The 128008-nt window shown below is 34.2% G+C and overlaps 4 protein-coding genes and 1 long non-coding RNA gene across 7 annotated transcripts; 3 read left to right on the top strand and 2 right to left on the bottom strand.

Moving 5' to 3' along the window:
- Positions 1 to 22733: 22733 nt before the first annotated feature.
- Positions 22734 to 42394, top strand: LOC129309462 (mediator of RNA polymerase II transcription subunit 13). Of its 3 annotated transcripts, none has more exons than XM_054951052.1 (22): positions 22734 to 23025; positions 24160 to 24233; positions 24332 to 24471; positions 24554 to 24640; positions 24841 to 24928; positions 25010 to 25090; positions 26411 to 26488; positions 26566 to 26642; positions 27884 to 27962; positions 28049 to 28378; positions 28808 to 28867; positions 29268 to 29514; positions 29693 to 29959; positions 30597 to 31979; positions 32708 to 32951; positions 33030 to 33177; positions 36634 to 36721; positions 37175 to 37253; positions 37565 to 37860; positions 38628 to 39705; positions 40333 to 40704; positions 41576 to 42394. In XM_054951052.1, the coding sequence occupies exons 3-22, from the start codon at positions 24360 to 24362 to the stop codon at positions 42178 to 42180; spliced, it is 5799 nt and encodes a 1932-aa protein (XP_054807027.1). In that variant the 5' UTR covers positions 22734 to 23025; positions 24160 to 24233; positions 24332 to 24359; the 3' UTR covers positions 42181 to 42394. The 3 variants fall into 3 exon arrangements, with proteins under 3 accessions (XP_054807027.1, XP_054807026.1, XP_054807024.1); XM_054951051.1 differs by having other exon boundaries at positions 22734 to 23129; XM_054951049.1 differs by lacking the exon at positions 22734 to 23025 and adding an exon at positions 23411 to 23452.
- Positions 42395 to 59315: 16921 nt separating this feature from the next.
- On the top strand, positions 59316 to 63784 carry LOC129308214 (uncharacterized). The gene is made up of 2 exons (XR_008592560.1): positions 59316 to 61898; positions 62273 to 63784. It is a non-coding gene; the product is annotated as an uncharacterized LOC129308214 (long non-coding RNA).
- Positions 63785 to 66320: 2536 nt separating this feature from the next.
- LOC129309328 (60S ribosomal protein L15-1) lies at positions 66321 to 67416 on the top strand. The gene is made up of 3 exons (XM_054950872.1): positions 66321 to 66451; positions 66533 to 66897; positions 66980 to 67416. Exons 1-3 carry the CDS (start codon positions 66448 to 66450, stop codon positions 67223 to 67225), a joined length of 615 nt encoding a protein of 204 aa, XP_054806847.1. The 5' UTR covers positions 66321 to 66447; the 3' UTR covers positions 67226 to 67416.
- A 1142-nt stretch (positions 67417 to 68558) lies between these two features.
- LOC129309327 (calpain-type cysteine protease DEK1) lies at positions 68559 to 94726 on the bottom strand. The gene is given in 33 exon segments (XM_054950871.1): positions 68559 to 68943; positions 69037 to 69483; positions 69567 to 69803; positions 69989 to 70126; positions 70202 to 70582; positions 72044 to 72172; positions 72325 to 72429; positions 72509 to 72829; positions 72981 to 73332; positions 73606 to 73925; positions 75508 to 75805; positions 75890 to 75962; positions 75965 to 76004; positions 76077 to 76454; positions 76813 to 76884; positions 77090 to 77252; positions 77386 to 77477; positions 77564 to 77634; positions 77735 to 77900; positions 78038 to 78149; positions 78254 to 78404; positions 78503 to 78776; positions 79468 to 79630; positions 87044 to 87102; positions 88649 to 88759; positions 88953 to 89970; positions 90061 to 90175; positions 90283 to 90413; positions 90504 to 90639; positions 90792 to 90974; positions 92667 to 92917; positions 94133 to 94288; positions 94383 to 94726. Coding segments are annotated over 31 exon segments (6471 nt in total). The 5' UTR covers positions 94258 to 94288; positions 94383 to 94726; the 3' UTR covers positions 68559 to 68943; positions 69037 to 69177.
- Positions 94727 to 122027: 27301 nt separating this feature from the next.
- Positions 122028 to 125192, bottom strand: LOC129310080 (uncharacterized). The gene is made up of 7 exons (XM_054951920.1): positions 124767 to 125192; positions 124127 to 124213; positions 123761 to 124015; positions 123487 to 123651; positions 123344 to 123397; positions 123078 to 123224; positions 122028 to 122985 (listed from the first exon to the last, which is right to left on the bottom strand). The coding sequence occupies exons 1-7, from the start codon at positions 124926 to 124928 to the stop codon at positions 122608 to 122610; spliced, it is 1248 nt and encodes a 415-aa protein (XP_054807895.1). The 5' UTR covers positions 124929 to 125192; the 3' UTR covers positions 122028 to 122607.
- Positions 125193 to 128008: the final 2816 nt, after the last annotated feature.

The following is a 128008-nucleotide window of genomic DNA, read 5'->3' as shown; positions in this document are numbered from 1 at the left end:
AAAATTTTTAACAAATAATATAGTTGAGTTTACTAATTATAATAGTAGCTTAACAAGTAATAGATTTAACTTATCACATTGACTTTGCTAGTAAAGTTATATAGTTAGCAAGTAATGTAAGAAAATGAACAAGTTAAGGAATTAATATATCTTTTTAAATATTAGTAATCATGTTTGTTACGACGTACAGAACATATAACATGAGAAATTAACAAGTAAAATAAAGTTTTTAACATATAAGACCTGTTTGGATTTTAATTGAAAAAAAATTGATTATCAAAATGTAATGGTGTTTGGATAAATTTTTAAAAATTAATTTTGTTAAAATTGGGGTTTAGATTTCTAAATGGAATGAAATTTAGCGTCTCCCAAATGGAGTTTGGGAGGCCAAATGGAGTTTTAAAAAATTGAGGTGTTTTGATTAAAGTTTTCAAAACCATTATGGAGCCAAATTGATTTTCAAAGTATCCAAATAAGCTCATAATATAGTTGATTTTACAATATATGATAATGGTTTAATAAATTACAATTTAAATTGCCACATAGACTTATATTGTTGGTAAACTATATTTCTTATTAAATGTTTTAATCCCTTGTGTTACTTGTTTCGTTGCAACATATTGCAAAAGAAAATTTTGGTCATTTTAATTAGGTTAAATATAACTTTTAGTCCCTATACTTTACTCATGTTTTATTTTTAATTCTTACTTTTTTTTCAGTGTTTTAAGTGCCTATACTTTTATTTTTCATTATTTTTAATCTCTCTATAAGCAAAGATCCTACCTTGGAAGGACCAAAAATATTGAAAAATAAAAGTGTAGGGACCTAAAACACCAAAAAAAAATTATAGGAATCAAAAGCAAAACGTGAATATTATACAGGAATCAAAAGTTATGTTTACCCTTTTATTTAATAATATTATTTCAATTTGAGCCTAACATCATACGATGAAATTTCCAAATGTTTTGGCCTTTGCTTAAAAATATGACGCATTCATGGTCCTTGAAATTCTCCCAAAAATATGACAATGATTAGTTGCCAACAAAGTTTGTTATAGGGAAATATGGCATTGATAGATCACTCTATATTCAAAATTGTTGTAGTAATTATGTGTGTGTCAAAAGAAGTCCCACATTGCTTAGATGAAGAGTGCTCCTAGTGTTAAATACTAAGAAATGAAATAGGCTAGTAAAATGGGCTTGGAGGATAAGTGGGTTCACGCACATGAAACAAGTCAACTCAGGGCAATCGCAACTGAAAATAGCCAATTTGCCCCCTGCACGAGAGTTCAAGAGGTGCTAAGTTCCTTTTACTGGATTTTTTTTTTGAAAAATAAATAATTATTTATTTACATGAGCTAACCAGAAAACCTTGATTCTTAGCTATTTGAAATTTGAATTCAAGCTTAAACATTTTTTGGCCTTTAAACAGATTCATAAATATATTTGTATTAATCAAATCCATGATGTGTTTGTCCCCAACGGCCCTAGGAGTAATGCGTACGTGCGTAACTAAGGATTTATGCTATTTTATGTTCATGTAATTAAGGCTTAATGGTGTTTAATTTGCTGATTATGAGCCTAAAGTTCATGTCTATGGTTTCTACCTACATATAGGCGAGGGTGCAGAGAGGATGAGGTGCCAGACTCTAGAGTTTTCAAGCCACTTCTTCCCTCCTCCTTTGTCTATGTGCTATGTTCATCTGAGTTGCTTTCTGGTCAGTGCTGTTATTCTGTTGCCTTTTTTTGTGCAAGACATGCTTGTTTAATCTTGAAAAGTTTGTCATCCAGGTGTGTCAAAATAGTTCTTAAGGACAGTGTCTTTCGACATGACTCAAGCAGCTCTCAGTTTACCTCCATACCGCCAACAAAAATGAGGCCGTAGAAAGGCATCATAATCGCTTAGGGATTAATTATTTGTCCACACCAAAATTCCTAGCGAGCAATGCTTTGAAATTTAGAGATTACAATTTGCATTTTAAATTGGATTCTTTTCCGGAAGCCTTACCAAACTTTTTGTGAAAAGAAGCTCGAAACATGGCAGTTATAAAAAGCTCTAATGGGCAAGCATAACTCCTGATTTTTGTGAACAATATCTATAGTCAACTAACAAACATAATGGGTAAAGGAATGAATTGGGAAGTCAATATGGGGTTAGAGATAATAAGCAAAATAAACCTTAAAATATTGTGCTAAAAATACCCTGGACTTTGAACTTCTAAAATATGCAATGGACCCTAAACTTTTAAATTCATAACAAATTATACCCCCCATTAACTGCTAATAAATGTTGTTACTATTCATTCAGTGGGGCCTAGTCAAAATGTTGATGTGGTAATCCCTTGCTAATGCATCATTTTTAATTAACACCATAGACCCTAAACTATTGTTCAAGTAATATCTTGGCCCCTAAATTTTGAAATTCCAAGCAAATTATAGTCACCGTTTATATGTAAAATGCTAACTATTATGTAGACCAAATTAACCTCAATATGGCCTACTGCGATAAATGCATCGTTGGCCACGACAAACGACCCATAATTTTATGAAATGACTTTTTTGCCCCCTTTTTTGTAATGTTTTTCAAACGATTTGTATCTCATACTTTCATATACTTTATAACCTTAATTTAGTATTGCTTTGAATAATGTTTATTTATTTAATAGTAAAAATATAGGATCTCATTTGAAAAGAAGTTTGAAATTTTAATTAATCGGTTAATTTGGGTTTGAAATCCATTGATAAATTATTGTCTTTCGCATCTATTGCTTGTAAAATTCTCTAATACTTAAACTTTTTTTTCAAATAAGATCTCAAGTTTTCATCATTAAATAAATAAACATTATTCAAAATAAGACGAAATTAAAGTTATAGAGTATATAGAAGCATGAGATATCAATCATTTGAAAAACATTGCAAAAAAGGGGGAAAATGTCATTTCACAAAATTATAGGTCATTTGCCACATCCAATAATGCATTTACTGCAGTAGACTATGTAAGGCTAATTTGACGTACATAATAGTCAATGTTCTATACATAGATGATGGGAGTAATTTTCTTTGAATTTTAAAGTTTAGGGTTAAGGATGCTACTCGTGCAATAGTTTAGGGTTTATGGTACTAATTAAAAATAACACATCAATAAGGGATTACCACATCAGCATTTTGACTGGGCCTTATTAAGTAACAATAATAGTATTAATTAGTAGTTAACAGTGGGGTTTAATTTGTTATGGATTTAAAAGTTTAGAGTCTATTTTGCACATTTTAAGAATTCAGGATCAAGAGTGCTTTTCGCGCAATACTTTAGTCTATTTTGCTCATTAACACTATAAGGTTATAGATATAAGAGAGATCAGGAATTATACACAAAGCCAATAATTTGGGAATATTAGATCAAATAATTTCAAAAAAATTTAGCATCGAATTTTAAAAATAGTAATTTTATATAATTTAGTCTTATTCGAGTTGGCCAAAAACTCTAGCTTACATAAGCAATGTCATGACAATTTTTATCGTTAACAAGTTATCTACCTTCAATGGTTTTTAGTGTTGTTTTACCTTTTTAATGCCCTTTTTCATGAAGGTGTGGTTATCTTAAATAAGCAAGTCACATGAGGATCCATGACCTTTTAGGTACTTCTCTTCGTGCTTTAATCTAATGTAGTCTTACACTTATACTTAGTGTAAGTTTGATGTCATCATGCATGCATTTTGGTTCTATCATGTGATTTGAACAAGCCTTTTGTTTTTCTAAATTTTCCAAGCAAGTTTTTGCTAGGTATGTCTATAGTCAAATTTCATGTAACATGTCGGACACACATATATTCATGATCAGTATCTCCTTATACCCTCCTTATTTCTTCCAACTGAAATCGTGGGCTATAATATCAATCAGGGCTCCATTCGTGTGAATAGATTGCTTAAGCTCTCTAATTGTGAGGCTCTCGGATCACAGCTTTCCCTATTCCTGAATCTTTAAGGTGTCGTATACCTTAGGCTAGTCTCCTTGACAAACAGGGAAGGATGGCTCGATTCTAGTCCCTTAACAAACTATAGGATAGTCCTTCGATAAATTGTAGGATAAAGCTAGTTTTCGTGCATCAAAAGATAGCCACAAATACCATATAGATTTTATCTACTCCTCTTTTTAGGTGAACTTCTGCTAAATGATCATGCAATGTAATATACTTACTTATTTCACAATTTAATTTACTCTACATCAACACATTAAGTTTGCACTATAATGCTACCCTAAGTGAACATCAATATTATTTTCTCAAACATTCTCTACTTCAATTCTCAATTTCATAACACGAGTTAAATTCTCATTTATCCACATATGGAATATTCACATGCTAATACAACAACACTATTATCACATCACATATCATACACTTCTCATTCCAATACATATTTATAATTTAAAAATTATTTTGAATTCAACTTCACATTTCAGGTAAAATTAAGGTTAATACACTATTATATAGTTTATGGCATGCTTTCACATTCATAAATAAATTCAATAATACATGCAAATAAACTGATTTTCACATTATATCTCAATTAACAAATAACTACCCAAAGTAAGTTTCCCTCGGTTACCTCAAAGTTTTGATAGGTTAAAGGTTTACTCCTCAATAACTTTTGCCCAAGCTTACTCTTCAAGCCCAATATGATGTGCAGAGTGATTAATTTACAATTAATCAAACCAACAATCATTGTAACATCCTTGAATTTAAACCAGATAAATTAACCCTAAATTACATAAATTGAGTTTATTAGAGAGGTGTGTGGCTAGAGAGGCTTAACGGGCATGTATGGTTGTAATTTCAGCCCTAAAAGTGAGTCTGAAAGAGAATTGAGTTACCCGAGAATGAAAAGAGGAGATAAATCTGAAGGGTAAGGTTTTGTGCCACGTGTCGTGACTTATGGATTAGGTTGTTGTGGTGCATGTATGCTTACACACTTGTGGGAGACGCTCTCTGTGACATTTTTTTCCAAATTCTTCCTTCAGCTTTATTTATAGACTTCAAGAACCGATTCTATTTTGACATTAAAACTGTTATGAAGGAGTATCCTGCCTTCATAATGGAGATACAAGAGTTTTTTTAATCTTAATCCACTCAAGTGCAACCACGGGTGCATATATGGTGGTCTTTCTTTGCCTTTCTTTTTGTTCCTTCTTGTCGTGCCTATGTCAGTTAGTAGTTTCTAAATTCATTAGATTGGTGCTTTTCAAGTCTTTAGTATTTTCTTATGTATCTCTTATGATATAAGTTTGGGTGATAATAAAGATGACCAGCACTATCTTCCAAGGAAAGTAAATGTTTATTTCAATATGGCAATTACTCTGAGGAAGCTGATGACCTATAAGCTGTTATGCAACACTTCAAGGAGGAGAAATACATGATCACTATAATTTTATGTAACATCCCAAAAATTATCCCTTTAATTAATTAAGCTACTGAAGGGTAAATTTGTAAATTTAAATATAAATGGATTTAAGACTAGTTAGAGATGGCTATTGAATTTAATTTTAGCTTTTGGATTGGGTTCAGAGGTGAATTAAGTCTCTTGAACTCAAATTGTGGAGAAAAATTGAATTTTTAGCCCATTGTACGTTACATTACAACATAAAAATTTACACTGTAGCATAATTTCCAGAATCAATTTTTTTAAAAAAAGCAAAAATGTTTGAAACAGAGAGAAATAAGCTAGAATCAAAGGAAGGGCAATGGAAAAAGTCTTTTCTCTGTTAGGGCATTAACTTTTAGGCATTTTAGAGGTGATTGGAGCTTGATTTCACCTAGATATGCTTTTCTTATCTCTTCTTCTTCTCTCTATACATTTTAAAAGCAATATTTGAAGTTAGGAGATGATGATTTTCAAACCTAGGGCTATAGATCTGAACCTATTAGTCTAAATGAGATTAATAGGAGTTGTTTAAGTTATCTAAGCCTAGATATAGTGGTTTTATACTTTCATGAGAGTTGGCTCTCAATTATGGAAAAATTTATGCATTTAAATGCCATTAGTGATGAAAGCTAAGATTGTTGAAAGCTACTATTACTGGTAAATAGGTTTAATGAAGTTAGTTAGAGTTAATAGGAGTTAATAAATCTAATGTGATGATTAAACTTGTAACATTCCAAGTTTTAATTCCCTGATTAATTAAACCTAATTAGGGTAATTAAGTAAGTTGAAGTGGTATGTGGCCAGAAAGATCTAACAATTATATTTGGTGGTATTTTAACCCTAGTTGTGGGTCTGATATCAAGGCAGGTCACCCGGGCATTAAAAGGAGAAGAAAATGAAGAGTTGAAATTGCTGTGCCATACCCCGTGACATGTAGATCGTCCGCTGTGGTACACAGCCATTTCTAAGCGAGGAAGGACCTTTCTATGCTATGCGCTACGATGCCTTGTGCATCCACCACGGTGTATTTGCAATTTATCAAACGCGAAATGAGATAAAAATAAAGAGAAGAGAAAAGAAAGAAAGAAAAGGCACGCCAAAGCTCTGCTAAGGTTTACATGGGGACGACTTTGAGAGTATTTTAAAGGTTATAAACACTCAAGGTAAGTATCACACTCATTAATCTCCCCATTTCTTCCACATTTGAGAATTTATGGTTAGGGTTTGAAGTGAAAGTGGGATTTCGGTCCATATAGGTTATAGGTCCGTATTTGTTGACTCAAATAGAGTTAATGGGGGTAGATTAGAGTATCTAAACCCAAGTATAATGAGTTTTTGTGTCTTGGATTGTTGGGCACCATTAATGTCTAAAAATTTCATTTATTATAGGTGGTTAGAAGTTTATGATGCCATTAATGGGGATTCAATGGCTCATTAATACTATTAAGGGCTAAAAGTAACTATTAAACTAAATGGTTAGGCTTCACCTCTTGTAAAGTTAAGGTTGGGCAATTTAGAAGTAGGATTGAAGGTTTAAATGTTTGAGTTTGTTATGTTAATAGAATTCAACTTGGTTGATTGTAGTTTTGGCTGTTGGTCACCTATTTGATTGGAATTTCAAGCTTGGTAGCTAGTTGATTGAGAGGTAAACCTTTGACCTCTTAAAGGTTTAAGGTAACCAGGGAAAAACTCTACTTTTGGTAGTTATATGTTAATTGATTGTTAATTGGTTATTGAATGTGAATTGTAAATGTTTACATGCATGGGATTGGTTGTTTAAGTAAAGACTATATATTAGTTTCCTTGAGTGCATGAAAAAGTTATTTCTAACTTGAAAATGCAATATGCAAGTTGAGAATTTTAACTATGAACATGCTTTTATTGTTGAAACATGAATGAGATGGTGTGTAGAGGTATTTGTTTACTAATGAGAAAAAGATGAGAATATACACTTGGGTAGTGTAAGGTCGTGAGCCCAACGTGGTTGTAGTAAAGGTAAGTATATAGAAGTGAAAAGTGAGAATAAATGAGTATTGTTTATGGCATGATTAGTGGTGGGAGTTTACCTAGGGATTGAGAGTAGAGAAAATTCATATGATATTTAGGCTGCCCTCCGGTGCACAGGGGCTATAGCCATGTCCTACTGTTTGTCGAGGGACTGTCCTATAATTTGTCGAGGAACTAAAACCTAGCTATCTCTATTAGTTCAATAAGGAGAATAGCCTAGGGTATGAGCCCCCTAGGGATTTGAGAATGGGGGAAGCTGTGTTCCGAGAGTGAGTTATGTGATCTTTGGTTGAGTCACGCCTTACGATTGGTGACTTGGGTAGTCCAGTCACACGGACGGAGCCCTAATCAATGTTTTAGCCCATGGTTTCGGTCTGAGGAAATAAGAAGGATATAAGGTTAATTAATCATTGCCTAAGTAAATATATGACGTGTCACATGTGCTAAGTGGTGGCAGGTCACAAGAGTATGAGTTATGTCACATATCTGAGAATATGATGACAATGCACCCAGTTATGTGAGTTAAAGAAGCTATATAGTAATAATTGATAAATTATGATACATGTGAGTTTGTGTTGCATATTTGATCTCCTTGTGCATGTATTTGTTTCATAATTGATATATAACTGCATAGGGTAGGTTTAACTTTGGTTACTGAGTGGCTAGACTCACCCCTCTTATTTTATACTTTTCAGGCTCTAACTCTGGTATTGAGAGGGAGAGGACTAAAGAGGTGGGGAATTAGCATATTTCTTCTGTATGTCTTTATTTTAGCTTTAATTATGTAATGGTATATGAATTATCAATTCTAAGGTGCATATTACCACACTTGCACTATTTTAGTTATTGGAAATATTAAATTATATTTTGGACCCTTAGCCTTTGTGTATGTTGATATATATATATATATACATATATGTTTATAGGGCCAAAATACTAGTGCAAGTGTACAAATAAAAATTTGAGCATATTTTGAATGATTTGAGTTAAATGCAATGGTAAATTACCTCCCCCTTTATTTTTGGTAAGTTGGGGTTGAGGAGTGACTTTTAGTTATAATGATGTGTCAATGCTTGTGACGTGTTGTACCAGTAGTCTTAGGTCTATTGGACATGGTCCAGGTGTTAGGAAAAGCCTTTGGCACTTATTGAGGGTTTTAGACACCTATTTTTGTATAAAAGTGTTGAAAAGTAGTTAATTTGGGTGTCCAACTTCCTAGTGTGACTTGTTTTGAAAGTGAAACCCGTGCTATTAGCTAGGTCATGTAAAAAGCTTTTTATAAACACCTAGATCATATCATTCAAATGTCGGACGAAGAATCGAGATAAGTTGAAAGTTTCCCCAATTCTATTGTCAAATGATAGCAAAACCAGTGAAAATTTTGTGCAATATGCCACGACGCATTGTACTTGAGCCGTGGCATGTGGCACAAAGAGCAACATGCCGCGACGTAGCATGCATGAGCCATAGTGTATGGCTTTGAATCATAGCACATGTTTTGTTTTTTTAACCGTTTTTGACTTCTTTCACTCCTCTGAGGTATCCCATGCTTTCGAAACTGATTTACTCTGATGTGAAAGATTTTGATCGATTTTAACATGTTTTTATTTAGAAAACTTGGGATCCCTTACTTTTGGATTAAACCTTGGTAATCACTTTTTGAGCTAATTCTCTAATTACCATGAGTTTCATTTATTGATGGTGTTTAGTGGAGTGAGAACATTTCAAAACTCATGAGTTGAGAGTTTTAGGTGATTAAAGTGTTGAAATTTGAAAGTTAGAAGTGAGTAAGTTGTGACATTGATGATGTTTTTGCATTGTTAGATGATATATTAATGATTATTTAAGTTGTTAATAGCGAAATAAAATTAATGTGAGTTGATGAACTCATTGGATGTGACGTTCATCTTGTAGTTGAAAAACTTAGTTATTAAAGTATGAAATTAGATGTTGGAAGTGGTGATTTTAATAAGTATTAGTGACGAATGTTAATGCAATTGTAGACTAACCTCACGAAAACTAGTGAGCTTAAATTTAGCTCAAAAAGCAAGTTGTGATTAAGGGATAACCTTTGACTTCTCAAATATTTGGGGTAACCACAGAAAAATTTTGTTGGTATAATTATATGTTAATTATTTATTAGTTGAACTAATTTATTTAAAAGTTTATTTAGGTGATCGAGAACCTATTGATGCAATATTAGCAATGTGATGAATTATGTGTGTGAGAATTGAGTTGAATTGTTGAGAATGTTACATATGTATGTGTATGTGATTATTGATGAATGAAAGCATGTAATTGTGAAACCGATGAACATGTGATATTTGGCATATGGAGTATGATGAATACGATTGTGGTATGTGGATTTTAGTGGAGAAAGAGAATTATGTGAGAATGATATGATATGATTACTATTGTTGGAATGGCATATATCTTGTTATTTGAGCATGGCATGATCATTATGGTGACAGTTCGCCTATAAGAAGGAGTAGATTAGTAAACCCATGTGGTAATTAATGGCTTACTGTTGGAATCGAAAGCTTATCTTGGCACCGACCATTAAAATCGAGAGGTAGCCATTGTCTCATGGTTAATTCAGGACTGTCCCACTTGTTCTTTGAGGGATTCAAACCTAACTAGTCTCCACCAATTCATAAGGAGGCTAGATTAGAATCACAACACCCCATGGTTGTTAATGTTGAGGGAAACCGTGTAACACAAATGAGTGAGTTAACCTTGGCTTAGTAGCTCCTCACTTGTGAAAGGCTTAGTTAGTCCGAGCTTTAAACATGGCCTTTGAATAGCCACCTATTTCATATCAGAGGTATTAAGGGGGTATAAGGTTGACATTTATCATGCACTCTACTTTTGGCCACATGGTTGTTATTATTATGGTTTGGCGTGTTTTCATTAGAGACGCATGGTTGTTATTATTGACCTTAAGATATGCATTTTTGAAATAAATGTGACAATATGCATTAGTACCCAGTCACATGATTGTTAGTTTTGTGGCTGATGCTATAATTGTAAAATATGTATGTGATGCTCGTGAAATTATTTAATTGCCATTTGCATCTATAATTAATTGATATACAACTATATAAGCTAGATTGGCCTTGGTTATTGAGTGGTTATACTTATCCCTCTATTTAACATTTTATTGGTGCTAGCTTTGGTCGGGACAAGGGAAAGGCATATGAGGTTTATGAATCAAATTTCCTACTGTAATGCCTCAATTACTTTTGATTAATGTGTAATTGTCATGATATTGCCAACTAAGATGTTCATATTTTGTTATACTTGCACCATTAAATATGAGTATTGAAATGCATATTTTGGACCTTAATGTGTATGGTATCTTTTTAGTTAAGATATTTGTGCAAGGCCAAAATACTTGTATAAGTAAGGAGTGAGTATATTTGTGAATGATAGTGATTTAGATGTGGAATTACATGTTTTGGCTCCCCTTCTTATTTTTATGATCAAGGGGTTAAGTGGTAAAAATGTAATAGAAGTGTTGTTTGAATGTTGTGGTATATTGCACGAGTTCGTTATAGTCTATTGAGTGTGGTTTAAAGGTTGGTATGGACCTTTGGCATTTGGATTGAGTTTTTGACACTTTGGTTATGTTCTGAAGGCATAAAAGAGTGAGTTTTCTTTTTGGTATCCAACTTTTAATTGTGAAATAATTTGAATGTAAAATCAGTGCCATTAGCTAGAGTTTAAAGAAAGCTCTCTATTGAAACCTAGATCACCTTAATTGAACGTTGGACAGAGATTTAGTAAGAGTTGAAATTTTAGCCAAGAAATCTGCCATACATGACAGCTTTTTTTTGCTATCAAGGGTTATGAAGTTTATGTTGTAATATAAATTTTTATACTGTAATGTATATTGCCTAAATTTTTATTTTTGCTCTTTTAACCCCAATTTAATGTTATCTTACTTTGTATGATGTTCATACTTTAATATACATGTTTTGCTTTGATTTCAATTTTTTTAAATGATTTTATATGATTTTATAGCATTATAAGTTTTGAAAACTTGAGATCCCATTTATAAAAATTTTACAAACTTGATAATTCATTTGGATTATTCCTGTGACTACCTTAATTTTAGGGGTTAATTGTAGATTAATAAGGGAGACCTTACATTTTAGGCAATGGTAAAGGTTAAATTACAAATATGCTCAATTTTTAAATTGGGTTCATACTCATGGAACATCAGTTAAAAACATAAGGAATATTCTAATAGAGGCTTGATATTCTGTTGTTTTCCCTCCTAGCTCTTGCCATATTAAACTTATTTGGCTACAATTATTCTACTTAATTTTAGTTATCAATAATGAAACTCCCATGAAAAAAGGATGTTTAAATATATTGGTCACCACCATAAAAGTAAAAATCCTCTGAAATTAATAAAATTAATTCTATTCCTAGACAATCTTTTATGAAAGACACATTCTTACTTAGATGACCTGTAAAATTGTGCAAAAAGAGAGAGAATTAGATTATTATACTTGTGCATGGTTTTAGAGAAAGCACATGATGTGGCTCTTAATAAGTTCAATGTGCAGGTAAAGATGAAAGAAAGTTGTCTGAGATGTTTTTTGCATGTAAATCTTAAAGATGCAGATATTTCATGGAAAAGAGTAGGATGATCGAAAAGCATAAAAGGCTAGGTTACATGTTACTTGTTTGAACTGATAAGGTATGTTTTTAAAATTTTTGCTAAGAATGAAATCTTGGATAAAGTAAAAATGGTAACAAAACCTTAAGATCTTCTTGAGAATGCCAAACAGCTTATCCTTTACTATTTGAATAATTAAAAGATGTAATATTTTTGTATATATTGCATTGAAATAAATTATATGAAAAAGGGCAAGAATTCTGTAAATAAGTTCATTTTGAAAGTTAGTAATTTTGTAATTGACCATTTACCTTTCACATCTTTTCAAATATGACACCTTCATCTTTTCAAATATATCTTGTATTGAAATAAATCTATGGTTTTTGGGGGAGGTGCATTATCTAAGGTAGATCAAGGGACATTTAATTATGCTTTCCTTCATTTTTACTTTTTACATAAGATTATATAAAGTATGGACCATTGTTTATCCTTAATCTTCCTCTCTTGTCAGCGATGAAATGTCACAACACAAGCATGGTTGATAAAGATAATATTCCTACAATTGTATTTTATTTTAAAACTAATTTATGAGCTCTAGATACAACTATGAATAATGTCATATGGGACATCATTTTATTGGTCAATAAATTCATCTTCTTTTACCTTTTGTTTGTTATGTTATAATTATCAATGGTAGTATCTTAAAAGGTACATTTCCATCAAATACAAATTTGCAATTTATTCTTGAATTGTTATCTTAAAAGACAATTTTACAAGTAACCATTGATAAGTAGAAAGATTATTGTGAAAGGGGAAGGGTATGAGCATCTAAGTGAGGGAGCTTGTTATTTTGGTTCTAGTATTTGATTAATTGAGCTATATTAAAATCTAAGAAGTATGCTAAATTTATAATCCATTTTATATTTGGGTCTGTTTATATGTTTACATAATGCCATTCTCTAAGGGCAGTTAGAGAAACAAATTATATGCATAACTACCTCTTTACTTTATTGCAATTTTACTTCAATTTAAGAGTAGCTACTGATGAGAAGTAGAAATATTATTTTTTAACCTTCTATGTACACATAGTTTACTCCCTTCATTTAAAGATATTTGTTCTCTAACGCCAATTAGATTAATTTATTATAGGTATACCTACCTCTTTGTTACAATTTTGCACCAATTTAAGAGTAACTACTAATAAAAAGTTGAAATATTAATATATTATCATGAAGGGGGAAGGATATTAACATCTAAACAAAGGTACACAAAAGGGAAATCTAAAAAAGGTTACAATATTTTATATACATTTCAATGTTTTGAAATTTATTTTTGTTATTTTTTGTTTTGTTTTCTATTATTATATTTAAACCAATCATATCTAGGCAATGTTGTATCTCTTAGCTAATGGTACAGGGCCACAAAACAACTGTTATATCGTAACTAAATGGTATAGGGATCAAGGTATACTTGCTGTTTAATGTGTCTAATTGGTAAAGCCTTGATTGTTAAAAAAAACACCAAGTCTAGAGTTGCTTATATGAGAATCCCTTTCTTAATGTTTTATAGGTGATCTCCTTCTTGAGTAATTGTCACTTTCAAATACTAATCTACTCATTTTGGAACAAGAGATAGAAAAATGGCCACATATCTTGACTTATTAGTGAATCCTTTAAACATGCCTTTATTCATTGCTCAAATTTTGGGAGTATTTTGATAATTACATTGTCAATTTTTAAAATAGTTCTAATTTGATATTTCCTTTTGTCTCAAATTATGTTATTATTGAAGCTATTGTGCCTCTTTCATTTCAAGGAATGGTTGTTTCTATAGGAAGGTTGTGAGTTAGCCATGTTGCTTTGATAACTTGCTAAAATCAAAACTAACCATGGTAACCTTAAGACAGTGCAAATTTTAGGGCAATGCTCAAGTAAATGTTGATATAAATATTTTATATCATGGACTTTTCATAAAAAAAAAGAGAGAAAAGCTATGCCTTTTGGTTGTTTTGAGTCTTTTTTAATGACTTGTGTCTCAAAATATAACACGTTTTCCTACATTTATTAGTCTATAAATAAGCTCATTTATATTACCTTATAACTTTAGTTTTTTAGATTTTATATACAACATGGGCTCGGCACTCTAATTCAGAGAAAGTTTTTTAGGGAATGATCTTGCTGTAATAAGTAGTCTAACTCATTATTAAATGCAAAAATAGTATATTAGTTTGTAAATTAGTGGTGGTATATTTATCTCATAGATTTCATGTGATATAAATCTTTAGGGAACAAGCATTATGTACATTGGAGGAAACAACTTGGCATGCCGATTTTATAGTTTTCTAGCTATAAAGAGTGGTTTAGGAAAATAAGAGCATTGATACCAAATTTCACGTAAAATTAATTAAGAAAAAATTATCATTCATTGAGTCTCTTAATTTTTTTTGGAGTTTCATTCATTTTTTTATTGTCATTGTTTTGTACATTTTAGGAGCACCATCAAGTATTGCAAGACCCAATTTTTTTTATTAATTATGTTCCTATTATTAGTTGCCAATCTATCCTTTGTGAGATAGGTAAAGGATAAGAAGATAGGAGGAGAGATTGGGAGAGAATAAGGGGCATCTAAGGTGATTTTCAATCATATAGATACTAAAGTTGGCTTAATGACATTTTGAATGTAAAGACTTACATGAACAATTCAAAAGGCCAAGTCATGTGGCACTGATCACTTTAATTGTTTTCCAATTTACTTTTATTAACCAAGATTCTCTTTGTATATCTATAAAGTGTGCAATAACATTGTTAAGTGTTGAAGATATGTTATCATATATTGTAAACTTAACAATCAAATTCATTGTTATTCATCAAAATGTGTCATGAACTTGTTCATTATATTTAATGTTAGGAGCTAGATCTTGGCATGGAGGAAGAGAATAGTTAATAGCAGACATCTATTGTGGAATTGGCATTGCAAATTGTGTCAGCAATTATGGAGGGTGTTGATACACACAACATGACCATTTGTTAGATATGCAAGACTTCCATTACTAAAGGCAAGATGAAAAAACCTATGACATAAGCATTTTGAGTTTCATCACCTCTAAAGTAGTCAAAATGATATTCTATTTAATTTCATATGGGTGTTTTAATTAACACTTATAGAAGTTATTACTTTTTATGATAGCTCTATATGTGTTTTCTGTATGATTGAAATTAAAAGTTTAATTTACTTTAAAAATCTCCCCTTAATTTAAGAGCTATTTCATGGATCTAAACCGTATTAATTTCTTATTGAACAAGGTCTAATTTTGAGTTATTAGGTGCATTGTAGTGCACACTCATTTGACAAGTGTCCTAATAAACATTTAATTGATTCGCTATATTATTAGTAATTAAAAAATTCAATACCTCATAAAATGATTAAGATTATTAGTTTAAATCATATTTTATTGACTTATTTAAATCATGTTTGTTAATTAACACTTAAGAAAATATAAACTTATAATATTATCAAGTTGTTCCACCTCTTATTTCTTCATGTCAATATTACTTTAAATTTATTTCATCATGTCATTAAAATCATATAAGTCAACTAACACTAACAAAATATAAACTTAAAATATTCACAATTTTTTTTGCCAATCATTTATCAACACAATATTCACAACTTTAAAACTTAAATAAAATAGATCATGTCATTTTTCACTTTCTTCACGAAAATGTTTATTGTCCATTAATAAATTATAAAAACTTATACAAAATATATATTGTTCAGTAAGGGAATTCTCACTATAGCTTACACACTCCGCTTTGGGTTGCAATTCTCCCATTCAATCTTAATCATACAGTTGTCCAACTACTCAAAAGGTCAATTCATCACCCAAAACCATTTGATCTTAATCATACAATTGTTTAACCATTCAAAACGTCAATTCATCACCCAAAATTATAATTGACTTAATTGATTTACTAATTTACCCTTAATTAATAATTAATTTCTAGATTAAGAATTCATGATATTACACCATTGATATTAAAACATGTATGGGGTGTATAAACATGCAATTCACAACTCAACCACATACAACTCGTGTCATAATATCACAGGAAATCATAATTCTCATAATCTTATTAACATACTTTTTATCACAATACTGTCAACCATGCAACAACAATAATATCAAATAAATAAAGCTTGTTACAAACTTAGCAACCATGTGACATTATAATGTTATACATGATCAACTCCAATCTTATATCCTCATGATATCTTCAATTGAAATTGTGGGCTATTTAATTAAACAAGACTTTGTTTGTGTGAAAAAACTACCTAAGCTCATCAACTGTGAGAAGTAACCTGGCCAAAGGTTACTACACTCACTCTCAAACTATGATCTCCCCCATTCTCAAATTTTTAGAGTGTCATGAACCTTAGGCTAGTCTCCTTAATGAATAGGTGGAGACAAGCTAAGTTTAAGTTCCTTGACAAACTATGAAACAGTCCCTCAACAAACTGTGGGACATGAGCTAGCTTTTAGTTATCAAAAGGCGGGCATATCATATGGATTTACCTACTTCTCTCCTTACGCAAACTCCTGCTAATATGATCATGCAATGAATTATGCTTATACATATAACATGTTACAAAACACCTTAATATACTCAATTGATAACTTGAATACAATAAGTTATAATCATGTGAGCATCCTATACCATCATCTTATGTTTATTTACAACCACATATATCTTAGTCATCTTATTTCTCATTTATCAATTGAACTCATATTAGCACATAAGCATGCACATAGCATTTTCCTTGCTAGCATATTGCATTTATGAATTTCACATTACTATGATAACACATAGGGTCGTATTCATTTTACCACTACTACTATAATTTTAAGCAACTATTACTATCTCATTTTGCCAAAAATTGTGTCATCACAACCCCGCACAATTTCACTTCACATGTTCAAGTTATACACATTTGAATCATAATCAATTAATGAATAAATGCATAAAATTAGATTTCTCTCAATTATCTCAAACTTTTGAGAGGTTAAAGATTTATCTCTTAATACCAAACACTTCTAAAGTTTTTATCAAGCTTGAATGGCACTAGCAATGATTAATCTATAATTTATGATCATCAACATCATCATTATCACAATCTAAATTCTCCATCTCAACACTTTGAACACCTAATATTCTCAACCTCTTGCATTCAATTATGCTTATTAAGTTCATTAACTTCTATTGATCTTAACTGACTTTATTAAACTCTTTATTCATCGTTAATGACATTAAACAACCTTCAGCCACCATAATAAATGTCATTCTATGACATTTATGAGAGCCAACCATCAAAGTTGTATGAAACCATAAATATTAGGTTTAAATAGCTTAGACAACTCTCATCAACTATATTTAAATCAATGAGTTTGGATCCATAGCCCTATAAGTAAGAAAATCAACTCCCCACTATAAACCTTAACTTAAAAACTCTCAAAAGAGAAGGAGGAAAGAAGAGAAGAGCTTAGGTAACTTACCTTCAGTGTTTACAAGCTCTAAAATAGTCTTAATGCCTTAAATCTCCAAACCTTAGTAGAGCAAATGACAAGCTCCTTCGCCTCTCTCACTTTTTCTTGCTATTTTTCAGCTATCACACGTTCTAATTTATTAGGATTTAAGCCATACGTTACAAAGCACCCTTCATGCTTGCTTGGTTTGTGTTATAGTTCGGGGGACGTATGATACAGAGAGCTCCCCCTATCATATTTGACATCTTGTGCTATAGTAGATGCTGCACATGTTATAGTTGTGGCACAGTCACTTATCCTTGACTTTTCTTTCTCTTTCAAGTTTAGAAAGCCCAAATTCGATCTAGACCTAATTCTAGGGTTGAAATCAAAGCCAATAGACCAATTAGCCCTCTTTAACTATTCTTTAACACAAATCCACATAGATTTCACCTAATTACCCCTTGATTAATTTAGTTAATTATGGAGCTAAAATTTGTGATGTTATACATCCACCGTGGCCAAGAGACCATTCACCACAACTTGTGGCATAGAGGCTACTTACTGTAGCTAATAGTCTAATATGTTGTAGCCAACTTCAAATGAAGCGCTCGTTGAGGCTAAGTGCTCATCTACTGGGGCATGCGATACAAAGAATACTCACTGTTACTAACAACTCTATTTATCGTGGTGCAAATCCACTAACAGCACAATAATATATATCAATAAATTCTAACTTTTAATATACCCAATCTTCAATCTAGACCTCTAATTAAGGTGATCCCAGTGTCCACATAAAGATAATTAAAAGATCCATCTAATGGCTCTGATTTTACCTTATTCTAATACTAAATAAAGATCTTGGAACACCAAGTACCAAAATAAGCATTTATGTTAAAAGCACAACAATTAAGAGTCTCCCCTCTCTTGAGCAATTATATTCACAACTTACAAACAATTACTCATTCATGCAAAGACATATCATATCATTGCATATATAATAGTAGTAAAACATCAGTGTTAAAACACATTTGCATTAGAGGCCTTCCTCCAAAATCACAAGGCTCAAACAAAATACAAATTAATAATTAGAGTTACATGTAAATGATTAATAATTCACACGACAATAAAATTCCTTAGGTTGGCAAAATATATGCTTCATTACAACAAAAAGGCAACTAAAGACATTACAATGCTAATCTCTAATGCTTTGGCTCAAAGGCTTTCCCTTTGCCCTCTACTTTGTCATCTTTTAGAAAGATATTAATAAATGGGAGTGAAATTAAACAATCTCAATAACCAAATAATTTAATTAAATCATGTAAAAGTCTAACATTCATAGTAATCAAGCATAATTATCATACAAGGCAATCGGCACATATTCGCAGTGCATCATTATGCTGTAATACACATGATCAAAAGCAACGTTTTATATCTTCGACCAAATCCATTAGCCACTAACTCATATAGGTTTAACCTATGTGACTGGGCTAGCACTGTTTTCTAATTATGAGGGGTTACATGGCTAAAGGTTCTCATACTCACTCTTAGACTATAAATTTTTCCTTTTCAAAGCACAAGGTGTTAAAAGTGTCTGACCCATACCATCCCTGTAGAAATTGGTGATACTAAACACTATGCATAACTTATGCCATCCCTAAAGATTAGTGACAATACTAAGCACATATATTAAACAACTTTGCCAACTACTATATACAAAATCTATAAAGGCCGCATCACATAGATTTTTCCAATAATATCCTCTATTAACACTCGAGTGAACTTTCACTTATTCATGATCATACAAGTTCATTAAATATATGCCAATATGTTCATGCTTCTTAGCACCTCGTGTGATCATTGATGCTTACAAACATTAAAAAACATCACATTAAACTAGTTGATCCCGTAGAGAATTAATTAAAATGGCAACTAGGCATTAAATTTTTAAATTCATTCATATTAAGCTAATAAAACTTGAGATTGATTTTAGAACAATTAAAATGAAAATATTAAAAGTGATCAATCAAAATAACTTTCAATCCACAAATAAGCTAAAGTCAACCGAAAGCAGAGCGTTTTAGAGTGTTAATCCTCTATTTGCTTCCTAACCCTCTCATTACCACATTAATTGTCTTGAAACTCAGTTTTAATAATTCAAAAATCTAAATTAATCTAAAGTATCTTCTGATTATTAAGGAATCTAATTAATTCAATTAAAGCAAAATATTACCATAATTAATTAATTGCATTAGATACTTAATTAATTAATTCATTAGATGCCCTAACCTATAAGGACTATCTAGGTCTAATAGATACATTTATGTTCTAATGGAAAATTAGCTAAGTTAATCCCGGGCTACTAGTTCTCATAGTCCAATTTGAGTTTTATCTTTCAAGGTTTAATCCAAATGCTTAAATCTCACCTAGTGGTGGCCAAACACTAAATAAAAACAAGTAATCAACACTTCATTTCTCAACAAGGAAACAGTAAATCAAAGGTCATTTACATAAATAGGTTCATAGTCCTATAGAACAAAAGATTTAGCTACATATAGCTAATATAAACACTCTAATAGTAAAAGGAAGGTTTGAATCCATCAACATAGATAAAAAGAAAAAGAGAAAACACTAACAAAGTGAGGTAGAATGAAGATTTGCTTCATTTCTTCTTGATTCCAAGCTTTAAGACTTCTCCTCTTGCTCTCCTAGGGTTGCCTCTAGTTGTAGCAGCTCAAAGATGGTTCCTGTGGTGCAAAAAAACAACTCTTATAAGGTATTTCTGCACAACAAATGAAACTATGCCTTTTTTTTTTTTAATTTTTGTCTAGTGCCACGGCACTAGTGAGCAATTCTAATAAAAGTTCTAATAGTTCTTTAGAACATTTGCTTTAGTGCCTTGGAATCAAAGATTACTTTTCCTTGACTCCTTTCACTTTCTTGCTTTAACTTTTTCATGAGTAAAATATTTGTTTACTTCAATATCAATAATGATGCTCAATTTCACCAAAATATTACATTAAATCTATATGATGCACTTAATTAATTTTTTTTTTAAAAAAAGCAAGAAAGTGCTTTTCTTTTCCATTGATGACTCCCAAAATATAACAAAAAACATGTCAATTATAACATAAAATAGGGAGTTGTCAATCATATGAACATGGCATACTCATTCATATAGCTCAAGAACTTGCACACATTCTACTACATAAATCATCATGCTCAGTTATAAAATCACAATGTTATGACCCATAATCATTATATAGTCACTTAAACTCATCAACTCCATAGTCATATAATCATGTGATGAATATTTCCCCAAGTATAACTTTCATACCAAAAAGGCAATTTTACCACTCATATATCAACCCGTAAGTCATATATATATATATATATATGTTCATGATTCTATCATCACACCATGTCTTCAATAACAATATAAAATTACATCTAGCAAGCACAATCATATGCTAAAATTAAATGCTCGGTTATCTTAAATCTTAAGTTTACCATCCTAAGAGTATAATTTTGGATTCTCAAGGAAGCTTTCTCACAGCTCAACTAGCTCTAAGCAATTACTTTGCAAATTGAGGTTATAAGCATCATTAATAACAAATCATCATTAATTAACCTTAATAATGATTAATGCCTGATACCTTTGTTAAGCATGACTAATCTAAAAACTCACTTCTATGAGCTTATTTAACTCCCATTAAGTATAATAATCATTACTAGCTACCTTTATCAGTTTAAACTCAATTATTTAATATTATGGTTAACTCTAAACCCATTAAATGATGGCATTTAATGCAACCAACCACTGAAATCTAAGATTAAAAGCATTTATTAATATCAACAGACTCCATTATAGTCATGGGAGTGGCCAGGCCTTGACCACAAATTTGGACCCAAGCCCCAACTACCTAAAGGAGTGTAGAAAATTCAAGAAGAGAGAACAATGAAAGAGGAAGCTTGCCTAAGGAGATAAAGCTCTTAAATAACCTCCAATCATATTACAAGACAAGCCCTAACAAAGCTATAGATGCCTCATTTAAACTCTCTCTCATCTTTTTCTTTTTTGCCCATCACAGTGCATAGTGTTGTTCGCCACGGCGAATGACATAGTTTGGACACTCTCACTTAAACTCATTATTCTAGGCCTAAAACAACCTAATAGCCTCCTCAACCCCTTCTAAGTTTCATATAGGGTCCAATAGATTCAAATGGCCATCCAAAACACTATAATTAACTTCTAATTTCTTCTAGTGAACTAATTAAATCTTTCAATTAATTAATACTACCCTTAGATTAGATTTTGGGACATTACATCTATTCATTATAGTCATGCACCATTCTTACTTAAATTTACTACATGTTGAGAAAATTAAATCTTGGATGCTACATCTTTTATTACATTAAAAACATCATGAATCTTATCATCTGGAATTAGATTGTTGCTACATCATATTTGTAGAAAAGCAAATCATCATACTTCTTTCGTTAAAAAGTGTCAAGCATTTTTTGAGGGGTTAGCTGTTCAAAATATAATGCATTTTTACTCTTTTAAGGTGTAATCTTTGCTTTTTTTTTCTCAAAAGTGCCCTTATTATATAAATTATTTTATATTTATTTTAATGTGTTTTATATGGGTAAGTTTAGAAAGATATTGTTAATTTAAAAATAAGTAACTATTTTATTAGGGGTGAGATTTGGTTAAAAATATTTTATATTTTTTAATGAAAGAGTATGAGTTTGCTTGACCACCAAGCTTATCATAATAGTTTTGGTATTACTATTCTTAATGATTCATCATTTTGGTGCAAGGCCTCTTACTTTTTGACTAAGAAATGATTATATATATATATATATATTTTTTTTTTGATGAGTAAAAAATGATGATATTAAAAACATTGATATTGATAATATTTATTCAAAAAAACCAATAATATATTGAAAATGCATGGAAAGTCATTTGAAAAATATAATTATATTGAAATCTATTGATGTTTCAATCAATCAATATAAAGGATATTCTAGTTAATTCAATTTATTTTTAATTATCGCCCATGTTTCAATAAGTTGTAGTTCTTAAGTGTAATATTTTCTCATATAGGGTCTCCAAATGTTATTTCCCCTGGATCTTAGGTCGTGTGTTGCCCGGAATCCAAGTCGGAAGTACCCCCAACTCTCACATTTGTTTACATGCGTACGCATATCCATGGATATATTTGGGTGTGTGTATTGTGTGATCGCTGGCGCTTGCATACATGGTTCGCGAACCGGGATTGTTGTCGCAGCGGGAGTGCAGTATTCGTTAGCCTCTGCGGAAGCTAGCGTCCTTCGTACGGATCCCTAGCTCTCATATACTTAGATCGAGCGATTATAATCTCAGTACCGTCGTGGTGATTGCTTCTGCTGATCCGAACCCTAATCCTCTTCCGTCATGTTTTCAAGTTGAGTCCTGCGTTTAATGTACCCATCCCACTTAGCAGCTGTTTGACTACGCCGCAGCTTTCATAACATTAATCAAGTAATGTGGACTAATGTTTTCAAAATCGTAAGTCTTTATTTTTCTCACCCGTCTTGGCTTTTACAAATTTGTATCTCGTTATTTTATGTGGGCTTGAGACTGCTGCTTGACTTTTCACATGTAGCGGAAACTTGATAAATTAGGGGTTCAGAACCTGGCTTCTCTTCCCGAAATTATCCTTTTCCTTTCCCATGAAGCTCAATTTGTACTTGGCAAACTGTTGTAACAGAGCTGATCATGCACACATGTTTTACTAACTTTAAGGGCAAGTAGTGAAACCGAGGACTAGTAACACCGGGAGTAAGCTGTTCTCCCCGTTTCAAATGCTGGCGCTCGTGTTTAACGTCCACGTAGTACATTTCTTCCTGCCTCGCTGAACTCGGTCCATATAAGAGATGGAAGCATACTTTCATTTATTAAAATCTAAAATATGGTAGATTTCTTAATCACTTCAACTAGAAATAAGGGGAAGTTGAATATGGTATATTGCTTTTTCGGTAGATCGGTATAAGTCAGGAGATAATTCTGTTGTAGGTAGTTCTAAATTCAGCATCTTTCCAAAGAGCGTATTTTTCCTTTGGTGAAGCATGATTTTGTCCAACGTGAAAACTGACTCTGTATAGTTTCACTCGATCTAGGATTATTGCTCTTAACAGGGTAATACCTACGGGTTTCTTTTCACATCTTAATATACTGTCCTTGTATTTATTTTGCAGAATTCTGACTTGATACTTTTGTTCCCCATGTCGTAGTTTTTTTTCCATTTGTTTACACAAGTTTTTCCCCCCCTCAAAAAATCCAACAGGATTGTCACGTCTAAGAGTATGTATGTTTTCTTCATGATTATATAATTTTCCATCTAATAATGTTTTTGTTCACGATAGTATAATTCTCGATTGATACAATTTGTAGAAAGATTTTGGACTTGATCTTGTTTTATCACCTTTCTCTTGCCAAACATGCATGCTATTACTTTGTATTTGTCTTTATGGGCATTTATATGTATATTCCTGAGATGCACGCTAATATGCATCAATATTGTTGGCAATTTGCTCAGGGAGGTCTTCATCAAATATCGTGGTTTCAGTTTCTCCCACATGAACCTGATTTGAACCCTTTACCTGACAAAAGGTTATTTTACAGGGCATATTCTTTCCTTTTATCTTCCAGTTAAATGCTAACCATTGTAAATTATCATATGCTTTGTTACAATTTTCCATTCCTAACAGTGTAAAAGTAGACCAAAAAGATGCTGCAATGTTACTGGTGCTTTCATCACATATGCAATTGCAGAAGGATGGGTTTCTCAGCACATGGACCAATTCCTTTATTGGACCCTGGGATCCATCGCAGGGTTTGCATAATCCTGGTAGGGATATTATTAGTCGTGTTTTTTATGGAGGAAGGATTACCTATTTCAGTGATTAATTTCTGTCTTTCCAAATGTGCAGATGAAAAAATCAAGCTTTGGCTTTTTCTTTCTGGGCGCCATTCATCAGTTGTTGAGACTGCTCAGCGTGCGGTATCCAGATTGAGGGGTATCATACAAACCAAAAGTTTTCTTGCGGTGCATCATCTTCATGGATTACTTTCAGATATCACCAATGCAGCATATTAATTCTAATTTGTTTTTATTGATAAAACTTTAGACTTGTGTAGATCTCTATGAAAGTTTTTCTTCAGCCCCCTTGTTGGTTTTATAACTATAATTCTACTTGTGGAACATTTTCCTATGAAGTTGCTGCATCTGGATTCTGGCTGGCTCCTGGGGATTCGGAAGAAGTTGCAGCCGCTCTCTCTCAAGCTCTAAGGAATCGTATTGAGAGGTGGATGATAAATTGTGATGGAACTTTTTAGACTCAAATTAATCCAGATATTTTATTCACATATCTTATAAAATTTGGCAGAGCACTGCTTGGGCTTTCCTACATGAGATTTGGTGATGTATTTTCAAAGTATCATCAATGTCAAAGTGAACAACTGTTCAGGTATGTTGTAGACCTATCAAAATTGTAGGGTTATTGTAATCAAATGATAGCTTCTAGTGATAGATAAAACAAATTATGTTGCTTAGTGTTAGGAACATCTAAACATAGAAACGTATATGAACTGGAGGAATAAGGGGAAAAGTTATGGGGTACGGAATCTGCCTTGAAAGGAGACAGCCTGTACAAAACACCATCCTCATACAAAGTACATCACTGAACTACTGAAGGGGTTTTGAGTAGCTAGAAAAGGCTCAGAGTCACTGGGCTAAAGCAAATGTATCAAAACACTAACGAAGAAGATGAACACTAGCTTTTGAGAGGTTAGTTCTCTCGTCATTTAAGTCCCTATACTCGCTTACCCAATTACATGGCGAAGAGTTTCCCTTTTCCAAAGACCTTTTCCCAATTGATCTCAACTGCTACAACTACTCTGTTGTCAATTGTGCTCCTTTTTTTTTTTTTTTGCACTTCCCTTTTGTCCTTTTCTAGTATAAATAAGAAGCACAGATACACCAAATGAGCTGCTGCACCTGTTTCAAATACGTATCTGATACAAATGTGTATTGTGCGCAAGCATTTGTATTGGAACATGTCCCCTCCCCTTTTTCACTGTTTTAATTAAATATAAAAAGCCTAAAAAAATCACCTTCAGAGACACTCTTCAAACATTCAAACCTCCTTTTTTCCTTCATGTGCGGCACCTCCTCCCTCTATTTTTGATAAGCTTGTATCTGATCCACGTACTTGTATTGGTGCTTTTATATTTTAGGTAATTATTCTTCCATAAGGAATTTTGAAATGCAATGCCTAAAATCAATATGGTGTGTGTGATTGGATTTTATTTACTGAAAATCTCTGGTGTGGAGGGAAGTTGGTTAACATGCTGCTAGGGTCCACTTTAATGGTTTTCCATAAAAGTATCCTAATTTTTAAGTGATAATCGCCTTTGATTTGGAGACTAGATTTTCAGGGTGGGAAATTCGTGGGAGTATTTTTGATTTTAAAGAGAACTTGTCATAGTTATTTTTGTATGATGGTGGCTATTTAGAATTTCAACTAACATAGATAGCTTGTAAATCTGACTTGAGAGGACTTAAAGGTGTTGATAATGAAGTTTTGAATTCTAGGCTTTTTATATTCTCTTTTGTCCTGTAAAAATAGGACCAAGATCTCACTGAAGCAGATTGAATGTCTTATGCAATGTGTATGCATGATGCCATTATGTCTGCGATGTAGCTTCTTTTCTGCTTTCTATTCGGTCATTGATCTGAACATGAAATTCATTGTTGAAAATTTCACTGCATGTTTTATTATCTACAGGAGAGGGCAACCTACGCTTGAGTTCATCTTTGCTGCGACTGAGGAGGCAATCTTTGTACATGTCATTGTGTCCTTGAAGTATGTTACTCTAAGCATTTTGGTTAGTCAATATCCCTTCTTACATTGAATGTTAACATTGTTTTCCTTCGTATCAGGCATATTCGAACACTTTCCACAGGAGATCTGGAAAAAGTATTGAGACATTCTCTGGATTCTAAATATAGACTTCCAGGTTGGTATGCATTCTCTGGAAAAAGTATTACACTAGTGAGTATGTAATTGTAATAAAAGAAGAGGTTAGTTAGGTAGTTAGCTAATGAGTCATTACTGAGTACTTAGGTCTATAAATAGATGTTATAATTGTATCACAGAAGACTTTTGACCGTTGATGCAGTAGTACTATTCAGTTTCTCTCAGTCCCTGTTTCTCTCGTCTCTTTCTCTCTATCTCTACTATCTTCTTCTTCTCCCTCCGTCTCTCTCTTCTCCTTCCTACTTCATTCTTATACCGTTGCCAAGGCAATTCCTTGCTACAGGATACTGAAAACATGCATACTTTAAATGATTCTGACATGTGAAGAAATTGGATTACGGACGCAGAGCACTGGCATATAAGATGAACAAAGGAACTAAAGTATTCATGCTACACTTATACCACAAACACAAAAATACAGCATTAAATCTCAAGAATACATACAGGTTTGCCAACTTTTGAGAGGTTGGCTCTCTCCAATACTTGATGTATTTTTTTATATGCCTATTCACAACCTTTTCTTACGGCTGCCCCCTACCCTTCAATGTTAAATGTTACTCCATTCTCTTACTCCTTCACTTTTCTATCTTGTACATGAACTTTTTTCGTTTCTTTGGGCTAGTAGTCCCCCATGTTCTGCCCTGTTCCCACTCTCCTAGGTTTCCTTCTATTTGTTTGGTGGCAGTAGTGGATTGGAAACCATCAGTGTCCTATATTTGCGAGACCATCATGCACTTAGATTGCTTGTAATCTTGGATTCTAGAACCAAAGATTCTACAACAAGCCTTGTCTCGTAAGGTGTGGTCTAACTTAAACGTTTTCAATTTCATTGAAAAAATATCTCTTTCTGACTTATTTGAGGGAATCAGGGAATAAACTTATGGTTTTTCTTAGTGTCTCTTGGATGGCTTTGTTAAATGATTTGGGGGGGAGGGTTCCTTTTTAAGCTAATCCTTTTCTTTTACCAATGTTTTATTGCCCTGTATCTTCCTAAGAAGACTGCACGCCATTCTAAGGAGAGGAGGGAGTTGATAAATTTTCCACCCTTCACGGTTCTCACAGTTTTTTAGTACATTATGAAGGGAACTGCCTTTTGATTTAAAAAAAAAGTAATGATCTATTATCAACTACATTCTGAAGGATTGCTAAGTTCATTTTGGTGTCTTGGTTGGCTTCTCCAGGAATCTCTTCTGATTTTGATTTCACAATATTTTATGGCAGTGATTGTTTCTCCTCATGGCATACGTGGCAGTCTTACTGGTTGTTCGCCTAGTGATCTTGTCAAGCAAGGCTATTTGAGGTCCTTTCCTTCCCTTTCATTTGTATGCTTAATGTCTGAAAATATCACCCAGAACTAAAAATTGATCTCTAATCTTTTGATGGCAGTTCTAACAAGAGCAGGGCAGCAAATGGAGTTATAGCTCTGCCACATCATGTTTCCCACAGTATTGGTTGCCAGCTGAGGGGACAAAATTGTCTTATTGAAGTAAGTCTTGGCTTCCCTAGATCTGGAAGTGACAAGGCATTGCCGACAAATGTCAATAGCTTAAGGAATTTACCCAAGCATCATGTTGCTGAATCTCCTGCTCTGGGAAGAATTGATCGTAAGGGGTCACCGGATCAGTTGTCCAATTTTGAGAAAACATTTCTATATCCAGCTGAGGCTGTGCTTGTACCAGTTTTACAAACGTCATCTGCAAGGGCTTCTTTACGAAGGTATTTTGTGGATATGTGCTAGTCTTCTAGACGCTTCTTTTATATCTAATTTTGTTCTCTCTTTCTTTGATTTATTTCTTTGAATTTTATTTTTTGACATGTTTCTCTTCCTGTACTTTGACCTTTTTGGTTGACAAAATGCATTGATTTGCTTTTACATTTTTATGTAATGTGCAAATATACTTGCAATGTTCATAATATTGAGAAAGGATTGTTAGATTGTTCCCCCCCCCCCCGGATACTATCTATGTAAAGGATCATTTTCTCCCTTCCTTTTGTATTAAATAATTTTTTTGTTTATTATACTTGGGTAACAATCTTAAGTCGCTTTCCAAAGAATCGTATTTATCAAAGAAAAGTGCACGTTTTGGCTGTCCTGTCATTTAAACTATTGCTGCCTGTATGCTTCTTACCCTATGAAATTTACAGATTTTGGCTGCAGAATTGGATGGGACCATCCCTGCCCGGTTCCTCTTTCTTCATACATTGGTTGGTGCTCTCTCTCTCTCTCTCTCTCTCTCTCTCTCTCTCTCACACACACACACACACACACACACACACACACACAAAGCGCATGTGCTTATGTGGGGGTGTGCACACAGACATCACTTGTGCATTCTGTTGCAGGGGAGATAATATTTGCTATGACTTTGGGGAATGAGGTTTATTGGGAACTTTTCTATGTGAAAGATTGCTAGCAATCAATATAATCACAAACCTTATGTCTTTGTTTTTATTGGTTTATATACTTTAGACTCCTGGAAAGAAGCTCAGATATATCTGATGAGCTTTGGTTGACAGCCTAGTCATTTCTTAAGATCTCGATATTTAGCTGTTGTATCTTGAATTTCCTCATATTGGTCTTGTATTTTTGTTCTGTCTCCTGCAGTGCTGGTAATGAATCCGCTGAAGATCTTTGGACTGAAAGCAATGGAACCTGCATGCAGCATGGTTATGATAGTAGTAGCAATAGCAATAGTAGTAGTATCAGTAGCTTAAGTGCCAGTTCAAGTGATAGTGATTTGAAGGCTGCAGGACCAAGGGAACTAGAGGCTGATGCTGATTCTGATTCTTTAACATGTAGACAGTCTGTGGTGTCTTCTGGTGATCAGTTGGAAAGTGATGGCCCCAAATTGGTATTATATATTTATCTTTGGAAATGCACTTCTGGTTATTTTTTGCACCAATAGTTGGTTTTCTGTGGAAATGGACCTGAGCTGTCTGAATTCAAATAAAAAAATTTGGTACTTTTTTGAACCCTTTTTTATTAAATGCATATATTGCTTAAATAAGTTATAACTGTGGCCTGTGCAGGGTTCTAAACGATCTCGAACAGGGGCAGAATCAATGAGTCAAGTGGGTACTACTACAAGTGTTCCTGTGCAAGATTTATCAGTTACTGATTTTGGTTCCATGGAAATTAACAATTCAGCCATTACGCGAGTTGGGAATGAACAAATGGGATCTTACTGGGATTGGGATGATGATGATAGAGGCATGGAAATGGATATTCAAGCTCTTCTATCTGAGTTTGGTGATTTTGGTGACTTCTTTGAAAATGATTTTTTGCCTTTTGGAGAGGTATCTGGATATCTTAACTGCTGTATAAAGGATATTTCCTTTGGTGATATTTGTTCTTTCTTCCCCTGAAATTTAAAGTTGGATTAGAGTCTTTACTAGTTCTATGTTTAAATGGTACATCCCCGTGCAAACTCTACATTCAAATATGTTACTTTTTGAATTTATGGCATCTATTTTCTCAGAGTAGTGAGATTACATGTTAAAATTCCAGCTTTTGGCTCTTTATTTACTCTTATAAAATAAGAAGGCAATATATAGAGTACTTATGTTTGTTTTAGATCCTATTTTTTGTGAATTGGAATCAGGAAAAAATTAGTTCTCTTCATTTACTTATGTTTGTTTGAGATTACATGTGTGTTTTACCTTGTTCTCCTATTTTCGTGTTTTCTGTAATTATAGGTTGTTTTAGGAAAACAAAGAACCTTGTTTCTGTGTTTCCCTTATTTCTTTTAAAAAAACTGAATGAATGCAACATTGTCTTTGATGGACTGACTGCATTATAACCTGTACTAGAGTCTGTAGTTTCCTCTGATTTATTTCTTGAACTTTATATCATGGATACCCTAGATGTCCTAAATTTCCTTCCCCTCACATACCAGTGTGCTGGAATCTTATTTTGATCTTTGTCTGGGAAAAGCCCCCAGGAACTGCAGAATCACAGGCACTTATGTTTTCTGCTCCGGATTGTGGAGATGTCAATAGCAGTCCTGTTGGAGGTATGGATACTATAGATCAAATGCTTTTGCCAGTTGGGTTTCCTTCCTTTGAGAGTTGTAATCCTCCTTCGTCAGTAGCTGTTGAGGAATGTCTCAGCAAAACTCAAGACAACTTGAATACTGCCATGCCATTTGGTCAATCAGATCATACTTCTGTGTCTTCTTCAGGGGAGTTTGATCATATAATAAAAGCTGAAGCAATGATGACATTTGCTCCTGAATTTGGAGCTGTTGAGAACCCTACAAGTGAGATTTCAACATTATTTAGAAGCCCATATCTCCCTAAATCTCGAAAAGCTGAGAGTTTAAGTTCAAGTTCAAACAATTACTTATATGGTGCAGCACCACCACCCTCTTCTCCCTGCATTGAAGGATCAGATGGGAAGAATGGCACAATAATTAATGCGAAAGCATGTCCTGGTAAGCAAGATACTTTTATGGGGCTCCAGTCAAAAAATTACTACACTTACATGGAGGGTAAGAAAGAGGTAGATGATAAGAGGTTAATATCATGTAATGATAAAGGCATTGGCAAATTTGAGGGGATGGTGCCCCCTCCATTATCTGCCATTGGTTCTAATGCTGTTGTCAGAGCTGTCCAAAGGAAGATGACTGATGCTACACTTGAAGCAGAGCAGTTCCTTCTGTCTGCAAAGACTTTGTTGGCTACTGATGTTGCTTGTTTATTGTTTCAAGCATCCATGTGCAGGCTACGACATGTTCTCCTATCTTGCAATGTCCTTATTCCTGCTGGTTTGAATCGGTCAGTTGGGGAGGCATTATTGAATCAGCTACCTGGAGACCCAAGTACTACACCAGACAACATATCTGGCAAGTATGAGGTGAAGAAGAAAGAGAATATACCAGTCAGAATAGCAGGTGATATTGATGGAGGAATGCTTGATGGGCATCTCAATGTGCCTGTTGGTGTCTGGCGTACTCCCACTGTGGGAGTTTCAAAAGTTGTAAAATCTTCGAATTCACCAAACATGGATGTTGCTTCATCATTTTCTCATAATTCATTCAATGAGGAAGGCATCCTTTCTTATGGTCAGAGGCAACCACTTCAAGAGCTTCTTGATGGCATTGCACTCCTTGTCCAACAGGCATTATCTTTTGTTGATTTAGCTTTGGATGCTGATTGTGTTGATGGTCCTTATGGTTGGCTTGCCTTACAAGAGCAGTGGAGGCGTGGGTTTTGTTGTGGGCCTTCCACGGTCCATGCTGGTTGTGGGGGAACTCTGGCTTCTTCTCATTCACTGGATATTGCGGGCGTGGAGTTAGTGGATCCACTTTCTGCTGATGTAAGTTTCTTTGATACATGTTTTCAAAACTGCTTTTTTTGGACTTGGTTTTTACTTATAAAACCTTGAGTCAGTTCTTTCTACCTTCTTGAGGGGCTGAGGGTCTTTTGAAATATTACTAAAATGAAGTGGTGTTTTGAAGTTATTTTTTGCCCTGAAATTGCTGAAATATTTCCTTTGCAAGGTTGATGAATTTAGAATCCTTGATTTTTATAGACATTTATAGACTGGTGGTAGTTGTTAGTATCTAAAAAGAGGTTTTACTTTGTCATGCTTATTGGCGTCTCCAGTAGCATCGCAATGGTGGAGTACTGTTTTCCATGGCTATCAGTCTGACAAACACATGCATCTAGTTGTAAGGACTAACTATAAGATATGCTGAACCTAGTAAGAAGTATCTCAGGCTCAGATGAGCTCTTAATTGTGTGATGTAAGTCTTACTTTTTTTTAGTTTATTTCATAATATTTGAGTAGCGCATGCTTGACTATTCATATTAGATTGGCTTAATTGTATACCAATATTTTTTCTCATATCTGGGACATGTCCTGCAATTTATTATTTATTATTAGTATTGATATTGCTTTCTTTATACGTTTTACCCTTTCCTTTCTTGCAACTCATTCTTTCATTCATTACTGTTTTCAATATGTATTTTGCATCTTATTTCATTAATTGCTTTTCTTTATCATTATGCAATATTAATCATGTTAATAATCTAAAATTTTAGGTTCATGCATCGACTGTGATAAGTTTGCTGCAGTCTGACATCAAGACAGCCTTAAAATCTGCATTTCCCAATTTGGAAGGGCCATTATCTGTGACTGATTGGTGCAAAGGACGCAATCAATTAGTTGATGCTGGAAACATAATTGATGGAGTGTCTGCTGAGTCCAGCATTGGTGAATGCAGAGATTCTTCAGAGCCAATGAGTCCATCCCAGTCATCTGTTGGTGGATCATCTAGCCTTAAGGGTATGGGTTGCTCTTACATGAATGTTAAATGTTTTGATTTTTTTGGTAACACTAATATTTAACTTGACTGTTGAGTAGTGTCCTGCATTACGGATGGTGCCAAGGTGGATGAGATTTCCCAAAGGAGATCTGGCCAAGATATTCCAAATTCAGAGTCAGAGCAGCAGCCTAGTTCCCGGCTGAAACCCACCCTTATTGCTCTTCCATTTCCCTCAATACTTGTAGGGTATGTGGCCTTTCATAAATCACAATATATGTTTGAGGACAAGCTTGAATGTGTCCTACCATCAATACCTAGGACTAAAATCTCTTGATAGTATCATCATCTAACAAAATTCTTAGCCCTAAGAGGGAGTTCCAAAAAGAAGTTGCGAGGACAGCATCGTGAATGATGACTTTCAAATTTAAAAAAAAAAAATTGAGGAAGGTCTTATGAGTGAAAATTGTGGAAGATTGTGAGGTCCATTTAAAAAAGTGAAAGAAGTGAGTAATTGTAGACATTCCAAGGTCTTATTTGCATATCACATTAGCTAGAAATTTTGGAAAAATCAAGGATGCCTTGCACTAAGATCAGAGCAAAACTTCTGTCATCTTGTGATGCAGCTTGCGTCTAGGCTTATGTTCATTAAGGATCAGACAAAACCTTTAGGTCTCGTTTGTTACGCTGGAATTTAGAACATAGAATTGGAAAAAATGTTTTTTTTTTTTTTTGGTATGGATGAATGTGGCTTCCATGTGGAATTGAATTCCACCAAAAATGGTTGAATTGGATTCCATGAGAGGAGACCCATGGAAATGAGATGGGCTTCATGGAATTCACATTAATGAAAATTTTAAGACATATTTACCCTTCCCATTTTTGTCAACCCTGCTCTTTGACATTCCCACCCACTTCCATTTTTGATTGAATTGGTCATCAACATTGTCTCCATTATCAACAAATCTATAGTAAAAATAGAGAACTGCAATTAACAAGCTAGAATGGCACGAGAAGTAGGGGTTCAGAGAAGAAGCTTCAATTGAGGGGAGCTCTTGTTCCAATTGAAAGCTTTTAGGGGAATCACGTACATCTTAGCATTGGGTTCGACCAAGAACGAAACCTCAATCTCTGCCTCCACATGCTTTGGTTATGCCTTTAAAATTCTCAATCATCATTCCTGTAAGTTTGTTTTTTAGTCGAAACATCATTCTCTTTATTGAGGTTATTGTTTGGGTTAGATGAGAAATTGAAGGGCTTGATTGTTTTTTATTTTTGTTTCTTAAATTCTTAATCACCATTCCCCTGTGTCATAATTCTCAATCGATTTTGTTTCATATTTTTTATTTCATTTTCAATTTTGATATCGGCGTCGCTTCTGGCTTGATTGTTTCTATTTTGATTTCATTTTCCACTGTCTTCCTTGTTTTCTAGCTCGCTATTGGGTGACTATTTCGATTAGGGGTTTTCAATGGTGGACGGTGGTTCTTCATTGGTGATGTGAGTGGCAAGATAGTGGCAGTGGACAATGGTTTTGGGTTGAGCAAAATTTGTTGGGACGAAGGCATTTTGGTCTTTTCATATTTTAAATATCAATATTAAATAAAAATAATATCTTACTTGCATGAACATACTTAACATGTTTTTAAATTCCATATCTATCTCCATTTCCATGTCCGTCTCCACTTTTATATGCATTTTCATTTCCATTAAAATCATTTCCAACATGCCAAATAGGGCATTAGGTAATCTTTATTTAAGTAGAGTTTAATGAGTCATAAAATAACTGGAATTCAGTCCTATCAAAGCTATTTCCCTTAAACTATATGAGGTATATTTGTACGGTGGGTTATGGACATGGACATGGTGATGGAGTATGGGATAATGGTTAATTATGATAATTAGGATTTATCTAAGATATTAGAATTATCCATTAGAGATATTTAAATAAAGATATTTATCCATTAGAAACAAGATTTATTATTCATTTTATTGTTATCTTAGATATCAGTATCTTTTAAGATTAGATTTAGATTTTGGATTTGAATTTAAATTATTATTTTATTATTTTTAGAGTTCTACAAGTAAAGCTAGATTTTTCATTTATATTCAACTTTTGAGTATTATTGAATAAGAATTTTTGATAGTTTCGGTATTCCCCCTCCTTTCTCTCTCTTCCTCCTCGTCTCCTCTCTCTCTTCCCCTTTTCCCTTCTCATTTTACATCAATTTGGTAGCAGAGCTTAGTTCTACCTCCCTCCCCTGTGTTGCTTTTCTTGTTGAGATATATAAAATAACCCAGACCTTCCCTAAAGCCACATACCATTTTACAAAATATTTGAAGGGTAATCTTCAATCCATATATTACCATGAATGCTTATGCAAGGAGTGCCAAAATTATTAGGGCACCCTACCTTGTCATGTTGGGCATTGGCAATATCACAAAGGCTACTAAAGGAAAATAATTGAAGAATCAAACCAATATTGGTATGCATATGACCAATGGTGCTGCCATGAAGCACATTCTAGGGCTGAATATGCATGGCAAATTGTTGAGGATGAATGTTTTGGTGCCAAATTTGAAAGGCAAATAGTTGAGGTCAAATGTCACAACCTTGAATCCAACTTTGAATTGGAACGTCAAATTTTAGAAGGTGCATGTCTAACTGAAAAAAATAAAGAAGAGTTTCCAACAAATTATGGAGTCGCTAAATAAGCAAAAACAAGCAATTAGATAGAAAGAGGTTGAAACTCCTACCTTAAATTCAGAGGAGTCTATAGTAACCTCTGTGGAGCTTAATCACGAGAGTGGTCTATTCATTCCAGCATCATTAAAAACTCCAATAAAAGCTCCTATGCTTCTTGTACAAGTGGCACCTTCTCAAGTTGTGATTAATTAGAAACAACCTTGCCTTGCTACAAATTCACCTCATCGATGAGCTGTCCTTGCCAAGAATGTCTTGGAATTTAACAAGAAGCTTCAACAATATCTTGTTTGTTAGAAAGGGTTCCCAAATTTTTCTCATAATCAAGTTCATCTTCCACATGCCTCAGTCTGTCGCTACCTTATATGCTGGAAAGGATTTCCAGATCGGCGCACTTGGCTAAGATTTTACCTATTCAACACTCAAATTCATGCATTAGACGAGTTCATCAAGCCGGAGAGAAATGATGGAATATGGGAGAATGGTTAATTAAGAGGATTAGGATCTATCTAAGATATTAAAATTATCCATTAGAGATATTTAAATAAAGATATTTATCCATTAGAATTAAGAATTATTATTTATTTTATTGTTATCTTAGATATTGGTATCTTTAAGATTAGATTTAGATTTAGGGTTTATGATTTGAATTTAAATTATTTTATTATTTTTAGAGCTCTATAAATAGAGCTAAATTTTTTATTCGTATTCAACTTTTGAGTATTATTAAATAATAGTTTTTGAGAGTTTCGGTATTTCTCCTCCTTTTTCTTTCTTCCTCCTATTTCTCTTCCCCTCTCCCCTTCTTGTTTTACATCACATGGTTAACCAACTCTAACCAACCAACATACCACACGATGAACATCCTACCTTCCACACTCACTATTTTCTACCCTGCTTCGCATGTAAATTACAAGTTAGGTAATATAACTTGTATCTGATAGCATGAAGTTTGGATGTTAATACATGTGTTAGGAACTTATGATTAATATGTCCTGCAGTTATCAGGATGATTGGCTCAAAACGTCAGCAAACAGTTTACAGCATTGGGAAAAGGCTCCTCTAGAACCCTATGCCCTACAAAAGCCTGTAAGTTAATAATTAACTACCACATGTCCTATTCATTTGCTAAAATTCAATTACGTGAAGAAGGATTTGGATCTTCTTCGTACCCTTTCTCAATACATGTCTCAATATTCAATCTCATCCATTCATTTAATTATTCATTTGATTTAATGACATCAGATTTCTAATTATGGCTGTAAAATAAACTGATTATTCACTATTATCTCTTAGATACTTTTGAAAATAAGTTTATAATGCTTATTTATGATCATCATTAAATGAATAGCACATTTATTTTAATGCTATAATCAACTACCTAACACTATTAAATCAAATTAATGAAATGGATGGATAGGATTGAATATTGAGAGATGTATTGAGAAAAGGTATGGAGAGGATCCAATCATCCAAATCCACGTGAAGAATAAGTTCAGGAACTGAATTTTATGGATATCATTATATGGATTTTTTTTGCAGATCACCTATTATGTTGTATGTCCAGACATTGATCCCCTTACCTCTGCTGCTGCTGATTTTTTCCAACAACTAGGAACAGGTGAGTAACGTTGATCATGAAACATGATTGATCATGTGGATTGTTGTTTGATGTTCATGTTTTCATATGTGAAACAAACTATCTTTCAAGTATTGAGCTGCATGATGTGCTCAAAGCAATTAATGTTTCTGGACCTTCATATGAGCCTTATTACATCTAAGAATAGCTCTATGGAGTTCCAACAGAATGCTTCCAGTCCAGATTTGTATGCGTCCTATTTATTGATTAAAGATTCATCTCATTCTGTTCCTTCTCTCCTCTTTGCTCATTGAATTGTTTTATCCGTCTTGTTACACTTCTATCCTTTTCAGTCTATGAGATATGCAAGCTGGGAACTCATTCACCTCAAGCTTTAGGGAATCAAATGGAGATAGAGTCTGGGAAATTGTCCTCTTGTGGTTTTGTTTTACTTGATTCCCCACAATCAATGAAGATCGAGAGCAGCAATGCATCTCTTGTAGGTTCGATAAGTGATTACTTTCTCTCGCTCTCTAATGGTTGGGACCTGACTAGTTATCTTAAGTACCTTTCAAAGGCTCTCAGAGCTTTGAAGCTTGGTCCATGCTTCTCCACATGCCCAAATGATGGAAACAACAGTGCATGTATGGTAAGTAGATGGTTCTTTGGTTTAGACCTGGTGATTAAATGTTCATAGTATATCCCTCTGCAGACTACCCTTTGATTGCTACTCCCTCTATTTCTTTTTATAAGACAAAATTATCTAACTTTCACATACCTATAAAACAGTTTAACTGATTTGTCTTAATATTTTTCATACCCTCAATTTTCACTTCATTGGGAAGGCTGCATATATATTTACAACAGAGTGGGCTGAGTCTTTTTGTTCATTGAATAGGGGCATTTTAGGAAAAATCATTAATTACTCCTAGAGTTTTGTAAATTGCCTTATATATAGGAACATCTCACCCTCCAAAATGTTTTATAATTAGGCACAGAGGGTGTACTATATTTGGCCGGAGAGAAATGTAGGTTTTACTATAATATTTTTGCCTTCACAGTTGATATGGTATTGCCATTTTTTTTGTTTTGGTGGCTCCCATGGTCTTTTTTGAAGTGTTTCCCACACAGGTTCACAAATGGATTGGACGGTTCTTTGGAGCTAATTTTCTTAAGGCTTTACTTATCATGGGAGGATTAACTGTCTTACTACTGTTGTTCCTCTTCTCATCCCTTGTAAAAATCCAGATAAAAGCTAAAAAAGCACGACTTCAGTAGTCCTATTTGTTGACACAATGTCAAGACTTTAACAGCCGATGACAAGATTCATAACAGAGAAATGGTTTTCTCATTGCATATTTTTTCACTTCATTCTAATCTATCTCTTTCACTCTTTTTTTTTTGGTCTGTGTATAGGTAATATATGTGGTATGCCCTTTCCCTGATCCAACAGCAATTCTTCAAACTGTGATTGAATCTTCTGTTGCCATTGGATCAGTTGTCCAGCAATCAGATAGAGATAGAAGATCTGCATTGCATAGTCAGGTTGTGAAGGCATTAAGTGGCTTGGCAACTGTTGATGAAGCTTCAGCATCTAATATCATTGCACTTTCTGGGTTTTGCATCCCGAAATTGGTGCTGCAGATTGTGACAGTTGATTCAATATTCAGAGTCACAAATCCATCACTGGGTGAGCTTGTCATTCTGAAGGAGACTGCCTTTACAGTATACAACAAGGCTCGAAGAATCTCACGGGGATTCTCTAATGATTTTACCCCATCAGCATTTTCCGGCAGATCTCATTCGGTTTTGACACAAATGGCTTCTCCCATTTCTGGGATGTGGAAGGACTGTGTTGGTCCTCGAATAACGGGTCATTCACTTCCAAGAGAGGGTGATATTGATGCTAGCTTGAGGTCTAGTTCTTGGGATAACTCTTGGCAGCCAACAAGGACTGGGGGACTGATCTGCGACCCTAGTAGATCTGGGGATTACTATCTTCATGATGAAAGTTGTTACATGTTTGAACCCCTTTTCATCCTATCTGAACCTGGTTCTGTAGAAAATGGTGTTTCAGTTACTGGTAGCCCCATTTCAGAATCTTCAAAGGTATTGACAGATGATAGTAGTGGAAACTGTATGCAAAATACAAGTACAGCAGGAAATGCGGACTCTGCTCCAAACCTTGATGGGTCTGACCCTGATCAGAGGACTCCTCCAAGTTTACATTGCTGCTATGGATGGACAGAGGATTGGCGTTGGCTTGTGTGCATCTGGACTGATTCAAGAGGAGAACTATTAGACAGCAATATTTTCCCTTTTGGTGGAATTAGCAGTAGGCAGGATACGAAGGGTCTACAGTGCCTGTTTGTACAAATTCTACAACAAGGCTGTCATATACTTCAATCTTGTTCTTCTCCTGACACCGGTGTTGTCAAGCCTCGAGATTTTGTGATATCACGCATTGGAGGTTTCTATGAGCTTGAGTACCTTGGTAAAAAGACAATTTTTCCTCTTCTCTTTCTCTATACCCTGTTCCCTACCATTTGTTTAGTACATAAACTAGGAGGTGTCTTCTTGAATGCCTCATTAACTGTTGTTCATCTCCAATAGTTGCTGACATTGGCCATGCGCCATACCAATCTACATGAGTTAATCTTAACCGTGAGCAATGAAACCACTTGGAAAACAAGTGAATAATATATTTGTAATAATGAAATTAATTCAGCTGCATTCAGAAAAATTAATTCAATCCTATCATAATTATTATTAGGTCATTAACAGTTTATTTTATCAAAATGAACTAACTCTATTGGAAATGATAAATTTTACCAAAAGTTGTGGAGGCATTATCAAAGAAGTATATGAATTTAATCTTTAGGCAATGTTGGAAGTGGCCCAACCTTGAGGTATACATTTTATCAACACGCCATCACTTGCTGAGACATTCAGGCTTCATCCTGTGATCAATAACTTTCGGTAGTATGTCTTTGGTTTTCTGTATTCATGTTTGAAGTCTAATAGTCAATACTACTCAATTATGTTAAATAGAAGCTTTTGTCTTTCTCATATTTGATGTGATGTTCACTTTCCTTTTTATTGACTTTGCCAATTGACGTAGAGTGGCAAAAAGCCATTTATTCAGTGGGGGGATCTGAGATGAAAAGATGGCCCCTACAACTGCGTCGAACCCTCTCTGATGGGATGCCTGCGACTAGTAATGGTACTTCCTTGCAACAACCGGAGATGAGTTTGATCCCAGAAAGAACTCTTCCTTCCTCACCTAGTCCTTTGTATAGCCCTCATGCCAAGGCATCTGGTTTTATGAAAGGAAGTTTAGGGCAACCTACTGCTAGAAAGCAGCTTATGGGTGGGCATTCTATGGTTGACAACTCAAAGGGTTTGTTGAATTGGGCACAAAGCATTAGTTTTGTTTCAGTTTCATTGGACCATTCATTACAGCTTATTCTGCCAGCTGATTCATCTTCTCCCGGTGAGTTATATGTAGTAAGTTTGTTTCCAGTTCTATTTTCTTATTTCATGGTACTGCATAGATGCCAGTCATTGGTTGGAAAAAAACGAATCCATTGATATTTCTGTCTGGCTATGTATATAATCATATGGATTAAATCACCAAGAACATGCACATAATAAGCTATATCTAGATGTTTTCTCGAGATTGCTGCTGCAGTGTTTGTGTCAGTAGGTTTTGCATCCTCATGTGTGTTTCTTGGAACTTTTAAATGTAGGGGTGGAAAACACTAATATTTCTTTGTTTGACTGCTAGACTCAATTATGTAGGTGACTTGAGAAAAGGGAAGGCTCTGGATTAATAGTTTTCTTGGGTGGATGAGGTGTAGAAGATAGGCTTGTAATTGGATTTATGTGGGGACAGTCGGATTTGGAAGCACGGGTTTGAAAGGATAAATTTCTGGATGTTTGGATGGTGCCTGCAGAGCAGGGATTCTATGATTAATTTTTAAGGGTAAATTGCAACAGAATAAATAATTAGTATTTTGCTGGAATGAACTTTTACTATAATCTACTAAGAACAGTTAGATCGGAGCTGCTGAGGCTTTTTTCCTTTCTCCTTTCTTTTAACCGAGTAAAGCATATGGACAGCTGTTACTTCGGCCTCACACCCACGGTTAAATTGCATGGCACAACCAAGGACAAGAAATTCATGCTAGAGTGTAGGCTCTTCTGGATTTGAAAGTTGTCTTTGTGCATGTATAACTGTTGAGAAGTGCGATATAACAAACTAGAATGATGAATTTTGATATTTGCAGGAAATTAATTTATATTTAAGCATTCATTTTGATTTTGGAGTTACTTTATGAGTATTGAAAGACAAACTTTTGCAGGAGGAACTCAAAGTGGTAGTGGGATGTCTATTTTAGGTTACGTTGAAGGTTTTACTCCAGTGAAGTCTCTTGGTTCTTCGTCTTCGGCTTACGTTCTAATTCCTTCTCCCAGCATGAGATTCCTTCCTCCAACAGCTCTTCAGCTCCCCACTTGCCTCACTGCTGAATCTCCTCCGCTGGCTCATCTGCTTCACAGCAAGGGCTCTGCCCTTCCTCTTTCGACTGGATTTGTGGTTTCAAAAGCTGTCCCTACTATGAGGAAGGACTACAGAAGCAACTTGAAAGATGAATGGCCTTCAGTACTTTCTGTGAGCCTCGTTGATTACTATGGAGGCACTAACATTAACCAGGAAAAGATCATCCGTGGAGTTAACAAACAAGGTGGTAGAAGTGTAAGCTGGGAAGCGAAAGATTTTGAGATTGAGACCCACTTGGTTCTCGACTCTCTTGCGGCAGAGCTGCATGCCCTGTCCTGGATGACTGTGAGTCCAGCATACTTGGAGCGACGTACTAGTCTTCCTTTTCATTGTGACATGGTTCTAAGACTAAGGAGGCTTCTTCATTTTGCTGATAATGAGCTCTCCAAGCAGTCAGAGAAGGCTTGACAGCTTGAAGTTAAATACAATGGTGCCAACAAACCTTTGTAAACAATGAGCTCTGAATGTAGATTGTATCATACTAATTACTAGGTTCACAGAGTCTATGTAAATTATATGTAAATCCGGCTGATGCGTATTAGGAAGAAATAGATTCAGCAATTGTAGATATGAATGTTGTGGAGAATTTATTGATAGAAAAATTGATTTTGGCCCTGGTTTAGTTTAATTGGTAGAAGCGGTTGCTGCTAGCCTTTTGGTAGGAATTTCCCCACACCGATTTTTTTTTTTTGGAAACAAAAGCGCTTATTATTGATACGATTTTGATCTGATGGCCGATCATTATTTCATGCGCCTGATGATGATAATACAAATCATTGCGACTGACCATTTTGTTGCTTCGATCTTGTTCTGTCTTTTGGCATCGATTTGATTTTCTATTTTTTGAATATATTGTATCGTGTTAGAATTGTGGATGGACGCTTTTCTGGTGTGCTAATTTGGGTCTAAATATTAATGCTAAATTGCCTGAAAACAATCTGTACGCATTAATTTTATAAGTCATTAAAAATACCCTTGAAATCTAGATTTGTACTACTAGATGCGTTGTTCTTGTTATTATTCTTAGTTTCTCTTATCTTCATATCATCATTCTTGATATTTTTACTATCGTTGTTGTTGTTTGGTATTTTGAGTAAAAAACATTATTGGATTGACTGCCAAAACCATGGAGCGGATAGCAATCAGACATGGTAGAATTGCGAGTTGCGGGGTGCGGGGTTGTGTGGGGCCCTCCATTTGATATGGTGAAGTATATTTGAATAATTATCCATAACCCTTTTAATCTAATCAATGTTGCCATCGCTATATAACCTGTCGAAGGTAGAGAAGATCCAATTGACAAGCCTACAATGACAGAGAGCCGATGTGCAGATGAATAAACAAACAAACCATAAAGTTCTGGTGTAGCTACATAACACATGACTATTTCTTGGTCAGACGAGCTAAGGGAACACGTATTAGAGTTATTAAAATGATGCTGATGAAGAATGCCCCCCATTGGCAAATATTGATGGATGAGTTTTCAAGTGAATGGAAGATGCTATGTTGGTAACTTAAGCTTCCATAAGAAACTTCCTATGGGTTGAGAAAAAAGTGAGATGGTAAACTTGCTAGGACGTTGATGAACTAGCAAATTGAAACCATCTTTAACTCTAAATTCTCCACTTTCTGAACCCTTAGACAAGCTTGTCATCTTGGAGTGTAAAAGGAAGATGGGTGTTGAGAATGAGATTTGATGCAAATTTGATATCCATGCTGCAAATTAAGGGCCCATTCCAAATTTTGGTTGGCCAGCAAGATTATCGATGCAAAATTAGATCACCAATACGAACAAAAGACTAGGATTAGACTGGTGACTGGGGAGAATGTTTCGTTGCCAATCTTCTATTTTAACTAGAAAATGATCAAATCAGCACAAGAATGAATACTCTTTAAGAATTATAAGACTTTTTAATAGTAGTAGGAGAATTCAAGTTGACATTTCACTTTTAATGTCTTAAGTAGCAGAAAATGAGAATCAACATCGACTATGTTTCAGAGTTCTTAATTATGGGGGACTTGTTAATCACAACATCAGTAGGAGTAAACAAAGTTTTATTTTTTGGATAAATATTCCCTTTATCATCCGAATCTCCTCAGAATAAATCAATGCTAGCAGAGTTAATAACATTGCATAAAAAAAAAAAAAAAACCATTAGACGAGGATAGCTTTCAGAACAAGTGGAGCAATTCTACTGCAGTTGATTTATTTAGCCTTGCTTAGCCTCTTTCTGTAATGGACCTAGTTTTTATTGCAATTTATTTTTACAAAAGAAAACCTTCCCGCCTTTTTTCCTTTATAAATAAATATTTTTTTAAAAAAATATATCTCTCCAAACAAAACGATATCGAGATTAACAATTACCGCCAGGCCTAGGGCAGATGAACTCCAATAAACAATTTGTAGCAAGTCCAAGGTTCAATAACAATTTATAGATATAATCAATTATGCTAAACACACTTTTTTGATACCATTAATATATACAATCCAAAATAAATGGGCTTGGCCCAATAGGAAATCCTGGTCTAGATCGACATGTTTAAAAATTATTTGGTTCAAACAAAAAGATTGAGCAATTCTGTTCAAATAACTTATAAAAATTATTTAAAATAAAATTTGTAAAGGGTTCCTAGGTCATGGCAACTATAATTACAAAATAAATAAAAAACTATGTGCCAAGCCGAGAGAAGGGAGCCCAATGTCACAACCTGTGTCTAGAAAGAAGAGAACCTACAAGGTTTAGGTGTTTTAAAGATGTTCAAGATGGGAATTCTAGGAGAGTCCAAGATGTTCAAAAAGAATCTAGTATGTTCCAGAAGCATCTAGAACAATATACTATTATCTAGAGAAATTTAGAAGTTTTTAAAAGGTTTTAAAAACTTACGAAGGAACTTGAAGATTTCTAGAATATTCTGGAATATTCTAGAATGTTCTAGAATATTCCACATATATCCTGAATATTAGTCTACAAATATCTTTATAAATATCTAGATATTTCTGTAGAATATTTTGGAGAATGAATGTACACTGTAGGATTGGATTAATCTCTACCATCCATTAAGGAGGTAGGAGAATTCTAGAATAAGGAAAAAGTCTATAAATACTCCTTCACCCCTCATTTGTAAAACAAGCAAAGCAAGCAAAATTCTAAGCTTTTAAATTTTCTCATCCAAGCTCTCTTCTCTCTTATGTTCAAGTTCCTTAATTTCTTTGCCTACATTTCGAGGGTTCGACTAACTTAGCAAAAATTAAGAGGTTGTTCACGCTAAGGTTGGTACGGTTCAAAGACCGAGGAGTTTCAAGGCTGTGACACCAAGCTCACTTTTTCGATGCCCTCCCTATAGCTCCACTTGACTACTCACCTAAAAATGATAAGAAGTAATATGTGAGATCAAAATCTCAATAACAATGGGTTATTCTAACATATACCAACATATTTTTTAAAACCGATTCGCAAACACATCTATAGATATACATATGTATTTCACAATCAATGTGCAAAACAAGAAATGCAATATTCATAATTATATAACCATTTTTAAATAAATATGAAATTAAAACAACAATCATACATTTCTCAACCCCATCCTTATGGCTCGTAACTCCCTTATTACTACTAGTTAGAGCCTAAATTAAGGTTATATCTGGCTAAAGGTATATTGCCATAAGAATAGGACTCCCCTCCTTACAAAAGAGGTACCCATCGTCCTAAAATGTCAAAAATATTGAGAATTATAAGAAAAAGGCTAACTATTATGCACGTAGTGGAGGCAAACCACGCGGCATAAATATTCAATCATCAATCTCAAAAAAACAATCATATTATTAACCATCCTTATTACTTCTTTTACATCACATAAAACAAATGCTACATTCCATAAGAAGATCACACAAGTATTAATATATATTTATATATGCACACAATAATAAAAACCAGTATCTCAATATATGAAAGGATATTTTAATGTTACCTTTTTTCTAAGTTATAACTAACTCAAATGTGTAGGGAACTTCTTAGCCACAATAACAAATTAATTTACGACATTGATTGATATAAATACTATTAGATATATATATATATATATATTGTAATATATCAATTAAATATAAAATTCAACTAAACTTCTCAAACCAGTTAATAGAACAAATTTAAACCAACAGAATTGAAGTCTAATTTATTTTCACTAATTAATATTTTTTATTGTTAAAAGTCAATACTTTCTCTAAGTTCGAACTTTAAAATTTACTTTACTCATTAGAATTTTACTATCATTAAAAAACTCTAGACGAGTAGGAGAATATTTATTGAAAGAGATTTGAGAATAGGAATAGTTTTGAATATGAGATCTTATCTCAAAATCTTCTCAAGCCCTTGTCCTTACTCCTTTCCTTCTCCTTCTCTCTATCTCTCTGTCTCTCTCTTCCTCTCTTGTGCATGAGGTTATATGGAAAAAAGCAAAAATGACCACTTTTATATACTCCCTTTGCTGCTTCTTCTTCTCAGTCATTATTATTATTATTATTATTATTATTATAACTTAACATTTAAGTTAACAAGCCTTAACCCTTTTTTTAAATTTTATTTTCTAAAAACACATATTAACATGAAATTATATTATAAGTTAAACTAAAAAAATCTCCTAATTAATTATTCATCTTCAAACATTCTTTTTATTTTTTTATTAATTCTAATTAACTCTAAAAATTAAATTATAATGTTACACTTTCCGCCCTATAACATTTTATTGTTACAAGATTTTATTTACTTAGTATCAATAACAAATTTAGGTGGGGTCAACAGGGGCTGTGGTCCTCCCACACCCCAAATTTTTTTAAAAATAAATATAATTTTGTTTATAAAAAATGTAAAAATTACTATTAACTTCTCACATTTGGATAAAATTTCAGTTAAGGTCCCCCACATTTAGGTGAAATTTCAATTATGACCCCTATGTGATAACTTTATTTGGATTTTTGCTTTGGATTATAAACTCCAACCTCACTTCAATCCTTTTACCATAATATAATCTTGTTTATTATATAAAAAAGGTTAAGTTGTATAAAATTTATTGAACTTTAAAACAGTTGCAGCTTTCCTCACCTTTAAACATATAAAATTAATCTCATGACTTTAAATTTTATTTTTCAAAGTCCCCTACCGTTAGTTAAATTTGTTATGTTATTAATAAAGTTTGTTATATCAAATTAATGTAATATACATGGTACAAGACATAGAAAAATATTTTTATTATTTTTTAACAAAATTTAAGGAGGGAAAACTATAATTTTTTAATTTTAACACGCATGACAATGATACCATTTTTTTAGTTGAGCGACATTGTTTATCGTGTTAACATAATTTAAGAGAAAAGCTATAATTTTATTATTCGTTATCAATTATAACAGTATTTTATATTTAAATAAATGAAAATAAATAAATATATAAAAACTATTGTTGATAAGAATTATATAAAAAAGTTATTCTTTTTTTAAACTTTTAAGGGTTGGCATAGCATCTGAAGAATCAAGGGATCGAACCATAGAGGCACATCTGACATTGCTAGTGATGGACACAAAAAAATTTATTAGAGGGGCAAAATTTATACTAAATATAAATATTAATATTTTTGAAGAAAATGTAATTATAAATATTATTTAAAATAATATATAAAGAAATTATATGATAAGTCTAAAAATACATATTAATGTCATTTGCATCATAAATTTATTTTTATAATAAATATAAGAGTGAACAATGTTTTTAAATATGTATGCTTGATAATTTTAAAGAGCATGTGGGGCATTTAATTTTTTAGGGGGGGCATTTGTGATTTTAAAGAGCGAAAGTGAAATTTTAACTAAAACCTAGGCAAAATTTTTATTTTTTCAATGGGGGCACTTGCCCCCTCTATGTTCAATGTGGGTGCATGTTTGAATATGAAAAATTCAATTAATAACATAATAAAGTTAACTAATGGTAAGAGCTTTAAAAAACAAAATAAAAAGTTAGGTGGTTAATTTTAACAGTTTAAAAATAAGAGAATCATATACAACTATTTTAAAATTCAAGAAGGTTATATATAATTTAATTTAAAAAAAGCATGCCAGAAAAAGTGACAAGTGAAAGTGAGGGCAGCTCAACTAAAGTTAAATAAACTGAATCTATAATTAGGGCAAAAGGATTGGCTTTTCCAAAGGATGAGGTTATGTTAAAAATTACCCCCTGCATATCATAATATGAAGCATTTTTTAAAAGTCTCGTTAGTGATTCAATAGCATGATGAGAGAGAAACCTAGAGCGAGAGAGAGTGGAAAATAGAGCACTGGAGTCCCGGAGGGTGGTGGTTCGGGGGATGGGAGGTCTAGCAACGGAATGAAGGAGATGGAGGATAAGGATGACCGACTGTCTAATGAGCCGACGTTTGTTTTCAAAGGTCACCCTAGCATTGTGGAAAGGGAAGGCCAGGGTCCAGGGAAAGGAGAAGATAACTCGAAAACACATGTCATATAGAGACTCTCTGTTGAGTCTGAACTCATCAGGATTCTTATCGAGCAATGAGATGTCTGACGAGATAATGAATGGTTGGAAGAACTTCTTCGAGAAAATGCATGCTGAGGCAAAGGAAAAAGCAGGGGAGACAGATGAAGATTTGAATGAAAAGGAAGAGGAGAAACAAAGATGCCCTGAATTGAAAGTCTCAACCGAGGAATGTGAAAGATGGTGTCAGCCTTGGTTAAATTCACTTATTGTGAAATTGCTGGGTAGAAACATTCCAATCCATTTTCTAAGAGTGAGGCTCAAAAGAATGTGGAGAATCCAGAGTCCTAGGGATCACCCCATTGAACAAGGGCTACTTTATTGTGTCATTCTCTACAAAGGAAGACTTGGATTATGCTTATCAAGAGGGCCCATGGATGATTGAGGACCATTATTTATTGGTGCAAAAGTGGCAACCTAACTTTAATCCTTGGAAAGCAGAGACACAGAAGAATTGCTGCCTGGATTCGCATTACCGGATCTCCCTATAGAATTGTACAATGTGGAGTCTTCGTAGAGGATTGAAAACACGGTGGGTAAGACTTTAAAGATTGATCGCTCGACTTCCTTCTCAGATAAAGGTGGGTTTGCTCGTATATGCATAGAAAGTGATCTGAGTCAGCCTTTGCTCACGTCCTTTACAAATTTTGGAGAAGAGCATCGTTTCCAGCATGAAAGGCTCCACTTAGTTTTCTTTCACTGTGAAAATTCGGGCATCATAAGGAAGTTTGTCCTGATAATCATAGTTCAACGACAGAAGGTTTAGCTATGGAGGAAAATCCAAGTGGGATAACTGATGAAGTTAAGAATAACACGACAAAGGAGACACAAAATGCTAATCCAGACGGTGGCGGTCGTAGTATAACGGTGGTCGGAGGATTGTTCGGACTAGAGAATCTCGTTAAGCGTCAGTTTCGGGATAGGGATATTAAGGCGGATATGAAGGGACTGAATATTCCTGGGTCGAAGTTCAAGGGGAATGAATTATTGAGAGTTGAATCAAGAAGGACGGATAATATGGGACGGATATGAGATCAGGTTGACTTGCACGAAAAATCAAGGGAAAATGTTCATTTAAAGATGAAAATACAAGAGAAGAACAAAATCTCTGCAAAGGCTAATGGACAAGTGGCTAAATCCGAGTAGGTTCCTGTTGGGGAGAAATGGAAGGGAGTTTACTGAGCTAAACCACGTGGCAAAGAGAATATTTCAGCAACTGAAAGATGTCTTACCTTTTTAGAGAAGCGTGTAAAGCTGTTAATTAAGACAGAACCCGTTTGACTGGCCCTTTTAAGTTTAAAAATAATTAGGACTGGGCCTTTATTTTAAAAGAAAAAAATAATAATTCAGACTTAAAAGGTTAGCCTTTTTAAATCCAAAAATAAAAGGGCCAGCCCTTTTAAGTCCTTTTATTTTTTTTAAAAAAATATAATATAAAAAAATAAAAGATTAAATATATAACCAAAAGAAATGAATATATTAGACTCATTAGTCCATCCTTCATTCATTCATTAGGATTTAGCTAATAATGTTAGCTAAGTCTAATTTTTATTGGTATTAATTTTGATATTGCTATTTGATATTAGATCTGAATGTTTAAGTTTTTTTATTTATTGTGATGTAAATAAATTTAAATTTATTTTTTTAAATTTAATTTTATGTATAATAACTTTTTTAAGATTATAAATATATTTTTAAAAATTTTAAATTAAAAAAAGTAAAAAAAAAGGGGCCAAGGCTTTGAGGGCTGACCCTTCAACCCTGAGGGCTAAGGCTGGGCTTTGTAAAAGAAAACCCTGAAATATGATCGAACTTATTAGGGTCAGCCTATTTAGACCTTGACCCTTCAAGAGCTGGCCCTAATTGATAACTCTAGAAGCATGTAATGGAAGTAAAAAAGGGACAAGTCAAAACTTTTAACCCTTTTGAGGCCTTTAAAAGAACCTCATGAGGGGACAGCTATAATGGACCCAAGAGATAATACATTTAAAGCCCAAATGGAGGTTAGTAGAAATAATGCTAGACGCCCAATTGATGCAATGGAGGCGGCTATGCACATGGACCAAGATTTGAATTTAAATGCGGAGCCCAATGCGATAATAGGAATGGAGATCATGGAGGAGAGTTCGAACGGGGCCTTACAGCCCATCTAATATCTTGTACAAAACTCATCTTTTAAAGCTGTTCAAATTCCATTAGCTCCTCTCTCATTCGCTTATCGTGGATGAACAAGACCAGTTACAATGAATAGTGATGGCTTGGCATTTAGCTAACAAAACTTGGGCCCACATCATTTAAGTTTCCCTCCCATCCCTCAGACCCCTTCATTCTCGCTTCTTTGGATTCTTTTTGAGTTTTGAATATCTTTCAATAAATACTTACAGCATATCATTAAGTTAAGTTCTACTTTGGTTTGGCATAAGCTTCATTACTCACAATCTATATGCTCAGTCCATCATTGATCCAGCATGACTTTCTTTTATATCTGGTCGAAGGCGGTTGTCTTTCATGAGGCAACAATCTAGATGAACTGAGTATCCTGGTGAAGCCATATTTTATCATTGTTTAGTTACTTTGAGATTTCTCTTTTACTTCTTATTTACTAGGTGGTTCTTCACTCTGTATGCCTTCATGTTCTACCATATGTTGTCTTCTGTAGGTTGTTGGCTATGGTTTTTTTTGTTTGGCATGATGGAGACCTTCATCAGAGGTCTATTCTTTATAAATCCATTGAAAGCAATTATTGAAAATACATATCTTGATCTTTGCATAATCATGCTGACTTAAAGTACTTTACAGATAGGGCTATTCTTGCACCGACACTAGATGTCGTTAATGAAATCAATGACTACATGTGCTCCTTTTTACTAGGCAAGGCGACTACTTATCTGAGCTCTGACTCACTCCCAAAAGCAGCCCACGATAATGATTCATTGGATTCAATCTACACCACTGAATTTCTGAACACAATATCCAGTTTAGGGTTACCATTGCACAAGTTAATATTAAAAATAGGGACACCTGTTATGTTGATTAGAAATATAGACCAAGCTTTAGGACTGCGCAATGGTACACGACTTTGCATTTCACACCTGGGCAAACATTTCATCAAGGCAATTATACTTAAAGGATCATTGTTTAATGATGAAGTGTTACTGTATAGAATGGACATGAATCCATCTAAGACCACATTGCCATTTACTATGCAAAGAAGGCAATTTCCTGTTATCCTTTCCTTTGCAATGACAATAAACAAGAGTCAAGGCCAATCTTTAGAGAATGTTGGAATATACCTTCCGAGACCAGTTTTTACTCATGGCCAACTTTATGTTGCTCTTTCATGAGTCAAATCAATTGTAGGCTTAAAGATACTCATTCTTGACTCTAACAAGAAACCAAAAATAACAACGACCAATGTTGTTTATAGGGAGGCCTTCCAAAACATTAATTGATGTGAAACAACTTTTGTCCTCATCATTGTATTTAGGCATGACAAGCTAAGGCCTAATGCCTTACAAAATGTAACTCACACACAATTTTACTTGCCTTTATGCATTTTGGTTAAAGTTAATACTAATTTCATCTTACTATTAAGCAATCCTTTATTGCTTATGGAACTATTAACCCTTCCCATTATTATTTTGGCAAAAATGTTCCAGTTTCTTGTATTTCATTCATTATTACTATTCTTGCAAAAATCATTTCAACCTAAGACATATATTAATCATTTTAACTTAACGAAAGTAATATTTACTCACAAAATATTAATGTAAATAATTGCTAGTCATATGAACATAATTTCATTACAAATATTTCCTTACAATCAAGTTACAAAAATAATTGTCCACTATTTACAGATTTGCAATTACATAAATACCATTAAATAAAATTGCACTTTAATGGAATGCCAAAATATGTAACAGACGTTAGAATATATAATATAGATATTTTTTAAAATAAATTAATTATAACTACTCTTTCCCCCATTGCCATCAAATAACAATAACATTCAAGGTTTTTTAGTCATCAATTCAAATTTTATAAACTGTCATATATTATTTTTATTAATATTTATATTTTTTCTCCAACATCAACATTTATATTTAGTTTAAATTTTACCCCCTGTAATTAATTTTTTTGAGTCCACCATTGCAAATATCTTTATTAATATTTATAATTTTTTTTTTCATTTCAAATTAATGAGCAATATCTTTTGTTCAATAAAAATTAATACATGTCAAGAACAAATAGAAGTGCATATTGTACTTTAAGTATTGACAAAACAAGAGTTTATAGGAACGAAATCATGTTACGCTAAGTAATATTATGATAAAGGTCAACAACCTTATAAGTTACAAACATATCTACATAGGTAATAGGCACACAAATCTTTATATGACAAAATCATCCAGAAGACCACTATGCCATACAAAAAAAAAATGTACTATCAGTTTTGATGAGAAACTTATCACTCTGGGAAGCAAGCAAACTCGATTCAAGCTTAAACAGAACCTACACAGCTAATGTTTGCGTTGCCAGTCAATATCATAAACGATTAATACTTTCACTTATGTATAAAAATTACATGACACTTAACAATACAAACGTAAGGAAAGAAATTTGGATAACTATCACCCAGTGTTAATAAATGTAACGTACATACATCGAATTAAACTATGTAACCTTCATTTATTATGGTTCAGGAAAAACTTTGCGACAGACTATTTAGCCCAGCTCTAACGGGACAACAAGAGCATAAAATTGGAGTAGCAGAGATGAGAATGTTACGATGGATGTGCAGACATACATGTAAAGATAAAATTCGAAATGAGCATGTACGCGAAAAAGTGAGGGTGGCACCTATTGAGGAAAAAATGGTAGAAAATCGGTTGAGATGGTTTGGGCATGTACAAAGAAGACCAAGGGAGGCACCAGTGAGAAGAGTGGAACATATAACTTTGAGTCCGATTAAGAGAGGTAGAGGAAGGCCTAAGAGAATACTCTTGGAAGTTATTGAACGCGATCTCTTAATTAATAATATTTCTAAAAGCTTGACAAATGATAGAGCACAATGGCGTCTTGCAATCTATGTAGCCGACCCCACCTAGTGGGATAAAGGCTTGTTGTTGTTGTTGTTGTTGTTGTAAACTATTTAGCTCAGGCGATCCAAACAAGCGGCAATATAGGGCACTACTTTACTGGCATTGATGGTGTGTGCAGGAGTAGTTTAGAAACTGAAACTCACCCCAAATAGTCACACCACTGCATGACACCATCACATTTCAAGTATCCAACTCATATCACCAACAAACATGCTTAAATGTCATAGAGTTTGCTATAAATAGCACGACCATCCTAACATATCATCACTAATCAAACTACTGAGAAAAGAAAGAAACCTCTGGCAAACTTGTTTCTAATGGCTTTGATGGGATTTACTCCACTAAACAAGCTGCATGCCGGTGTCGACAGGGGACGCATTTGTGTTAGGGTCCTACGACAATTCAATCACACTTACACCCATGTCGGACATACGTGGCATGGCACATTTCGCAAGCAAAAGCCTTTTGACTTCATCATCATTGACCACCATGTAAGAATGATCTTTTCATGGACTACAACACAAAAAAATTAAACTTAATATACACTACTCCAAATTTAAAATGCTACTCGTCAATATAACAATATCCTTTTTCGGTCACCCTCACTCTGTTTTACATGTCATTAAATAGGAGGCAAGGATGAGAGTTGTTATTACTGCTGAGTGACTTATCAACAGGTTCATGAACCTTATCAAAGAAGGAAAGTGTTACATTATCACCAACTATCAGTGTACATATTGGAGTGATGAAATCCACCAAAAACACCAACTGCAATTTGGCCCGAAAACAAAGGTGGAGGAATGTCATCTACCACTTCTAAGGATTTCATTCCACTTCATGAACATAACCTTCCTAAAACGTACCTTGGAGCTGGAAAAGCAAGCTTTTGGTTAAGTTCATGTCCTTTATTCTAAAGTTTCCATTTTTATGAAGATGAGGTAAAAAATATCATTAACTCATTTGACGTCATCCTACTTCTATACAAATGTGTACGGCACTGTTGTCCAAGTGAGTCCAATGAATTATGTATGGATCGAGGGTGACCTGATTGAAGAACTACCTATCATGATACAAAGTGTTTGGTAAGGCTTTTACTTACAAGAACATCTGCCACCATAACTAAACTTCAATATACAAGTACGTTACCTTCTTTTCCATGCAGGCAAGAAAAGACCAATTGTTTCTTATATGGCAAGACTACTTTATTGGCCCAACGAGATTTTAATCGTTTGAAGAACCCCAAGGACTGTGTGGTTCTTATCATGTTTGTGATGGAAGGGCTTCATTCAGGTTTAATGCATAATTTCAAAGATTCAATAATAACAATGCAACTTTACAATAACACCTTCATCAATATTTTACTTCCACGATACAGGTATTCCCATCATTACAAATTTCTCTAAGGCCACAACAGTTGTCTTTGATCCAATGATGCCTGAGTTCATGGAGTACAAGAGAACTCTCCTAGCACCGTCAACCTCGACGACTTGAATGCAAATCTAAGACCATATCTTTTGGAAAGTTTCAGCATTTCTATCTATATAATGCTGAATATATTATCTTCTATGCTTATAAATGACATGTACTATATAACTGTGAACTACCTACTCTTATTGCCGACTACGTAGGGTCCTCACATCATCCTCTATAACAAAATATGAATGATATTATTAGCATATTACATTAACAGTCTCTTTCATTTTTTACTGTATCGCCTGGGATCAACCCTCCTGAAAGCTTTATTAATTGCACATGCACAAAATATTATAAGTATAACCATGTTAACCTTTGCACGATTAGGTTCAACATAATGTTCTTACAGAATATCTAGCATGCCTTCAAAGAATAGATCCAACCTACCCAATGTCGATACTATAACAGTCTACTATGCTAGACATTAATTACTTCCATTTTGAGCCAAACACCTAATGAATTCACGAGTCATCATGCAACAAGCGGCCAAGCAATAAATGAATCTGTCCACTCAAACCACTCGACAAGTCAATCACTTAGGTAACCAAAACAATGACCCCCCATGTATGAATGGGACAAAAATGGATTATTACTTACATCCTCTAACTGAAAAGAACCTATCATAACATCCTTACACATGTTCCCCAAACCATGACAAAGAGGCCAACGATGAAGGGCTAGCAAAAAGTGCCAATGAAGTCCAAACAGAGCAGCTCAAATGGCCCAAGTATAGCCCAACCTCATAACTAAAATTAGAATCCCCAAATTACAAACCAATATGGACAAGTTTTTTTTTTTTTTTAATTAATTGAACAGGCCTTACATCATCAGTAAAAGTCAACACAATGCGTCCCCATCATATACCAACTCATCCCAACATAACCATCACCATAACTAATAGAGAATATCACAAAGAACCATTTTAACAATATCATATTAACTAAAAGATAGGTACACAAGACCTCACCATTTTTTCACCCAACCGTGCAACGCACAGGTGGATTGCTAGTTCCTACAAACAATAGTTGTTAATGAATTCCATTATTTAGAATTCAAGAGGAACAGGCTTGAAACTATTCCCTCAAATTATACAAAACTTCAAAAAGAATTACTTCTTGGATTTTGTAGCAATTCTGGAGACACGGAGTAGTAGTCTGAAAGCAAATAAAATAGCAAAAAAGCTGGACTTTCATTAGTGTGAACAACTTATTTTATTCGGATATTTTTTTTAATAAAAATAATAATCAAATCAACAAAAAAATAAAATTTTAATAATATAGATAAAAAAATCTTTAATTAATAGGGTTTAATTTTATAATCTTTTGATTAGAATTTTACTCCTTATAGTTCATTAAAATAATTAAAAAATATATAAAATATAAAAATAAAATTTAATCCTTTTTAGGATTATATTTTTTAAAATAATAATAATAATCTAATAAGATTAAAAAAATATTTTGCTTACATTTTAAAAAATCTCTCTCAAATTATCTCAACAATTAAAAAATTATGAAAAATAACTTCTTAAAAATTAAGTATTTTTAAATTCTTATAAATTTGATTGTCTCCGTTATATGCGCAACACACAAAATAATACTAAACATAATTAAAAATTAAAAAAAGAGAGTTAGGATTAAAAAAATATAAACTAAGGGTTAAACGTTGGATTTTCCAGCATTTAACCATTAGCTTGGGCCCTTCGTCCGGACGCGTTCACACGAGCATTTCAGAAAGAAACAGAGAACGCACGCCAGCAGACAACATAGAAGGAGAGTAGACAGAAACACACACAAAAACACAGAAAAAGAGTGGGGGAGAGCAGAGACGTAGAGAGCAACCCTAAAAGCTTTCGGCCGCACGTAGAGCAGAACAAGGCAGACAGCACTCAGAGACGGCGACGTAGTGAAAAAGAAGGAAAAGGCAAAAGACAGAGACAGTGATCTAAGATTGAAGCGTGTAACGGTGAGTAATTGTCCATCTCTTCTATCTCTATATAAAGCCTGGGTTCGAGTGTGGAAGGAGGACCGAAAAGAGGCTTTGAGTGATTGGTTTTCTGGAGAAGAGATCGAAGGAGAGATTTCTGGGGATTTTCTGAAAAAAGAATCGAGAAAGAGCAAAAGGAGATTGAGGAATTTTGGGAGAGAAAATTGAGGGCTGGAGAGGATAAGATTTGTCTGGAGGGAGACCAAAGGAATTGGGGAAGATTTTTTGGGAGGATTTCTAGAAAAAGAACCTAGAGGGAGACCGAAGTACTGGGAATTTCTGAGAGAAGAGATTGAGAAATTTCTAAAAAAAAAAAAAGGAAGAGAGGACTGAGAGCTTAGACCCAAGGGGAGATTTTTGGAAATTTTGGGTGAGCGATTTTAGTTTTCTAGGGAGGAGATCGAGAGAGAGATGTCTGGAGATCTGTGTTTTGAGGGAAGACACGAGCAAAGTTGGTGAGTTGGAAGAGAGTGATCCGGGCAGAAGCAAAGGAAACAACTGAAGACTGATCGAATCGAGAGATTGAAGATGAAGAGGTCACCCATTTCGGTAACATTTTTAGGATTAATTCTCATGCTTTAAATTCTGGCTTTTGATCAAGCCTCTCACACCACACTGTAAAAATTTGGTTTTAAAATTTATCAATCTTGTCTGTAAAGTTTGATTTCGAATGGTTGGGGATTTTTGCATTATTTGAGCAATTTTTTTTTAGGATACAGATTGGGTTAGATATATGATTTAGATGTTGAAAAATAGTTATTTTTAATTGAGGGTTCGATCCTGGTTCGCTGCAGTATGAACAAGGATGGATTATATGCTCTGTTCATATTATTCATGTGCATTGCTATGTGGTGGATAAAATCTAGTCTCAAATTATATTTCTGATTATGATTAAGGCTTGTTTCAAAGTCTAATGGCTAGCAAGTTGTTGAGGAACTTTCAAGATTTTGATTAAAGGGTTGTTTAGAGTTGTCTTGTAATTTATAACCTTGAGCTAGTGTGTACTTGTACATGCGTTATAGGGGAAATCATTTTTTGAGTTTTACATGTGTGTTTAGATTTTTATTGCAATATGTGGTTGGATATTAAACATGGAGAAATGCTTAATGAAAATTTTGCTTATTGTCTTAACTAGCCTGGTATGATTTTAGGCATAACCCCATTATAGTGTTGTCTCCAACAATGAAAGAATTACTATGATTGTTAGACAGGGATTTTGAATTGGACCTAAATATGTTTTTAACATGAAAGAACATACTAATATGTGGGGGCATGATTTTCGTCTCTATATCAGAGTCCTTTGCTTGTCTATAATATTGTTACACTCATATATAACTTATGGCACTTTCAATCATGATTGCATGTACGATTTCAATTATTATGACGGGCCTATCTTATAAAAGGTTGAGGGGAGAGAGTTTAATTCTTATTACAATTGAAATCCATTTAAAAAAGAAAAAAATGAAATGAATAAGAGAGGATTTCTTTTTAATTATTTACTTGTCATATGAGATTTTAAGAATTTTCACTGGCATTTAAAATGATCATCTACCGTGTAATTAAAAGATTTTGTAGGTATAAAAATTTAATTCGTATATATTAATAAGGGTTTTAATGGCCCATCATTAAAATTAACTCTCTTTTTATAATTTAAATTAATAAAATATTTAAGTCTCATGTAAGATTTCAAGAACTTTTATAGAGATTTAAATTAATTATATCATTGTGTGAGATAATAAGTCCTTGTAAATGTCATGATTCTCAATTTCTATAAATAAATAAACAAATTTTGTAAATAAAATAATAAACATTTTTTAAATTACTTAATTAAATTAATGAATTTGAATAATGAATTGATAAATCTTTTGGTGGTCACATGAGTTTTTTAAATCTCTATAGACCTTTAAAGTAATCATATCACCATGTGAGTTAATAAAGTTTTGTAAGTATAATGATTATAAAAAATATACATTATGTATATACGCATGATAAATCAATTAATAAAAACATATTTAAGTAAATATTATTTAATTTTTTTCTCGTGTGAGATAAAAAATTCTGTACATGCACGCTTAAAAAAATATATATGTTATTAATACTTAAAAATTTAAATAAAATAAATTAAGTTGTTAAACTTTTTTATTGTATGAAATTTCAAAATCTTCACAAATATTTAAAATAATTACATTATCGTATGAGTCAATAAAGTTTTGCAGATATAATAGTTAAATTTTCAATAATAAAAATATAAAAAAATATTTTAAACTCTTTGCCTTTTTCTTATCTCAAAATTCAAAAAACAGAGAAAATAATTGAAATTAAATTACTTTTTACATTTAAAAAAATATTAAAATTTCATAAAATTATTTTATTTGCAAAATGGTGAATTATTTTTAATTAATTAATCTTCAAAAAATATTTTTACCAATAATTTATAATTCCGAAACTATGTGGACTTTAATTCCCATTCCAAGATCTCAGAGTCTTATTTTGAGTCAAGTCGTTCCTCATAAATAAATAAATATTTTTTCAATTTATCATTATTATTTTTTAAAATATGTGAATAAGAAATGGATAATTAAAATAACTTTAAAGCCATATTAATTTAGCACAATTAACTTTAGGTAACCATTTTTATAAAAGGATATTGTGGGATCCTAATACTTTTTCCACAATCAATTGACTCTTAAACATATTTTTTGATTTCACAAGCCATTCTTACCCCTTTTAATTGGTTTCCCAAAGTTTTTCTCAAAATTTTGGTGGTAACTTCCATTCTGTCAATTTCTACTACAAAGGCTGGAACCTCCGCTCTCACGTGCCATCTGTGTCACATTTTTTGAGTGCCATAATGGAAAAATAGTTGTGGATGTCGAGGGGTTTAGAGGGGGGATCTGGTGCCCGTGGGACTCGAACTACATCGGAGTTCATGTGGTTGAGCAACACTTCTAGTTTGTTCATCTAAGAATTGAAAATATGAAACGTGAGCATTGGTGGATGACTATTGTCTATGCAAGTCCTAATTCCAATGTAAGGAAAAACCTTTGGAAAGAACTTAGCAGGCTAAAAGAGGAAATTCATGGCAGCTGGTGTTAGGGGGTGACTTTAATGCTACCCTCTTAAACAATGAACGAAGATCGAATGCTTAGCATATTACTAGAGTTGACAAGGATTTTGAAAGGTAGGCCCTTGATTGTCAAATGAGTGATATTGGGTTTCTTGGACTAAAATTCACTTGGCACAAAGGAGAAATGGAGAGCAGGATTGATAGAGTTATGGCCAACATAAACTGGATTGATGCTTTTCGGGATGGTACAGTGACACACTTACTTCAGAGTTATGGCCAACATTAGTTCTCATCAGACCAGAGACCTCTTCTTGTTTGTTTGCAAACTCAAGATTATGGGAGGCAAGATAAACGTCCTTTTCGCTTTATTACTGCATGGGTCCTACATGAAAAGTTTGAAACTCTAGTCAGAGAAAAATGGAAGGCTTCAATCTCATGGAAGGATCAAACTGAACAGTTTACTGAGGCTTATTTTAAGTGGAACAGGGAGATATTCAGGCTCACTGACTTCAGAAAAAGAAAACTTTATAAACGGTTGGGAGATATTTCTATAGCAATGAAAAATGGCGAACAAAACTGAAGGCTTGAAAAGCTTCAAATGGAGTTGTGGATCGAGCTTGAAGAAGTATCAATGCTGGAAAACTTAATCTGGGCCCATAAAGCCGAAAGCAATTGGGCTTTACTGGGGATAAGAACAGGAAATATTTCCATAATGTGGCTAATGGGAGAAGGAAGTATAACAGAATTAGAGCTATTCGTAGAGAGGGAGGTAATGATGAGTGGATTTTTAATGAATAGGAAATTATAGATATGGCTACAAACTAGTTTACGGACCTTTTTTCTGAATAGGTCAATTCTTGGCCCCTATTGGACACATCAATAAATTATCCTCCTTTGAGCGAGGACACGCTAGTTCACTTTGGCAGAGGAATCGAGAAGGAAGAGATAAAAGAGGCGATTCACTGGATGGGTGCTCTTAAATCACTTGGTCCCAATGGATTTGGACCTATATTTTTTCAGAGTCAATAGGAGCATGTTGGTGACTATGTGACCAATTATGTGCAGCATCTTTTCCAGAATCCACACGAAATTAAAGAGGTGAATAGTACGTTCATTGTACTCGTTACTAGGAAGGATACACCGGAGACACTTTGTGATCTTCATCCTATTAGCTTGTGGAATGTGATATTTAAAACTATTATGAAGGTGATTACTAATCAGATGAAGTCTTTTCTCCCTGATATTATTGCCCCTAATCAATGCAGTTTTGTTCCTAGTAGACATAACACTGATAACATTGTTGTTGCTTAAGAAGTTCTTCATTCTATGAGAATTATGCAGAAAAAAACAGGTTTCATGGCCATTAAAATTGATCTTGAAAAGGCTTATGATAGGCTCAGTTGGAGTTTTCTGATCAATTGCCTTATAGAAGTTAAATTTCTGGAACATATTGTTAATACTATTAGACAATGTGTCTTATCAACATCTTTGCAGCTGCTCTGGAATGGTAATAAATCAAACACTTTTTTACCAACTCGAGGAGTACGACAAGGAGATCCTCTATCTCCATATTTATTTGTCATTTGCATAGAAAGATTGGCACACATGATTCAACAGAGAGTTGCAGCTAACGTCTAGAAGCCAATCAGATTAAGGAAATAGGACCTATTTCTCATCTTTTCTTTGTAGATGATATTATGCTATTTACTGAGGCTTCAGTGACACAAGCTGAAAGTATTGGTGATTGCTCAAGCCAGTTTTGTGCTAGCTCTGGGATGAAATTTAATGCCCTTAAAACACGTGTATTTTTCAAAGAATGTTCATAATGCTTGACGTGAAGAAATCAGCAGTACTTCCGGATTCTCGAGATTTGCGGACCTCAGTCGCTATCTGGGAGTCCATTTACACTCAACCGATGGATAAAGATACTTTTGGAGCTTTGGTGGACAGAGTTAAAAAGAGGTTGGTGAATTGAAAGATTATCTCTCTTTCTCTTGTTGGTAGATCTACCTTGGTTTCTTCTGTCAGTACAGCTATACCAAGTTACACTATGCAAACTGTTTATCTACCAACACAAATGTGCGAGGAACTTGATAAACTTAACAGGAATTTTGTGTGGGGCTCTAACGATGACCGTCGTACCATCTTGTTGCATGGAAAGATGTGTGTAATAGTAAGAAGAATAGAGGACTCGACATCTAACATGTAAAATCTCAAAATCAAGCTTTCATGATGAAACTTGAGTAGAAGCTTATGATTCATAAAGATAATCTATGGGCTAGAGTGGTCTGGAACAAATATAAATGCAGTACTAATCTAGTGCCTGCGATTGATAGGAAGAGAGAAGGATCGAATACTGGACTGGTATTAAGGCTACTTGGAATAAGGCGGAAGATGGGACGGAGGTGATTGATAGTGGAAGGCAGGTTCGTTGGAAATAGGAGAAGAATGGTCATTTCTCAGTTAAATCGGCCTATTATCATATTACATAGGAAGTGAATAGCATAGATTGTAAATAGAGAAAGATTTGGAAGCTTAATACACCTCAAAGATGCAAGTCGTTCATGTGGGTTTTCAAACATAATCGACTGCTTACTAATAGTGCACGTTACAAGAGGGGTAAGAACACTGATGGATGCTGTGCTTGGTGTCCCAATATCACTGAAGATGCGACTCATGTACTTCGTGATTGCCCCAGGACCTATGAGTACTGGCATAAGCACCTTATAGCTGGATATCGTAATGCATTTTTTGATAGTGATATGCAACAATGGCTCAGTTGGAATTTAAATAATGGCAGGGGCAAACTCTCGAATGACTGGAATGCGTTCTTTACTATCGGTTGTTGGCTTATGTGGCAAAGAAGGAATAAATGAATATTTGAGGATAAGGATATGAACAATGAAAATATATTTCATCAGGCTAAGTTAATTGTGGAATGCATGGGAAAGCATAAACAGAAGCTTCAGAATTTCAATTACATAAGACATATAGAAATTGATATAAATGGCATATCTTGGAATACTCCACCCCACAAATGGATGCTCATCAATGTTGATGGAGCCTTTTTATCATTAACGAACAAGGGGAGTTGTGGAGGTATGGTTTAAAATCATTAGGGAGACTTTATGATGAGATTTATGCAGAGCGGGATAGGAGAGGACTGTTTACAGACTGAGCTTTGGGCTATATTACTGAGTCTTAAAGTTGCTTGGGACACAGGAGCTCAAAAGATCATCTTGGAAAGCAACTCTCTCTAGGCCATAAATTTAACTAAAAGCGAGCAATCTGAGGTGCATCATGATGGTAATCTAATCAAGGAAATACATTCCATGTTGAATAGGGATTGGGAAACTGTTATTCGACATATAAACGTGCTGGTAATGCGGTTGCATATCATCTAATGAAGCAAGCTTTGGATAGCTGCCCTGGTTTTATTCAATATTCTACTCCACCTGAGGAAGTTTTATCGCTTTTAGTAGCTAGTATGAATAATATGAATCAGTCTTAACTGGTTCCTTCCTTTTTTAAAAAAAGAAAAGAAAAACAAGAAGAAGTCCCATTAGTGTAATATACAGAATATTGCATAGGTTATAATATTGTATAGAGAGGCAATCGTCACAGGTTATGTGGTGTTTCGATACATCAAGCTTAATGAAGATGCCAAAATGGTCCTCTAGGAGCAAGGGTTGCAGAATTTGGGACTCGGCTCATTCAATTACAGTAATGTATTTAGAAACCTGTCGGATAGTTTTGATAGAAAATAATGGAAGAGTAAGCCAGTCTAGAAAGTTGTAAAAAAAACCCATTTCCAACATGTCAGAACATGTTTGAGCATGAGTTTCCAATTGAGGTGTTGAAGGCTCAAATGCTACGGCTCATGGTAGCACACTCCATTTTGATTCTACCACCCTGGTTGGGATGCAGAGGGCAAGCAAAACTCATGTGATTAAGGCAAGTGATGCTGGTCAGAATCCATTATAAGGATTCTAGTGACTCTGGAATTTGAAGGCAAAACAAGGCCAATCAGTTAACAGTTAACCCAAAAATAATGCCTAGTTTATATTAATTCAAAACTATTCAATTTAATTTTTTGCGGATATATTAGTTACTAACTTTGTAATCTTGATCATAAGGTAATGAGAACATATCAAAACATGATCCTTAAAAAGTATGCATATGAATTCAAGGTTCATGCATGAATCGAATTAAAGGTAAGTAAGTCTAACACTTTATGAACTTATTCAATTATTAGGATTTCTTATTGATGGCTAATGGTATATTCTTATATAAAGTTATAAATAACCAATAAAGACTAACTTGTATAGACTTTATATAATGAACATGTTCAACATCATCACATTAAGTATGATTGGATTTACAATTAAGGTAAACAAATTTTTGAAAATTTTATTTTATTATGTTATTTGAGATTAGTTGATTAACATTTTATTACAAATTATATTCTAAATGTTTGACAATGCAAATCCATTCTCTAAAAAAGAAATTGAAGATATTCGCACACATTAGGCAACTTACTTTGCAAAGAGTTTGAGAGTTTAGATATATTTTTAGACAATTTTAATATGTTAGTTAATTTTAGACAAGTTTTGGATACCTTGTGAATAGTTTTGGATAGTTAATTGTAAAAATTTTAATTGTGACAAATTTTAAATAAATTATGTTAGATGGTTGATAGTTTTGGATAATTAAAATAGATTGTGTTTTCTGAATGAAAATTTTATATGAATATGCTATCTGATTAGTTATTTTTGTGTACAGGAATGTAGTAATGTATATAAACATATATTATATATATAAATATAAATTAATGTAAAAATTTATTTTTTTATATCATATGTAACAATAACTGATATAAAAAATAAGGTATTAATTTTTTTTTGAAAAAATATTAAATGACTTTCTATATTGATGTAGAAAACGGTTGTAAAATTGATGTAAACTTTCTCCACCCCTAAAACAATATTCTCATGTGAACTGATATTAAAAAAATATTTTTTAATTGCTATAAAAAATCTATAGTACTAACACATCATCTTCCAGCGTTAAACAAAAAAAAAAAATTCATATAATATAGAGAATGAGTAACATTTGCTTTTACGGATTATAATAGAGCCCACTTCGCATATTCTTCAGCCCATGTCGCAATTGCACTCCCACAATTCCGTAGCACAAGTTATACGTGTTAAGTAGAGATAGAGATAACGAATTTATGATCTATTAAGTACCGGATACTTTAAATTGCTTAACAGATACTAATATTGACTATCATATTCGATACGTATACGCATCAATAAGTTTTTTATATGTATTTACAAAGTATTACCATATTATTTTTTTGAAATTAAAAAATATTTTAAATTTTTTATATGTATCCAATACTTTTATTGTGAGTCGATTCTTTAAAATATTTTTTAAAAAAAGATTAAATTTTGTCAAAGTTTGTCATATTAATTTTTTATTTCAAGTATCTTTTTATGATTTATTAAAAATTGAAATTTCTTAGAAAATATGGTTTTTATGTTTCCAAAAATTAATATTTTATTTATTTTTAAATATTTTTTTCTATTTACTTTTAATTATTCCCATGATTTTAAGGTATAATTATAAATTATTTTTATTTTATTTATTTTATTATATTTCAATATGATATTAGAAACTAATATTTAAAATAAAATAATTAGATTTAATATATATATATATATAGGTGTTTTATGAATTTTTCATAGAGTTGGTAATTCAGGTAGGCTGGGCTTATTTGAATCGGGCTCAATTCGGATCGAGTTTAAATATCCCATCCTCTTAAAAAACTCATATAGCTAAGCTTGATTTATGCTGGCCCATTGAGCTTGATCAAAATTAGTAACTATATATATGTATATATAGAGAAGCTAAAAATTTTAATGGTCAAACTTATATGAATTGAATTTAAAGTATCATACTCTCTTAAAAAAAGCTTATATAGCTAAGCTTGAGCATGACTTTTTCAAGTAGGTTCAGGTTAACCTAAATTACAGCTCTAATTTTTCATAAATACACACACCTATCCTAAAAATATAATATTTTATATTTCACATTCAATATTATAAAACACTTTTAATTGAATTACACACTTAATGAGTGAGTTAATTATCTTTAAAATTGTATATTATTTTTGTATTTATTTTCATATAATATGATGTCTTAATTATAAAATATTATTAATTATACTTAGAATATTTTATGAAAAGCTTATTAATCAAGAATGAAAATATCTTATATATTTTAACATGATACTTAAAAAAAAAAAATCTTATAACACTTTTTTTTTTTAGTTGTACTGAGTATCACTCAATATTTTAAAAAAGGCCCAATTGACATGTTATCTGGCCCATATGAAAACTGCCCTGCAGTAACTATGCCCTATATAAGTTATATTAAGCGGAAACCCTAGCTAGCTGGCCGAGTTTGTTCTCTGCGAGTCCTGCCTCATTGACGAATCTGAGAGACGATGGGTACTGTAGGCTCTTCCGTTTATCTTCATTGTAATTGTGTTTATCTTGTTGTGGACGGAAAATGATAATATGATTGAACAGGGGCTTACAAGTACGTATCCGAGTTATGGCGGAAGAAGCAGTCAGATGTGATGAAATTCTTGCAGAGGGTGAGATGCTGGGAGTATCGTCAGCAGCCGTCGATCGTGCGTGTGACAAGGCCCACCCGACCTGACAAGGCTCGTCGCTTAGGGTACAAGGCTAAGCAGGGCTATGTGATTTACCGTGTTCGTGTGAGGAGAGGGGGTCGCAAGAGGCCTGTTCCCAAGGGTATTGTCTATGGCAAGCCTACCAATCAGGGTGTTACCCAACTCAAATTCCAACGTAGCAAGAGGTCTGTTGCCGAGGAGCGTGCTGGCCGCAAGTTGGGTGGCCTAAGGGTTCTCAATTCTTACTGGGTCAATGAGGTTCTGTTTCTGATTTCTCAAGTCTCGTTTTCGGTTTTTATTGCCTTAACGCTGACCCTTGCGTCTTGTTTATACGCTACAGGACTCAACCTACAAGTACTACGAGATCATCCTGGTGGATGTTGCCCACAACGCCGTTCGCAATGACCCAAGAATCAACTGGCTCTGCAACCCGGTCCACAAGCACAGGGAGCTCCGAGGCCTTACCTCTGCCGGCAAGAAATACAGGGGCTTACGTGGCAGGGGACATCTTTATCACAAAGCTCGTCCCTCTCGCAGGGCCACTTGGAAGAGGAACAATACCCTCTCCCTTCGTCGCTACCGCTGAGTTTACTTTTACCTCATATGCTCTTTTCATTGCAATTTTGGATTTTAGGTGCATGAGATAAACTTGAGTGTGTGTCGTTTCAATGTTTCTGGTTTCGATGTTGGCTTGCATACTTAGACCTTTTTAAGCATATCGTAAGGCCTTTTCTGAGTCTTGATTATGAATTACCAACGAGCTGCATCGCTTTTCTACTTGTTTTCTTATATGGACGACATGCATTTTGGCAATAAACTCCTCCGCGGGGTCTATCTTGGTTGAAGTGCAATTTGAATCGATTATTGCCGTGGGTTTTTCCGTTTGCTTTTTTCAACTAGATGTCTCAAGTCTCTGAATTTTGCCTTTCAAAATTTCACTAATATGTTTTTATCAACCGATATAAATTGATGGACACACAAACAGGAGGCGAATTTTCTGCTATGGGAAAATTAAAACATTTACCGTCTTATGCTCTATTATTTGTGATATATTATGTGGTTGAAGTGGAAGGAACTGGTTCTTATTTTTATGATGAGATTGTTTTAGAACTTAACATAGGTTTAATAAATCATTCGGAGCCCCCTTTGACACAAACTCGTTTGACTCTTCTCAAGCCTCATCGGGTTCAGTTAGTATCTTCTATAATACAAATATATTCACAGGTCTCCATCGAATGGCAGCCTATAAGATTTTTGTTTAAGCTGTCCTTGTTATGTAATTGTCTTTCTAAGGCTTTAGAGTTTAGACGTCACATCGATCATTCTCCTAACCGAACAATTTGATCTGTTATTAATTCGTTTAACATTAAACGATTAAAATTTGTTGCGGTGTTTTAACATGCATGTGCACCGGAAATCAGGGCATTAAGATTAAGAGATTTTTTAATGGGACTTGATTCAAAGAGGGTTGTACATCAAGAGAACCGGCTTAGAGATTTTTTATTGGTTGGGTCTTGCTAGCGTGGAATCTTATAATTTAAGACCATATATAACAATCATTATTAACGGCTCCTATTCAGTACTAATTGTGATTGGTTCATGCATCTTGACATAAGCAAGTGATATAGTTTTTCAAAAAAGTAGCAGTTGTTTTTAACTACTTTGATTCATTAGCTTCGTTATTAACATTTTTTCCAAATCACTTTCCTTACCTTGAACAGGTCAAGGTTAGAGTTATAAAATAGTATTAGCATAGCTAGATGAGTTGTATTTGGAACCAAATATTACTTTTAAAACTGCCCTTTTCTTTCGAATTGAAAGGAAAAATATATTTGGAAGTCCTTAACAGCATAATACCTATCAATAAGATGTGTCATTGATGCCCAAATTCTATTATGTTAACTGGTCTAAACGACATGTCAGTACAGATAGACGCGTATTGTATTGCAACTAGAAAAATGTTTTGTACAAATTTTTGCAACTGTCAAAGTGCGGTGGAATTTACATTCAGTATTTGTGTGTACCCCCTCCTGAACCCAGGAGTTGTGATTTTCTATTCATACTGAGCTATCTCCTCTTCGGCTTGTTTGCCTTGTTGATTAAATGGTTACAAGTATACCCCTTTATAGTACCACTTATATTTACAAAATGAACACCCCGCGAGCACCTTCGATGCTGCTGGCAGAAGCGTGGCTGTTGTCACCAACCATTCATGCATGGCCCTGCCTTTTGGTTCTTCAGTAGATTCGGATCCATCTCCAAGAATAAGCAATTCGCAGACGTTTGGCACCACATCATCACAACCTGCAAATGCCAGTGTTCAACGAGATCCAAGTGCTTTAGCGAATGTGCAAATAATAATTAAAAAAAAAAAAACCTTCGAAAATGTTAATATACCCGATGAGTATATTCAATCAGCCCAAGCATACACATGATCCACCAAGAACCCAAGCATTCAAGAATCTTCTGCAGAGCATCATATTTAATCAGCCCAAGGGGCAGCGTAACAGAAGGAAACGTGATCCCTAGGCACTGGCACTATAAAGCTTCCAAAGTTATTGATGCCTTGGTGAAAACGGAAAGGACAAAGGGTGCTTCTTCCCCTGGGTGTATAGTAGTAGGAACTATAGTGTATCCCTTTGGATCAGGGTCCAGAACCATTTCACAAGATATTTCTCGAGAATTGACATAGTCTGTGCCACCAACTGATTCATGTAGGTATATGTTATAAGCTGCGCGTCGTCCTCGAGTTTTGAGTATTCTCATTCCAATGTAGAACATCAACGAATCATGACTGGATTGATAATTTCTAAAACCAGCTGTCGTTCTTGAAAACCCCACACCCTACAATATTATGACAAAAGGTTAAAAAAAAAAATCCAAGAGATGTCTTTTTCCTAATATAAGCGCTACTTAATGTTAAATACCTGTGTTAAAGTAATGAAAACATGAATTGGAAACGATGCATCTTGCCCAGTTGCTCTCAGTCTGAACTGTGGATTTTGATGCCATGTATCATAATCCTGGCAACCTCCAGCACTGTAACCACGCCATTGGCTATGAACAGAGTAACGCATCTCTGGAGGATAGATCCGACAAACATATATTGACCGAAAATGAATCTGGAAGTCTTGCCAAGACATCCAGAAAATACCATCCTTTGACTGTTAAAGTCAGACAAAGATGTCACTTTTGGTTATAGTAAATGTAAACAATACAAGGTAACAATAGCATAAAGTAACATTTTGCTCGTCAATAGTAATCTAAGAACCGATCCAGACTGCTGTAAATAAATAGTAAGGGGTCAAAGCATGTGACTAATCCCCTACAGAAAAGTAAAATTGACAACCTGGGGAACATGTTTCAGCTTGTGCTTCATCCTATCTGTCCATTCAAGTGAGGAATCAGACCACGGGCCATTCCACTCAACTTCATTGGCCCAGGGATTTCGGATCTGAACCAGTTTATGGCCATCGACCTCTCTCACCTAAAATTGAATCACATTAATGATCATTTGATTTCATTAGGATTATTAATGTGGTGGGGAATTTTCTCCCATTACCTGTAGTATAGAATAAGCATGCCCTTGCACAATGCCACTAGATGAGATGTGCACGTCTGAACCCGAAGGACTTCCTGCCCCTAGAAGGAAACCCTCTTGCTTGAAGCGCAACAGTTGGGACCAGAGTCTACCACTAGCAAGGTCAATCTGGGCTTCAGTACTCCTCATGTCAATTTCCTCCCCAGCGCCGCCAGTGAGGTCAACAAGAGCATCCTGAACAAGCCCACCTTCTAATGCTTCAAAAGAGCCGTGCAACTTTGCATATGCCTTCTCCACTATGGAGACCCAAAGTTCATTACCCTTCTTACTGGTTGCAAATGCAGCTCTACCCGGTGATTCACATGGAATCCAATCATCAACAACAACAGGGACCCACTCTCCCTAGATATTAGGAACCAGAATATGTACTGATTAAGACAGAAGACCATATACCAGACCGGCGATGTTATTATGCAGAGTGTGCCAAAATCCACATGAGCAAAAGTATAGAAAGGAGACCTTTAATGGTATGCATTTAGATTCTAGCCCTCCTACTCTTACTAGCTTCAGTTATGTCTGGCAAGTAGCAAGATATGGCTTTTGATAAATCTAAAAAACGAGAACTAAACAAAAGCCTTCTAGCAAAATAACACCATTAGTCTCATCAAATGACTTGCAGAAAATTTCCAGACATGACAAATGACAAATGACACAACTTCATACCAGATAATAAGCATTTATGACCTCCCAGAAGAAATAAAACATTTTCAATCAATTAGATTGGATGATACACGTGAATCAATGAATGTAGCTTACATGATAGTTAAACCCGAAGTTATTGAATAAATTATCTCTTATTACAACATGTTAATTATGGGTAAATCTATCCTTCTTGAGAGATGCCAAAATTAACTTACACTGCCCTCCCCCCCCCCCCATTTTGAAAAACTATACTCTCCTTCCTGACATCAGAACACGCACTAGGCTTACCTTTCTTGCAATAAAAAATAAGCAACAATTACACATTTTTCACCAAAATATCTATCATCCTCATGATAAATATTAAATATACATTTAACCATAATAACTGTCACTTTTTAAAACTTAAACTAGAATTAAATTATAGTTTTCAACACATAAATAATATTAAAATAAAATTCTAAGAAACTAATGAGTTATACTTTTTACGAAAAACATTAACCATACAGGTATTTTGCTCATAATTCAGTTCAAAGGGAGGTTTGCGTATATTTTTATAGCAGGGGAGCGTTGTTTAATTTTAGACTTCTTTAAGGAAAGGGGAGGGTATTACCCGTTACTTATTAATGTTTATCCTTCCTACAGTTGGTAGTTTTCTTCATTGAGTAATTATCCTCTCTTGGAAAACAGCAAAGGCAAGACAAATCATCAGACTATTGACCAACCTCAACAGCTGACGAAGTTAAGCTTTAAGTCATATCTATCTTAATGAATGCCTAGAAATTAAGCACAAATGCACATGCTAACATTTTAAGAAGGATCTCTACCAGAAAAACACCAGGCATCATCCTCAATTGCAACCATCTTGCACTATAGTCTTTCAAATGCGTTCTAAATAAGCATGACATTAAACGATAGCATTCAAATTACCCGTTTAAATTATAGTCTCTCTATGTAACCCTTCTTTTTGCTAGCCATGGCTGAGCCAATATACATATTCAATTCTAGAAGATTATGGATATTGTGAAATGACATGTCATCGCAATGTTCGTGTCTGATACAGGCATGCCCATGCTTCATAAACACTTAGTCATTCGTCAACATTATCTAAGTAAGACGAGAAATAAAAAGCATTCAACGTGAAATTCACCCCATAAACATTACCTGAACACAAAAGCGAACAGTATAGATTCCCTCCTCATTGTATCCTGGAGTAATTATCACTTCTGATATACGAGAAACCTCAGTCAAAACAGCAACAGCACTCAAGAACCAACAATCACCCAACCGGCCCTATTGAATGCACAAAAATACAAGTCAGGAAAATTGCAAAACGTAAAACAATTAAAAAAAAAATTAGATTCAAAAGTTTATCAAAGAAAATACAAGAATCGGTATTTACAGCCAAAGACTTGTAAATGAGATGGGAAAAAAAATTATAGAACCTGACAAACATCTGACGGATTTGCAGCCCCTGAAAATAAGCATGGACGACTATCTAGACAGTTCTGTCTCACAATTTCACTTGGTCTCATCCACTCAGAAACAACCTATATAAGGGGGGAAATCAGTTTGTTGTAAATTAAAAAAAAATACCTGAAGATATGACAAAGCTTTGAAGGGGAAAACCTGTAACTTTGCTGGAGGATTTGCAGGGTCCACAAACAATGATTGATCATTTGGAGGAAATTCCTGATCAGTAAACTGAGTTTCTCCTTTAGCAATGAGGGCTTCTTTGACAGCCAATTCCACAGATAGCATCCGCTGATTAATTTCTTCTTGTGTTTCAATTCTTGGTTTTCTAAACCTCCTGGCAAAGGAATCCACATCAACAACCACTGCATCACGCTCTGACCTTCTCTTCCTCCCACTAGAATACTGCCCATCCCAATCTAAATCATCTCTATCATATAAATCGACATCAACAGGATCACTCTCCCAATCATCGACCTTAGATGGAATAAAAAATTAAGGAAAAAGCAAAAAAAAAAGAAAAAGAAAAGAAGAAAGAAAGTAGATGTTAGGAAAAAGGTATTTACAGAAGATCCAAAGTTAATTCCCACTATTTCAATTGAATCCTAAAAGGGAAAAACGAGTGTACCCTAGATGGTGAATCAGCCCATTGCCAATTATCTTCAGGAAAGTCAAGCATACTAAAATCAGCTGAAGCCATTGTCGAGTAAAGAACAGAAATCTCATCTTCAGTTAAGCACCTTCCCCAGAGAAAAGCATCCATGATATGCATCTTAGATTCAACTCCTTCACTATCTGACCTTCCAAATGCATCCATATCTGTAGGTGGTCTAACTCCCACCCAGACTTCTGTGCTCTGTTCCCAAATGCTGTCACCTACAGACAATGGTAATCCAGCCTGGTAGCCATCAAATCCACCATCCAAATAACATGTTGCTTCACCTAAATCAGCATCAATTGTCATTGTCACAATATGCCACCTGCATCACAATTTAGTAGCCCAGAAATATTAGCACATGGCCCCATAAAGAAACATCAATGCCTTGACAAACATAGCATGCTTGGAAAAGGATTTAGAGAAGCACAAGACAAGTATTTAGTATAAGTTATTTCTTTGTCCTCATCACCTCATGCATAAAATAGTCTTAAAAGGCATGTGACATAATAACAAGAATCAGAACTCAGAAACGTGATCACTTAAATTTTTAGAGAACAAACCATAAGACCCAACAAAATAAAAAGAAAAGTCCAACCTCCCATCTGCAATACTTGTTGCACTGATACTCCACTCCTTTGCAACAGTTGTTTGTCTATCACCTTTAGTAATTAATCTAAGCCCAACTTGACCAGCCTCAATACCTTGTTCAGAACCAGCCACCAGAATCTCCCAGCAAACTTTCTTCTGAAACTCAGTCCCCAACAGACAAACTGGACCAGACTCGGGCTGAATCATCAATGTAACGGAGAAGCTAATCTTTTGACTTTGACAAAGGCTAGGATCAATTGGTCCACAATGCCTACCATTTGCTGTTGGTTCATCATCATGAACACACACAGCACCGGCAACTCCTGTCTGCCAAAGATATTATATGGCAACAAGAATCAGGACAGCATTATTAAGTATAATAAGGAAAAAAAAAAATCTCTGACCATGAATAATAAACAATGCCAGCAAACACATCCAAAAAATTAAAATTTTATCCGTTGGTGAAGGCCCCATGAGAAGAACACTAGCAGAAGACAAAGAAACTAACTAGAAGACTCTGACCACAAGGATGCATTGCTATATAACCTTCACATTAAAACAGTAGTTGCCATCATAACTAAAAATGGTAATTTGGGTCAAGCCCAAACCCGAATAAAAAAAAAATTAAAATATATATAAAATATAATAACTATTAATTAATTCTTTAATTTTTGTCATTTTATATTCAAATACCATATATTTGAGTGCATTACTATAATTTTTTTAAAAAAATTAAAATATTTATATTTTCATATTTTTAATATTTTTAATCAATAAAATATCTCAAAATAATATTTAAAATATATTTTAATATTGATTTTTATACTTTAAGACCCACTTATTTTTTAAAAGAATTTTTGAGTCCTATAGAAGAAAAATATTTTACATTCTTTTATAAAATAAGATAGTTAATTTTAAAGTAAAAAATTAAATTAAAAATAAAATCCCAGCACGTACGAATTCTCAACTCTACTACTAGACAAACATAATAAATAGAACAATGTCCTTGGATAATTTTTGGTTATCATCCATGCTAAACTTGGTTAAAAATTAAGAATAAACTAAAGTAAATACCCCCTGTATATAACGGTTAAACAACATAAAAAATTAAAGAAAAAAACAATTCTAGAAAAAAAAAAGTATTTTACTCATAATTAAATTAAATGATTTTGTTTTATATAAAATAATGATGACTATTTTTCTCATATTCTTAAAAACGAAAAGTATAGTTAACCCAAAGTTATTGAAAACTTTGAACTAATCAGGGCAATGATTTTAAGTTAGTGGTCTAAGATCTAACCATGATTGAATTAAGGTCAACTTGATCATAATTAAAATAATATAATTCAATTAAAATATATAAAATATTTATACATGATATAATAAGAGCAATATTTAAACAATTAAGATATTAATTTATAAGTAAAGGAAACATTAATTAATTAATTACACATAATACAACAAAACAGCAATTGAGTTGCTTAAGTATAAAGTTAATAAGTTATTATTTTTTCTTGTATTCTTTTAAAGTCAAAATAATATTTTATGCTTAACAGAGTTATTTAAAAATTAAAATTGGTTCAAAAAACAGAGAAAAAATATTTTAAAAAGTTTCAAATATTTGGGCTGACCCGAATAAGCCCGAAGGTGTTAGAGTCAAGCTTGGCTATATAGACTTTTTACATAAGATAAGATATTTTAAGCCCGATCTGAATAAGTCTGGCCCGCCTAAATTACCGACTCTAAATTCATAATGAAGGTCATTTTAACTTGAGGATGCAAATAATTAATCCAAGGACAAGGAACAAATGGGGGAATGCTTTTATTTTGTGGTCTTCACTATCACCTGAAAAAAGATTTTTTAATTTTTCTAATGTTGAGAATGTAAAATTTAAGAAAGTACACCAACCTGGAGCGCACGACGAGCTAACTGAGAAGAACGTATTCTACGAGCAATGCTTGAAACCCTCTCTCGAGCAAAAGAATCATCAAGAACAGAATCACTCCCAACGGCACGCACTGCTGCCGCCATGGCTGCAGTCTCTCTGCTGCCAGCATTAGGGATTGAGGAAAGCAGAGAAGCCTCAATCTCCTTCCATTTGCGTTCCTCTTTCTCAAGTAGGGCTTTCCTTCTTTCTTTCCCTCTACCCTCTTCCTCACGCCTCTGCATGAAGATTTCCTCTTCCATCTCCTTTTCTCTTATGTAACTACAAGAATGAAATATAAAATGATTGTTTAGGAACAGATATGCATTGTACAATTAAGTATAAATGAAATTTTCATAACAGCACCTCTCCTGAATGATTTCAAATTGTCTACGATCTTCTGGCATCCACTTCTTTATTTTCTTGGCACTCAGGTCAAAAACCCTATGCTGTCAAGAAAGAGTCTTAAACGAACCTCATCCTACAAGAGAAAATGAGTCACTATTTTCACACAATAACCTACATGCAGTACGTTGCAGGAAATTTCTTTTACCTGTACTCTTTCTGCTTTAGCAGTCAAACCAAACAACAACAGTAAATAACCACCAAACTTGTCCCACATGTATACCCATTCAGTATCAACAGCCTCTTCCAGAGCCAGAATTCGTGCATGAGCACAAACTATTCTTCTGTGATCCACATCACTGGTTGGTTCGTGGCAAAAAGTCCTCTCACATCTTAATTTACTAAAAAAAGATCCTGCAACCAATTCTTCATTTCTCAAACGATCTCTCAATTTCATCACATCGGCTCTGGGAAGCACAAAGTTTCCCGCCCTGTCATGCATAACAGTAGGGTCTCCAATTAAAAGTGCTGCAGAACTAGCTGACCTTTGTGGTGCAGAATAAGTTCCAGATAAAGCATTTCTGGTCTGCAAGGAAATAACAGGCAATCATTAATGACAATTTTAAATGCACTCTGCAAAATGTTCAGTCAGTTGCATCAGGTGTATGGGTATAATTTTAACTATCCGCAGGTTTGGAAATCTACATATAGAAAACTTAACCTTAATATATTTTAAACAAAATCCCATATTATTGAAAACATATGTAATGCATAATTTCCAAAAATTGTGTGCATTTCTAGAAGCCAAATTTTATGAGAATTTTGTTTCAGTAAAAGGACAAAAGTCGCAAAGATTCCTCCAACATGACAAGAAAAAACAACAGTACAACCATTGATATGACACCACAGCGGAACCATCCAAACACATTGAAAATACAACACACCTTGGTTGCTGATCGAGCAATTGCTTGAACAATTGTTTCCTTGCTGAGAAAATGCACAGCATCTTCCATCATCTGTGCATCATATGAAGGTTATATCAACTTCAAACAAAGGGTTAATGCCAAATAACAAATTAGGGAAATTATGAGAAGCCATTTTCTTTCATATCTTAAAAAATAATTATCTGTAATTATAAAAACAAACACTTGAAGCAGTTAAAAAGGTGGATAAATCCAAATGAAACAAACACTTAAAGGTTGACAGAAGTAGCACTGAAACCTTAAGAGTAAGGCATGGTCGAGAGACAGCAAATCCAAATGAAACAACAAGAGTAATCGCTGATACAGCCGCACCAGCAAAAGGTGGATAAATCTTTAAACTGGCAACAACACCCCAGCCCTCTGTTGCCAGTGCAATCCCATAAAGCATGAGAAAGGCCATACTGTTAAAGCGTAAACAAGTAGATAAATTGAGCAATAATTTAAGATAAAATGTAAACACTAAAAAAATATAAATTACAGGATAATTTTATTGGAAAAAAAAATGGGGGACAGCAAGGGGCATAATGGATAAACCTGACATTCTTTCCACAATCTGCATGAGCATCATACACATACACTGGAAGCACTCTAGGAGAATACACCACAATGGGAGGAGAAAGCAGCACCTAAAAAATATAAAATAAAAGGATTAAAATCTTTACTCTGATAAAGATTAATCATGACAGATTGACTACACTAATACAGTACTCACAGTCAAAGCCCGACCAGCAAGAAGAAAAAGAAATGAAAAATAACCAACTGATGCTCCAACAAAGGGCTTATCTGAAAAGAGAAAGTGAGAACAAAGACACAAGTACAGCAGTCAGTTCATGGAATGTATTTTGTGGTTAATGTAAGGACAAATGATAAACATGGCCATCACCTTCAAACCATCCAACAAGAAATGCTGCCAAAGCCAACAGAAAAGCAAGAAAGCAGACAAAGAACATTCGTGTTCGGCTCAAATAAAAATTGTTTGATGCCCAGAGGTGGATAGATCCAATTGCTAATACCATAAGGAGAAGAACCAATAGAAATGCAGCACCTATCTGTAAAATGGAAAAGAAGTGGTGGCAACCAAAAACAGTCAGAAAGAGGGGAAAAGCATGAACAATATGCAAGGTCTAGTCACTCAAGTATAAAGGTAAAACACTGAACTAAACACAATGAAGAGAATTGCACTTACAGTCCAAGGCTTAATAACAATTATCACAGCTGATATGGCACCAAGCAGCAGAAGGAGACCAATTATAACAAAAATATATACACCTCGGGACAGTTTCCAATCATCATCCTTCCTGAAAAGAGATATATTCAAAGGTCAGGCACCCATTCTATTGCAAAGCTACAGGTGTGTGCCTTTACCATATGATTAAGTGACAATTATGAGAAGGTTACCAACCACTTAAGCAAACCAGAACAAAGCGAGAGAACTGCTGGAATGCAGACTAGAGGAAGTAAAGCAGCTAAGAAATCACCCTTTGTTGGAATCTGATCACCCCTATACTTGATAACTTCTAAATAGGACACACCACAAAATGCTACAAGAACAACTGCATCCAGGAAAGTATTATATATGAAAATATGGACAAGCAGCAAATAAATGATAAATGTACAAATGTACAAGCACACATATATAGGGATCCATTACCTGCAAATATTCCAATACAGATAGCAGAGGAAGTGGAAAAACGATATGTGGCAAACCATGATATGATTGGCAGCACGCCAGTAACAACTAAAGCAATGGCAGATGCCATTGCCCAGCCAAGGTACACAGATGATGCATAAGGGGAAGCAAAGCTCTTCTGATCACCATTCCATCCCTTGTATCTTAAATCATCCAAAGGCTTTGCAGATACTATTGCTCCCAAAGCAAGCACAGATCCCACAAATATTGACATGCAAATGATAAGAACAATGCCCTAACAAAGAAAGTGAAATAAAAGGAATTATGCATTGACAAGAAATTTTATCGAAAATTAAATAAGCAACAAAGCCGTTAAAGTCCCTCAGGTACTTAACTATCAAAACAACAAATTTCCAGTTTGTAACCAATAATAACAAAAGTAGCTTCATTGGAAAATAGCATGATGAGTAATGGCTGACAACATTCTTGAACAAAAAATTTCTAGCGAGAATAATAAAATACGCTCTAATCAAAGTCACCAAATCCAGTAGAGGTCAATTTCACAAATCTAGATGCTCCTTTCTACTCTCAACCACCACGTGTGGAGATTTTTTTCCCCCCAAATTATCCCATCATGCCACAGCTCTTCAGTGAAAACAAAAAGTTTATTCAAGCACTGCCAAGAGCCAAACAATGCCAAACTGATAAGTCCCCAAAATGGGTGTTTTCATAGCAACTTTGATAGGTTAGACTCAGTCTATTTCCCTAGATAGGAGGATTTGAATGTTGCTTTCCTCCAGAAGCTTCACTTGTAACTCTCACTTTCAACATTTGCAGTCATTCATCTCCTATCAAAGCACTATCTCCTTAGCTTTTCTTTTTGGGAGTGAATGGGCATGCAAATTGAAATATAAGATAAAGGTCATCTAATTTACATAGCTTGCTGGCACATTTATTTTGGGTAGAAAAAGGCGTGAACAACATACCTCCTTTCTCACAGGAGTTAGTTCATTTTCTGCATTTCCAGCACAATTCGAATAAGGAAACCAAAACTGGTAACCATTACGAATCCATATAGGGAAGGCAATAGAGAGGCATGCTACTATCAGTGGCATAGTCAAGGACAACCCCAGGAGAACAGATGATTTACTGCAAAAGGCATACAGACAGATATTAATGCATAGCATGCACACAAAAGCACCTGTAGTTATGCAATTGAAGAAAAAGCATTTACAAGCAGTGAGCATGTTCCGCACACAACCAAATATATCATGTCAAGAAAGTAAATTGACAAGGTTATAAAGATGAAACCAGTCCAAGAGATAATTTGTTTCAGGAAGGTCAGTGGCATCCATGCTGATACTTTTAGAAAGGAACTTCTTTTGTTAAGAATGGAGTTGCTCAAAGTCTCTGTGTGGTATAGACTTTATCATAAGTCTAGAGCAAGTTGAACAAGGGAAACTGCAAAATCTGAGAGGATATATTTTATAGGCCCTGGTATGAATCTGATGGAACCCCAAAACCAGATTAAGGACCCATTTGTTTCAGCTTTTTTCCTAAAAAAAAAATTACTTATTTTTTTAAAAAAATCTATTTTATGATGTTTATTTTAACTTTTGAAAACAATCAGAATCTAAACCAAGCAGATATCTGATTATTTTAAGGAAATAATCAGATGCAATAGATGAGAGAGTATTTTATAAAGGAAAAGTTAATCATTCGATCCTTGTGGTTTTGACTTAGTTATAACTCTATCCCTAAACTTTGTCTCATTGTAACTTAGTCCTTAAACTTTGAATCTTGCAACTCAATCCTTATTTTTTAATCATTTAAATATTAGTCCGCGTATCTTAAAAAATAATATTATAAAGATTAAAATTATGTTAAAATTTAAATTACTAAACCCTTTTAAACTTTAAAAATATTAGAAGTTTGAAATATTTTTAACCTTTATAATTTTAGTTTTTACAATATAGGAACCAATATTTAAATAGTTGAAATTATAGGGATTGAGTTACAAGAAGCAAAGTTCAGGTATTAAGTTACAACCGAATTAAAACTATAAGAGCTAAGTTACAACGAGTTAAAGTTTAGGGATCGAGTTACAATTGAATCAATACTACAAGAATTAAATGATTAATTTTCTCTTTTCAAAATATAGGAGACACAAAAATATCATAAAATTTCAAAATAATTAAATAATAAATCATTTTTATAAAACAAAAATCAAGAAACATCATAAATTTTAAAAATAACTAATAGTCACTTTTTATTGTTGTAACCAAACGTAAAATAATATCTTTTTTTATAAAATCTCTAAACTATAAAAAAAACAATTTATATTTTAATCTTAAACAAACAAGCCCTAAAACTAAAAAAAAGCCTTTTCAACAAAAAGAGAAGGCTATTACAATAACTAATGCAAAACATAGCAACATGCCGAAATAAAAAAATCAAAGAAGCTGCAAAGGGGGCAAAAAATGCTCCTTGGCTCTCATAGGCCTAGAGATTCTACTCACATTGAGCTCATTTTTTCCTTACATCCTCTCGAACTTCAAATTCCAAAATAAATGTCGATAACCTAGTATTTATAAATAAATATTTATTGATACATTGTAAATGTGTTGTGAATGGGCCAGATTCATTGTACCGTACTTCTTCCCTATATCTCAACCCGTCCCCTGATTTATGGCCTATATTTACTGTTTTGATTCTCTGTATTTGTATGTATTCCCTTAAAGGGTTTAGTGATGAATATAGAAGTATTCTTCCCTCAAGCATCTTCACGGTATCAAAGCAAAAGGAAGGAGAATACGATTCCTCTTCAGACACAGAGTAGGAGATGAGTCCTCAAAAAGAGCAAACGCCACCAGTGAAAGAGGATTCCTACACAAATGGGTCCACACAAGTTGTCTCTTCTAGCCTTGCAACCTTTGCAGTTCTAATCGAACTAGAGAAGTTGAATGACAAGAGCAATCGCGAGTGGGCACACTTAATGACACTCACTCTCGAAGATCATACCAAACTAGGTATGATTTCAGGTGACTCTCCTGCCCTCCAACGTCTGACATCAAGCCTTGAAAGAAGTGGAAATCTAAAAATGCCCTAGTCTCTTCACGTTTTATAAATGCTATGATTCCGGCCATTAAAAAAAGCTTCATGCTTCTTTCTATTGCCCAAGGTATTTGGGAAGCTATTCATGAAGCCTACAACGATGGAGAAAATGTCTCCCACGTATTTGAGATAAAACAGAAACTTTCACTCTATCTAGAATGGTTGAAGTTCGGGTGAGAATTATCTCGAAAAGACCTCTATTTGGCAAGAACTAGATTTAATGAGTGATGATACATAGTGCTGCCATACTGCCGTTGGAAAATCCCAAAAAAAAAAAATAGAAAAGGAGCTATTTTTTAGTTGCTTAGAGGTCTGAATGCCATATTTGATGATGCAAGAGAGTGAATTTTGAGCACAAAACCTGTCCCATCTATTCGAGAGGCATTTGCTATACTAAAAGGGGAAGAATCATGGCAAAAAGTCATGCTAAAAGGGGACTCTACAGCACATTCTACATTGCCCGAATCATCTTCTACACTTGCCGTGCATTCCAACAGGCAAAAGAATAATAAGGGATGTCCTACTTGCAATCATTACAGCAAGGTCAAGCTCAAAAAAGACACTTGCCCGGATTTGCAAGGAAAACCTCCTGATTGGAAAACTTAAAAGTAGCTAAAGCATCCAAGGGCGAGGAACCCAACCTGGCTTCACAAGATGATCCTCTCAACAAGATTTTTGAAATGCTTGTAAGTTGTAACTATGAAAAGCAACAAACCAGCTGCAAATGTGGTTAAACAAGGTAATTTCTCTCAAGCACTAGCTACCATGAAAGGTAAGTGCATTGCACAAGTAACTGCTAAATTGTAGATTCGGGTGCATTCGATCATACGACCAATAACAATACATTTTTTGCGACATATCACATGCAAGAAAAAATTTGTTACAATTGCCAATGATTCTAATTGTTTGGTGGCTAGTAATGGCAGTATTTGTATTTCTACTACCTTTAGCTTTACATAATGTTCTTCATGTTCACAAGTTAAAGTGTACTATCTATTAATGGCAGTTTACTATCTATGAACCAATTGGCAAATAATGCACATTGACATGCTGATGGACCCATGGCTAATGAGTCCTATCCAATGGGCCAAGCCCTAGGCATGGAGTGCGTAAGGATTGCAAGAGAGGAAGAGAGACAAAGAGGACTATTTGCTGTATATATTTGGGGAGTGGCGTTTCAACAAGGCAGGCAAAAAGTGAGTATTGTGAGGGAGGGTGCCTGGTCTTTCAAACGCCAGGTTGGGGGTAGAGGAAGTTCTTTTATGCTTTAAGAGTATAATCCATTTGTGGGCCTTGTTAGAGTGTGAGCTAAGTTTTTGTCACTTTCAATATCTTATTTCCATTATGAGTCTGTTTATAGCTTGCAAATAAGTTGTAATAGACTTCTATTACTATTTTATTGAGCTGTATATTCAATAAAAGGATACCTTAGTTTTGTTTGGATCTGGGCTCCATCACATACTACTGTCCCTGCTAACCATCGCTTATTTCAAGATCTATCAACAAAGACGACGATTAGCAGTGCTAGAGACCTCAATGGGCTTTACTGCTCGGATGAAAGTGACGGTAAGAGTGTCAAAAATTGTAATAAAGTGTCTCCCCTTAGGTCTAGTAAGTTGGAGTTATGGCATAAATGGTTAGGCCATCCTAATTTTCATTATGTCTCAGTTATTTCCTTCAATTTGCTCTAATAAAGACTCATCTACTTTTTATTATGACTCTTGTGAATGTGCTAAACATCATCTCACATCCTTTCCTAGTCTTCATTATCATGCATCCCATCCTTTCACTATAATCCATAGTGATTTGTGGGGTCCCTCTCAGACTTTAAACCGAACACAAACTAAATGGTTTATATCCTTTATTGATGATCACACTCAGGTAACTTGGGTTTCCTCTTGAAAGGTAAAATTGAATTTTATAAAACTTGTGTTGACCTTTACAGAATGGTTCAAACACTATTTCACACGAACATTCAAATCCTTCACAGTGACAATGGCACTGAATATTTCAACAAAAATCTCTCCATTTTTCTTAAAGATCATGGCATCATTCATAAAAGCACATGTCCTTGTGGTCCTTAACAAAATGAGATTGCGGGAAGAGAAAATCGCCATATCCTTAACATTGCTAAAGTCCTTATGCTTAGTAGCCATGTGCCCAAATATCACTGGAACGATGCTGTTCTCAATGCTACTTACCTTATCAATCGTCTACCTAGTAGAACGTTGTCTTATAAAACTCCTTTACAAGTTCTCCATGCCATTTATAATCTATCCTATCTCACAAATAACCTTCCCCTCCGTGTGTTTGGTTGCACCCCCTATGCCCCACCTACATCACAGTAATAAACTTGACCCCCAAGCTATTCAGTGCATTTTCCTCGGTTACTCTGCCTCTCAAAAGGGATACAAGTGCTTTGACCCTACAACAAAATGTCTTTGTTACCTGCGATGTTACCTTTCATGAAGAAGTCCCTCACTACCATGGGTCTTCAATTAAAGGGGAGAGTTGGAGTGAATTGAAGCCCACAAATGAACCTGAACCTGATCTATTACCTTTGGAACTTGTTCCCTATGACACTGATAGTGGGGAGGTGCCTAATGACACAAAAAAGTCTAACCCAAGGGGAGAGACCACCAAGAAACTTGATAAGTTCTATACACGAAGACACAAGATAGGTACTATGCCCGAAGCTCCTAGCACTCACCAAGAGTCAAAACCAACGACAAGTCCCACAAAGGTGTTGGTCATAGTAATGAGCAGGTAGCAGTAGAAGAAATAGAAGATCTAGATCTTCATATTGTAGTAAGAAAGAAGCCTAAAGCTTGCACATGACACCCCATAGAAAGGTTCATCTCCTACCAAGCACTTTTCTCAAAATGTTGCACGTTTGATGCTCACCTTGATAGTGTCAAGGTACCAAATGACATTGATGAAGCCCTGGCCATACCTGAATGGAGGAAAGCAGTCATAGAAGAAATGGAGGCCTTGACTGAAATGGCACCTGGGTAGTTGTTGATCTTCCTATAGGAAAAAAGCCAATTGGTTGTAAATGGGTTTTCACCCCTAAATATTTGGCTAATGTAAGTCTGGAAAAATATAAGGCCAGACTCATTAAGGGCTTCTTACATCTCTTTAGGATCAATTATATATTGCACCCGTGGCAAAGTTGAATACCATCAAGGTATTGCTGTCATTAGCTGCAAACATTGCCAATTAGTTAGATGTCAAAAATGTGTTCTTGAATGGTGAACTCAAGGAAGAGGTATATATGAAAAGGCCTCCAAAGTTCCAAGAAAAAAATCAAACCAAGTGCGATGGCTAAAGAAGTCATTATATGGATTAAAACAATCACCCCAAGCATGATTTGAACAATTTGCTTGAGTGTTAAAGAGGCAAAATTTCTCTCGAGGGCAAAGTGATCATACTATGTTCCACAAACATGGAGAAGGAAAAATGACAGTTCTAGCTATCTATGTTGATGACATTGTTCTCATTGGAGATGACACAACCAAAATTGACCACGTTAAAGCTGCTCTAGCCCAAGAGTTCCAGATAAAGGATCTTGGAGAAATGAAATACTTCCTGAGGATGGAAGTGGCCAAATCAAAGAAGGGAATTTACATCTCTCAAAGAAAGTATGCTCTGGATCTCCTAAAGCGAACAGGCATATTGGGGTGCAGACCAAATGATACTCCCGTAAGAGTGGACAAGATCAGTACAAATGAAGATCTTAGTAAGTTGGTTGATAAGGGAAGATACCAGAGCATATGGTGGGAAAGTTGATATAACTCTCACACCAAATCAGACATCGCATTTGCAGTAAGCGTGATTAGTCAACACTCACATGATTCGAAGCAAAAACATCTAAATAAAGTTTACAGGATTCTTCGCCATCTAAAAGGTTCACTTGGTATCAAACTATTATTTAAAAAATCAAATAAGAGAAATGTGGAGATGTTTACAAATGTTGATTAGGTAGGTGACCAAGATGACCAAAAGTCTACCTTAAAGTATTGCACATTTGTGTAGGGCAATCTCGTCACCTAGAGAAGTAAGAAACAAAGTGTTGTTCCTAGTAGTAGTGCTGAGGCTGAACTTAGAGAGATTGCTCTTGGATTCTGTGAGGGTATTTGGCTCAAGCGACTCTTGAAGGAGTTGAAGCAAAGTAAGAATCTCCCAATTAAATTATATTTAGATAGCATAGCAGCCATTAACATATCGCATAATCCTGCTCAACATGATAGAACCAAGCATGTTGAGATTGATCAGCAATTTATCATGGACAAAATAGATGAAGGTGTTATTCGATTGTCCTACATCCCATCCAAAGAACAATCCGCAAATATCCTTATGAAGGGATTGGCTCGAGACAAGTTTGAATATTTTGTTAGCAAGTTGGACATGATAAACATCAATGATCTAACTTGAGAGAGAGTGTCCATAAGCTAGTATTTATAAATAGATATTATTTATTGTAAATATGTTATTAACTGCCCAGATCCATTGTATCATATTTCTTCCCTATATCTCAACCTATCCCATGATTTATGGCCTATATTTACTGCTTTGATTCTCTGTATTTGTATATATTCCCTTGAATGATTCAGTGATGAACATAGAAGTATTTTTCCCTCCAATATCTTCAATAAACCCCTTCTAACCACAATCTCTCTCATTCCCTCCAGCTCACCCCACTCATACACATTCCATGTGACAATTAAGTACCTAACCCTCTTTTTTCTTCCCCCAGGCCAGCTCCTTCTGATGTCTTTTGTCTTCGTTGTATTTTCCATAAGCCTTTAGCCTCTCATCTCAAATGTTTCAAGCTAATCAGGATCTCAAACTAATGCCTATGATGAACATTAACCACAATAATAACTGGATTTCATAAAATAATGTCTAAAAATTCTGAAACAATAATTATACAAATATATGAATCCCAGTTGTGCACGACATTTTTGCATCTTGATTAAACTGTATAACTTATTTCAGAAAGGAGTAAACTCCATTATAAAGGGATAGATATAAACAAAAGAGCACATATCCTGTGAAAGGCAGTTAGGATTAAATTTTGTACACCATCTTAGAAAATATAAAAGAATAAAAAGGCGCGTAACATAAGTGATGGCATGATAGGCATGAAGAATAGCATCAAAACAGAAACCTAACATAACAAACGAAAAAAATGTACCAAAGATTATTATATAAAAACAACTAAATTAAAATTTATTTTGACAGCTATCTTTCTATAATCTAACACGCAAGACTTCCCAAGCATAATGTAAGGGTGGGGGAAAGTATTTCAGTAGAGTTTGGAGAAAATGATCATAGGGACTATGATAATGAAGGATCTGAAAGTTGAAAGTAAATATTTTATGCAGCAAGATAAGCAAATAGTGCATGTAATAAGTAATTTATAAACCATTTAATTGAAGGGCATACCTCAAGAAGGAAAGCAACAATCCAACACACGTGCTGAGCAGCCATGCAATAAAACCATACTGAAGACAGCAAATTTGGAGAGAGAAGGGTTATTAGTATTCACTAAATCCCAATAGAATTAGAAAAACATTACACATTATTCATAAAGCCCCACCCAAAAAACACAAAACTAGTTATACACACCAGGCATAAAGAACAAGGCTCATCAACATGATAAAGCAGCCATCAAGAATGCATCTCAATGTTGCCTTGAATACAAGAGTTTAAAATAATATTAATAATATAACCACCACAAGCATCCTATAAATTTTGAGGAACTAAGAATAGGCCTGAGCATTGGCATAAGAGGCCTAATAAAATCAGCCCAACCTAGCCATGTTCGTCTGGTGGGGCCAGGTCAAAGCATGAACAAGAGGCCGAAGCTGACAAATTAGTCATCTTGAACATATGGCCTGTCCAGTTCATGGGCTGACTCCATAGGCTCATCCAACTTGGACCAGACTGTAGCTTTATTTTCCCCCCTCAAGAAAATGTATACAATGCATTTACTCATTTAACGGTTATAGATTCAAAACAAAAAGTCTCGATCTCTCTCAATCTGATGCTAATTTTAATATCACTTCCCTCTCTCTCTCTATTGTAAAATCTGCTTCTTTCTTCTGTTATTTTATATTCTTCCACAGCTTTTGTTCTCTTCATAGGCCATGGTTGCGAAGCTCAAAACGACACCCACCAATCAACAAAGATCAGAGATTAGATTTCGAGAATTTAGAGAGACCTGAATTCATATTCATTAATGAAGGAAGAGGGTGAAGATGAAAATTGAGGCTATTGTTTGTCTTGCTACTTCTATTATCTTTCTTGTTAATTTTTTTCAAACCAGAAGTGGGAGGAATGTTATTGTAGTATTATGATATCAGTATTGACCCTTAGCCCAGGCCCACAAATAGTTGTAAGGCTTGGCTCACTCAGATATGAGTTAGAGCTCTTGTACTAGGATTAGAATGATGTAACAAGAAGTTCATTCTCTCCTATTCTCACTGACTCTGTTTGACTAGTTGACTAATAGCAGTGGAAAAATCAGGATTCCCACCTAAAGCTAAGAACTGTAAAAGTAGATTATTCCTTTTCATTCATTAAAGATGAGTCATTTCTCACTTAGCTTCTCCAAAGCATGCCTGTCTAAAGCTAGTCCTTCAATAATTTTTCCCAATAGGTTTTAACCTAAGGAGTATTATATTGTGAGGTTAATTCCCTTGATTTTAACAGATGGAAGGACATTTGAATGGGGAAAAATGATCGAAACTAAATTAGAAAAGCTAGACTTTGGAAGACCAAATTTAGAAGTCAACCATCTTCAGGAATGCAAGCAATGTTTTATTCCCGAAATAATTTTACCAGACTCAAAGAGAACATACTTCACAAGGCTCACAAACTGCAAAAACTGATAGCAGCATCTATAATGATAAGAAGTATTTCAACAGAAGCATTAGGCAAGTAAAAACAGCAATTGTAAGTTGATCAACTAGATTACAGATTAAAAAGTTAAATTCATCAGTTTAGGTAGAAAAATTAAGCATAGTCATAAAATAGTCATACTAGTACCTTCCTTGGTTTTGATGTCATGGCCATTTCTTCTGCCTTAAGTGATCGAAGGAAAGCCATGATTGAACAGACCACAGGAGACAACATGAGCACAGCAAAGCCAAACTCAAACTACAAGGAATAAGGGTTCAGACGATGTCAGGGGAAGTACATCATTTGAAATAACAAAATCAATAGTATATTACTGAACAAATTACTATTAATGCAAAAATAAAACAAATGTAAGGTTTTCATAACAATAGTGTGCAAGCCCATTCCCACAAATCAAATCAGAAATTAATCCAGGGAAAGCCTCAGCACTCACCTGCTGGTGTGTTGCATTAATAATTTTGATTGTGTTTGGACGGAAGATAGCAACAGTGATGGTTTCAAGGATGAAAACAAAACTAAATAAGACCCAAGCTCGCTCAGGAGTACCCACAATGTGGTGCAATACAAGTCTGGATAATTGAAGCCACTTTTCAAATCCATGAAGCCTTAATTCTTCAGATAATGAAATTTGATTAGGAATGGCATTGTCAACACTATTAGAGTCAACAATGGTAATATCTGTATTGTCACGATGATCTCTATCTGCATCAAGACTACTCCTTTGCAACAAAGCCAGAATAGTTGGGTCCAAACTTTTCTCTTTCAACATCACAGCAAAATTAGGATCCAAGCCTTTATCTTGTAACAAAGTACTTAACTCACGATCACCCTGTCTTGCTCTTCTTTTCAGTATAGATGTGATTCTAGGGTCATTCAACCTTTCCTGAAATGCCACAGCTAAATTTAAATCGAGTGTTTGTTGATTTGCAGAGTTTGATGCACTAGAGTCACACGCTTGACTTTCAAGACCACCACTAGAACAAATGACCAAGGAATTATTGGGATCCAAGTTTCTATCAGCACATGAGATTCCACCCTCAGGCTCATGAACAGCTGAGCGACATGAGCTGCTATGTAATGCTAAACTTGGCCTTCCACTATCTATACTTTTGTCACTGTTGATTCCCTCCTGCAAGCTAGCAGATTTAGACAGAACACTATTCCAATTGCTCCCTTCAGCTGCAGCCATACTCCTGCCAGCTTCAATGACATTGCCAAGATTACCAGCTTCAACACTGCTGCTGCGTTTCATACTTGAGCCACAGCCTTCAGAAGAGCTAGATGAACTATTTTGTTCTTTTCTACGAAAACCTTCTCTCAACCGAATCACTGTGCTCTGCAAGGCATCTCTCCTTGCTGCCAATGGATTTGTGACTGATAGGTGCCGAGATACAGCAGCTCCTAAAAGTACAGAAGCCACCACAGCATAACTGACACAGTGGCCCAAATACCTGAAGGTGGAAAGCTGAGATATGTCAAAAAAAACAGTAACAAATGCAGTAAAAGAAAAGGCAGCAACACTCAATTCTAAAGACACTAACCAGTAGTGCACACCAAAGCAAATGAGAAACACCCGAGACATTCCCGCAATGAACAGTGCAGCAACACGATTTTTAAGAAGTTGGAAACCATAAAGACAAGCTCCCATATTCCAGTCTACAGATCAACAAATGAGCAGAAAAAGACAAATTGAGAATTTTTACTGCTATCAACATAAACATGCATTCAACAGAGTCAATAAAAAACACAGATAAATAATATACCAAGAATGATAACAGCAGCAGATGTAACATATCCAAGCCAATGTGCCTCCTTTGCTGTCAGACCATACAAGATGGAGTAAACAACAAGAACTAATAATGAGCCTAGATAGAGAAGTCCAAGATGTGATGCCCTGGAAAAACAGAAAAACCACGGAAACATGAAAGAAAGCAAGGCAAAAATATGAAATGTGAAAGCTACAGCAAGATCTAGAAGAACTTGCCTTCTAGATTGCCGAGGATACAACTCATTTGGATCTGGTGGCTCAGGTAAACAAGCCAAAGGACCCATTTCAATACAATCAGAATAAGCGAATTTGTAAGCCCTTCGTACATACTCATCCACATCCAAACCATTTCCTGCAATGATCAAGGTAAAGAGAATCCCTCAAACAAGAAAACCAAATAAATACCCATTTCAAAGGAATTTCACAAGACAATGTCTCCATAATCAAGAAAGGATCCAATAACAACAGTAATTCATAAAACAACAGGTGTTACAAAAAGTATACCATTAAAAACCATTCTGCAAATAAACAGCATGTTAATTGCTAAAGCAATTGCTGACACTCCAAAAAAGAAGCCTGAAGGAGAATAACGCTCAGATGCATGTGAGCCAGCTGTAACATATACTGCACAAAGTTCGTATGTACAAAGTAGGGCAACAGCCAGAAGAAGAAGAACGGCAACGGCCCCTGTCAATGAGAAATGTAAAAATTAACTTGAGATATAAAAATCACAATGAAACTGAATACAATATCATCAACATGCCCAGACATATCATCATTGCAAATGAAGCATCTAGATATACTTTTTGAGTCTGATCTGCACCTCATCTCTTCTCCCTGTTCATATCTTTTATTTTAGACAACTTGCCATATAACTTAGACAATGAAGCAACATAAATAACAGCAACAAGTACTATGCTGCAGATGTAAACAAGCTTGAGCATCAACCACTTTGACATTAGATCTAAATAAGCAAAAACGCTTCCTCTAGTTTGTCCTAATATTTTCAACACAACTACATTTCTGAGGAACTTAACTCATCTCACAACATCACCTTATTTATATCCTAACCAATGATACTCTATTCTATGTCAACTTTCCATGAAGTCACCTCCTCCGTCAGTTACATCTACATTTATTGTTGACTTGATATTTCAATCACAAAATAGCTACAGCTACAGCTACAGCTGCGCCAATATTTTGACAGAAATGCTTTTACTATACTTATAGTGCAGATTGAAGATCCAATTAAGACAATAATTCCAGCCAAAACTACTCTTGCAGTACAGAACATTTCCTTACAGGAGCAAATTAAATCATCCAAGCCAGAAACTTAGTTGAATAACTCGTTAGAGAGAGTAACAATATAGCACTACTGTATTTGATGCAGTTCTCTCTCCTCCATTTCATCTTTAATTAAAATAAGGAGCCAATAAATCACAGCAGCACAGTGAAACAAGAATTAGTACATTAAAAAGACCATAGTACTATATTATCCTTGAATACACAATCAAACAACTATGCACTTGTTATCATAATCTTGTCAACTTTCTTTATGAAGTTATAAGAAAGAAACTAGGTTTTCCATTTGTAGCCACACACTTATCATTGCGTAGTTTGTAATACATGCCTGCCCAGAAAACTGCTTCAATTTACCCTTAGTTATGATTAGCACAACAAGCTTATAAATGGGTACAAACTGAGGAACCACGACATTAGAAAGTCATTTTTTGTAAAATAATAGATGCAAATGGCATTGTCAAGACAAGTGACTCAATTTTTCATGTTTCCATTGAAATATACAATATCCTTCAATTTCTAGAGGAGCTAAAATGAATTTGCAGCAGACCATTAAAATTTCATTATTTCCCCACATCAGAATCCAGCAAAGAAAGGAATAAGATTTTTCCTAGTTATGACCATTTTTCCATCATGACCAAGAAAAAAATACGAATTTAAAAAAAAAACAATAATGCTTTGAACATTTACTTGCATTTTATATGTCAAAATAAAATTCCCAAAAACAAAATATAAAAGCCACAAAGGACTAGTAACTTTTAAAACGCTATAGTGTCAGTTGTCAAACAAAAAAACCAATCGAGAAACAAAAAATGGAAAATAAAGAAAGTAAAGGGACAATCTGATTTAGTAAACTTAAAAAACATATCAAAAACATATAACATAATCATGTACTTGAACTTGATTAAACATCACAGCTTGCATAAAATGGATAATGCAACATAGTAACATACATCTACTTCAAAAGCTAAGCCATAAACAAAATTTCGTAACATGCATTTGAATCTTGACCAAAACAAATTAGCAATTTTGGTTTTGCATCACATGGAATACGTAATAAATGAGCAAGAAGATACATACTTGAGCTTTGCCATTGTGTTCTCCACCAGAGCATAATTGAATAGAATGCCAGTAATAGAGCAGTGCCAGCCATTATTACAGCCAAACCAATCAGGTCTCTACCCAATATTGCAATCAACCAGGAACCCCAAGTTATAAGCACCAGAATCGGAGAAATAACAATGATCCATGCAGACAGATTCAGCAAACCACAGAGCAAATGAAGTTGAGGACCTTGCAAGATATTTGGCCACTTCCGAGCAAAAATCCAACTGAAAATATAACTTTCAAAGTAAAAATTCCAGGAAAGTGATTTCTAAAAGATGTTCTCTAGACAACCAGGAGTTAAACGTAATCCCAGAAAAATGAAAGGAATCTAATAAGAGGGTTCCAACAATTCAATACCTTTCCTTTCATTTTTCAATAAACTTTTACTCCAAAATGCAACAATAATATCAAAACATTTTAATTGAAAAAAAAAATAGCCAAACTCACAAACATTGAACACCCTTACTCCAAAATGATATATAAACCTTCTAACATAAATACAAAATTATTGACAAGATCTTTGATATTCACAAAACCATCTTCCAAATGTCTGCCAATATAAAAGAACACAACAACCTAGTCATGGATGACTTCCACCATATAATATTTGATAACTTACAACCCTGAAATTTGGTTTGCCTTAGCTGTTCCATGATTTGATGTAAGATACTAAAAGAAAATAACTTTTGAAATTACTACGCAAGTCTCTTCAGCACCTCCTGTCCTGCTACTTATGCTCCGATTTTTTCAATTTCCAGTTAAGCACAAGTATAAACAAAAGTTGTTTCCATGGTGTCAACTGTGGGATCAATGTAGGCGAGATTGAAGCCTACCAGTAATAAGCCAAAGGATGCACATTTCTTATTTATCAAGTTGAACCCTTTTAGGCTGCTTATTTTGCACTTGGGATCTATTCCATCAGCAACATTGTTATTATTAACAAAAACGACCGTGCATATTAAAAAGAAATCCGCAGATTAGAGAAAATGAAGATAAAAGCAGCAAATCACTTAGAAACCGTCTATATTAATACTCCATTGTGCTTCCCAGGCATAGAACCATTGTTTTTAAAGTTATTTAAACATCAAAAGGCTCACAGAGTTTAAACGTGCGTTGAATGGAATGGACCTTATTAGATAATTCATAATTCTAGATCTGAATTCTGAAAACACCTTTATATTTGCATCCAAATGATAAAAGAATCCAAAATTTCCAAAATTTCAGGATAAAAATTAGTGAAGTATTTCCTAAGTGATTCATTTAGAGTGCATAACAGCCAATGCCAGCAAAGATTCTATGATTTAATTGCAACCCTAAGACACAGCTTAATACCACACACGGTCTAGTAAAGCAACAGAGTAGAATTCTGAAATTGCATTTAATAAATTTATCCAGTTAATTGTGGTAAGAGATTAAGATGTCCAAAATTTAAACGGCACCTGTAAATTCGCCATGGCCTCCAGTTCACAAGCCACAGTATGGAGAAGGAACCCAATCCCAGAACTGAGAAGAGGATCCCAGATATCACGCAAGCCAACATGAGCCTACGGTCATCCCCTTCCATGGCCTCCTCTTCTCAAATACAGCACATGCACCTAGTCAAACTCAGAAAGAGTAAACAAAGAGAAGACAGTAAGAAAAGGTCGAAAATGGTAGAATGTAGTAGGAAACTGAATGGGTTCCACCTACTTGACAGTAGCGAGCTGAAATTGCAACAACATGATGATGAATTCAGAAGGAATGGTTCATTCTGGAAATGGCCTCTGAAGTCGGGAGCTAGGGCTTGGGGCAAGAATTTAGCAGAGCATAAACAACGAAATTAATTGCAGAGTGAAGCTAGGGTTAGCAAGAAAGAGAGTAAGAAGAAAAATCAAGAAAATGAAGCGCTTGTCTGCTTTATTTTGTTTCTATCTTCTTTAGGTATCTCAGATAGTTGCAGCGTGAAAGAGTAAAGATTAAAACCCTACTTCTCTCCGTTGTTCCGGTTGAACTGTGAAAGAATGTGAATGGGAAGTGAAAAGGATTTTCTGGAGAGAGGAAGAGCGGAAAAGACAGGGGCCCAGACAGAAAAAGGAATTTCAGAATGACTTAAAAATAGAGAGGGTGGGGGTGTTGGGGAGTCAGGGCTGGGTCATGCCTACTTCCCGCGAATACGCGTGAAGGAACTCACCAATGACAAGGCGAGGCCAAAAACAGAGACGCGGACTGGGACCATTAGGTCGGGAAGTGAATTTCACGCCCGGTTTGTCGCATGTGCAGAAAATACGTGAACGGAGGCTTTGTGGACTCACATTTCTCAGACGACGGGAAACTACCTTATTTAAATTACCTCATATTGCATCCGTATACGATATTTTAACGTTACCATTGGTCCATCTAGTTTCATTATTTTTTTGGTACTGGTGTGTAACTTTTCAGTCGGTCAAATCCCTTTAATTGCCTCATATGCAATGTTAATTTCTTTATTTTTAATATATAATGAGGTAAAAATTTTTAAGGAATCGTCGATTAAAAATATTCAATAACCTAAAATCAAAAAACATTGCGCGCAAATGTGTGTGACATTATATTTTGTGTTGTATTTGTAACCAAATCATTAAAAATCAACAATATTAATCGTTATGTTGCATATATGAAATTTAACAGTTTGGTGCTCATGCAATTTTTTCTTATTTTAAGCTATTAAATACTTATAATCGATCACTTTTTGGATAATTTTGCATGCGCGCTCTTTTTTAATATGTCAAAACTAATGATTAAGTAGCACTAATGATGTTAAACATGCTAACATGTAACTAACATTGTTAATATTTGAGCTAAGTTGGAATTGTGTTTTAACATATTAAAACCTAAAACATGAAATATAACAAGGGTGGACAACGCTGTTAATATGCTGAATCATAATTTCACTTAGCACAAATTAATGGCTTTGGTCACAGGTCAACATATTCAACACTATTAATGATATCTCAACATTCCTTTGGGCATATTCAAAAGTAAAAAGACTAATGTCACATACAGGATAAACTAAAAGCACCTAGAGCAATGAAAAAAATTATAGAGATTTATATCAAAAACACATTAAAATTACAAGATCCAATAATTATGTTTTTCTTATTTTATTTTTATTGAAAATTGATGGAAGGGTTTCAACTTTCAAATTGGGTGTAGTCTTCAGAATTTCTATATTATATAATTTACATATTTTTAAAATGAATTAGATAATTTAACATGCCTAAATGGTGCAATTTTATATATTTTTATACGTTATATTGATATATATATATATATATATATATATTATTTAATTGTTTAATTAATACATACTTTTATTGCATTTATGTTTATATATTATATATTTTTTAGTTATGATAGCTCAATCTTTTTTCCAATAACTTATTTTTGAGCGTTGTATTAAAAAGACACAGCATATCATCCAAGTCTTAGAATTGTCTTGTTTCTCCTGATCGTAGAGGAGGGAGAAAAAGACCAACTCCTTATTAATAGATCATGAAGGCTTGAGGTCTTGATCTCCATTCTCTATTTGATTAAGAGTTAAAAATCATTTTTATTCCTGAACTCTATTTTTAGAGACACCAAATGTCCTAAACTTAACATTATTACATTATCTCTCTTGAACTTCAAAAAAAGATTCAATTCCCCTCATTAGTTAGAGTTAATTTTGACTATTAATTAGATTTTGTTTGACTTGAAATGTAAAACCTAACATGCCACATGGCTTTTCATCTCTCCACATCACCTCATCAATTGTGTAACTTAACCATAAAATGAAGCACTTACTAGACATACTCAATCAAAGAACATGATTAACCATCACACAATCAACGAATTCAAAAATCAAACGAACGGATCAAATCCAAAATCATCAATTGATCAAGATAACAATCAAGCATATTTACATAACCCCAAATATCAAGAGAAAATTGGGGATTAGATATGCACATATCTCTTTAAGGCATTGAAAAAATTGAAAATAAAAAAGCAAAGAAGGAAAAAAGCCTAGAACTTTCAAACGCATAGAGGGATCATGGAAGAAGTGAAGAAAAACTCATGTAGAATGAAGGCAAGGTGGAGATTTAGGAAGTCAATTTAAACCAATGAAGTAAACCTCAAGAACATCTATGACTCCTTACATAGAAATTGAAGCTAACTCAAACCAGTCTTAGATCTACACAACTTTTGTATTCTTCATTCTTATAGGCTTGCGTTGTAATACCTCGTCATTAAGATCCTAACTATAACATCTTAGAATTTAAACTATAGGTTTAGAATAAACTAGGATTTAGGAAATAACTCAATGTGAGGTTAAGATTTAGGGTTTAAAAATAAAATTTAAAGAGAATTAAAGTTTCTAGTCACAACCGCCCCATAGATGTAATATCACCAAGTTACTCCCCATACTTAACCATATTAATCACAATATACCATGATAATTAGGAAATAACTCATCCTAAGTAATCGACCATAGTAATTGTAGTAATAAAAATGACAAACCATACTAGAAAAAAAAAGACTCAATTCAAAAGTCTACTATGATTATTAGAATTAGATTTACTAAATTAACTCATATATCATATAAAGTATAAAGGTCCCTACCATGGTAGAATGGATTCCACCATAGTAGAATAATTTAAGACTAGATGTTAATACTCTAGTATACTAAAAATAGTTTGAATCTTATATTTGATAATGTAAAACCATTTTAATTAATGGGATCCTAAGTTTAAGTATGACTAAAATCATTTTAAATCTAGAAATCAAGTAAATATTAGAGTTCACAAACATTTGAAAGTATAGGATACCAATTACAAAAAGAAATTCTTGACAACAAGATTAAATGAAACATCTCCTATACTAATCACAATCAACCAATCAAACTCATAGTAATCAAAAGATTAATCTATTTAGGAGATTACCAAGTTTTAGTTTCCAAATCAAGGGATCCCAAGTTTTCATATATTAAAAACAGTCAAATCCATTCTTTAGCTCTTAAAGTAAAATTAAGTTATAGAAGTATGAGATACTTTAGAGGAGTAAAAAAGATCAAAAATAGTTGAAAAACAACTTGTTTGTTATAAAACAAAACAATGCGCTGTAGATTGTGCACTCTGTGTTACGGTGTGTTGGTCTTTATGCCACGCGCCATGACTCAGGAGCCAATATGTCGTGGCATGTTGCACATTTTTAATAGCAAAATGAGCAACTTCTAACATGTCTTAAATCTCCGTCTGACATCCAAATGACATAATCTAGGTGTTTACGGAAAGCTCTTTTCATAAACTAGTTAATAACACAGGTTTTACTTCCAAAACAAGTTACACCATAAAGTTAGATACCCAAATACATTTGTACCATTTTTCACAACTTTCACACATAAAAGGGTGTGTCCAAAACCCATAACAAGTGCCATAAGAGGGTCGATCATAATAACCATGCATGACAACCAATATGATTATAGTTGTATTTATTAGTTTTACATGTCCTTAAATGCTTATACTTGTACATATCAGAAGTTAGAATTTCTTAGTTACTAATATGTTTATCTCACCCCGTGGTTAATATTTTATAGGTAACGCTTCAATTAGTGACAAATAGAAGGAATCGGAGGTTAACAGCTAGTCATTTATAGTTTGTAATGCCTATTGTTTATTTTATGTGTCAAGGATTTGGATTATATTCATATATTTCTAACTAGGGGCAAATTTATGCATTGTAATTGTAATTGAATTTGTCAATTAATGAGTTATATATCTAGCCTATTTTTGGTTGGATCAAGCTCATGTGAGCTTATGGTGGGTTAGAAGACATGTTAATGTATTTATTGAATGTGATATTGTGGAAATTATGTGTGTTTAGCTAGTTTTGTTGAATTAAGCTCATAAGGTTTGTATTTTAGCCAGAGACATTGATATTGATTTTTACATGATAAATTTATGCAAATGAATAAGGATGTTGATGTCCATGGATTGTTTATGAATTGTATTATTGCATTGACTCCCAAGGTTGGTATGTTTGATTGATTACATTAGGAGGGCAAATTGTTATTGTAATGTTTAAGCCATGGGAAACAATCATTTTGTCCTTATGATGTTATAACCCTATTTTTGGATTACCTTATGCTTTCATTTATTTAACTACTCTGATTTAATGTGACTAAGCTCAAATAATTTTGGAAATATGATTTTGATTGGAATCCCATTTTTTCAAGTAGTTTTTATTTTACTTGTGCTTGTGCCCTTATAACCATAGTTAAGCCTTTCCTACCATGGTATTGGTTAGGTTGGGACATTAACCTTAACTACAATGGTGATATGGTTTAACCAATAGGTTAATTGTGTGATTATTACATTGATAGGTCAAGCAAAGGACAAATTAAGCAAAGAAGTGGAATTTTTAAAAAAAGAGTTTAAATACAATTTTGGAGCAGACAACATATGTAAAGAAGATAAGGGATAAAAATATATAGATTTGGTATGCTTGATCAATTGGGTTTATTGGCAATAATGAGAAGATGCTTGAGCCAAAAGCTCTATTTACTCTATTAAAGAAGAGGCTCTTTCAATGGCTTGGTCAATATCGATCATTGTTTGTGACGTTCTCAATCTTTAAAGCAACCACTCTCAATCTCATGGCTCATAATAATGCCACGCTTAGGATGAGCTCACAATTTAGTGATCCACATAACCCAATACCTCTATTGAGGCATTGGGTTCATAATAGTCTGTGAAGGCACACTTAACTCATCGTACTTGAGAAGCCAAAAAGGGTTGGAAGGATTAAAGGGGGCATTGTTTTATATTGGTTTAAGACTTGACCCTTGGAAGTTTCCATATCAAACCTTTCTCCTCATCCTCCTCATCTTTGCCATTCATCTTAAGCGAGCCATAGTATCAAGTTATGTGAATTTACCAGTAGTAATAAGAGGGATAAAGAAGGTACCTCTAGATCAATCCATTCTAGGAAGAGTGAAGAAATTATTAGTAGCATCGAGAGGGATAAAGAAACAATCATTAAAGCATATAGAATATCTTACTAGTAACATCAATAATGAGACATGTAGAGAAGATGAAGAAGGAGTGAAAGGAAGCCATTGAGAGAAAGGAAGGCAAAAGGGTAAAGGTGTAACATCCTCAAAACTTAAACCTAATTAACTAAGTCTAATTAGAGTAATTAAGTTAATTAATGAAGTATATGGTCGGAGGGGTCTAATTAGTGTGATTGATTGTAATTTCAATCTTAAATACAAGTTTGAAGCGAACTCAAGTTGCCCAGATGCAAAAAAGGGAGAAAAATCTGAAGGATATTGTAACATCCTCAATTTTAAACTGAATTAATTAAGCTTGATTAGATTAATTAAGCGTATTAGCGAAGTGTGTGGCTAGAGAGGCCTAACAAACATGTTTGATTGTGATTTTTAGCCCTAAACATGAGTTTGAAGGAGAATTGGATCACCTAAGAATGAGAAAAGGAAGAAATATAAAGGGGAAGGTTCTGTGCCACGCGCCACAGCTTATGAATTGGGCTACCACGGCGCGTGTGTCCTGACATGCCTAGAGAGATGCTTTATCAAATGCCAATGCCAGTGAAGTGTAAGGATCCTAGTAGTTTTCTCATATCGTGTACTATTAGTCACACTAAGTTTTCATATGCTCTAGTTGATTTAGAAGCAGCTATTAATGTTATGCCTAAATCAGTCTTCTCTTAACTTTAAAGTGTGAATCTTAAACCCATAAATCTACTTGCCTCCCTTTCTAACAGGCGTTGTGTAATCCCAGAAGGAGTCTTAGAGGATGTCTTGGTTAAGGTAAAAGATCTCATATTCCCTGCAGACTTCTATGTTCTTGATATGGATGATAATAGATTTAGGCAAAAGGGACATTCATCTTTGATCTTGGGTAGGCCTTTTCTTAAGACTGCTAAGGCTGTGATAGATGTGGGTGTTGGTAGTTTAACTATAGAATTTGCTCGTAATACTATTAGATTTGATTTATTTGATTATATAAGACACACACATGATGATTATGCTAAGATAGAAGTTAATATTGTTGATATTCTTGCTGATGATGCTTTTGTGAATTTTAGAGATAGCATGTTGAGTAGATCATGTGATATTGCTGGTTTAAATGATTCTATCTCTTGTTTATATTCTGAAATTAATGGTGGTAATGCTTGTATTAATATAGATCATGCTGATATTAATGTTTTTACTAATTTTATTAAGGTTGCTAGACATTTAAGAGAAGATGTCTCTATGCATGTTCCTAGCAATAATGGTTTTGTTGATTGTTTATCTCCTATTTCTGTTGATTCAAATGGATTTTCTTAGTTACTTAGTGTGATTGATGCTATGGATAAAGTTAATACATCCTCGTTACTAGATTTTAAGTTATTAATTAGCACTAATCATGTTTTTTATGTTGAGAATTTTAATTCTGATACTGTTTTTGAGATGAGTGCTACTAATGGCACTACTTTTACGGATTATGATATAATTCCTAATTCTTCTGCTATCACTATTTTTACTAATGATTCCCAAGTTGGGAAAGTCTCCTCTTCTATTTGTGAGTCTTCAATGTAGATTTCTAGTTTGATTAACATTGATCTAAAGCAACTTGTACCTTTAAGTGAGCAAGCTCCTTCTTTAGAGTTGAAATCACTTCCTAACTCACTAAAGTACATTTATTTGGGAGAAAGGGAGAAGTTACCAGTGATTATGGCCAATGATATAGCCATTGAGGAGGAAACTCACCTCCTAAAGGTGCTTAAGCGAAAGATGAAAGCTATTAGATGGATTCTTACTGATATCCCTAGAATTAGCCTTAATGTATGCATGCACCATATTTTGCTAGATGATGGTGCCAAAGATGTGTGACAGCCATAGAGACGACTCAACCTATTGGTTGTGGTAAAGAAAGAGGTTTCTAAACTTCTTTCTACAAGTATTATCTACCCTATTTCTAAAATAGTTAATGGCTTAGTCCTGTTCAGGTAGTCCTTAAAAAGACTAGTATTACCGTTATCCACAATGATGAGGGTGAGTTAGTTCTAACTAGAGTCCAAAATAGTTAGAGGGTTTGCATAGACTATAGGAAGTTGAATTTTATGACTAGAAAAGATAATTAACCTCTTCCTTTTATTGATCAGATGCTTGAGAGACTTGCTAGTAGATCTCATTACTACTTTTTGGATGGTTTTTTGGATATTTTCATATTTGTATTGTACATAAGGATCAAGATAAGACCACTTTTACATGTCCATTTGGAACATTTACATGTAGACATATGCCATTTGGCTTGTGTAATGCACCAAGCACTTTTTAGCATTGCATGGGTCCATATTTTCTAATTTTCTTGAGCATTACATGAAGATATTTATGGATGATTTCACTGTTTATGGTAATTCTTTTGATGCATGCTTAGCTGATTTGGATAGGGTTTTGGAAAGATGCATTCAATACAATCTTGTGTTGAATTTTAAGAAATGTCATTTTATACTTAGGAAAGGAATTGTGTTAGGACATGTTCTTTCATATGATGGCATTGAGGTAGATAAAGCTAAGGTTGATATTATTGCATCTTTTTCATACCCTACTTGTGTGAAAGATGTGTATTCTTTTCTTAGGCATGCTGGCATTTATAGGAGGTTTATTCAAGATTTCAGTAAGATAGCACTGCCACTATCTCATTTGCTATAAAAAGATGTGAGTTTTGTCTTTGATGATTCTTACAGGCATGCGTGGGATGAATTGAAGAAGAGTCTCACTACACCTCCTATCATTTGGCCACCAAATTAGAGCCTTCCATTTGAGCTCTTATCTGATGCTTCAGACTTTACATTAGGTGTTGTTCTTGAATAAAGAGTAGAGAAAAGACAACATGTCATAGCATATGCATCACGAACATTAGATGCTACTCAAGCTAATTATACTACCACAGGGAAAAAGCTATTTGAAATAGTCTTTGGGTTAGAGAAATTTTGATCCTACATCCTTCATACTAAGATGATTGTCTTCACAAACCATTCGGCTATCAAATATTTGTTCAAAAAGTTAGACTTCAAACCTTGCCTAATTTGATAGGTAGTATTGGTACAAGAGTTTGACGTTGAGATCCATGATAAGAGCGGTGCAAAAAATATGATAGCTAATCACTTGAGTAGGATTGAAACCCTTGTGGTAACATTTTCTTTACCCTTAGATGATTTTCCTGATGATAAGCTATGTGTGGTGGGTATGTCTATTCTTTAGTTGCTGATATTGCTAACTACCTAGCTACTTTTGTTTTACCTACTGATAGGGGTGTTCACGGGACGGGACGGGACCGGGACACCCCCATCCCGTGTCCCGTCCCGAGAAAAAGATCGGGACTGAATTTTGGTCCCGTGTCCCGTCCCGTCCCGGAAGTCGTCCCGTCCCGTTAAGAGTCGGGACGGGACCGGGACAAGATCGGGACGTCCCGCTGTCCCGATAAATGGAATAATATCGAAAAAAGATCTGGATAATAACATTCATTAAAATTTTAAATCATATAATTTATTAAGTTTAAAATCAAAACAACACAAGTACATAAATAACAATAATTTAAAATCAATTATTGAATTATATTAATCATAACTACACATTATAATAATAAATACAAATGATCTTTATACTATAAGATTAGTAACAACAGACAAGTCAAACATAACATCAAATCATTGTTCTTCTACTTTAGTGAAGATGTACTAAGCTAATTACTCTTCTAAAATTATAATTGATATAATTAATATAAGTATAAATTATATTAATATAATTAATATATTTAAAATAAAAAATAATATATATAATATTCGGGACGGGACGGGACGTCCCGATGGTAATCCCGTGTCCCGTCCCGTCCCGAACCTCTTTTTTGTCCCGTCCCGTAAAGTCCCGTCCCGATTATTTTCGGGCCGGGACAAGACCCGTCCCGATATGATCGGGACGATACCGGGCCAATCGGGACGGGTCCGGACTGAACACCCCTACCTACTGATATGAATAAGAATTGATTAGATAAATTTAGAAGTGAGGCGAAATTCTATATATGGGATGACCCTTACTTGTGGCGTATTTGTAATAATCAAATTATTAGGCGGTGCATTCCTGATAATGAATTTGAGTCTATTTTGACTTTTTGCCATACTCTTGTATGTGGGGGGCATTTTAGTGCTAAGCGTACTGCTAGAAAGGTGTTGGATAGTGGATTATTTTGGCTTACCCTATCTCATGATGCCCATATATTTGTAAAAACTGTTTAAGATGTCAATTTGTGGGTAATATTTCTAGAAAGCAAGAGATGCCTCAACAAGCCCTTTTGTTTTTTGAAATTTTTATTGTTTGGGGTTTAGATTTTATGTGACCTTTCCCTATTTTATTTAGCTATCTTTACATTTTGTTGGATGTGGATTATGTGTCTAAATGGGTTGAGGCAATCTCCACTCATACTGATAGCTCTTCTGTAGTGGTTTCCTTTTCAAGTCTCATATTTTGTATAGGTTTGGGATCCCATGAATTATCATCAGTGATCAAGGTACTCATTTTTGCAATAGGAGTATGCAGAGCTTACTAGCCAAGTATGGTGTGATGTACAAAGTAGCGACTCTATATCACCTTTAAACAAATGGCCAAGCAGAGATCTCCAATAGAGAAATCAAGCTCATTCTAGAAAAGACGGTGCAACCCAATAAAAAGGATTGGAGTAAGAGACTAGATGATGCACTTTAGGCATATCGCACAGCATATAAGAGTCCCATTGGAATGTCTTCATATCGAATTGTCTTTGGAAAAGCATGTCACTTGCGGGTAAAGGTGGAGCATAAGGCATATTGGGCAGTTAAATAGTGCAACCTAGATCTCACTGATGCTGGTGTTAAAAGGAAGTTGTAGTTGTAAGAGCTTGAAGATATAAGAAGAGAAGCTTATAAGAATGTTGGGATTTACAAAGAGAGAACTAAAGGCTATTCATGATAAGCTTATTAGAGAGAAGAATTTCATGTAGGCTAAAAAGTGTTATTTTTATTTTTAGATTAAAGCTTATGCCTGGAAAGCTTCGTTCTAGATGGGAGGGGCCTTACATTATTACTAATTTTTCCCTATGGAGTTGTATAGATCAAAAGAGAGCTAACAGGTAGATGCTTTAGTGTCAACAGACACCGCTTGAAACTTTTCTATGAGGAATTCCCCACTTAAGAAGTGGAGATTGCTGCTTTCTAAAATGCCACATAACCTTGGTCGTGTTCCTTCCCTTTGCTCTTTCTACTTTACATTGTCATATTATTGAGTTAGGCTATGCTGGATATATTTTTTTGCATGATTTACTGTTTGTTATACATGGAGGACAATGCAATATTTAAGTGTGGGGGAGGGATGGCTTAGTTTTACTTGTAAATATTTTTTTGTTTTGTTGAGTTTTTGTTTGTATAATTTTGGTGTTTTAAAAAGAAAATTTTTGAAATTTATAAAAATAATTAGAAATTTTTTTGGAAATTTATAAAAATTTTGTTTTGAATGTGAAAATTGCAAGCATTAAGTAACTTAAATATGATGCATTCTTGATTTGAAGAGTAATTGAGCATGTGTTAAGTGAGAAAGCTAAATGGAAATGGAATTGGCTTAGTTGAATTTGGTCTAGTAATCATATATCTTTGTGAGGTTTTGAGCTCCTACATATTTCTTTTCATGTGTGTCTACCACCTATCTTTTTCCTTAATCTAGAACTTGACTTGAATCTTATTTGAGATCACATTTTGTACATTTGCATACATAAAAGTGATAAAGGCATTCATTTTTCTTTTAGTCATAATAGCCAAAAGGCCTACCCTTTTCATGCATTTTTTCCATTGTTTAACCCCATAAGCCTTAACCATTTTCTTTGTTTTCACCCTTAGCCATTAAAAAAAAAGAAATCAAATCAATTCTCATACCCTTTTTGGATGCTTTAGGAGTTGAAAAGTATTGCATTATGCTTATTTTGGATGAAAGAACTTGTATATAATTAGGGTTTGGGTTATTTTAAAAAAAAAGCTCAAAAAGTATAGAAAAAAAAAGAAAGAAAGAAAAAAGAAAAAGAAATGTTAATAGCCAAGGAAAACAAAATGAAAAAAATAGAAAAGAAAGAAAAGAAATAGAAAACGAGGAATATAGACCTAACTCAAGTTTTGTTTCATTTCTTTCATTCCATATTATTTTGTGTCATAATGCTTTTCATTTTCCTAAAGTATTCACCTATATTTTTCCCCATCATTTATCTTTTCTTTCTTAACCATAGCCTCATTACCACCTAATAAAAGTCCCTTTGATTTATGTTTGCATCTGTCTTGTTAGTGGTGGAGAATTTAGATATTTGTCTAGCTTATGAAGGGAGGATTGGATTAGTGGATTAGAGTTTAAACACAAGCCTATACACTTTTGAGTGATGAGTGACATATACATTTCCTTTGATAAGGGATTTCTAGCCTATGTTTCCTTTGTCAAGTAAATTGCCATGGTGTTTTTCTCTCTCTCTTAATTCATTTAAAGATTACATGGATAGTGGAGATGTTGAAATGCTTAGTCTACTTATTGTTTGTGATTGGACCATTCATTTTTGCTAGTTTTGTTTTTCTTTCTCTTATTTTTCTTAGATTTGGTTTACTTTGCCATGGAGTGCAAAGAATAAGTGTGGGAGAATTGATGAATTATGAATTTTATATATTTTATCCCATATTTTCTATATATTTTAATGATAATTTTGGGCTAATTTGGGTTTATTAGATATTATTTGAATTATTAGCCAATTTTAAGGAATAATATATTTTTGAATTAATTATAAGAATTTTGGGCTTAAATTGTGAATATTTTTTTATTTTTAACATGGGTTAATTTTGCCAATCATTAATTGAGCCTGAATTGAATTATTATACACTATTTGAGTTTTTGGCCATTTTATGAAAAAATTATTGTTGTTGAAAAAAAAATTATTTGGAAATATTTTATGAGACATGTGATTTAATTGGAACATAATCTACACTAATAGATTCATTTTAACTATTCACGATATAGAAGCACAATTAATAAAATTCAATGGTGAAAATTAATTCTTGAACTTCAAGAGACATCTAATGGTCAAAGCTTTGAAAAAGACAAGGAAGTAATTATCAAGGTTCATTAAGGATACAATAGGCATTTTTAATTAAGGAAAATTAGAGGATTTTTACACTTTTCTTTTTATCTTTTTTCTTATTGGCTCCTTTTGAATTTAATGGCCGAGATTTTTTTTTTAAACTCTCTACCCTCTCTTCTAACCATTGGATCATTCATCTCAAATCCCTCTCTTCCTCTTAATTTTGCACAATCGTCGAAAATGAATAGAGCAGCTCTCTTTTAGAATTTTTTTCCCCTTCCTTCTACATCCATCATCATCATTATCTCCAGCGTCCTTCTCCTCCATCCATGGGAGCGCATCATTTGTCATTTTCTCCATTCTTTACATACCTCATCAACATCATTATCTCTCTCCAGATGATTACTCACAAACATATGCACACACTTCACTTTCATTAATGCCCATTTTAAATTTCTTTGACCATTTCTGTTTCCACAATGTCATCACCATACCATCCTTCTATTATTCCTTCACTAAATCTTCACATGACTGTGACTCTTGGTTTAGAGCTTGAAGGAAGAGCATCTTTCATGAAAGCTTGAGCTAGCTTGGGAGGCAATTTAGGATGAACATGGAGGAAGCTAGAGCCTAGAATTTACACTTGCAAACCATTACGGAGTGATTTTTCATTTGTCTTTTCAATTCAAGAACTTAGAATTATTTAGTTTTAAATGATTTTAAATTATAATGCTTGAGTATAATGTAGTTTTAAGTTATAAATATTTTAAATCTTGGATTGAATTGATATTTGGATTGATTTTGTGTTTAATGAATTTCTAAAATTTATATTTATACACCCTTTCTTTGCCAATTAAATTAATGATTAAGTTCTCATTATTAATTAATTGTCATTGTGATGTTTGTTACAAATTTAGGTTTTCCTTTTATCTCTCAATTGTTCAATTCAGTTGGTAATTAATTGTTTAATTAGATGATTTAAACATATTTTTCATGATTATTTTGAATTAATTGTCATTGGTTTTAATGAATTTAATTTGCTTAATTTATAATCATAGCATTTAGTTCACTATGAGTTCTCCAGTTATTAAGTGTTAGACTTTGTGCTTATGGGTTCCCTTTGCTTTAATTAGGTAATTAAATTTATCAATTCTACACTCCTATCATTTTTTTTTTGGTCTAAATAATTGAATTGGGCTAGAAAAATTAACTTCATTTGATATCCTAAGTTGTCCCCTTTATCGAAATTAAATCAATTTTTTCTTGATTTTTAGTTAATTATTCATTTTTGTCACTTAATTAATTTCTTTAACTTTCATTTCATTTTTATTGAAACAAAACCTCCCCCAAATTATAATTTAAAACTCATGCATTGCATAATAGAATTTAATTGTTATACTTTAGCATTAGCATCCATTTAAGTAGTTTTAGTGGCATAAATTGCATTTTCTCATTTACATTTTTAGAGTAGAAATATAGCATTTTGTTTTATATTTTTTATGGTAATCAAATATCTAGAATCAACTTAAGATAACCCCCAAATTCCTTATTGAAAAGAATGACTTAGGGTTGGCCTATACTATAATAAGTCAATCTTAATTTAATTGAGTGCCGACACAATTAAGGCAATCCATCAATTTTTAAGGATGGCTTAGTTTTTCTTGTAAATATTTTTGTTTTGTTTTGTTGAGTTTTTGTTTGTATAGTTTTGGTGTTTTAGAAAGAAATTTTTTGCATTTCGGTTGATGTTGCTTCAATATCCTATTCTGAAAATTCCTCTATTTTTGCTCAAAAAATTCTAATTTTTAGTTTCCTAAGGTTTTTGGGCGTGTTGATCAATTTTGGTACCAAAAAGGTACTAGATGTGGGTTATTTTTGTGAAATTCAATCTTTTTTAGTGTTTTTTCGAATCTTCTTCCTTTTTTGCGAATTTTCTTTGATTTTTTCTTTTTCACCAGGTTTTTTTATTTATTTTTTTCTAATTTTTTCTTGTCTTTCTTTTGTTGTGCTGAGGCTTTGAATGTGTTAATTAATGTCTTTTAATACCTCCTTCAAAGCTTTGGTGGTTATTTGACTTAATTTAGATTTTTAGTGCATTTTATTTTTCTTTTTCCTACACTTTGTTGAAAAATTTTAGAATTTGCTTTTTAATTTCTCTTTGAGCTTATTGAGTCTTTTCTTTGGTGTTTGGAATTTATTTAATGCATAACCAGATCTTCTTTTGAAAAATTGTTTGAACTTGATCCTAAAATTGAGAAAACATTTGACCAACAAAGGAAGATTCAAGTTGAAAAGCTTATAGCTAATAGTTCTTTTGTTAACCCATCTTTCATTTTGACTTTACAATCAAATGACTTACTGACTCTACCAATAGGGCCAAGTGACTGTGAGAATCTACCCTGACTATCCCTCCTCTTCTCAGTCTCCACCTTTTTACCCTTTCTTGCAGCTATTATCAGCTTATTGCACATATCATCATAAGATGTGATTTCAAACAAAGCCAATTATTGCCAGTACTTAGGCCTCATTTTCTCAAGTAGCATCTCTACCTTCCATTTTGAGTTATCATTTCCCATAAGGCAAGTAGAGTACTTCAACAACTGATTGAACTTAGCAATGAAAGCTTCTTCATCAAGATTCCCTTGCTTGGATTCATGAAACTCGACCTCTTTCTTTTCTCTAAAAGCTACTGGGAAGTAAAAGTTGAAGAACCTCACTTTGAATTCATCCCATGTCTACTTCACTCCACCCATTGTTCTCTCTAACTTCTACTAGTGTTTTGCCTCCTTTACAAATAACACTGAGGCTAAAATCACCTTCTGCTCCTCAAAACATAGCACTACCTCAAATATTGTTTTTATCCTTTCAATCCATTCTTCGACTTCTCCTTTTTTTCATAATCCTCTCAAAAGTTGGTGGATAGAACTTTGAAAAACTCTTCCATGCTCGGTCCATGAAATTTTGTGAACCACTGCTACCCATAGCTCTAAATTGCTTAGGTGTACTATCTCTATATGCTTCATCCTCCTCTTTATACATGTCTTATTCATTTTCGATGGTTTTACGATCACCCCTTGCTCTATCATTCTTGGGTACACCTTGACCCTATACCAAATTGTGTATTTCTTGCATCAAGTTCATCATTTCAAGCAAAAGAGCCTGATTACCTTACGACTCATTCCTTAGTTGTTTCAAGTTCTGACCAATCGAAATATGATTCTCTGGTAGTAGCTCATTGATCTATGGTACCACATTCGTGTTGGATGGGTTACTACTCGTATTAATTCTAGCTGACCGTCTTCTTGCTATCCTTTCTCCCCTCTTAAGAATGGAAGTAACTACACAAAAAGCAAGTACTAAATTAGATAATTATGCAAAGGGAAGGTAAGTGTAACGAATATATATGCCAACTTCTAGACATCAATGTAATAGACAAGATAATCAATACTGCAATCACACATACCAGTCTCAGAACACTTGAAACTGATATCAAATTGTAACCTCTGCCTTGACATTACTAGGATAACACTCTAACATGCCATTATGATAACCTAAATTAATTAAAATCTCTAGTAAAAGTTATCACAATCTAAAGGTTTAAATGTTATTAGTTTAAAACATTGGAGTCCCAAGAAAAACCCTTTTTAAAATATTATTTGAGCTCAAACTATAGTTTAAAATTAATCAAACATGATAACAAAAGTATGAAAACATGATTTGCACTTAAAAGCACACTTAGAACAAAACTAAAAAAATCTAAAATTTGTACCATCCACCGTGGTGCAAACCTCATCCGCCGCGACAGATGGCACAAAGAGCCACGTCCTCACTGGCTCATGCATCGCAACACAACTGCCATGCGCTACTGTGTACTCCTGCTATCATGACATTGATAGAAACTACTGTCATGACAGCACCCCGGACTAACTTTTAGAGCACGCCATTTTGCCATTTGATGATGTCTAATTTGAGCCGTTTAAGTGTCTACACAAAGCTTTTTGAGCCCTCTAACTAATGGCACTAGTCTCATATTTAAATAATCATCCATTAAAAAGACAGACACCCGAACCTAAAATGATTTGTTGTTACCTTAAAACACTATCAATGGTGTCCAAAACATACTTTCAAATGCCATCAGTTCTGGAATCACTCTGACCACCCCAAATAGACCACACACAACACATATGGCCATTCATATTGTAAGGCCTCCCTTATTAAATCATATTTAACTCCAAAATTGAGGTAATCAAGGGACTAAACCTCACAAAGGATTACCAAGTTTGTAAAATTATGTAAATGAGTAATTCTTAAATCATTACATTGAGATCCCTAAAATTCAATTTTCAATCTCTATCACACAGTTAAAATGTTCAAATCAAAATTTGAAAACCATACGAAAGCTTGAAAGTCAAATAAGGCCCAAAACATGGGGATTTAAGACTCAAATATGTGCTTTATATAGAAAATTTAACACGCACTGCAGCTCACCTTTCTCTATGCCATGTGCCGTGGCGTGAGGCGCCATACGCTGTAGCACATTGCACAAATTTGACAAATATAAGCTATTAAAATGATAGCACAGGGAGTGAACTTCAAATATGTCCCAAATCTTCGTCTAATGTCCAATTGAGGTGGCTTTAGTGTTTACATAAAGCTTTCTCCTAACTTTAGCTAATGACACTGATTTCACTCTCAAATTCATTTTCTATAAAAAATTAGATACCAAAACCCATTTTACCACTTTATCACAAAGATCTCACATCAATAGTGTCCCAACTCAACCACAAGTACTAAAAGCCTACACCAACTATCCAACCACACTCAATAGACTCTACCGGACTCGCACAACGCACTATACACAACCAAAAATAAATATTTCTCAAAATCACTACTCAACACCAATTTTTATAAAATATAAGGGGGAGGAAATTCATACACAAAACCATTATTTTCATTTAAAATCATTTAAAGTACATGTGTTTCTACTTGCACAAGTATTTTGGCATTAACTACGTGTTTACAACCAAAACTTACTAACCCAGGATATAAAATATACAAGTTGTATACTCTAATAATGCAAGTAGTACAAAAATGAATCATGTGGAACCTAGTTGGCAATTATATTAACATTGATACACATAAAACAACAAGGAGAGGCATACAAAAGGATTACTCTATAAATCTTAAGCCTCTACGTGTTTTTTCGACTCAGATCGATAAGCTAGGCCTTAAAAATATTGAGAATTAAGGGGTGAGTACAACTACTAAGTAACCAAGTTTCACCTAATCTACACAGATGCATATCAATTATAAACAGATGCAAATAGGCAAATACAACACGTGAGGAACTTAGCCACAGTTCACAATATTAACAACCATGTGACCGGGCCCAAAAACACATATATCCATTCTAAATCACAGTGCACAATATGGGGTCACAATACTACCAATCATACGCCCCTAACACATGCCGAACCATAATACTAACAACCATGTGGCCAAATTTATATACATAATCATATGCCAACCTTATATCCTCATGTTACCTCTAACACTAAACTAATCGCTATCACATGGTTAAGTCCTTCACGAACTAACTAAGCCTTCTACTTGTGAGGAGCTATCAGGCCAGGGTTAACTCACTCACTTATGTAATTTAATTTCCTCTAATACTAACAACCATAGGGTGCCGTACACCTAATCTAACCTTCTCGTGAACTAGTGGAGACTAGTTAAGTTTGAGTTTCTTGTAGAACAAGTGGGATGTCCCGAATCAATCATGGGATAAGGGCTACTTCTCTATTCTAACGGTCGATGCCTAGGCAAGTTCACGATTCTAATGGTCACTACCAATATCACGTGAGTTTAAATAAATCTACTCCTTTCCCTAGGCAATCGTTAATGATCATGCTATGCACATTTTACACATAATATGCATTCAAAACAATCAATTCATGGTATATAAATTCACATACTCATACTCAAATACTCTACATGCTCAACACATTACATATCACAATTCTTTATCTACAATAACATGCCATAAATAAATTCATAAATCACAAATGGGTGACATGCAAAAGGTTTTCATTTATCAAATGATTTGCAACTTCATCGTTTGCCAAAGTTGCATCTATAATTTGAAATATAGATCATAATCCAAATCAACCCACTTTCAATTAATAACCAATTAATATTCAACTATATAAAGTTAGATTTTCTCCAATTACCTTAAACCTTTGAAAAGTTAAAAGTTTACCCCTCTAAATATCAATTTCCAAAGCTTCTCACGAGCTTAAATGTTGCCATAATGATTCACACTACAATCATAACACAAGGATATCATTATTAACCTAATTTTGAAAGTTACCAACATTAATTTCCACTTCCTCTATTTTATCAATCTATAAAATTGCTGCCCATTCATACCCAATAGGTTTACTAGGTTCTATTAATACATATTATTATTAATAAATCCTTAAACCACCATTAATAGTCCACCAACACTCCCAACAACTATATTTATGTTGATTTTTAGACATTAAATGCTACACTTAACTAGCAATACACAAAATTACTAATGTAGGGTTTAACTACCTCAAACAACTTTCATTATATCCATTTTAACTAATGGGTTCAAACCCATAACTCATATGGACCGAAAATTACCATTAATGCTTAAATTTTAGCTCAAACATTCATAAATGTGAGAAAGAAAGGAAGAAAGTTAGATTTTTTGCCGCAACTCTCGCTGATGCATGATACAAATAGGCCCGTTGCATTTAAATTTGCCTCTATGCACCGCGGCGGAACTTACATGCTGTGGCATGTGTCACAGAGGACATTCCTTCACTTTGCTAACTCTTTCCTTCCTCAGGTGGCCCGCTATTGATTTGGACCCAGGCTAAAATCACAATTAATTATACCAATTAAGGCCCTCTAGTCACACACCTCATTAATTCACTAATAATGCTCATTAAGTTAATAATTCATGATTAAATTTTCTCGGATGTTACACATATCACACAAATAACCAAACATACTAAAAATGATCACCAAACCCCTAATTCACATCAACATAAGGGGTAGATTAAACTCAACATATATATTGTTTTGGTCATTTTCACACATAAATCATCACAATTATATCACTTATAATTGTATCTTGGCCAAACACACTCATTTAATTACAATAGCATCAATCGTAGGCCAAGATAAGCACCCACTTCATATATTCTCATATAAGTGATAACAAAATCATGAAATTCTCCTAAGTTGGCATAATATTATGGCATATTTGTTACAAAACCAAAATGACAAAGGAGAAGAGCTATACAAATGAGGTCTTCATTCTTCGGTTACCCCTTCCTTCCGCTTCCCCTTATCGAAGCCCTTACTTATAAAATATAACCATGGGATAAGATAAATATCTCAGTAATAGAATAATTTATTATTATTAATTAACATGCATAACCATATGAGAGTAAAGTTATTAAGCACCAAAACACACTTTTAGCATATTACAATATAACCTTTTCTATAGTAAATATTTATTTTCACTTTAGCATATTCAACAAATCCTTTCCATAAATACAAGTTATTTACCACTAGCATAATCATTCTATCATTCGAGTCTCAGTATCACCCTAACTGAAACCATAGGCTCTTGAACCAAGTGCATACTCATATTGGTCTGAGCTCACCTTCAGTAGTAGGATTACCTGACCAAAGGTGTCCTATTCCACGTTTGGACTATAATCTCCCCCTATCACACGTGAATCGGGGTATCATTACTTTAACACTGTATCACTGATGCTAAGGAGCGTCACTCTCCAACACCATATCCTGCATAGATACTAAGGAGACTTTCTCCAACACTGTGCCTCACTAGACATTAAGGAGATACATGCCATATAAACTTTCACTACTCCCTCCTACAGGTGAACTCTCACCCCTTAATATGGTCATGCTCACACTTATCATAAATAACACATATTCATTTCAAATTCCTCAATCAATCTATATAAAACTTTTACCATTCTCATTATTTACAAATAGATTTACATGCACAAAATTATATTTCGTAATATGCAAGGTTATTAAATCTTAAGTAACAAATTATATCTACTCACAAACAATTAAGCAATATAATCAAACAGTGTAAATTATTTCGTTATGTTACAAAAGGGTTACTATAGTTCAACGTTAGCTCTAGACATTCCCACTTATACAATAATACTTGAACAATTCTTAATATACACAATTAAGTGACAATTATCAATTATCACTCCAAACAACTCTGAATTCACTAGGTTCTAAATACCCATAACACTCAAATTTCTTATTTAATAACATCAATCATTTCAAAAAACTCTAACCATCTTATTAAACATTCCAACATACCAAAATAACCATCCAATTATCCATATTGTCCAAAAACTCTTAAATCCTCAACAAAAATTCTAAATCACCATAAAATTCATAAACCTAGGGTTAGAGGATTGATATAACTTTTCAAGATCTTAAATAAGTTAATGGTTCTGGTCTAAACCTAAGAAAACTAAGATTAAAGCCCTTATTGCCCCAAAAGTCAAAAATTTTGCATAATGAGGGAGGAGAGGGGAAATGAAACTTACCCAATAAAGTTTCAAGCTCTAAATGCATTCAAAATAGTCTAAAGGTCATGCCCTAGTAGTCACCAATCATTTCCCGTCGCCTCCTCACGATTTCTCTTACCCCATTTCTAATTTTTTATTTAATTTTATGAACTGATAAATGCTGATTTTGTAAGTGCATCGTAACACATTGATGTGTCTACTATGGCACATGGCATAGGGAGTTCCTTATTAATTTAAACCTTCCTCCGTGCCATGACCCGCTCAAACTTCAATCTAACCCTCTTCTAAGGGTGTCAAAAGATCCAAAAACCATACTAATCTCCCAAAAACACAATCAAGCAATAATTTATCTAATTTGACCAAAATACTCTTAGAAACACTAATAATTCCTAATTTAAAAACTTATGATGTTATAAGTGTTGGTTGGGACAAGTTAGCTTTTAGTTGTAGTAAACATATCAATATTGGCAAGGATAACTTGTCTGCCCCTATTTTGCTTAGTATTCATGCCCAACCTTCTCCCATGTTTCCATAGATCTTTTGTACTCTAATTTCAAATGTATTCAAGAGCCTTGTCTTTCTACTTTCAAATGCAAACTACTCTTTATTTGGGATCTCATTTACTCAAAAGTTTTATTGATTAAGCTTTGAAGTCTTATTTTAGCCAATGTTGATCCTAACATTCTTTGGTATCTTACTTAATTTAATCAATTTGCTTTAAGTATTATAGTTGGGTATAGACTAATAACAAATGTCATTATACTTAAACCTACCAAAAAAAATCATGATCAATACTAACCACAGAATGAGCATTTGGGCATCTCTCATGATAATAAAGGGTACTGTTAAAGTCACCTCCCAAACAACACTGGCTCTCAATGTTTAAACCCAACTCTATAAGTCTAACCTAGAAAGCACACCATTTCACTAGCTTGTGCTAGCATAGACACTAGTAATAAATTGTCGAGACTCGTTAGCTTCATAACTGAGATGGATAAATTGATTTGAGAAGTCAACAACATTAAACATTCAGCTTTTATCATCCTACCAAGCCCATAAACCACCACTAATTAGCATCCACAATATGAGAATAGTGAAAATCTAACATTTTAACAATTTTCCTAGTTCTTAGTCCACTAGATCTAGTTTCAAGATGAGTAGTTTTTGTATAAATTTTCAAGGAAGTATAATTGAAAAGTAGGTAAAGGTAACTTATGAGATAATTATAATTTTGGATTTGTAATTAATTTTGGAATGATAGGGTGTTTAAATATTTTTAACAAAATCACAATTTTTAGTTTATTACTAATTTTGATATGTAACAAGGTGTTTGGATATATTTTCACAAAATTATGATTTTTTATCTTTTTTTCAATTCTATTTTTTCAATTTCATTTCAAATCAATCTTATCAATAAATTTTATGAATTAAGTATACCATGTGATAATCAATTGTATTCAAAATCAATTATATTAATTAATTTTTTTCATAATCAATTTTTCCCAATGCATATTCAAACTAATCGATTTGAAAAGGAGACAAAGGAAGGGAAAGATAAAAAACAAGCAAGAGTTACCCTTTTGGGTTCTAACGATATTGTTAAGTTGTTTAGATTGATGAGCAAAACTTGTGATTACTTAAAAAAAACATTTTACATGTAAGGCAACCTCTACCTATACCATTTAGCACCAAGTTCATCAATCTATAGTGTTACCCAACGATTCCCCATATTGTACAGTAATTTAATATTTTTATTCCTTTACCTTTTAAATTCCACCAAGTTAAAGTGCAAAGTTGTCTTCATACACAAATCGAGTTCTATGGACTTTTCCCCCTTGTTTCACAACAATGATATTGGCTTTTACCTCTGTATCATTTCTGAATGAGTGGATTAAGGCAAAAAGGAAGTTGCAAGAATATGAAAAGCTAGTGGGACTGCCAGAGCTAGAATTTCAATGTAAACGATAAGTTCTATGAGGCGAGATGTAACATTCTAAATTTCTCAATCTTGAGTTTAGATGTTAATTGAGGGTGAAGTGGAAATTAATGTAGGATTAGAGATTTGGATGATTACTTGATGATTTGACTTGTTGGTGTGTTATATGACTCGAACATACAGTTACAGTAAATAGTCAAACAATTCTCCTTAATACCTTATAAGGTGCGGTGTTGGAGAAGATCTCCTTAATACCTATTAAGGTGTAGTTTTAGAAATATGAGACTCCTTAGTGTCTATATGATTCAGTGTTAAAGTTAACGATGCTCCATTATGTATATTGGGAGAAACTATAGTCTGTATGTGCATTAGAACATCTTTGATCAAGTGATTCTATCATTGTAGATGAGCTCAAGGCTAATGAGAGTATACATTGGTCTAAGGTGAGCCTATGGTTTCGTATCAAGGTGATTTGGAGGTTCAATCAGTAATAATCATGCTAGCATATTATATGATGCTGTGATATGTTATGAGATGATATGGAATTCTATGTGAATGATGAAAAGTTGAGAATGGAAATGATATATGTGATATAAATATTATTTTAATGAGATTTTAATGATATACTATGCTTTACTTCCATATCATTGCATGTGATAGTTTATAGGAGTTAGTTATTCTGTTACTGAGATTTTTATCTCACCCCCATTGTTACATGTTTACAGGACTGAACAGTAATCAAGGCAAGGGAAGAGAGTCTAGATTGGCTTGAGTTGTGAAGCCTTGTATACTCTAAGTTTGTGTAATGAACTGAATTGAGCATTGTGTATATATTGTAAATATGAGTTGTCATGGGATTTCATGCATAACATGAGTAATGATTTTGTGAAATCTTAGCCTGATTGTATGTTTTTGTGATGAAATGAATCAAGGGGCTATAATTTATGTACGTTTGTATGAAATCGTTGTGAATGATGGTGAATTTTAGGCCCAAGTGAGAAATTATGATGAAATGAGTAATTTGGGGCTAAGATCGTATTGTGAAATGTGTTATGAATATGGATATATTTGAATGTGTCAAGAAAAAGGCCAAGTGGGCCAAGTAATGTCAAGAAATAACAAAGTGTGTGAATATATGAAATGTGAAAATTGGCCGTAAAAGGGTCAAATTTTAATATATGTGTATGGTTGTGATAAATTATGGTCAATCAAGAGTATTAGGTCATTTTAAACTTGATTTAAGGCCATGTGTGGTCTAATGAGAGAAAGTGATCGATTTGAGCTCTTGGGTGCCCAAATTTTTTAGAAAAAGTGACTTTTTTACACCCTAATGTCCAAATTTTGATTGGATTGTTAATTCGTGTCCAAACCTATCTTATTAGTTAGATTATGAGCTAAGTTGTGTGTGAGCTCTTAAATCACTCCAATTGGATGTCGTATGTGAAAACGGTGCACGTCAAAAGTTTGTCATTTTTGCTATCAAAGTGACAGCAGAAAATTGGACAAGTAATTCGCGGCACATGGTGTCACATGTCATGGCACATGACACAGAAAATTTGAGCGTGTGCCTTTGTGCCACATGTTGCGGCGCATGTACTGCACGTCGCGGTGCACGAACCAAATCCCAACTTTATTTTTGTGATAAAAATGCATGCAATGAAAATGAGATATGTCCACTATGCATTAGAGAAGCATATGATTTGTTTTCACTGTGTATTTCTATGATTGTATTGTGATTTGAATGGTTTTATAAAACAAGTCTTGGGCCTAAACTTTTCAAATAAATCTTTTGATTTGTGAATAATATGTGATGTGGTAACTCCTGTAATCTTCTCTTATATCTGGAGGATATAGAAGGAGGTTACGCGAGACAAGTTTAAGAGATAGCTATAGAGTTCATCAATGCCCTAATGCTGTTGCTGTTAAGAGTGAATATGCTAAATTGAAGAGGCTACTAGAAGAATAGATAAAGCTTTTGCAAAGGCTTAAACAAGAAAAAGAAGATGAAGCGCAAATGGCCAAGAGAAATTTGAAAGGGCGAGTCAACGATTAACAGAGGCTTTTACAATTCTCACATCAGATTGGGATTGTCTTTTATTTTCTATAAGGATAAAAATGTCATTTCAATTTAAAAGTTATCGACAAATAAGTCCCTTAAACTTGAAAGGAATCATCACATTTTATGAGACTAAATTGTCATTTCCTTATTTCAGAGGGATTTATCTATCATTTTCCCTATATAGTTTAATATCTCAAATAATGATATTACACTGTTAAACAAATAATGAGATTATGTACAAAAGAGCGGCACTTAAGGAAGATAGGGAGAGGATTCATAATCTTAAACATTAGCCATCTCCACTCCTCCCTAGTCTCTAGGCTCTCTACATAATTACTCTATCTATTAAAAAACGTAAGGTATTTTTAACTGAATATCACCCCAATAAAGTAATTACTTATCTTCAAGCTAATCCTATCATTCGATATTTATCCCTGTTTAATAAAGTGTTTCACCATAAAAAAGCATAAAGTAATCTATTTAATAGGGGCATTTTTGAAAAAAATGTAATAATTACACCTTAAAAAACTCAAAATGCCTTATCTTTTTGAACATCTAACCCCTCAAAAAATGCCTTATATTTTTAAATAGAGGGAATAGTTGTTTAGGATCTAATCAGTTCCTAGTAAGGGTGAGCATTCAATTAGTTCGATTCCAATTTCTCTAAGACCGATTGACCGAATTATTTTAAAAATTTGGATCGAATTGAATTGAAATACATGATCAAACTGAATCGAATTATAATGGTTCAACTCAATTGGTCTATTCGCTTCATGGGCTTTGATTTTGATCTTTAGAGTCTAATTATTCATATATTCTTTTATCTAATTTTTTTCCTTAATGTTGAAGGCCTAACAAAAAAATAGCAATCTTATACCATAATTAATGAGAAAATTAATAAAACTCAACATTATTACATTAAAAACTAAATTATAAAAATAAAAAATTTGAATATCACATTAAACAAAAAATACTATTACCTCAAGTGGTAGAAAGATATTTCTTACTCATCTAAATAAAAATTTATTCACATATCAAAAAATATAAAAAAAATATTTATAATTCGATCGATTTAATTTATTTAATTTAAATCTAAACTAATTAATTGAAATTTTAAAAAAAATGAATTGAACCAAAAAATTAAATTAAATAAACAAAATTTAATTTTCAATTTCGATTTGGTTTTGTTCCCAACCTAGTCCCTAGTTCCTTGGGGGTTTACTGAGAGCACGTCTCTCGTCTAAGAGAGTTTAGTTGCCGCCTTCTTCTTTGTGCTTCCTTGCCACCGCCTGCACTGCGTTTCACCGCCGCTCCTTCTTCTATAGAGTGGTTTCTAATTTTTGGCCGTTCCTATTAGAGAGCTGCTCGTCTGTCTCACTTTACCTCGCATGACCGCTGCCCTATTTTTCACCTCCGCTCCACTGCCACACCGCCTTTCTTTCTTGTGACAGTTCCTCTATTTTCCTCTTAGTTTCTTTTTCTTTTCTTTATTTTTGTTTCCGTTTTCTATTTGCATTTCCTCTTCTTTTTTGTTTTGTTCCGTTGTTCAGCCTTCCTTCCAGCACTGCCTTTCTTCTTTCCCTGTTCTTTCTCGATTCCGCCTTCCTCTTTTATTTTCCATGTTTTGCTTTTCCTCTTTTCTAACCCTTTCGTTTTCCTTTCATCTCTTTCGTCTCTGCTGTTGGGTTTTAAGTTGTCTTGTAATTTAGGATTCATTGCTTTTCTTAATCCTGTTCTCTCTCTGTTTTTTTTTGTTCTTGGCCCCCTTGCTTTGGGTTTGCATGAAACGGGCAGTGTCATGGTTCCCCTTGATGTCCAGGCTACTTGTACCATCTTTTCCTTGTTTGTAGGTGTTTTCTTCTGGGCCTTCTCTCTGTCTTCCTAGTTTGTGTGCACGTCTGTGGCCTAACTATTAAACTGCCTTCTATTAATGGGTCCGTGAAATTGCCTTGGTCTTTAGATCTTTAGTTTCGAGAATTCGAGTAGTCGTGTTTTGACTTCTTGCCTCTTTCTTAAGAACCTTTTGGTTCTCACATCAGTGCCAAACATCAGCGCCTATATGGACTTTTGTGCATGGCTGCACTATCTAAGACGGTTGCAACCAGATTAAGATGTTCACATGTCAAGCTCGTCAGTCTTCCTCCTATCAGCCGCCATCCATTTCAGCAGGCTCTCGATGTGCCGGGCTCTTCGTTTGTTTTATTGAGCCATTTTTCCCCCCTTCCTGCTTTGCTGTTTCTTTTTCAGTCGAATCACTTGATTGGGCTACTTTCTAAATACGTTGCGTTAGTTTTTTTTTAGTCATGAATGAAATTGTCTTTATATTTAAAAAAATGTTTCAGATCTAGCTCATAGTTCGCACACGAGTAACTCCTCTCTCTGACTCCGTCCTGTTCGCAAGAACATTTTTTTAACAAGAAATTGGAAATTAAATCAAGTGACTTCCCCGACCAATTATGGGTCGAGCGGATCTGCAACACGACAACCTTTTGCCGCCGCTTGTTCACAGGCAAGGGCATCAGCAACTACACAAGGAAGGATGGAAGCCAGGGATTAAGACAAAGTGCCTGAAATATGCTGTGATGAAGGTGGGGCCTTCTTACACATAATCATGAATTACAGATAAAGCATTGTCAGCTCCTCACATGCATCCCCACAAAAGCATCTTTTTACAGTTTTTTCTTTTTTATTTTCTTCGCTGACTCGTCGTCAACCATAGACAGAGCTTTCCTGTCTAGGATGCTCGTTACCGTCAATTAAGCAGCTTCCTCGCGGCTACGGAGAAACTCGTTCATATCCATTCATTTGTCACCACCAACAAACACTCCCCAGAGGGGAGCAAGCAAACTAATAAAATACAATGATGCTATGGACGCCTGTTTCTTGAGTCCCCCCCCCCCCCAAACAAAGAAACATGGCCGCTTCCCCACCGACTTACACGGAGAATCTTCCATCTTGCGATATAGAAAAAACAGTCAAAACTTCCCACTACAGAAAGATCACGTTTCTACCCAGCCCTACAGAAAGCAAAAAACGAGGGTATACAAGAGAGAATGGCCTTGCCCTAGATGGAATGATACATGTTACATGGGATTTTGGAGGGTAGTAGTTAAGAAAAGAAGCTAAGATCTACGCTTGTCTTTCTTCTTTTAAAGTAATTTCATTGACAATTAGGGTTTTTACCGGGGCCTCCATAATAAAAGTAATGGCCCCATTCCCCATTACTGCCGGTTTGGACATCGTAGCAGTTTGACTGCTCTGTGAAGGTGCCAATACTTTTGGGTGCCTTGAGATTGTTGGAGCTATCAACAACCTGAATATTCCTGAAGTAGCTTGCCTTCCCAAATCCCTCTTCGGGAAAATGACCGCTGCCCATCTGAGTAGAGGTATGCTGACCCTCCGGCTCCGAATTCACAACCTCCCCTCCCCACTCAATCATGGATGCACTGTCTGCCAAATATGAGAACAAGAAAGACGGCCAATACCCCAACACGTAGTCATTCCCGAATTGCATCCACCAGTGCCCCTCCTTTGGATCCTGCACAACAAACCAACTTCATTCTTTGGAATAACCAAAACAATGGCTCCATCAATTACTCAGGCCTTGGCGAGAAACCATTTGGATCTTACCTTCCAGATAAGTATGCCAATGTCGTACTGGGCATCGCGGTAGGCCGATACAGGAGAGATGCTTGCACCCATTGCTATTTCACTGTTGACCTGAATGAATCCAGAGCACAGGAGATTGTAGCAACCCGTAGCTTGATACGCATCACTCTGCAATATGATGATTTAGGTTTAAAAAAAAAAAACCAGAAGAATCCATTGACTAGACCGATCTAGAATAGAACAAGCACGAAAGCAAATCAGGATAGGCAAATCGGGTGAAAGCTTACCGTCCAGTAGGTGAATAGCCGTGTGTTGTTATCACCATAAAGATCTGGACTAACCTGTTTTCATGCTCGTGTACATATTAGAACGAAAAACAACACAAAAATCAAAGCAGGGTTTTCTAGTAACCCCTAGTAATCAACAGTACCTGCCAACCTGCTTCAATGCTGTTAAGGTCCTCACCAAATGAGCCCCCAAGAATCCAAAGCTGAGACAAGCTAAATTCGTTGGGTTGCTGTATCTTGGGTTCCCACACATTTATGGTGGCTTTGGCTCCGTAGTACTTATCCCCTTCAACATAAGCTATTGCATGCTGATCCAGAAAGAACCACAAGGACATCAGACCAAGGTTGTGTAAGAAACAAGAAAGCAGAAACACTTTTCTTGAGATAATACTAGAAGGAGCTCATGGTAACTCTTGCCTGATGACCACTCTGATTAATTAGATCCGGTTGGGCCGACCTAGGCTTAGGGACTGTCCTGCGCTTCTTCCTTCCATATCTCTTGACTGAACTAGCTCTTAGAACATCATCTTCCTTCGTTCTCCTTATGGGTATGCTGTCTTCTGGGCATTTACCATTTACATGCCACAACTGAGTTATGGGCATTGATTTTTCTTTAGATTCAGACACCTTGTTAACGTCATAAAGCCCTTCGGGGTGGAAATTTGGCCTCGTCTAATCAATGTGAAGCATATAACGAACCACAAAGTCAAAATAAAAACTAACGCAAGGGGCAAAACGAATAAAAAAGAAATACGGTAAAGATCTGGAACAAGAAAAAGGTACCTGAATTTTGTGATCTTTGAGGAAAGGATGATCAAAGGCCGGCTGCTTAGATATATGCACGCAGTCTATAATATCCCCATCTGGACTCTGCGACAATCATAAATCAGACAATGCACACAGAGATAATGTAATGTGGTTTCTAAGAACCTCCTCGTTTGTTACAAATCATACCGTCTAGCGAGGTAAACAAATTACAAGCCCAGGCAAGCACTAGTATATACTGGAATCAATAATCTTGAACAAAACTCGTTATTATCTTAATTTTTTAGCCGAAAAATAGATGTGAAAGGAACTAATCATTACTCAGCTCAGCTCGTGTAGTTTTTCTCATTGCTTCAATAATTTCACAAAGAGGGTTATGATGGGGGACGGAGGAGGGGGGGAAATGAATGGAAAAGTAAAAGAAATGGATAGAGAAAGCTTCAGAAAACGTGAACATCAAAAGAAATACTCTAAATCGAAAAAGAACCGAGGACCGGGATTCAAAAAAATCGGCAGAATAAAATAGTTGGTGATGAAGTGCCCATCTGGTGCTAAAATGAAAAGGTGGGCGTGCGGTGATCTAGACAGAGCTACTCAAAGAACCAGAAGCGAGGTTCCCCCGTTTTTGAAACCAAGAAAGTGGAAAAAGGAGAGGAACCTGGATGGTTTTAATGGCGGGCTTGTTCAGCCGTTTCAAATGCTTGTTGAGCTCGAACTTCCGGCGAGAAGCACCAAGCCTGGCCGCAGAGGATAGGGAGATCAGGCCCCAAAAGAAAAGGAGAAGCAGGAGGGCTCTCCAAGTAAGCTGCGAAGCACCCATGACGTGCAGTCTCACCCACAAAACCGCCAAATGAGAAACACAATCGCGGAGGCACAATGCAGGAGACTGACTGCTGACTACTACTATAGCTGAGCTGACGCTAAAACGCGAAAGAGCATGACCTTCCGATTATAATCCCACCAAGCCCTAAAGACGGTTGCTCTGCTCTCACTCTGCCTGCTCCTCCTCACTGCCCGCTAACCTCCTTCCTTTGAACTCCACCACACCCACCTTGGCCGGCCCCTCCTCCTAAAATGTCATTTTCTCTTCCCACTTTTCTACTATCCCACTGCCTTTTTCCATTTACTTTTGTTTAGTTTTATCGTTATCTTTATGTTGATTATTTTGTTAATTTATCTAGGATTTTGCACGAGGGGCAAAAAGTGGGGGAAGGAGGGGAAAAATTTAAAAAAAGCAAGTATGGGTGTAAAAGTTTTTTTTTTTTTTTTGGTGGGGGGCATGGAAATATGGGCTTCTGTCTGTCCGTTCGCAATTCATTCATATGCGTGCAGAGTTCACGCACCTTTCTTTGTCGTTTCGACCACGAAATCCGAGGGCAACTTAAACCCGCTTTACGGTTTTACCCTTCTCATATGAAAAATCATCTCTCCCTTCTCCAGCGCTCTTCCAAAATGAAATCCAACTAAGACCCATTTTTTATTACTGAAAATATGGTACAGGAGACGGTCCATGCAGTTGCCAATGATGGTGAAATGTATAACGCTAATGACAATTTGTGCATTATTGGATTTGGATGCAAATATGCAAGTGGGTCCGCGATTGCAATTCTTCATCATCCCACATGGGAATCCAATGAACAACCGTATCACTCAAAAAATCTCGTTTTATTGCTATTGCGCCATCATCAGAGAATCACTACCAGCTCGGCGTCTCGTCCACGATCACTTTCTTTTCCTTTTCTCGTAATAAAAATTAATTAAGCTACCCCTGTTATTCGAAAGACACAGATTCCCTCATTCCAATTTTTAAAATAATCTTGCTTTGAATCGTATTCGCAAAAGCTTTCTTATTAAGAATACTTGCCATCTAGAGTTACACGAACATAAACCCTGAACAAGGGAGTCAAATTCTCTCTCCATCTAAATTCACTTGCCCCCTACAATTTAACAAGGTCCGTTGAAGTGCAGGATATCAAGTGCACCGTTACCAGCCGATTTAGCCAATTAATTTGAGCAGTGCTCATCACACTCAATCAGATTTAAAATATTATTTTATATTTATTATAAAAATATATAATTTATCATCAATTAAATTTAGATTTAATTTAGAGGATTGAATTTAATATTAAAATTTTTATAGCCCTTATATATTAATTATTTAGATGTAAAATGAGTCCCACTAAATTTGTAAACCAGTCAGACATCTTTGTAACGCAGAGAGTATGGAATTGTTTGAAACTATTTTTATTTTATTATTTTAAAAATTAATGTTTTGTAAAACATGTTCTGAAGATAAAAAAATAATAAAAATAGGTATTTTTTTATTTTCTCTTATTCTTTAAAACAATAATTCAAAAACACCTAAAAATTATTTTTATTTTTTTGTTCTTCAAAACAATATTTTATTTTTTTATTTTTTAAAATATTTTTTGAAAACATATTATCAAATATATTTTTTTATTTTTTTATTCTAAAAAATAAAAAACTGTTCATAAAACAGATTGTCAAATAAACCCTACATGCTTCAAGTGGGGGCAATATTTTTTGAAAACCACATATAAATTATACAATAGTTTTATGTTATGTCCACACTGCTCTGCTCTTTTTGAACCCACTGACAAAGAAAATAAGAAAGAAAGAAAGAAGCACATATTATCCTTGCTGTTCTGTTCACAATATAAGAGAAGAAAAGACCGTGGAGAAAAAAATTAATTGACAACATGAGGATTTGATTTTTAATGGAATGATTTGCTTATGGGATAAATGTTCGTTAGAGTGCTTTGCTTCAGTTTTAATTATTAATGAATTTTTGTCATTTTGGTTTAGTTTAAGTGGTCATTATAGTTTATTTTAAAACTTTAATTTTCAAGTGATTATAGGTCTTTAAGTTTGTGTTTTTGGGTTTTGAATTTAACTTGTCATAACTCATGACATTAGCGTTTTCATTAAAACTAATCTCTTAATGAAAACACTAATGTCATGAGCATAAGTTTTAAATAAAGAAATTTTTTTTTTCAAAAAACTAACTTATTGGATAGGAAAGCCTTTCACAGTTATAAATCTCACTACACTTGTGAGGTCTTTCAACATAAGACTCATAACACTATATTAATTTTTATTTAATTTTATATGATAATTATTATTTTTATTTAATTTAAAAAAATATTGCCCCACTGGCCTAGGGTTCTAGGTCTGCCACTGATCTCGTAAAAAGACAAAGCTGCTTATTTGTCCACACATAATCAATTTTATTTTTATTTTTATCTGAATAAAAAATTTGAAATTTATATTATTGAAAAACATAATCAATGTCCTTCTAGTGACTTATATTTTAGTAAGTTGAAAGTGATTTAGATTATATGAGTAAAATAAAAATTTACCTCCAACCCACATTTTAAAAGTAAAAAAAAAAACTATGAAAATCTAGGTTTTTTTAAATCTTGAATGAGAATCCACATTATTGAAAGGATTCTTGAACATGCTCCGATTAGATTTTAAAAAATAGGTTTTTGAAGGTTTGAATAAATCCAAACAACCTTGCAATGTTATGGGACCGGAAAAAAGGACTCCTTTCAATAATTAATCCAAATGCATAAACCAAACCAGCCCATAAACTTTCAACGGGGTGAGCATGAGCCGTTGGCAATCCAAGCTGCCCCTAACACCTGCAGGATTAATTTAAATATCAAGCAGAAAGTAAGATGTGAGTGAAAATTTAAACCAATAAAAACTGAAAACTCGCATACTGGTGAAGAGCCTGATAAAAAGTAGGGTGCACCGTGCATGATATTAATGGAAAAATTTCAATGAGAGACTTTTAATTAGAGATAATAAAAAAGAGGATCCTCCAATTTTTGAAATTTCATTTAAAGACCCATACAAATTCTTGTTTGAATTTGT

Source organism: Prosopis cineraria, unplaced genomic scaffold, assembly GCF_029017545.1.
Source record: "Prosopis cineraria cultivar Desert tree isolate PC_DT_omini unplaced genomic scaffold, ASM2901754v1 PC4, whole genome shotgun sequence".
Lineage (NCBI taxonomy): Eukaryota > Viridiplantae > Streptophyta > Magnoliopsida > Fabales > Fabaceae > Prosopis > Prosopis cineraria.
Note: the sequence above shows the minus strand (reverse complement) of the source record. Positions and strands in the feature narration are given on the sequence as shown.

Excerpts from the sequence above, each read along its gene's own strand:
- LOC129309462 (XM_054951049.1), top strand. The coding sequence starts at position 23,426 with ATGCTGGCGCTCGTGTTTAACGTCCAC. Across the intron at positions 37,254-37,564 it reads TTTCCAACAACTAGGAACAG|TCTATGAGATATGCAAGCTG; the intron begins GTGAGTAACGTT and ends TATCCTTTTCAG. Across the intron at positions 39,706-40,332 it reads CTATGAGCTTGAGTACCTTG|AGTGGCAAAAAGCCATTTAT; the intron begins GTAAAAAGACAA and ends CAATTGACGTAG.
- LOC129309328 (XM_054950872.1), top strand. Across the intron at positions 66,898-66,979 it reads ATTCTTACTGGGTCAATGAG|GACTCAACCTACAAGTACTA; the intron begins GTTCTGTTTCTG and ends TATACGCTACAG.
- LOC129310080 (XM_054951920.1), bottom strand. The coding sequence starts at position 124,928 with ATGGGTGCTTCGCAGCTTACTTGGAGAGCCCTCCTGCTTCTCCTTTTC. Across the intron at positions 124,214-124,766 it reads CCGCCATTAAAACCATCCAG|AGTCCAGATGGGGATATTAT; the intron begins GTTCCTCTCCTT and ends TGATTGTCGCAG. Across the intron at positions 123,398-123,486 it reads GCATTGAAGCAGGTTGGCAG|GTTAGTCCAGATCTTTATGG; the intron begins GTACTGTTGATT and ends GCATGAAAACAG.